The following is a 144179-nucleotide window of genomic DNA, read 5'->3' on the forward strand; positions in this document are numbered from 1 at the left end:
GGTTTTGACACACGGGGCAACATCCTAAATTTCCCAGGATGCTCTCTTGTCAACCTTTTTATGTTACATTTCAGAGTGTGAATTTTTCTGTAGTCCAGGCTGCAAAGCATTCTGGCCCATTGAGCCCATGTGTTCTGTCTCTAGTATTTTGTGTGATTGTTTAAAAATTTATTTCATTTCATTTTTTTCTGTGAAGCACTTAAGAACAGTCCCAAACTCAACAATTAGACTTGACAGGACTTTTCACTTAGCAGCTGTGTCACCTCACCGAGATTTCATCCAATGATATGATGACATATTACAGTACAGCGCCTGTTTCCTCACCTTCCTCTCACTGCCGTGGATTGTGGCCACTGACATTTAGAGATGCGGCAAGAGCTTACACAGCAGGTCTCTTCACTGCTGTCTTGTTCTGAGCTAATTGGCTGAAGAAGTCCTGGTCTCACGGCGACAGCCAATGACATGTGAAGGAGAGACCGCTGCTGACTGTGGTGATGCGTCAGACTGACAGATGGATACTGCTCTCGCACACACACATGCACACACACACACAAACATAATATCTGCTGTGTGCTATATATATATATATGAACGTGTCTTACACCCTATTATATGTACACACACACAAGCAGAGATGGTTACACTTGTAAATGCACACACATACGCATACACATACACATAAATATGCAGACAGTGTGAAGAGCAGAGCAGTGACCTGCTGCAGCCAGCGAGTGATGTAACAGAGAGACAATAAGAAACAGATGTTGTGTTTCTGATGCTCATGAGAGAAACCAGAAGCATTTATCTGGTGCAGGTCTGCCTCTGAATGACAACAACACCTCATTCTCTCTCCTTCAATTGATGTCACAACCTCCATCTGAGGCCACTTTGCTCAGGTCATTTCTTATCCTCCACTTTTATTTTCACCCATATCACACGCATGGCAGACTGTGTTCACTTTTTTTTTTATAGATAGTGAAAGATGACCATTAGGTAGGAGATTTTTTTTGTGGTTAATGTGTAAATATAAGCACAAAATATTGATGAAGAAACAGCATTTAATGTGAATCAGTTCTGGCTGATAATCTGGTCAGTGATACAGCAGTGTGTGTCCTTCCCTCATGTATTTATAGTTATATTAAACTCTAGGATTTAAAGAGTTTGGACACAATAAAAGTAACAATAACAGTAAATGTGAAAAGATCTGCAAGAATAACCACCTTTGTGAAACTTAAAAAGCTCAAATTTAAGTGAGACAGTGTCAGAAAAGTGTTTCAATTCTAGTTTTTGTGGGTAAATCCAGACATTTTGAGGATAAATTAACAGGTACATCTTAAAAATATAGTGCAATAAAGTAAACTCAGAGGACCATATTTGGGTTTTAGCTCCTTTGCTATCATCTGATTGTGTATCATTTTCATTTTGCTGAACTGTTTTAGAGTTTTGATTGTATATTTCCTACAGTTTCTGGCAGCCACTGGTGTTCATTAATATTTATACAACACAAAAGTCAATAAGCAAACACTTAAAGCTTCAATTAAAACTGTAATTAATTATAAACTGGGTAAAAATAAAGCTGTTTAACTGTTAATGGATGTTGGAGGTGGAAATTAATAGTGAAAAAAGAGCAGGTCATGGGCCGTATTGCATGATTTTCTTGAAACACTGGTGGTTGTATATACAATGAGATGCATCTATCATTAAAATACAGCTGTGGTAAGAATGATTGCTGTGGACCTTCAGTCCAGTCGTCAGTTGTTATCACCTTATATCTGTCTCAGCATCATCCTCTGTGGGTTGTTTTCCCTACATTTGTGTATCTAAGACAACAGCATGTGTGCTTTATGAGAGGACTGTTCTGTAAAGACTGTTATAACACTGACGCTGGTCTTTACCTGCAGGGCAGAGTTTCACCTGAGAGGACATTCAATACTGTGATTAGAGGTACTTCATTCAGCTCTGCCTTGTACCTTTTATTTAACACCGTCATACTCATAATCACAGTACTGAATGTCCTTCAGGTACTGACAAATCTATATGGAAGCAGTTTTAACACGTTAATATACAGTTCTGGCCTCAATCAAATGAAACTGTATTGTAATTTTGATATGCATTTTCGTATTTAATTTTGATTTGATGGCAGTAAAGAGAGGGATAGGTTTCCCTGGAGCAAAAAAAATGTCAAAATCAATCATAATTATGAGTAAAAAAAACTATGAATCAATTATAAGATGAACTGGAAGTGGAAAGGAAGGGTTTTGCTGGATTAATGTCGCTTTAAAGATGAAAAAAATCTGCACTGAGCTCAAAGTAGAAAGGAAGTGAGACAGATAAACACAGAAGAAGAGGGGAGGAATGAGTAGAGCGAAGCAATTAATATGGAAAACCATTCACACAGCAGCTGAACGGTTGCTGCTGGAAAAGACAGAGAAAGATAGAAGTGAGACATAGAGGGAGAGAGAAATGTGATATTATTCAGTAGCAGAACTTTTCAAAGACACTCTGCATTTGTGTAGTATTGTGGTTCATAATGGAGAAATGAAGCTAGCTGTCAGCTGTTAGACGCGTTAGATTAATGTCACATTTTCAAACCGACATGGCAATATCGAAACTATGTATACGGTTGGGAAATGATCATCATCATCTCGTCCCTCTCTCTACTGTGCAGCGCTGGACTCATCATACACGCAGATTGTTGGTGTAATCCAACAGCTGATTTATGCCTCCTGCGCTTGAGCGACGCTGAAAGCATTTTTACAGACAGTGACAGCAGATATGCTTCGGTTGATCACGGTCGGCAATCGCCCCCTCAAACAAATAAGGGTTTTAGACGGAAAACAGGATTTAATGTAGATTAATTAAAACAAAATTGATTTTACAGAGCAGAGGCTTTTTTTTTTTACAAAGTGAAATGCTTGTGGAGCAGCTGATAACAGCACCAACCGGTCAGTGTGGTTTCCTGTGATTTGCAGGTGAAAAGATGTGTAAATGTCTGCTATGACCTTTTATATTAATGACATTTCCAGGACTATATTTTCAACATGTAACAGTTCATACAGGATCTCAGGACCATTTCCACCTGATACTGTATTAAAAAGGAAAACTGTTGTTAATGCAGTTATAAATGTACACATTGCAAACAGTAAAGGCATGAAATCATCCAGTCCACATCTGGAGGAGGTCTGGTTCACCTTGTGGTCAGATATCATCAACGTATTTTGACATGAGTACAGTTTGGTAAATTTTTTTAGGAAAAAAAAAAAAAATCATCCAACAAGTTGAAACTATATGAGTTTAACATCACACGGTGTGACGTCATTGGTTGGTTTACATTGGAGCTAGTTTGAAGCTCAGAGTTGCAGCTTATAGTCGGCGCCATCTTTTCTGTTTGGAGCCAGGACCTTCCAAATAAGAAGTACAGGATGTTGCCTTTCTTGGAAACACAAACCGCTACCTCGGACTCACGCTAAGGCTAGCTTACTGCGAACACTGAGCACTGCACTTTTGGGCTAACGTTAGCTACTTTAGCTAAATTGTGCTAACAGGGCAGGTATCTTAATCAAGTAACATTAAACTTAGTGAAATATTGCAACAGTAGTCCGACTCAGAGCAAGTATCTGATCCGGGAAGAGCAGCAGGTGAGACAACTGTCAATCACAGCTGTTAATCAACACCCACACAGCAGACATCAAAATTACTATAACACTGAAACCACAACAAAAGGCGGCAAAATGTGGTTCATCAGAAAAAATACATTTTTCTGTTGCTGAAGGACGTCTTTTCATTTCTATCATTCTTTGTGCTGCAATAATATACTAGTGATGTGAACCAAAAAACATTCTTGACATATCTGATAGGCTATGTTCTCTGAAGTGAGATGGGATGCTTCTTCCTCCACTGTGTATAGGATACAGTCTAGCTAGTAACATGTGAAACAAAGTTTTGGACAACACATGCACTTTCTCCTGTGTGCTGTCATATATGACAATGATTCTGCCTACGTCTCCGACATAAACAGTCTATTTATCACTTGTATGCGAGGTGGATATTGAACTTGAAGCAGAAAGGCAAACTCTGGTGCACGGATATTATGAAACTGCACATCCAAATATTGACCCACATGCAACTATAGCTTCTCAGTTCGAACTCACCAGTCACACCAAGCAGATTGGCGATCTCTATCCATACAGCCTTCTTTGAAACATAGTTCGACATGTTGACAGAGGGTTCTGCGTATTGATTGGCTGCAGGTTTTCTCTGGCCGCAATTCGCCGCAGAGTGCAGAGACCATGGGGAAATGTGGTCACCGCAGGTTTTCCATAGACATTGCATCGAAGCTTGCCGCACTTCACTGCCCTTTGATGTGGTTTCAGCATAAGTCTTCAAATCGTATTAACAGAGCAATAACTTCCTAAATGACCGCCAGCAGACTTATTGGGGGCCTGAATTTAGAGATCATAACGACTTGTTGAAAACATTGACTTCATATTTCTAGAGAGAATTCGAGGCTTTTGAATGGGAGTCAGTTGGAGCATCTAGAGGCTGTTGATGGCACTTTTTTGATTTGGCTTCAGCCTCAAGCCGTGGTAGTTGCCTCTTGCTTTAAACTGCCCATTAAAAAGCTACAGAGAAGGTTCCTCTGCAAAGGAAAATGTAGTCACAGAAAATTTTACAATATATAGAACATGTTGGATAATCTGAAGAATAAAGAAACAAACTGATAAGAAAATACAAAACAAGAAGAAGCCAGCGGCGCTCTTCCTCAATACTGGACCAATTTCAAAAATGTTGTCCCCATTAGTCACTTAGACACAGAAAGATGGGAAAATGGGGTACAGGTTGAAAAATACCAAAGTTTTTCTTTAAGTATTTTTGGATTCTTCAGTGACACCGCAGATGAAGTTCAATTGAAGCACTGCATTACAATCCATTTAGTTTATTTACTTGATCTTCTGGCTGCGACTGTTTCCCTCTGTAATGGCAATAACATCTATTTTTTTTTTTTTTTTTTTTATCATAGCATTAGGCTGATAATTGGTTCTATAGTTTGGGCTTCATTGTTTGGTTTGCAGTTAAACTGAAGTAATATGTTTTAATGAGTCTGACTGTCGAGGTGAAACCACTTTTTTTGTTTTTTTTTTTAAATGTCAGATTGTTAATGAGGTGTTTGGTAGTTTGACCTTCTTGTTTGGTTTGCATTCAGCTGTGAAGAAGTAATATGTTTTAATGAGCCTGAGTGCAGCTCAGGGAGTTTCCTGTCTGTAAAAGGTTAAGGACCCTTGATCTAATGGAGCTGATAGTTGCTATTAGACTTTTAATGAGTCCCACAGTACTCTGGCTTTTCCATCAGCTTACTGTTGATTCAGTTACAAGTAGGGGTGTGTGATATGGCAATATTAGATTGAGAACAATTAAAATGTCTAGACGGTCTGCCTTTACAGAGAGATCGTTAGTTTTGTGCTACAGTGCACATTGTATCAGTTCAGCTCCAAGCGTAATCTACTAGCAAATGAGTAATAGCACCGACATGGCGAGCGCCTTGTACCAGATCTCCAGTCTGCTGGAGAAAATTAACTCCAGCGACAAGGATCTCACGGCAGAGCAAACTATCTGCACGGTTCACATCAGGAGCCCAAACTGTTTTTAACGGTAAATGCTATGAAAACAGCGAGCAGCTGCATTTGTGTTGGGCTCTGCTGTTAGCCTGTCAGCCAGCTGTCTGAGCATCGCCACATCGCCAGCTCACCAGTTAGCTCACAGATTTGATGCTTGGTAGCGTGTTTGTGAAATCTAAAGCTGTTTTAATATCCTGCTAGGAAGCTCACCTGCTGCACATCATGTTAAACTGACAGCAGGGCTGCAGGTAAACACCACTGTTTAGCTAAATCCTAATTTCTAAGGCACTAACGTCTGTCATGCTGCAAGCTAGCATGATGTCAGCTCTGGTGCACTGTGTTGGTGCCTTTTTTTAACAGTGGGTATCCTGCTAATTATCCGAAACGACAGACTAAAGCTTCTAGACAACATCAGCTGAGCTGTGAAATTAGTTTGATTGTGTGTGTAACCTAAGACAGATTTCAGAGAAAGATCACAGTCTCGGTTTAATACAGAGAAAAAGTCTGTAGTGACTTGAAGCTCAACATGTTCATTAACATTTAAACAAAACCACAATCTTTCTCTAACATGAACCAAAGTGCTTTTGTTGACAAGAGTAAAGACATAAACTCTGGTCTCTGGTGTTAAAATCCAGCACTTCAGTACAGTTTTGTTCTCCCTTCGTTCTCTTCCTGCATCATCATGCATTTTTCTCATTTAATATTAAGATATGTGTAGTAAGTATATGACACTCGACTGCATTATGGTAACTGCTTCTTCACCACGTGCCTTTGCTGTAACCTGCAAAACAAATACAGAGCATATGTAAGTGATGCGGTGTAAACTGTGGTTCCAGTTGTGCCCAGTCCTCCAGTAATCCTGGTTAGACTCCTAATGAAGTCAAAGGTTTGACATTTTTCTGTTCTGTTTCAGCCCTTTTTAAATCATTTCCTTTCAGAAATAAGATAAGAGTGCAAGAAAAGAAAAGACTGAGCATTCAGCTCCACGTCTCTTAAATGATGTGCATGAGTGTGAATATGTACACTTTTATTACTTCTCTGTCTGATACATTTTTCACCTACAAAAAAAAAAGACACCTTTGTGTACATTTGCTTTTTCTGCTGTCTTTATACGACTGTGTGAAAGAGCTCACAATCAAGCGTGACTGTGTGTGTGTAAGTGTGTATTACTCGGCTAAAAATAAGCCCTTTGTCTCTGGGAAGAGCAGCAGAGAGGTAGAGAGAGTGAGAGGACAACCTTTATCGGCGTGATCCAACTTTAATAACTCTACAGGATGTTCGCTGACAACAAACACTCGGTCACAGGGAGACACAGGAAGTTTCCTTACAGTACGTGCGTCACAGCTCAGGTAGGGGGGGGCAGGTGATTTTAGCAGGACCCCCTACTGTGACCTCATCCACAGCCTGGAAAGTTTTAAACAGGTATTAAAGATAATTGAGACCGTTTTATTCCAAAATAGAAGACCTGTTTTTTTTTCAAAAATGGTGCTTTTTACCTGTGAATGACATCATAATTGTACATCAGACAATTTTTACCTTTTTTAAGAATAAAAAGTCACTTGAACACTTGATTCACAGTTACTTTTTTTTCTCCTAATTTTCCCCCAGCGTTGCAAAAGCATCACCATCTTTTCAACGTTATTCTCTTCTAACTTGTTCACTCAGCTCTAATACTACAGTACCAGGGAACACCAGTCATTTGTAATAATTGTGGAAACTGCCAGTGATTTCAAGGAATCTGCAGCGTCTGTAATTTGTAAAAGTAAAAGTGCAAATTGCCTTCCATATTCTGCTGAAGACAGTGGCCCCCCTGATAATACTACATCCGTATGAATCAAACTCTACAATTCCAGTCAGTAATTTGTTGTTGTTGCTGTGCAATTTCGCCTACCATTTGTTGTTTTTTTTTTTTTGTGTTCCTCATGTCATTCAAAAATAGAAGAAGTGGAAAAAGAAAAAGTCTTAAATCAATTTTCAGCTCAATCTTCAGACGTAAAACTTGTTTTGTGAATGCTTGATGTAACATTGAAGTCCTATTCCTTGGTAATCATTTAACCTCAAATGCCTGTTTGAGACATTTTATGTTAAATATTGTAACCCTTCTTCTCTGTGACATTACTCAGTCAAACCAGAACACACAGACGTCACACTCACACTACTGGAATCAGTGCAACTTACTCATTTCCAGTGGTGGTTCTTCTCATATGTCTGCTGAAGATAAATGTCCTTAAATCCATTTAAAAATCATGAAGAAACACTCACTGTAAGTTCAAATATTGCCTTTTAATCATTAAGTTTGTACTTTTACTTCAGTATGTACAGTAGTCTGATGAATGTTATCTGTATTAAGATTCATGTGCAGACATGATTTAAGGCAGCTAACACAGTATGACTTTCAAAAAGCCCACCACTAACTCGCTGACTGCATGGCAACATTACTCCTCTTGAGTTTGAGGGTTCATGTTTCACCTTAGAAATAGCAGATTTACCAAAATAAAAACCTTATCACAAGGTCCAAGGTTTGTATGAAGATTTCAGCCACATCTTGTGGTCTTCCTCAGCAGATGTTATCACAACACTGAAATTCCACACTTCTCTTTGACAAGTGGGAATAATCTCAGTCTCTCTCCTCTGCTCCACTGTTAGGTCTATCAGCAGGTCTCAACGAGGGGAGTCACATCCACCTGCTACATGACGCACATTTCCTTATTTGGGCATCACTTCTGGAGTTGGGGGTGTTCCCCAGAGATAAAGCTGAGCTACTGACACATGTAAAGTTCTCCCAAGGGACTCTCCATAACCTGTTGTTCCACTTCTCCTTTCCATAAAGTTAGGTTGTAAAAAATAAGCAATAAATGAAAAGTGCAAAGCAAGAATCACCTTTGAAGTTCTTCTACATGTTACATGGTGTGCTGTCTCTGTGTTATGGGTGTATAAATAGGTAGAGGTCTGTCTGCAATGAGGTGATAAGTAAAGTTTTAGCTCAGTAATCAGCGCAATCGTTTATGATCTGGGAGACCCTTGTTCGAGACCTGGTGTGGGGACCTACTTTGTAAGGTACTTTATTCATGAACACTTATTGTAACACTCTAATTTTCTACAATTAAAAGCGTAATAAATCAAAAACAGGATTTTTAAGCCTTGTTCCACTTTTATTCGAAAACAAATACAAATACAAATACTTTTGCTGCCTCAACAAATACAGATACAAATACAAATACTGGGCACTCTGCACATCCCAATTACAGTGTGTTACAAACAATTTATTATGTTTATATACTGCTTATAAATGCTAAATAGTGTAACTTCAAGTGAGGTAAAGATGTGTTGCACTACTGACGTGACGAATCATATCTGGTGAGAACATAACTTCTTGCTGTGCATGAGCCTGTGACCTTCTTTCTAAAATACATGTCTCAGTTATGGATATGTGTGTGCACCAGCTGCACGGTCACAGTTTCCATCTCCCCGGTTTACATCAGACGCTGATGTTTTGACATCGTCCTCTCCTCGTTTTTCTTCTGGTCTGGAAGCGGAGACATCCCCCCCCCCCCCCTCCAGCTGTCATGAACATATAAAGTGAGCAATCCGCAGATCGAACCGCAGAGGTGAAATAGGTTTCGCTCTTTCGCATTCCAGGACGCTTTGAAGAGCTACCTGTCTGCCTTCCTGTCCATCACTCCGCTCAACTTCGTATCTTCGGAGGCATCTTGTTGAGGCCGGATCGATGGCTCTGTACAACAGGACAGAGATGAGTAGAAAATATTCACAGCCTCTATCGATCAGTCGGGCTGAACAAACAGTTGCGATGGCGGTGCCGGCCCACGGCATGCTGGGTTATTTTATTATCGGGGCTGAGACAAGACAGGCAGCGAGGATGGAGAGAGGAGGGAGAGGGGCTAATGTGGCATGGAAAATAGTCTGTTATGAAGCAATATTAACCCCCGAGCCTTGAGCTGCACACACACACACACACACACACACACACACACTCTCTATTTGTCACACACACATTCTAAGACACAGCACGGAAGCACACACCCAGCATGCAGAATGTGGCAAGCGTGAAGCATCAATAGTGTGATGAATTACCTTAATATCAGGATTGACTTGCATTCAGGCTGTGCCTCTTCGTCCTAATAACCCCCTGAAATTGTCCACCTTAAATATACAGGATGGATGACATCGCACAGGCCGGAGGAGGAGGAGAAGGAGAGAGAAGGAGGGAAAGTGGGGCAGACAGAATCTAACAGATGGAAGGAGCGGTGAAATGCCATTTATCTTAATGTTTTTATGACAAACAGAATCGTTTTGGTTTTTATCATCATAATCGAAACAGGGAAGAGGAAGACCCTACCTACTTCTGGACTGGACTCAGTTTATTGGCAATATATTTAGCATGACATTTGAGGGTGAAATCAAAAAAGACAACAAAAAGTATTTTCGTCCGAAGTATAAATGCAAAGTATAAAAGGTTCGGGGACAAAACACCCACAATATATCATGACTCTGCAAGTGCTGCTGATCATCGACAATCAATAACCTCACTAGCTGCTGAGTTCCTAAACTTTCTAAACAGACGAACCCTGTTTGGACACTTTGTGTGTTTGCTGGGAATGCTTCCTGCTCCTTGAACTACTCCACACTTAATCCTTCTGCACTTGAATTCAGTTTCTCCAAAACCTGAGTAAACATCAGCGAAGCTCCGAAAAATGTGAAGGATTTACACTGATACAGAATTATAACGTCATTTGTGGGACAGGAAAACAACCTGTAATGTTCAGACTAACATTAATACTGCATGAAAAAATGGTTGAACCAAGCTTAACTTTTCCATAATGCAGTGCAACATCATCTCGTAACATTTGGAAATCAGGGTTTTGTATTTTTAGACAACAGTATTTCAACTTTTACTTAAGTAAAGGATCTGAATATGTCTTCCACCACTGTCTAATAGTATAAAATGTGCAGTGTTTTTGTGTCCTAATCTATCAAACTCATGGATTTGTCTTTGTTGTCTCAAATGTAGCTTCAGCATCATGGACACAAACACAGTATTTTTATTTTAGCGAAGTATAATGCTGCTCACTGCTGGACTGGGCTCAGTTTGGATATCTACGTATGTATGAATATTCAGATAATACAATGTTTGTTTGGTTTATTTTCTTTTTCCTAAAGTGGACACAGACATGGTAAGAAGAAATGCAACTGGCATGGAGAGAAAGCTGGAAAAAAACAAAATCTAATGAAGAGCAATTCTTCTAAAGAGAGAGAGAGAAGAGGAATGAGAGACATAAACACGACACAAAACAGAGACTGAGATCAGTGAAGGAGAAACCCAGATGGAAACAGACAAGCAGAGAGCGGTGAGAGAAATGTATGAAATGTTGGAGAGAAAATGGAGACTTCGAAAGAAAAGAGGCAGATGAGATTGAAGAGCTGGAGAGCAGAAAGAGGCCAGCTCACTGTAAAGATTCCATCCTGTCTACCTCTTTATGGCTCAGAAGGGGTTTTCTTCTTCATGTCACGCTCTGCTGTGTCAGTATGGTCACCCGTTTCAGGTGTTATCAGCCCATTAAATGGCCATTATCAATTGTTAGCACTACCAGTATAATGCTTCAGATGGGGACTGACCATTAGGTGCATATCAACCCATTGGAATAGCAACATAATACACCACTATGTTTTGTTACGCTACATACTATGCCGTTACAAAATAATGATGTTTTATGGTGTGACCACTCCCTCTAGAGTATGGATTTAATGGTTTATTGGGAGGGTGGTGGAAGAACAGGGTGAAAAGGAGGAAGGATAGTTAGAGGGATGATGGGAGAGGGAAGGATGGATGGGGGAAGGGAGAGGGTCGGGGGTGTGAGGATGAGGGGGTAAGGGTCGATGAGATGAGGATCGAGGGATGGGGAGAAAGAAGAGCAGGCGGGAAAGAGGGGAAGGACGGAGTGGATAGGAGAGTGATAGATGTAAGGAGGAGAGGCGTCGACGTCAGGGAGGCAAGAGGGAACGGGGGGGGGGGGTCGAGACTCGGGGGGGTGCTGTCTCGATGGTCTGGCGTCCGTACGAAGCCCCCTGTACCTGTGTTCAAGCGGAGAAGAGAGAAAAGTTAGCGAAGGGGTCGGGGTGGAAGGAGCGGATGTGGTGTGTCCTAATACTCTGTGGTGCGGAAATGGGATGCATACAAGGCGTGGTCTTTGGTTCCCGAACTTTGTTTTTAAGTCTATAAACTTCATTTAGAGAAGATCAAGATCAAGATCATGGTTTGGGTTAAAATGATCACTTGAAACGTGGTTAACTGTTAAAGCAGTAAAATGCAGTAAAAATGTCCTGATGTTACGATAGAAATGTCCTGCAACGTCCTCCCACCCCGCCTCATCCTTCCATGGAAGTGAACTTCATAATTACTACTCTGTAACTCAAAGGTGATCTCCAGCTCACCAATAGATGATGACCATCTACTGAGCCAATTAGGAGGTAGAATAGGGCCATACTACCTCAAATCTATGGGTACTGATAACGACTAATAATGGCCATTTAATGGGCTGATTACATCTGGAGCACTTGTTATGCTGAAATGGAAAATGCTAAAATGGAGGAGTGAAGAGGAAGAGAGAGCAGAGCTGTAGACGGTGTTCTCCTGATGCAGTCAACTCTCATAAACAAGGTGGAGGCGTTCTGGATGTTCGGAGGCGTATTAAACAGCCTGGCAGGAAATCACAGAGGCACAACTTTAGTACTCAGAGTGAATAGTACTCACATAATACTACAGCACACACTGGTTTAAAAAAAATAATACAACTGGAAACCAGTTTTAGCTGGAAACCAAGAAGCAGGTTTTCCTTTTAATAAAGGCAGCAGACTTCTGATCCATTTAATCCATGCAGTTCAGGGTTTGAACATCTCACAGGCTCACCTCTCTTCCCTTCAGGTTCCTGCTGCCATAAGAAGTAAATTTATGAATTAAGCCTGAGCTGAGGTGACTTGTAGGCCAGCAGCTTATCTCTTGTTTGTGTGGCTTGAAGCAGCTTAGGTGTACCTGCACAGCCCCCTGGACATGACACCTATTCATCACAGGGGCTCAGCCTCAATTTATCTCTTTATTCCTGGAGGCAGAGCAGTGAGGAATCAGGTCCTATTCCCCGAAACATCTACATCTGATGCTTTTATTCGAAAAGACGTGATACTGGGTAAAAAAAGTCAAAATAAACTGCAGATTCTAGATCAAGTAAACACTGCTGAGTAGTGGTCAGATAATACATTGATATTGATATTTTCAGTATATGACATGAGCATCTCAGTTTTGAGTCTTACCCTTTGTAATGATGTTTAACACAGAATATAGTAAAACCTATTATTCATTTCATTCTATACACAGTCTGGTGCAGATTCATCACAATCAGCCTCTGTCAATTATGTACTGACTGTATTTTCTCAGCAGTTGAGGATAACCCACTTTTCTTTGTATCTTCTGCATTTTCACTGTTTATTCTCACTCATCACATTGTTATCATCATATTTTCAGTTTTAGTAACTACTATGCATTTCAAGGACACACATGTGCACACATAGCAGACAGTCAGGACTCCAGATAAAGTATTTACACATCACTCTATTATGGTCCTTAACAGAGTTTACCAGCTAGCATATTTGGGTTTCTCAAGAAAGGTTTTTGCAACCAGCAAGATAATACAAAAAAAACGTTGATACTAGTGTCAGTGTAGACATGTTCATTTAGCCTTTGATATGAGAAGGGCAGAATGACTACAATTATTATATGACATTGTTTTTTAATGAAATTCATGGTAATAAAGCGATCGCACAAACCCTGGTGTTGAACAGAGTAACAGAGAGAAGTCTGAGTCCTCCAAACTAAATGACTAATTAAAACTGGTCATTTTCTTCCAAATCAACCTTTATGAGTGTTTTCCAAATCAAAACAAATGTTGGTGTATGACCAATAACAAAATAATTAAAGTCACTGTTTTCTAATATGTCACTGCTACAGTTAGGGTTTAGTTACAATAGGGCGCAAAAACAATTAAGGTTAAGAAAAGATCACCTATGTAGTTAAAAGAAACAGGTTTTACGGTGTAATAACATCACACTACTTCTGACTTTGCTTCTGAGAGACAACAGTCATAGTGAGGACAGACACATGACTGTTGCTGTCAAGAGGACAGTCTATTGGCTTTACAACTTGACACTTGGGAACATGGTTACTGTGGACCGTTACCAACAGTCAACAGTGGTTTGTTTTCACCATCAAGATGATCTTTCCCAAACAATAACCAAGTACTTTTAATTCCCTCAACTTAAATTTCACTAACTGAGACCACGCCAAGAACGTTAGATTTCAATAGTTTAACTGAGATAATGAAAGAGAGCTGAGATGTTGATGGATGGGTTGGAGAACCTGATGAAGTGATGGGCGGAGGAAAAGGGTGAGTTGTGAGAGTTGAGGAACATAGAATGGAGGGTTGAGGGTCAACGATGTATGTATGGTACGTCGACTGGACGACGACTGCCTGGATAGAGCCCCCTGTTCCTGTGTTAAAATGGAGGAGAGAGAATGGTTGATGAAAAGAGAGGGGTTAGGGTGGAATGGACTTGCAACTGAGATGAAGGGAGAAGAACGAATGAGGTATGTCTAAATACTCTGTTGTGCGGAAGTTGGCATGGTCTCTGTTCCCGAACTTTATCTATAAATCTATAAACTTCATAAACGGCACTGATGTTGTCTCTGTCCTATATGTATGAGGGTACCAAATCATGTGATAAAATGTCAGAAAGCTTCCCCAACTCATACAAGTAGCGTTCTAAAGCTGAATTTTTTAAAGATTTTCCAACCCATTCACCCTGCATGTTTACATCAGTGTATTTTCTCTAGAGGAGCTTCAGCCTTTGTCGCTGAAGTCAGTCGTCATCAAGATGGAGCACTGGCGGCTGTTTAGCTAGAAATGTAACCGCCTGTGAATCTGGCACGGTAAAATGTCAGGATAACAGTGGAAGAAGCTGATAAGTGGTGACGCCGTCCTTCCTCTCTGATGAGGAACGGCTATTCCAGTTTGACATCGCTGGCCTGCTCCTCTTTCAGTCTTCTCTGCTCTCCTTCCAAAATGTGAACTTTAGTTGTAGTTCTGCCATGCCCTCAGATTGTTATAAGCTACAGCGATGTTGCACAGAGCAGAGGCCGGATGCACCACTACGCTGAGCAATGAAACAAAGACAAAATGAGGAAGATTGAGATGCCAAATAGCCAAATAGCTACAGTTATAACTCTGCAATTATAATTTGCTGCATCTGGGGAACAGCAGAGATATTAACATTGAAATTATCTTCTCTGAAAAGTTTCCATGTAGTCAATGAACTGATTTCAAATTAGACAACATACAGCAGTTTGTCCAGAAACACTAATCTATTTCACATTTCCACAAAAATTGTTTCTGGATGGTTTTTTTAGACATCCAATGGGGTTTTTTTTACTGTTGTTGAATTTAATGACTTCTCAAACTATGAGTTGACTCACAAGATTTCAGAGTCTGCAGACAGCGAGCAGGCTGTGAGAGACTAACAGCGATGAAGATGAGGCTGTCTCCTCCGGTGCATCTTATCAAGTTATCCTTCTGTCTCACTCTTTTTTTTTTCTGAGTCTCTCTCATCCTCCCTGTCTAACACGACTCTAGTCAGCGCTCTGACTTTTACTCTGATGCTCCACCAAATCCTCATTACATGCTCCACAGCAAAACCAGAACATTTTCCAGTGAGAAGAAAACAGAAAATTGAATAATATCCATGTTAAAGTTAACCTTTGCTTGTTTCAAAGTATTTTGCATAGCCTGTGAGTCTTTTTACATGTAGAAGGTGATACTGTGGCTCTCGATACCTCCTGGAATATATCTGATAATTAACAGTCTGCCATCACCTGGTTAAAAATATAATATAGCTATATAATAGCAAGACAGCTGGCTATTAAAATAACACAGCATTTAAACATTTCCATATAAGGTCTTACTTGTAGCTATACATGCATTTTGAAGATTTAACTTGACTTGGCTCAGATTTGTTTTGACAGATTTGAGATTTTGGCAAAAGAACTTGCCGCAAACCATTTACAAACAACTCTTGAGGAAAGCTTAGGAGGGCAGAATAAGTGAGGACCACAGGGGTATTTCCTCTACTACAGAACAGCTGGTGGGGGTATCCCATGTGGGGTAATGCAGTCATGCTGAGAATCAGTCACACTCAGAGCAGAAAAAAAAAAAAAACATCCTCAGTGTTGTGCATAGTCATGGCAGCAGAGTGTGGAGGTGCAGCAGCAGCCAAGAAGAAACCCCCCACTGGGCTTCCAATGGCAGGTTTCTGTGTCAGCATATAAATTCTCCACCAATTCCTCGTCAAAACATGATGACTACATTACCCGCAATACAACCAACAGTTTGGGTATGAGATAGCGGCTAATGTAGCTTGAAGCTGCTAGCCTCCAGCAGAGATGAGTGGGCTACAGAGGTCTGGTAACCTCGCTTCTACCAAATTCCAGACCCCCTTGAGACTTGTAGTCTTTCTTACAGCTCCCTTTGGAGACACAATAGGCTTTATACTACTTTTTTCACATATAACACCTGGAAACACATTATTTTGCAAGGCAGCTGGATTGGCAAGATCACAGCATTGCAAAATCATGCGAGAATCCATCTTGTCAGGCTACGAGTTATGCACTTGTGTTCAAGTTATGCGTTCACTGGTGGTTCAGACCAATCAGCGTCCTTTGAGGATTCTTGCGTGATCTTGTGATCTCATAAATCCAGCTGCCTCGCACGGTTAGACGGTGATAGACAGATAGTTCATTCAATCACCTGCCAAGTACTTTTTGAAAGTGCCTGCCCTTTTTCCAAACAGTTTCAAAGGATGACTTCTCATATGGTTCTGTGTAACAAACCATCTGGCGCGTCAGAGGTTAGGTCTTATAAGGTATTTCTAGAAGTATTTCTTTCTTTCTTAGGGGTTTCAGTGGAGTTTAGATATTTCAGTGTCATCTCGTCTAAAAGCAGGTTTTGGATGGCAGTCATATCTCCCTTTTCTGCCTTTTTGCTTCTCTGTCAGCAGGAAATCTTTAAGATTCCCTCCTGACACGTATTAAGACATTTAAACATACTCTGCTTGGAACAATAATGTATGTCTGATATGTTTTTTTCCACAAAAAAGTATAATTACCACTTTAAAATCCTCAAAAGGCATCCACTCCTTCTACCTCATCAAAAATTCCAGAATATATGAATATGCAAATATTGTTAATTTCAGAAGTTAAGTGTTGGACTCGTACTTAACTGTAAAGTCCATTCTCAGTGTATGTGTACTGGAGGCTTCAAGTGTCTATGTCACACTTGTGTAAGTTGGATATTGGGGCTAGGATTGGCTTCCAAAATAGTTGTGATGTCACCAATTGTGCTCGTACGCCCGTCCCTAAAAAATCTGATTTCCAATTAACTTTCCACTTTTAGTAGAGGAATGTGAAAACAAACTCTGCACATACAAACATCCAACTGAAAGAAAAAGAAGAAATGGGACTTTAAGGTTTTGGATGGTGATGCATCAAACTTTTGGAGATAGTTACTGAGAGAGAACTGAGAGAAAAGGAAAGTGGCATGCTCTCCAGTGAATGCTATCTTCATTATTTTTGTTCCAGTGCTCCTTTCTGCACAGGCCCCTGTGGTTAGTTTCACTTTCCACTTCTACCATGTAACCAGATTTTTTGAGAATTGGATATTACAGCCTGCATAGACGTGTCAGCTGCTGGCGAACGGCTGCTAGAAGTTGGTGAGCAGTCCTTTTGGCCTCCAGGGAGCTTGGAAGGAGAATAGAGGCCATACCTGCAGCTAAACTGCTGCCACCTCACTGTTGTTTCTACCTTTACCTTCCAGCTACCTGCTAGTCTTCCCAGTCAGACACAGACCCCCATCGTTCACACAGTCCTTTTGCAGTTATAATGACTGTAAAAAAAGCCATTCTTCCACTCCATCTGGTTTATTATGTCTTGTAATGTTCTGTGATCTCCGAGTGTGAGGTTACTGTGCTGTCATGACTTTCAGTAGGAATATTATTTTAAGTCACTCCCCGCTGGATGTGATTGAATTTAATGAGCTCGTGGCAGGTCTGTCAGGTTTGCCAACGACTGAGCTCGGATAGAACTGTTCTGTCATCTTTCAGGTGTATGAGGAGGATATTGTGGTTAATGCTCAAATATAGATCCGCTTTCTTGTTTTTGCAGGAATATATCACTTTAAATACCTTTAAATACCTCCGCTTTTCAAACTTCTTCTTGTTAAGAACCCCCCCAAAGCTGAGAAATGTTAGAGTACAGAAACTCCCAGCTGAAGGCAGTCTGCTGTAGGTGGGAAGATAACAGAGCCAGTGAATCCTCATCCAGTTCTACCATCTGGTTAAATTCCAGGGACTGAATTTAGAAATGAAAAACCTCTGTTTTGGCGTGCAGCCAGCGAGGGGTACAGAGTGACTTCAGCTGCTAACAGCTACACCGCTCAACCAGATTAAATTATTTGGCTCAGCTCACTCATACAGTCAGCCAGTGATATCTGTGAACTTGATAAGAGGATGCTGGAGAAAAAAAAAATGTATTGCATGTTAATAATGTAACACATATTAACGTAATTACACAGTATGGAACTGTGGCTTACCGATATATAGGAAAGCAAGGCTAAAATGCACACATAAGTGAAACACAGTCTAAATATTATGATTGGAGTAAATATTTTAGATATGTTTAATAGTAGTTTAATCAATAATTTGACTGTTACAGCTTGAAGCTAATAGCTGACACTAACAATAAGTTTCATCATCTTATCATCATCAATTGATTAATTTTGGGTTAATTGTTTAGTGTATATTTTCAGAAAATAGTGAAGAATTACTATCAAACATGGCTTCTTCTAATATCTATGATTCGTCAGTGACCAACAGTCCAAAAGCTAAAGATTTACAATCATAAACAACAGGAAGTTTGTCTGGTGCTTTTACTTTGAAAAATGTTTAAACTATTAATTTATAACTGATTAATTGTGCAGAAGCTGCATATATTTACCTTCTCTCACTACTTGCTTGATCAGGAAACTAACTCATTTACAAAAGGCACCTACTTTCATTAGAAAGTGGTCGTACTGAGTCATTTTACTCAGTCGGACAGATATCTAACTCGCCATGACTCTCATGACTCATGACTTGTCTTCTAAGTCCTGATGTTTTGATCTAATAATCGCCGCTGTTTAAAGATATTCGCCGTCATCTGTGATTTATTGGACAATAAATTGGAAGTGAAGAGATGGCAAAGATGACAGAGAGAGGAGCGATGGGACGTGACGCAACTTGAAAGCAAACTTGTGACACCTCAGGTGATCTGTGACTTTGACTTTTAATACACAACGACACTCCTTCTTAAAAAAAAGTTATAGATCACTGCAGTGTAATTAACCTCTCCGCGGGCTAGAGGCTCCCTCCGTCGCTCTCACAAGAACCGGCGCAGGTTGTTTTGAAACATCAGGACCGCCGGCTGTAAAATAAGTTAAGGTAAGAGGTGACGGGTAAAGAAGAAAAGAGATAGAGAGAGATCCAGCAGGATGCCTTTAATCCTCGCTGTCACACAAACACACAAACACACAAACACACACTGTCAAATCTGATTTAGCTGCTGTTCTGATGACCGGCGAAAGAGTTTGGGGACATTTAATCAATCTAAGAGTTGGCCCCAAAAACTTGTCTGCAAATGAAACATTATCGAACGCGCAGAGCCATGACCTCTGACCTTCCAGTCAGAGAGAAAAAAACAAATAAAATGCGCTTCATAGATCAGTGGGTGTCTCAATAAATCGCTCCACACCTGCAAGTTCATTTGCCACCAGAAGATGATGGTCCTGATTTAACAGAAGTCTCTCGCCTTCGTGGAAACCTGCAGAATCTGAATTATCTTCCTGTAGTGTTTCCATCCTGTTTTATTGAAAAAATGTTTGCTTCATTGAGATCTTTAGACAGAGTGGTTTATAACGATGAGACGAGTATCTTCCTCTGTGAATTAATGCAGCCTGATTGGTGCTGCTTGGGTTTTCAAAATAAGACTACATAAAGAACGCATGTAATAACTCAAGTTATAATTGATCAAAATGTAGACCCCATTGCCTAGTGTTAATGAGACTTTTTGAATAAGAGTTAAAATGAAATAAAACAGAATTGTGATTTGCTACGAGGTCATACATCTGTCAGGCCTAACGAAGGCTGTATCTGAACTAACTAAGCGTTTCTCTTTAAGGGAGGCCTTTGATAAAATAAAGTCACGCTGTTATAGTTTCATATCTTCCTGTCGATGGTGTAAATGCTGTTGCTGCTGTATGGAAACAGAGGAAACTGCTAAATATAAACCAGCGTCCAGTACAGAATCAGTCACATGATTTCTAGTCTTCAAAACCACCAAGACTGCAGCTCACTGCACCCAGCACACACACACACACACACACACACACACACACACACACACACACACACAAGAGGAGACTCACTAGAGAACTACTGCATCTCGATCCCAATCATAGTGATGATGGTGATGTATCGGCTAACAATTGTGAAGCTAATTATTATTATTTTAATCCCTACCTGTGTTTTTTTTTTATTATCATTATTATTATTTATTGATTTTATTATCCTTATTTTTAATTCTTGTTGAGCTTTTCTATTCTGTGTTATTGCTTTTGCTGCTGTAATAAAGATATTTCCCTCTGGGGATTAATGAAGTACCTCCCTACCTAATTAGCTTCTTGAACACAGAGCATGATAAGAAAGACATGCTGATGACAGGATAGCAGAGAGAGAGAGAGAGACAGAGAGAGAGAGAGAGAGAGAGAGAGAGAGAGCGGGGTGAAGAATGGCAGAAAGAAAATCAAAGTTAAGAAAAAAGGAAGAGGCAGATGATACACTTGAGGAGGTGATATTGAGACACAGCTGCAGGGTTTTTAATGCACATTTTGAACTGATGCAGGGAAAGAATCCATTAAAATAAACAAAAGCTTAAATATTATGAAAAATCCCTTTTTTCTGCTTTTTTTGGCTCTGAAGATGCACAGTTTCATACTGTTAATGGGCGAATAAATGTTGGCACAAAGACATATTTTACATCCAGCTGTTTAGCATCAGTCTGCTGCTGCAAATACAGAAAACCCCCAGAATCCAACAAAAACACCACAGAGCATTTATTTGATTCATGCAAGTAACATAAATAACATTTTAGACGTATGTCAACACATCAGAATATGTCAGTCGATTTCTCAGCGTTGATGCATGTCATCTCAACTGGTTCAAACTGGTCGCTACATACACACATATGCACTCTGGGTGTTAATCAGCTCCTCCTCTGTGCAGAAAAACACTCAGGGAATTCCCACTGGCTCACCTGTTCACTGACAGAGCAGCAACAGCAACCTTCCATTCATATTATATATATATAACATAAGCATTAACACATCAATACATGATTTATAAGATCTAATATCTTCACATTTGAACGCTGCCCCTTGAGTGGATCTTCTGTCACTATGATACATTCAGTGTGTGCGATGAGCATCAATTAATGCAAAGTTACTGTAAAGACATTACTTAGAGTAAAATTAGGGCTTTTTGTTTGTTGAAAATCAAATGTATCTATTTATACCTGATTGAAATTGTATTTGCAGTGGAAACCGTAGAGTTTAACTTTTTTTGTTATTCTTGGAAGGATTCTGCTCATTTGCATTTTCTACCCATTTTTCTCACTTTCAGAGCTGTCGACAACACAATTGATCCTTGTTTACTAAGCAACCTGGTATTTTTTTTTTCCCATTGAAAAATGAAAACAATGAGAACAATGATTCACATTTTCAGTTAAAGTTTACGCAGCATTTGAATGGAAACATGTTTTAGAGAGAGAGAAGAGAAAGTGATAGGAGGAGAGGTAAACAGCTTAGTTATGTGTTCCTCGACTGCATCGTTTATGCGTGTGTGTGTGTGTGTGTGTGTGTGTGTGTGTGTGTGTGTGTTAGAGAGAGAAACTGAGAGAAAAAACAATGAAGCTGTTTGCCAGGCAGCATTGTTTACCTCTCTGACTGTCTATAAATACTTCTCTCCTCCCCTGCATCCCTCGCTCCCTCCTCTCTCCTCTTTCCCCTCCCTTCCTCTATCACGTTCCCAAATCGTGGTCAGATCTGCAGATGAGCGTGAGAGACTTCTACATTTTATTTAATGAAAGCGCAGCACAACTAGCTAGAAGGTAAAATAACTACATACACATCTTACACTCAGGGATGCACAAACAACCACACCTACACATATATATATATATATATATATATATATATATATATATATATATATATATATATATATATATATATATATATATATATATATATTTGGAGCTTTTCAGAAAATGCAGAAACAAAATAGAAGAAGAGGAAGATGGAGGAACTATGCAGGAGTGAGGTGGAGGATGTTGTTTGAGAAAGACAGAAGGAGAAGTTGGGGGTAGTTGTTCAGTGCTCTGATTGGAGCAGATTAAACGGCGGACAATCAATCATTCGTCAAAAGCTTCAAAGCCGAGCAGACAGCAGAACAACAACATTTGTGAGCGTATATAGTGAAGACCGGAGAAGTTTATTCTGGATTTTAACTACAAGCTGTCACACTTGTGCTTTTCATTCTTAATGCAGTTTAGTTTCTCCTGACAGCAGCAGCAGGAAGCAGGTTCTCTCTCTCTCTGCAGAGGAGAAACGGTCAGAAGAAGGTGTTAATTTGTGTTTTCACTTTTTATTATTTTTCTCTGCACAGCAGCTCTGTGGTACATGAATGGAAGTCCTGGTCTTCCTTGTCAAGATCAAGACTGTTTTATACTTTGTGTCTTTGCTGATTGTTGGTCCAGAACTCTACATATGAGGATGTTCTTCAGTTTTGTATCTTTTGAAACAGTTTGCTCCAACTGTGAAAAGATGACTAACTGACCTTTTTAAACCTTTGCATTGTTAAAGGGGACATATTATGTTTCTGGTTTTCTGTTGTTTAGATATTGTTATGATGTCTGAGGTTAAACATGGTCCAAGTTCCAAAGCTTGAGGTTAACATGTGTAGAAATGCTGCCTGCAAGACAAAAAAACAGGGTGTCAATCTGCTCCAAATCCTTAGTTTGCAACATTTTTTCTACTTTGCAGATGAGCTGCTGTCATGCAGCTCATGCATGCAAAGCTTGTTCTGCAGCCTTGGTTGCTAAGGTTGTTGCTAAGATTCTCGCTCAAACATGTATGACTGTGGAAAAAGTAGTGAAATTGTACTACTATAGGTGGTTTCATGGTTTGTTGATGCAGCTTTCTGAGCAGCCAGACGTCAACCGCGATGAAGCCGAGAATTTTTAAACCATAAATCATGTAAAGATATTCAAGTTGAGCCCCAGAATATAAATATAGACATGAACAGGTGCGTGATACTTCCCTTTTAAGTGTGTCATGCATTCATCCAGTAGAAAGTGGTCTGGTATGAGATACAAGCAGCTTCTATATCTGCATGACGTTGTATTCAAAGTGCTTCACAGAGCTTAAATGAAGACAAAATGAAAAAGGCGAAATAGAAAAGAGACAATTATGAATAAGGATAAAATATACACAAGAGTATAATCATTACCTGACAAGAGAAGCTGGAAGTTATAAACATTTAATCAGAAAAAATTAAAATGCTTGTGTCTTCAGTCAGATACAAGAGAAACTTCAGTTTTAACTATTTCATTCATTGCTTTGTACAAATTAACAGTCAATTACATGCACGTCACTGCAAACTGATATATTTCTTTAAGCTTTTTTTTTTTTCTATGTTTTATTTTCATACATAAATGAGGAGCCCTTGAGCAATGTGAACGCTTTAAATTCACTGCTGTAACTACACTTTGATCTCATCTCTTCATTCGGTATTTAAATGTATTCAGACGGCAGCACAGAGGCCAAGTGAGGGATGAAGGAAGGTGGAGGATACCTGAAAATGAAATTGAACTAAATGATTATTATTGAGATGCTTTGTCAACTTTGAACGCTCATGAATATCAGATGATGACTTAAGTGCTGCTGATGAGACAGAAGCCGCCGCACTGTGTTGTTTATTGAACAGAGCAGGAAACATACTGTAGCATCCATGTTGAAAAGGTTTGCATTGTCATCACACTATGTGCTGTAAACATCGATTTGTGTTGCTGTTCGTTTTAAAACAACAACAACAAAGAAAACAGGGCATGTGCAGATATGATACTGTTCAAAAATGTTGCATAATAGCTTTTTATCCCAATAATCTGTTTTATGATTAACAGAAACTTTATATTCTGAATTGATGAGCTTGTGACTGCGACTGATTAGATACACGCTGATAATATGACACCATGAATAGATGTAGAAGCTAGGGATGTGCAGAGAGCCCAGTATTTGTATTTGTATCTGTATTTGTTGAGGCAGCAAAATTATTTGTATTTGTATTTGTATTCGTATAAAAGTGGAAAGAGGCTTAAAAATCCTGTTTTTGTTTTTATTACGCTTTTAATTTTAGAAAATTAAAGTGTTAGAATAAGTGTTCATGATGCGTGTGTCAGTAGTTCAGCTTTATCTCTGGGGAACACTCCCAACCCAGGGAGTGATGTCCAAATTAGGAAATATGCGTCATGTAGCAGGTGGATGTGACTCCCCTCACTGAGACCTGCTGATAGACGTCACAGCGGAGCAGAGGAGCGACACTGAGATAGCAATGTAACCGACCTGCACTCTGGTATTTGACATGGTTTATTTTTCTTCTTGAAAACAAATAACTTTTGAAATATTTCTATGAAACAAATATTCGTAAAAAAACAAAAAAAAAAAAACACTATTTGTGCTTTCTTTGTATTTGTATTCGGGCACACCCCTAGTAGAAGCTGTATCAGACAGAGTATCAACATGATGTCAAAACTTTGAAAACAGAAGCTAAAATAAAAATGATTCTGGAGCAGCACACAGAACAGGAAGGAGACGGAGAAGCACTCAATCAAATAAAAACACAATATGACTCCCAACCTCACACCCTGTGTTGTTATTGGCTGGGGGGCAACACACCCACTGCACAAAGCATCCTGAATGCAGCAAAATAATAAATTACAGGCCGAGTCTCTGCAGATAAACACATTATTTTTGCACGAGTCTGCATTTGGTTTTTAAGTAAAATCCTGCATAGTAAAACTTTAATAATGCATACTTATATCAACAGCTGCCGGAGTAGTAGCAAGGTGGAGGTAGTGTTGCATTAATTCATAACTAAGGGCTGTTATACATTATTCTACTATAATACACATTCTTACTATTCAGTTTTAGGAAATGGAGACGGAGCAGATATCAGATTAGAGTTCACTTGTCAACCCTGTCTCCTAGAAATTAAGTTGATATGTTGTGCAATATATGTACAATATGTTTCGCTGGAAACATAATGATGCTGAATGACATTTTCTCTCAAAATAATGTTAATTAACATACTTGGCAAATTGCAAAAATGTTAATACTGAACATATGAGTGAAGACAGCACTTTCCACCAAAATATCTGATCCTGCAGTACAGTATCCGCTGGTAATAGCTACAGCAATGTTAAACTTTTTATGGTTATGTTCAGGCACTGGCAGCGTCCTGCATCTTCCACCCCGACCTCCTCCCTCCGACTCCAGAGCTTGTAACACTTCATTCATTTAAAAAACATTGCCTCTGAACATAATCCTGGCAGCGATTATGTTTGCCAGCGTAACATAGCTGGGAAAACAATTTAGTTTCATATGAACGTAATATCTAGGAGACAGGGTTGCACTTGTCAACACATGCCAAAGGAACATAGTGAACATCAGCCAGCTTTTGACATGAGAGCTGAATATTACTGGCACCCTCCACATGTGGTAATTTATTTTAGATGCCTCACACAGCAAAACACAGATCAGTGTGAGCTTTAATACAAGTGCTTCGAGATGTAATCTCATACAGAGCGGAGAGAGGCTGATGATATGCAACAAAGATTACCAGCTGGATTCAATTTGGATTGGGAGTAATGGTTAGATGGTATGTATCATATCCTACTGTCAACCACCAGCATTAAGCTTTTCTCTCAATATGCTGTTTCCACTGGGAGGTCAGCTATAGAAAAGCTACTTGCAGATAATCAGTGTTTTGCTTCCTGTCAGTGGGACATTAAACCTGGTTGTTTTAAAGTCTTACCATCTCTTGTCATCTCTGTTCTGTAGTGAACCCGTCTGGTAAAATATAGAGTTAACCAGTAGATCAAGGGACAAAACAAAAAAAAGAGAGACTTGTCATGAGGGATGTGCAGAGAGCCCAGTATTTGTATTTGTATCTGTATTTGTTGAGGCAGCAGAATTATTTGTATTTGTATTTGTATTCGAATAAAAGTGGAAAGAGGCTGTTTTTGTTTTTATTACACTTTTAATTTTAGAAAATTAAAGTGTTACAATAAGTGTTCATGAAGTGTTCCCTTGGTAGCACTTCATTTGTGTCAGTAGCTCAGCTTTATCTCTGGGGAACACCCGCAACTCTCCAGGAGTGATGATGTCCAAATTAGGAAATGTGCGTCATGTAGCAGGTGGATGTGACTCCCCTCATTGAGACCTGCTGATAGACGTAACAGCGGAGCAGAGGAGAGACACTGAGATAGTGATGTAATCGACCTGTGTGCTGGTATTTAATGTTTGTTTGTTTTTTTCTTCCCGAAAACAAATAATTTTTAAAATATTTGTATGAAACAAATATTTGTAAAAAAAAAAACCCACTATTTGTGCTTTGCCGAATAACGTAACCCCTACTTTTCACTCAGTTTTATCTCGCCTTTATCAGGTGACACAAAGTGAACAGACTTTTACTGACTTGGTTTTCATATTTAGCTCGTGTCTAACAACATGGTGAAAAGCTCGGAGCGGGTGAGGATTGTCCAAAAAAATGGTCAACGCAGCGAGGTGTGTAGTCGGCGGCGAGGCTGCCGTTGTGTGCTTTGCCCTTTTACTAGACTAATAGACACAGTGTGCTGGGGTTTCCGAAAGCCTCCAGCAACAACCTGAATGCAGAAGACCTCCTTTGCTCTACACCTCCACCTCCATCTGTCCTTCACCGCTTCTCACTGTCCTTTTTTTTTTCTCTTCCCCTCCCCTGTCATATTGTTTGTTTCTCTTCTTCTTCTTCTATCTCTTGTTTGTGTCTGTTCTCCCTCTTTTTTCTCTTTTCTCTCTGCGTTTCTTCCTCCCCGACTGTGTTCTTTATGCCTGAGCCCTGTGCTGGCTGTGCTAACATTATTTACTGTACAGCTGGAAACTGCACACACACACACACACACACACATAATGACATGATGAATGGATGAACACAGAGACATTGATAAGAAATAGGGGAAATAGAAGAATGCTAATGCAGAACACCAGTTTGCCCGCACACACACACACACACATACTAACACACACACACACACACACACACACACACACACTAACACACACACACACATACTAACACACACACACATTGTGATAATTGTCTTTGAACCCTTTACATGTAAAATATATGTGTGAATATGAATGTTTGTGTGTATAACTACACACGCTTGTGCCATTTAAACATGTGTGTTTTATCACATCTGTGTGTGTTTATTTTAGTATCTTTTTGGGCTTCAAATGTATCTGTGTGTGTGTGTGTGTGTGTGTGTGTGTGTGTGTGTGTACATGTGTGTCAGGGAGCAGAGGGATTTAACCAGGAGGAGGAGGAGGAGGAGATAGATGGAAGCCCTGTGATAGAGGCAGTTGCCGGGTGACAGTTGGGGGTGACTTAGCGACCCGCTGCCAAATTACTTTCTTGGAAGAAGAGCAGAGTAGAGCTTAAGATAGCTCCATACTTATCTGTTATAACTCATGGTGGGAGATAGAGAAAAAAGATGGAGGGAAGGGAGAGGTGTGAGAGCAAGAGACGACCGGGGAGGGGAAGGGTGAGAGACGTGGAAGAGGAAGTAGAGGTGAGAGGAAAGAGGAGATGAGAAGAAGGAAGGAAAGAAGGAGGAGAAAACGATAAGAGAGGTATCTAGGACATGAGATAAGAGAAGGGCATAGGGAAAGAAGAACAGAAGCATGTGGGGGAAGAACGTGAGAAGGGAAGAAAAGGAGGAGATGGAGGTGACAAAAAGGGGGAGGAGAGAAGGAGATAGCAAGATGAAATATAGTGACAGATAGGAAGATGACAGGAGATGGAAGAAGATCAAGGCGAGTTGTAGGATGAGACGGGAGAATGATGGAAGGAGGGAAGAGAAGCTGGTTAAAAACAAGGGAAGTCTAGGGGGGGAAAGAAAGAGAAGAGGGGCGGAGGGAGAGAAAAAGAAGGAAAGAGGAGATTCAGGTATTAGTTATGCTCAGGAAACATCATGAACCCGAGGATGGACCTGCTCCGTCTGTAGCGGCGACTCTGTGCTGAATAATACAGAGGAGGCAGGAAAATGGAGATTTGAGGTTTCAGGTTGTTTTTTCTGCAGCTGACACTGTTGGAAGAGTGTAGGCAGTATCATCATCTGTGTTTAGTAGCTGGTATATTCTAGTATTTATTAGCAGTTGTGGCCTGTGTATATGAATATCTGTATAATTTATTTACATGGCGCTGGTTTTCCTCCAGATTCTCCTCCACATCTTGGCTGCAGACAGTCAAAACAGGAATCCACGACTAGTTTTCCACCAGTTCAAACTTCACCATCAAGATATACTTGAAACTAGTTCTGTTTATAATATCTCTGCATGGCAACTATGGTGCAGTTAAAGGGAAACTTCTCTATTTTTCAACCGGGACACTATTTTCCATTTTTTTGTGTCTAAGTGACTAATGAGGACAACTTTTTTTTGAAATGTATTAAGCGAGAGCCCTGCAGCCGGCAGCCGCAAAACGAGCTTCCGCGCCGTCAATGTACGTCCATTAAAAGTGCTTGTTTTTGCCACCGGCAGGGTCAGGTTGTTATTATAAGTGTCTGACAACATTATGGAAAGGACCATACAGAGAAATGATCCAATCTGTTTGTTATTGTGTCAAATCAAGGAGAAGAAAGAGAAGAAGGAGAAGAAGAAAAAAAGAAGGTTGCGTATTTCTATAAGCTATAAGCATGAGACGGAAAGATCCAGTATTTAACAAGAAAATAAAATATATATACACGTCATCTTATGGGACCAAATTCTACTTTCTAAAAATTGTCAAACATCTCGTGACCCCTCGGATTAATCTGTTGACACCGACACTGGATGGGGAGCTCTAATGAGATTAAAGAGGTCAGATATCACATCCTGCTGGTTCACACACAAAACCATCCATGCACATACGATCTCATTGTCAACACAAACACACGATAAGTTGCCTTCACACATACACATTCCAACAAGTAAACACACCTTGACACTGATAAATGCCATAAACACACACTCTCTGTCTTACACACACTCTCATGTTTGCACACACACACACACGCACACACGGACACTGACTGACGCTGACAGATGGCGGGTCGTCGGATTGAACGTGGCGACGGCGGTGCCGCTTTTGCGCGTAGATTCCACACCGAGGGGCGTTGCCCAGGGAAACCGTTTTGCAGCCGAAACTGAGATTGAGTTTCCCCTTCGCCAGGGTGACAGATAACAAGACCCCGGCAATCAAACCCCGACAGTATCAAACGCTCGACCATCAGTCAGAGCTGACAGTCGACTGTAGGCGGACAGAAGAAGGATAGATGATCCCCGCGAGGAGACGAGGAGACACAGGAGATAGCGGAGGAGATAGGAAGTGAGGAGACAAAAACAACCACAAGATATGTGACTGAGATGTTCTTGCTTATATTGGTGCATTTAGATACTTCTGTTGCTTCTCTTGCAGATGTTTCACATTAAAAGCCAAACAGCAGTTCAGAGTACACCATCCCTTCCTCCCTTTGCCTTTATTTGTTTGTACAGATGGTCATTATTTGCACTGACAGTTTACAGTACTCACTGTACACACTCCGACCTACACAGACACATACAGGCCAAAGAGGCCAGAGAGACATAAAACATGCACCTCCCTTTACAAATAACTGAAACAATGCTCAGAAACTCTGCTCAATGAATCAGATCCAGCTGATAAAACTAAATGGTGCAGTTTGGCAAACAGTTTTCTTCCTCTCATTAAAGATTCCCTCCAGACATGTATTAAGACATATAAAATACTCTGCTTGGAACAATGGATGTCTGATATGTTTTTTTTTTTTGGGAGGGGGGATTATAATTACCACTTTAAAATCCCTCATCAAAAATTCCATAATTTATGAATATGCAAATATAGTCATGGTGGCTTCTCTGGCTCCCGGTTATGGTGTTAAGAGTGTTAGTGACTCTGTGTGTAGATAACACAACCAGTGCAACTAGGCCAAGAAGGTTTACAGCCCGACCCAACTCCTGAACATTAGCAGCAACTCTGCCGCCTCACTTCCACCAAAGCTTAGTGCGGCGCTCAGCAGACTGCAGCTCCTGAGGCCCTGCAGCTGGTGTAGCAGACTACGGTTCAGAGAGGAGGGGAGGCGGAGGTTTGTTAGTCAAGCTAAAAGCTAACATGACCAGGCTAGCCATTCCATCACTCTTTCTGGTCAATGTTCACTCAGTGGAAAACAAAAATGGATCTGATCCGACTGAGACTGATTCATTGGGAGATGAGGAACTGTTGTGATTTTCACCTAAACAGCGATATGCCAGACTCAGCTTTCAACTCGACGGGTTGCTACTCTTCCGTACAGATCAGAATCACTCGGTGAAAACCAGAGAAGATAGACTCTGCATATAATTATCTTTAATTATAAATGATTGGTTCCTTAGATTTCCTACCTGACTGAATCTGTGTTTTTGAGACTGTCCTTGGTTCAGTGCAGCTTCAAAGCAGAAATGCTCAACCATGACTGCTTATTTTGCTCCTGATATGTCTTGTAGCACATAAAAAACACCACATAGACATGTCAACAAGGTTCAAAACTCCATTTTGTTTTTTAAAGAGGGAGTCTTTAAAAAAAACGGCCTTAGTCAGCCATCACTTTTTTCAACTAAAACTTATAGATTAATCTAAAATTGTACTAAATTTTTGTTGTTTTTTGTTTTGTTTTGTTTTTTCTATAACTCAGTTACTATAGTTTAATTCCAGTTACACAGATCAGAACACAGCAGGATTGATTTCATATGGTTCACCAACCCACAATGCACTGAGAATGAACCAATAGCCTGTTTATTAAATGTTCAGTACATTGCATGACAGATTGGAACAGATTAAAACAGGATTACAGGATGTAAATGTCATATCCATAATGGATCAATGTAAGCTCACACAATCTCCATTTAAAACGAAGATATGAAGATATCTAACGCTACTGTAAGTAGAAAATGTGGCCCAACAACGAACCTGCTAAGATCATATTACACATCCATGGCTTTGATACTTTAGAATCAGGTGGTCAGATGGCTTTTATTTAATACACAATTTGTCAGACTGTGTTATTGTGTTATCAACGTCTTTTATATGTTGCTTATTTTGTTCTTATTGTATTGTTTTGACTTATTGTTGATCTATTGTCATATCCTGTTTACTGATTAGGAGGGCGTTCCATTGACTATTTGTCGCAGTCCGTTGATGCACCGTGCTGAATTCATATTGTGGCAAATTGTGAAGGGAAGTGTGCACTAGGAATGGAAGGGGGGGGGGGGGGGCTCCACAACGTCTGTAGCTCCAGGGCCCATAGTCATGTTAAGCTGCCTCTGCTTGCAAGTCCAGTGAGGTCTATGACAGAGAAATGGGCGACTTCTTGGAGACGCTTCATCATCATCATGTGATGTCAGTGTCCTCTGCTGCACTGCTCACGTTCACAGCCGTTAGCTGTTAGCGCTAACACAGTAATAGAGAATGTAAGCAGTCTGCTATCTGAGCTAGCATGTTGCAGGAGACAGCGACAATAATGGAGGTGCAGGGAAAAATGGCAGCGCTCTGATAGTCTGTTTATGTTTGTGTATTATTTTAATCTTTTAGCTTTTTAGAATGTTTAAGATTTAGATTCAAGGTCACGTCAAAGCACTGATTTCATGCTCTGTGTGTGTCCATGCGCTCCTCTATGTGCACACTGAGTGCTCCTGTGTGTGTATAAATCAAGCATTTCTGAGAGGATCATGTTTCCCAGCATGAGCTGGTTGATTAAAGCTGCTGACTGAAAACATATTCTCATTGACATCCAGTCAATAAAGCTTCCTGGAAATCTGATCTGTTCAGGAGCTTCCTGCAGGTTTAAAGACATCGGAGCCTCTTCAGAGGTCTGATAGATGACGTCTCATATAAAAGACGAAAGCTCTGTTGTTGCTTCTCATGTGAAATATTTACTCTCGATTCTTCTAATGTCACGTATCCAATGCTGAGTGTGAACTGATCGGAGCTTGATTATATGTCTCAGTGTTCTGTTCTGATAGGTCTTTACTGACATGTCATTTAATTCTAGACAGTGTCAACTGTATGAATCCTTTCCTTCACCTAATTTCATTGGTTCTCGTTTAAATGTCACCTGGTTTACCAACTGTGAAAGTCAGACTCACATTTTATGAGTTGTGTTTTCCTAAAAAGAGCTAAATGTCTTGAAACAAACAGATTTTAAATGTTCAGCATTTTTTTCCCCCCAAATCGTGTCACATCACAAACAAAATCTGGGCTTCATCGCACTTGACTCGCCACTCAAACTGGATAAATGAAAGTGTTTTGAAAAACACTTGTGATAGTTTCAGTTGTCTTTTGAATCAAGTGATGATATTATACTGAGACTTTTGTTGCAGGATGTTGTCACTTGTTTTTGAAGTAATCAGTTCACTCGTAGATGTAAGAGTCAGTTAAAAAATAAAGGACTTGAAGTTTATTTGAGAATAATATCAATACTCTCTCTCTTGTCATATTCTAATTGCCAGCATATAATCCCATTTAACATGTTCAAATAGCTCTGACGCTGCAGGTACATATTAGAGCACAACAAAAAATATATAAATATAAGAAGGACCTGAATTTGGAGAAATTGATGGATGTAATTAAAGTGCATACTTTAGACACGTCAATGAATAAAGTAAATCAACACAATCCTACATGCACCTACAGTACATAAACAGCATATATACAGTACTACACACACACACATTCACACAAATACTGTATACTAAGCCATATTTTCTTATTTACATAGTCCAAAATTACAAATAACAAGTTAATGTTAATTTCCAGCAGACGGAAATTGGATTAAATAAATAAGGCGCAGACACACAAACTGCAGGCTGTAAAAATCTTTACATAAACATTCACAAACAACAAGGCTGCAAGCAAACACAAATAAACCAACAGCCTGAGTATGTATAGTCATGCAACTGTTACTAACATAGTGATGCACACATGCATAGAAGAGCTCAGATACCACACAGACACACACTAGTGCACATGTTGTACCATAGGAGACTTGTTGTTGTTGTTGTTGCACACACACACACACACAAAATCTCAATGCTAAACCCACTGCGTATAATGTGAGTGAACGCACAGCTCATTACAATAATCCCTCTGTAACACGGACTCAGACAAGTCAGCATCTCCGCAGTGTGTGAACCTCTGTCATTCTGTATGTAGACATCTTTTCTTTGTGTACGTGTGTTTTTGTGTGCTTGTCAGCCGAATGCAGGGATGACTGAGCTTTAGACGGTCGGTGAGACAGACGGAGAGGAAGTCAAGAAGCACGACAGAGCGCAGACATCTCTGCAGCACCGTAGACTGTCTGACATATGTAACTGAGGGGCACAACAGCTGTATTGTAGATAAGAACAGTGTGATGTAGAAGCGGGCGATACTGGATGTATTAAAGGAATAGTTCCACATTTTGGGAAATGCACTTTTTTTTAATCTGCACTTTTTTTCTAAGTTAAGCTAAGCAGATACAGACTGCAGCTGCACGTTTACTGTACATGACAGTGGTATCAATCATCTCATCTAACTCAAACTAACATGTCAAAATACTCCTCAAATTTTTCATCATGGTATATATCGATGGCTTAAGATCCAAACCTCCTATCTGAAAAATGCACTTTTTTGAGAAAACTAAAAAAAACTTGTTTTCTTGCAGAATGCTATTTGTTAAGGATACCCAATATATAATACACTGTTTTTGGACTATATTATCATATTACATGTTAACAATACCAACTAGGTATTAATGCCTCGCAAAGTGCAGATAGGAGCTTTTGCACTTGGTGCAAGTTGGAAGAGGTTCTACAAAACGACGCTCTAAATTGTCTGAGTTGTGTGACTTTTCTGTCACAACGAAGGGCGGGATTATCTTGCAGACAGACTGAATATGTCCAAAGTGAAATCCGCCAATCAGAAAACTCTGCAGATAGGAGGTTTTGTGCTTTGGCCATCGATATGTAATTTGATACAGCAGTATTGATGCATAATGTCATTCAGGGGACCATCTATACAGATAAAATAATCAAATGAGAATGTCAAGTTTTCTCTTCTAGTAAAATAAACACCTGAGAAAAATCAAACTACATCATCACATTGACGCAAAAATCCTTAAACATATGAATGCTATGGCAAAATCTCTCATTGTGGACAATTTTCTGTTGTCTCGTGGTATAAATCTTAATACAGCCTAACATGTAACATGCAATATCTCTTAAGCCACGCCTGCACATTACATTGAAAAAGCTAAATGTCTGTCTTTGATAAGCAAAATAAACCTCAGTGGTTGTTTTTTATCAGTGCTATATCAATACTTTTGCATTTGAATGGCTTGATTATTTACCCATAGCCTTTTCATGACTGCCAAGCAACTTTATGATGTCATTTCATTTCTATTTTTTTTTTTTGTCTTTTCACATCTCAAACTGCTAACAAGCCTTGTGGGTCTCATTAACATTCTGTGAGTCCACCCTAATAAAATTCTAATGATGCTGTCGATCATAAAGGGACTAAAACAGATGGAACGAGTGCTCACACATGCTTCTAAATTTTGGTTAATCAGCAGTTTATTGAAGACCTTGTTGGGTAAATGAGACGATTGGGGGGGGGAAGAGGAAATGAAATAACTGAATGAGCTACATACCTGAGTTTTCACAACTGAAAAGAAAACACTCCAAGTATAATGTTTGAACCTTTGCTTTGCTCTGTTCCTTTCTTTCTCCACATAAAGTACACTTCCATTTCAAGTAAGGTAATTACACACAGCAGCAGCTCAACCTTCTTTCAGAGGGTTTGATTTTCCTTGAATTTTAGCAGACGCCGAACGGACTGAAACACCTCAAAATTCCTCTTTTCTGTCACAGCATGATTTTATTATTATTTTATTATTCCTCCTCTCTGCCCCCTGATGTAAAACCCGAACCCAGCAGCACCAGACTCATTTTCTTTGTCCCCGGTCCTCCGTGCTCGCAGCATCACAGCATGACTTACTGTAACTGCTCATTCCTCAAACTATGTTTACTGCAGGAACGGCAACTCCTCTGTAATTACAAGTGACACTTGACAGCTGCTTGTGTAACAAAGTCAGAAAGGATTTTTTTTTTCTTTTCTGAACTCACTCCTGAGATTGAAACAATGTCTTTTTATCTGAACACAACAGCAGCCCTGACACTTAATTTTGGCAGGTATGCTTATTTTGTTCTTTTTGAAGCTTTAGTTCAAGTGCTAAAATGTTTCCCTGCAGAGATTCAATATATAACTACAAAAACACACAAAAACCCCAAAAAGTCTTTATTTAATGGAGGTTTACAGGCACAGCTAGCTGGCTAAGTCACATGATTCAAGTTTGATGGGTAACACTTTGAACCATCACAACATTTTATGTTTGTGTCACAGCACATGTAGCACTGGAGTGATGATTTTTCTATGTTTAGTGAACATGTAGCCAGGAGGCTACTCACACCATCCTCTTACAGAGAGCAGCGAGTGATAAGTAGTTAAGGTCAGGTCACGGTCGTCTCCTTTCACTTGAAGTAGGTGGCGGAGTCCTCATGATCGTGCTTCTTTCAGTTCATTCAGTTCTCATTTACAAAAAACAAAAACAGAGTGCTACTCGAAAGATTGATCGTCCTCGGCGGTCGACTCTGTGGCACACCGACATCCCTGCATTTGATTTTTTTTGTCTTGCCTCTGACAGAAATGTTTAGCAGTCAATCAATAAGAGAACCTTCCGGGCATCAGAGGAATATCTGTTGTTAATCACTGTTTAAGTAGCACATGTTAAATGTTAAGTTGCTATAATGTCCATTTTTCACATTTCAGCTTCTATAAGTGAATTTTATATTTAGTTGACATCTGTCATACAGTATTTACTTTAAAACTTTAAATTTCTCTCTAATTTAAGCGAAGTAATTTACTTTTTAGAGCATATTTAAATGCAACAAACGTTGACCAAATGCTGCAACTGTAAAAACTAACTCAACACATCCAACTTAGGAATTTTATATTTATATAAAAGAAAAGGTTATATATGAATTGACCCAAATAAACGATGGATTTACAGCCATCTAATTAATACAGTGTACAGAGAAGTTACAAATACAACCTGGTAAATACAAAAAAAAAGGATCTATTTGAATATAAATATGCAAAATAGCCGTATTACACAGAGAATAGAATAGTTAGAAAAGTCATAATGATGATCAAAATGTGTGTAAAATGTGTGTGTAAACAAAGCCACCAAGATAACTTTCTAACAACATAATCCAGCTTTGAGGCACAGACCTGCTGATTCTTCATACTAGTAGAAATGATGGAAGATGAATGTAGTTTATTGGAAGAGCATCGGGACACTTTGACTACAGTTGTCGTCTCCACTTCATTCATTGATTTGATAACATTAAAGAAATCCATTTAACAGAAATTGCTATTGCATGCAAACAACGACGTGGTTATTATTAAAGATGGATCTAAATTAGTCAGACATTTAGCTTTTTAATATCTTCAAATATATGATCTGGGCCCAATAACTTCCTCTGGATGAAATTGCAAAATGTACCATATATATTGATAAAAGTATCAAACCACCTGTTAAAATGTTGTGTGGGAAGACCTCTAGACCCCCGTTAGATTGTCACACCCACATTTCCAATGCTTCCTGTACACTCATGCCCACCTGTATGGTCCTGTATGCCCATGATCATCTAAAGTTGTTCAGTTTGGAGTCAGACTACAGTTAAAATTTTCTCGTATAGCTCGGAGCCATGTTATAGCTAGCGCTAATCTTTTAGCCCTCAGCATTAGCTCGTGCTAAGGCTAATCCCTTTTTTTTGTAGCGCTGGGCCGTGCTAACGCTAATCCTCTGTTATGTAGGCGTGCTAATGCTAATCCAGCTGTCAGTCAGACAAGCGCTGACCGGACGGGGAGATGAGAAGAAGAGTTCCTGTGAGACACCTATCTGCTGCTCACCTCCATCACTTTCTCTGACTTTATCTTGTGTATCTCTAACAGATCTCTGCCCACATTGTCTCACATCATCCTGTTACATTATTCTGTCTCTCTCTACATTCTTGCTAATGTCTTTCCTAATCCAACCCTCTTTGTCAAAGAATTTAGGTTGGTTGATGCTTAACCTCACATTGACCCTGCTTTCTTTGTCATAAATCTTTGCTGACATCAATTCTATAAAGAAGGGTTTGCACATTTTGTAAATGTGTGTTTTATGCGATTGTGATTTTGCAATTGTTGCTTTTCTACTTTAGATCAGCCTCCAAAAAGAACGAGAAAAGCCAAATCAGTGCACATTTTAACAGCATATTGTACAATTCACTTGTTTTTTGGGGTGGTTTTTAAATCTTTTGTATAACTGTACAAGTTGTGGCCTTGTTTGTATCACTTGTACTGTTTGTACTGTTGTGCTATATATGCGAATTTCACTTGCATGTGTTTCTATGGAAAAAACAAAAACAAGCAATGTTAGTTTTAGTCTGTCTGTCAATATTTAGCCCTGAGCCCATTTCAATCAGGGAAGACACAAGTTGACATGAATGTTAAAGCTTTATCTGACAGTCTTCGACTCTGTCAAGTGAATGGATATATAGGGATGGAGCCCTATAAATAGCAACCAATCGGAGATCCTGCAAAAGATAATAATAGAAATCACTTACCATACACAGAAGAAACAAATATTTTTTCCCCAGAGACAAGAATATGTTTAAAAGAGTAAACATTGTTCAGAAATACAACATGGATTGGGAGTTTATAGCCATTGGTTCAGTGATAAAAGGGAAAAACAAAAGAGGAAGTTGGTGGTGGAAGGTGATGCTGGAACAAGTGAACTAGGAGATGAAAGCAGCGTTCTGTGGAATGAAGTGACGATGAGGCGTAGACTGTAATAAATGCATGGAGAGACGAAACAGGTGAGGTGGTTTAAATATTCTTTCGGCTGATATGATCACTGGAAGATAGAAAAGTCTGTGTGCAGCGTCCAGTGATATCATTGGATAATAGCTGAGTATGTGATGTGATAGCTCAGTGTGATGACGTCTTCCTTCTTGAACGTGCGCTAAAAGCTTCATTGGTTCCAACTGAGATAGTAAATCTTACAAAAAAAGCACACAAATGTATAGTTTTGTTTTTATAAAAACAGCTTAGTAATTTCCTAAAAACAGCTGGTCACTGTAGATTTTAGCCAATGTTACTCAATCATAAGGAAATAGTGCTTTCGTTGGGGACTATTTTCAGTGGCGGATGAATCCACATTTTACTTTAATAAGTATTTCTGGCAGCAGGATTGTTTGTGTCTAAATTTACTACAGTGTGTGTTCATGGTAATAAAGGAACATGCAGTGTTGTGGCTCATTGATGTGTTTTTAATAGTTTTTGGACAACAACAGAACTCTGTGGCAGGATTTGGATACTCAGTGTTGGTTTGGATTTTTTCTGTTGACAGTAAAAACTAGAGAATATCACGTGACTTATCCTTTAAAGAGTTTATAAGAAAAAAAAGCTGTTAATGGTTTACAGACCATTTGTTTTTTTTTCTTTTAGGGAATTAGACACACAGTTACTTCAGTGCATCTTCAAATTACAGCAGTTCTAATGGAAGTTTCCTGCTCTCTTGTTCTCTGCAGTTATCTCCTGTTTATTTGATTCTCTGGCATCTAGACATCTTCCTGTCGTTGCTAAAACACTCTGCTTCTGAACAAAACAGCTTGAAGTTCTCCCCAGTGATCCAACACACACACACACACACACACACACACTCTCTCTCCTCCTTCCTCCTTCCTCCTCCTCCTCTTCATTCCCACTTACTCTTTCCCTTGTGACACTTTTCCTTCATCACTCTCATTCATGTATTTTTATGCTTATTTTTCGCGAACGCTTGTTTCTCAGCCGTCATCCATCACTTTGTGTTTTAAAAGACATTTAGATGTTGTTATCTAATTCAACTACACCTTATCACCGGGGCTCTCTTGTATTTTTTTTTTCTCTTTTTGTTTTGAAGCCACGGTTATTACACGCCGCCTTGTTCTGTCATTTATCTCCGCGGCACAAATTGTGTTTCTGCTGTGTTCGTCTGTTGTGTCTGCATTTTATCACCGTGTTTAATTACCTTCTATCTTTTATGACCATGCAAACTAAACTAAACTAAAGTAAACAGAAATACATCCTTGCAGGCCCGGAGCGATTCACTTTCAAGTGAATATATTTAGAAAATGGGATTTCTTTAAATAAAATTATAAAAAACCATGCATTAGAGATATTTATATGTATATATATACTATATGCCGATGCAAAGAATGTGATGTAACTATTTCTTTTGCTGCTAAAAGGCGAACGCTCACCTACGCTACACCCACATCACCCCGACATCAAACTTACAGGGAAATTTCACCTTCAGGCGCCTCGCTGGCACACTGTCATCTATCATCAGTCTGAGATGTTCAGTGTGTTCCAGGAGTTATTTTGTGAAGAAATGTTCTAATTTATTTCTTTTTGGTGTACCTACTCTCCTCGCTCCTTTCCTTTCCTCCCTGTAACCTCCTCATCAACATCGCTTAGTAGTTTTTTTTTCTTGTGTTTCCCAGAAAAGCCTCTGGAGAAACCTGAGAGAGCAAACATGAACAGGCAGCTGCAGGTTTTTTAATGTGTAGGTGGACAGAGTGATATGCAAAGAAAGAAATATTTTTTTTCTATCTGAGAAAAAAACTGAGTCGTGCCACTTACTCAGAAAATGTTTTTTTCTTTTTCTTTTTCATCTGTTGAGGCTTCAGAAAAAGAAAAAAAAAGAAAAATACAGTACATCTCCTCTTCATGTCTGATGGATTTCTCCCTGTATGACTGTTGAATGTTGGTGTAAATGTCAGCAGCTTCCAAAAACTCCTGACTCCTCCACTCTGACAGAGTGATGCTGAAGGCTTTTCTGCTATCTCTCAGTATGTGTCAAATACTATATATATAATTCCAGATTCCTCTTTTCCTTAATGTGTTGAAATGTTTTAATGCATTTTGGGTGATATTGGTTTGTAGAAGCTACCAGACGTTTTAATCTTGCTATGTGAAGCACTTTGGGCTGCATGTTTGTATGAAAGGTGCTATATAAATAAAGTTGAGGTGTGTTTGGGCAGCCCGTTCTCACTCTCAACTTGTCACATATTGATGCTTGGTCAGGACCCCGTGGCGTCACTTTTTAACGCACTGAGTACGCCTTTAGCGTGGTTTTTTAACGTGCAGGGTAGTCTGATAGACTTCTGTTGAGCTGCCACAATGTCTGAAATAGATGCTATGAGACTGATGACGTCTATATAGGGTGACAAATTTCAGCCTGGTCGCCAGAATAAAATGTTGACATTGTGCGTTTCTGCAAACACATACGTTGAATATGTACATTTCAACAGCTGTAATACGGAGCATATTAACATTTCAATAATATGTATCATATCGACATTTCTGAAGTGATGTTCTTCACATGACATGTACATAAGCTGACTTGCCTTCTTATTAGGAGGTGGAGGGGTTGTAATGTTGTTGGCAGAAAGTTGTAAATCAGCACAGAGCACCTTGCCGTTTTTATTTTATTGTTTTATTTTAACCCAAACCATGATCTTTCTCTAACCTTAACCAAGTGGGTTTTGTTCCTCAACCTAACCAGACCTTAACCACCGCGTTGTAACACCATAAAATATAATTATTTTTTAACAGTGACTGCTATGATGCTGCGTGTTGAAAAATGACGCTAAAGGGATATCTAGTGCGTTAAAAAGTAACGCCAGGGGGTCCTGAACGAGCTTCGATATGTGACGAGTTGGGAGTGAGAACGTGTTGGTTTGGGCGTCATTGTGGTCTGAATGGCTGGAGCTGATTAATTTCTCCCTCATCTGACCCCTGAACCAAAACCTAAAGCAAAAACTACAACTGAATAGATGGTTTTATTCAGCTCCAAACAGCATATTGCGTATCATATTTGATCAAATACTTAACATAAACCCCACCAAACCCCATTCAACTCAAGATACAGTAGAAAACCAACTCTAGACTGCCTTTGAATGCTCAGAAAACCGATGTGATGAACTCCTACAAGAACACTTTACTTTCTCCCAAAGACGGATTCATTTTCCTCTTTTTGTCTTCTCTCACTGGTTTGATGTGGACGAGGCTCATTTGGATAAAGATGATGATGATCAAAATTCAAAGGCAGCTGTGGACTCGACTGGACATTAATTATTGATCCTCCGTTTGTTTTCTTGACTACTCGGTCCATGAAATATCAGAAAATAGTGACAAATTCTCATCACAATTCCCTAAAAGCCAGAGGTGATGTTAACAAATTGGCTTTTTGCTTGAAAACATTACATAGACAGTTATTTAATTAGTATAGTTGACAATTAATTATCAGTAGATCAACTGATAAATTCATTGTTTCAGCTCTAAAACACAGAAGTTACATTACCAATAACTCTTCAATATTTAAGGTGGAATTTAAGACTTAATGTGATGTGAGATGATTTTTTCATTCTTCCCAAATGCTTCATGTACTTTACAAGTTCACAATACACAGCAGGCATTGAATTAATGATTTACTGTTCATTCAGTACATTTCATAGTGGACTTAACACTGAAATATAATCACTTAAAATCCATTGGAATGATGATTATGTGGATTAAAAAAAACAACAAGCAAATTTAGCCCAGTTTTAAATATGACAGACATCTTTTAACATGGAAAAAGCCAAATAATTGCTTGCTAGAAAGGATTGAAAGATAATTTATCAGCACGTTAAAATCATAATTCATCATTTTGGAATTGAATTACATTTTGTTTTTACCGCAGAAATTTGCATCTGTGTAATGCAGAACTACCAGTAGCTCTGGGTTTTTTCCCCTCACACTTAAACTTTGAAGAAAGGAACATGTGGGAAAGAAAAGAGGCAGAGCAGCCGTGAGAGGAGGGCAGGGATGTGGGGGGGGGGTGGAGGTGGTTGGTATGGATAAAGAGAAAGAGAGGGAGGTAAAGTGACAGGAGGGTGTTGTGGCAATTTTGCATTTCCCACTCTGACAAAGAGGAACGAGACAAAGATCTCTTACAATATTGTCACACTTTCCTAAAGCTCAGAGCGTCACGTTTGCACGCGGGCTCGGCGTCTGCGTTAGACAAAGAGCGAAGACGCAGAGAGCGAAACGCACGATATATAGCCACCTGGCATGAAAGCTACAAAGCGTTTCATCACTCTCAGAAGTAATTAAAAACTACAGCTAGTCCATTGTCTGTAACTCATCATGCTTCTCTTTCCTGGGGAGACTCCCGCAGCTGCTGAGAGGCCTTTGATACGTTCTGCATCCGCTGGGAGCGGCGGACTAGACACCTTCTCACTCGTTCTTATCTGCACCTTTAGCTTTGCTTTTTCCTTTGTTCACGCTCTCAGTGAATAAGACATCTCTCACAGCAGAAGCATCCCTCCCAGTCTGGTAACGAGTACATGCTCAAGATTCAGAATAATCAAATATAGTGAGAATTAAACATGATTACATAGTGGAAATTAACTGTTTAAGCACACATGTGTAATAAAAAGATATTCAGACTTGATTATACATGTTGTATGTGTAAGTTCCCTCACAAGGGACAGAAGACAGAAGGAAAGAGCCTTTAGGAATACTAATGAATTAATGATGCAACATGTTGACATTTCTCTCTTTCTTCTCTCCATCCCTGCACTCCTCCTCCTCCTCCTCCTCCTCCTCCTCCTCTTCTTTCTCTGCCTTTCTCCAGGTAGGAGGGTGTCCTTGTTAGCTTGTCATCCCGTTGTAACCCCGAGGCCAGTGATGTGACTGGAATGTGAATTCACCACTAGAGGACCGACTCCACCCGAGGACTTCCTGCTTCACTGAGAAGCTCAGGTAGGGAGTCTATAACCGAATATCGAATGTGATAAATATCGATGCGGTTTGATTATATATATGTGTGTATGGAATAATTATACAAGCAGAGTCAGCAAACAAGCAGACGGTTGTTAAATGTTTGAGTGACGTTTGGTGAAGTTTGACTTGTGGAAGTCAATGAAACAGCGATGTCACTCAACTGATCAGCACCAATTGGAATATTGGTGATTGATTAGTTAATTATGCACATTTAGAAAAATGGGCCTGGATTTTTTAACCAGTTACATTATTTACAATGTGCAGTGGATGTTTTCTTGTGTTCTTCATGTTATATACACCCATATATATATATATATACATACATATTTTACACCCATTTGTTCTCTTTTTTTTGGCATTTAGAAGCGAGAACATGTATGTACAAACTGTAACCAAGTTTCCATCCAAATGTGATGCAAATTTAAACAACAACAACAAAAAAAACAATAAAATGAAAATGCAAATGAACGCATGTTTCCATCTAATACTGTTATGTGAATATTAGCAGTTGATTCACCAAGATAAACAGTCGGTGGTGTTAATTCCTCAGTTGGTGCCATTAAAGGGAAACTTGGGTATTTTCCCATGTTTTTGTGACTAATGGGGACAACGGTGTTTAACATTGGTCCAGTATTGAGCGAGAACGCTGCAGCCTACAGCCGCCAAACGGTCTGCAATGTAATCCTTTGGGGCGAAGGCGCCTCGTAGATGTACATCTACTTCACTAGCAAGGACCACACCGTCAACAAGATGGATGATTTATTAAGGAAAACGATTGATATGCGTAGTTTTTCCGGTTGCTGACTGCGTTGCACCCGGCGGGTAACAGCGGACCCCCTCAGGACGCTACGAAGGAGAGGAAGAATCATGATGGGGTGAGGGGGGTGGAGGGTCGTAGAATACGAGAGCAGAAGAAGAAGAGAGGCTTAGGTGGTATTTATAGGAATGCCGGAAGTGGCGTAGTTGAGGCGTGGTCCTGTACTTGTTTTTTCCACTGACAGGCTCAGATTATTATCATAAGTGTCTGACAACATTATAGAGAGGATTATACAGAGAAATATTTATTTTCTGTCCCTTTTACTTGATCCGATCTGTTTGTTATTGTGTCAAACCAAGTCACGCTCAAGGAGAAGTCTTGTTCTGAAATCTCACTTGATTTGAGTAATTGTTGGAGAGAGGAGTTTGATGTGTTGGAGCACAGAAAGTGTAGCTTAGTGTTGTCTAAAGGATTTTCAAAGCGACTTCTTTAAGTTTTCTTTAAGTCAAATGCTTCATTCTTTCTCTAAATCTGTTTACATTTGCTTTTTATCCACACAACAACTTTTACACCTCACTCAAGTGTTAAAAGTTTGGTTTTCAGAATTTTTTGAGCACAATTTGGAAATGTGCACAAAACCAGCTGGATAGAAAGTGCACAGCAGGTTTGATTGACATCTCTGTCACTCTTCTGTAAGCTTTGTTGCACCTGTTAGCGCTCAACAATTTGGGACGGTTTGGTGTCGTCCGCTGACCTTCAACCTGAGCAGAGGTGTAATTGAATAATTGAAGACATCCTGTGTTTTGTGTGCACAGCCTGTAGAAAGGGTCTTATGGACTCACAGAGTTTGATTGGTGGCTCAAGGCTATCCTGCTTTAAAATTGAAGTATTAGAAGGCTTTCTGCTTGACATTTTGATGTCCTTTGTGGACACTTTCTGTAAATCCACAAATCTGCTGATTTTAGTCAAGGATATAACCCACAATGCATCATTCTGTCACATTAAAAAGTGGAACGCTGCATTGTAAAACAAGAAACATTTAGAAAACCTGGAAGAAGTGGCATAAACAAGCACAGTCTGCACTTGCTGGTCATTTATTGGCATGATATTGACTTCCTAATATATTAATCAGGTTCCAAAAGGACTGTTATAAACAAGGAGACAACAACAAAACCTAAAATTAATCAAATATGTATGAAATATGAGCCTCATATCTTTCTGTACACAGATATGTCTCTGTCCGGTTCATTTTAAACAACATTTGGAGCCCTCGTGCACTTAGACACTAATGATGACTGAAGTCTGTGAGGGTTCAGTGCTTAAGGTTTAACCCTTTCATGCATGAATTATGAAAACCTCAGTCAGGATTTTTTTCCTAAGTGTTTTTATTCAACTTAAGGCATGAAAAAAAAAACTTCATTTTTTTTCATTTTTTTTAACATGGGATGACACACTAGAGTCCACTGTGGTGGCTGATGTGCAACTATACCATCAAAACCCCATGCGTATCTAAGAAAACAGCTTTTGAATAGCTGTCTACTGTAGTGACCACTATGCATGAAAGGTTTAATAAGAGAGTTAATAACTCTTAAAACCAGGAGTGTCTGGTTATAACAGGACATGATGACTTCCACCATGATGTCTGGTCACCATCTGACAGAATCTGTTTCGTTTTCTTATGTTTCTGATCACTGATCAGTTCCCACAGTGCTGTTTGCTTCTTAAATTCCTCACTGAAGGAAACTGTACCAGCAGCTAAGACGAGAGGAAGGAATGAATCAATAAACTTTTCCTGTGCAGGTGTTTCAGCCTGATCTGCTGAAATGAACTGATAAAACTAATAGACACACGTTATCCTGATCTTTGATTCTCTGTGTGTGTGTGTACTCTAAAAGCAAGACTACACACTGGGTTGTGTGTGTGTGTGTGTGTGTGTGCATAGACACAGTATGAGTGTGTTTTCCTGAATAGATGTGAAGGACGGGACAGACCTTCTGCTGACTCATGCACAGCTGATGGCACTATGCTTTATTCCTGCTGTGTGTGTGTGTGTGTGTGTGTGTGCGTGTGTTATAGCAGACTGAAAGCTTCTGAACTTTAGCAGAGCTTGTAAAAATCTCACATACTGTACCTACTATGAATAAAAGTCCTGCTTTCCAACACTATAAATACCTCATCATGTGTTATTCTACAATCCTAAAAACTAATCACGTGACATCACAGATGGCAGACGTCCATGCAAACTGATGCGTGAAGAACATAGCAATTAGTTCCTCGCCGTATGCGTTAAATACACTCGATGTATCTGAAGCTCGACCGTTCTCGCTCTTGTTCTTGTCTTCTTCTTTACTCCGATACTCTACTCAGCCGTTTTCAGAAATACAACGTCCCGCTAAAGCCTCACAGTTGAGGCTTTCAGCTAACTTATCCAGAGTGACTCACAATGGCCGCAACAGTATAAGCCGCAATAAGCCGCACTTCCTGCATCGCCACCAGTATAAGTGTCCAAGAAGAAGAGCTCTAAGAGGATTGCAAGGGTCAGAGCTGCAGTGCACGGACAATAGATGGGATAAATATTCCTGTGTCCATAAAAAAGAGATCTTGTACTGTATTACAGCAGCGTGCTGGAGCATGAAATAAGAGCTGAAATAAGAGATTCAGAGGGGGGGAAACTGAGAAATTCCTCTCCTGTTTGGTTTTTAAAGCTGCTCAGGTGGTAAAATCAGCGGTGAGAGCGCTCGACTGTGTTTTATTTCAGCATGATTGATTTTTTTTTTCTTATGAGAATAAAAAAAACAATAATTTCAAGCACAATTTGCATTAGATCACCGTTTCAAGGTTATTGGTCTTGACTTTTAGTTGAAGTTATTCAATCTGTTTTTTTTTAAGCTTGAGCTGAAAAGAAACAAGTGTGAAAAGTGGATCGTATGAGTGTCACACTAAAGGCTCTGCTCGTTCCAAGAATCAGATCAATCTCACTAAACAACATGGCGAATAGAAACTCCTATAAACTTATATTTAGAGTTTAAATGTTGGACTTATTTTAGGATGACAGAGCATGTAGAGTATGTCAGTTATAGTTCAGCTGATCTGTGGTGAAAGAGCTTCTTCACGGGGGGGTAAAACAAGATCAATATGACATTTGGTGCACAAAATAACTAATTTTATTGCACTTTTACAACACTGTATACCACAGAAAACATATCTAATCAATCAAACAAACAACATTAGTGTAAGGAATCAGTGAGGAACACATTTAAAGTAACATTGTTTAGATAGTAAAACTATATGCTCATATCAAAAAATAAAATAATCCAACAAGTTTGCACATTAATGTAAGTTTAGTCATCAGAAATAATAATCAGCCTATAACACTCAGTGATATAAATGGGTTACAGCCTCTAAAATGACCATAAAGTGGATTTAACACCTTTAGAAAACTATGTCAACAAAAGCTGAACATTATATCCTCGATAAGGGAACATTAAAACTATTATAAACTGGCAACTGAGTGAATATGTTTTATTAATTACAAGTTAATTCTTTTTTTTTTTTTTTAGATTTTCCTTCCAGATCTCTTCAGAATAAAAAGTATTAAGAGAGTTCATCTGACTTTAAGTCTTTTGATTTGAAACGATGAATTGAATGAAAGTAAGTTCACTAAGAGTTCATTCAACTTACTAAATTAATTTGGTTGACTCACATTTTTAAGACGGCGGAGAAATTTACATCTTCAACTAAGCTTAAAAAGTTGAACCAGATTTTTTACAGTGTATAATATATTTTATGACTCTGACGGAGCTTTTAAACATCAGAAACAACGACTCAGAACCTCAGAACCCAAAAGCACGACCTCAGAGACAGGAGCAGAGTCCAATATTCTTTAATCAGTCCAAATACACAAGCAGGGGTCACAAACCATCCAGACAACTCCAAGGGACTACGCAAATCTCAAGACTGGGAAACAGGCAGGATATCAGGTAACAGGTGAGCAGACAGATAGATAAAGAAATGCTAGAAAGCTAGGCAAACACACTAGACCATCTGGGAGGGAGCATGTGAATATGGACCAGTATATATAAGGAGTGACTGATGAGCCTAATGGGATCCAGGTGAGGAGACGGGTGGGGAAACTCAGGTGAGGGGAATGAGGTGATTGCAGGGCAGATGGGTGTGGCAGGATCTGCAATGACAGGAGAGTTAGAGATCAGGCAGGTGAACAACATGAAAAATAGTCGCTAAGAGACTAGAAGACGAGCTTTGGATGAGTCGATCAGCTTCATGACAAGGTTTGAAAGCTCTTTTAATAACGCACAGTGACTGACTCCATGCTCAGTGTGTTTGGTCCCAGAGAGGTTGATCCTCTGGACTCGTGTCCCTCAGTGTCTTCAGTCAGTCCCACCAGGACGTCCCCTCCTGCTTCATACTGTGTTTAATATGCAGGAACAGAGAGATAAACAGTCTGTGTGGGCTGATGATGATCATGATTAAACATCATGATGATGGGAGAGCTTCTACTCCCCTCAGACCTCTTTTCCACTTCTCTCTCTCTCTCTCTCTCTGTGTCTTTTGTGGTCTCTCTACCTTGTGCAAACACACGTACACACACTGCCCTTCCATATAGAAATATGCAGTCACACACACACACACACACACACACTTGCCTTGGAAATCTAATTGTGTGCCATTTCTTCTGAGAATAGACCAGGTGAGAGCAGCACCTGTAGAGAGCCATTTCACTGTGTGTGTGTGTGTGTGTGTGTGTGTGTGTGTGTGTGTGTGTGTGTGTGTGTGTTCCTTCTCTGTAATCTCCATCTGATTAGTGCAGAACAGAGGAGATGAAGGAGAAAGGGAGTCCATTCTCAGCCAATCATGGAGTGAGTGTGTGTGAAGAAAGGCGATAACGTTCCTCCCAGAGAACAAATCCTGTTCAATTTTCTACATCATCAAACAATAAACTTTGAGGTACTAATAGAGTATCTTACTTCATACTTAACTACATTTGGTATATATTCTACTCCACTATACTGACTTACTACCACTGATTAACATCATACAATATACAACAAGCTTATAACATATGATGGATTGTCATAGATTCAACCACCCAACAGTATGTGAGGTTGTTAAAATGAGCTTTACTTCCATAAGTTATTACTTTAAAATGCGACTCACATGCTAATGCATCTGTAATATTAATCTAGTAGTGCAATGATAACATAACACTGTAAAAGGAGGCCATTCTGCATAATAATTTATACTTTAAGTACATTTTTCTGGTAATACATACTTTAGCATTTTTATGAATGCAGTTCTTCTATTTGTACTGGAGTAATGTACGTTGTAAATACTTTAACTTAAAGTTAAATTCTTCTTTCATCTTTGTTAACCAGCTGTTTTGTTCTCTTTCTATATAAAACTAAAGTGTTGTTGTACCTTCCTGCTACACATTAAGCTTTGAGTAGTGACTTGGAAAGCAGATTAAAGCAGTCATTATGGTGTTTATATTTTATCTTTTTATGTTAAGCAGAGAAATTTGGTTTCTTTATCTCACTCACACATTGAGTATTTGTTGTCGTTTGTTTTCTCTCTTCTCTTTAGGATGTTTTATCCCAACATAAAGGTGCAAATAAACAAAATCAGAAGAATGAGGGTTGTATATCTGAGAGTTTTGTCCCCATTACCTCCCTCCTCAGAAACCACATCAGTGGAGCAGAAAACTCTTCTAGTCATTGAGCAAACATGATGTGGAAACCTTGGAAAGTTGAAGAAGGATAGAAACGTCCCACAGGATGTTACAAGGAGAGGAGCCTGGCATCTTTACCTGCCAAGTTTGGTTTCAGTCCTTGTTTAGTTTACTGTAAACATCAACAGAAGGTGTCAAGACCTTCAGTGTGTGAGACGTTGGTTGCAAAGCTAATGGCAGCTCCTGTAACAGTAGGAATTATTAAAAAGTACCAGGAACTTTCTCTGAAATATTTCACAATATAGTTTATAATGTTTATTGTCCCAGAGAAAGAAAGAAAGAAAGAAATTAAAGGTTTTGTTGATTTCTTTTTAATTTGAAACAGTTTGGTGTCCATTGTTGTTGTTTATGCTATCAGCTGACCATATTAAAGCCACTATGTGTGACATTTTTCTTTTTAATTTATTCTGATGGCATGTGTTTTTGTTTATAGAAAAAAAAAATTTGGAACTACCCCTGGATGAAGCCAAAGTCAAACATGTTCAAATAGTGGCATTAAGGGCATTTTCAAACCTACTGTTTATTTGTTCTGGTCTGAATCAGTTGATAACTTGGTAAACTTGGTGTATTTTACCTTTAGTTTGGTTTCTTTTCACACTTGGAAAAATACAAGTGAACTAAAATGCATTAATACAAGTTAGATGAGAATGTTCACTCTGCTCATTGGTCCGATGTGTCTGGGGGCGGGAGCAAAAACATAAACACAGGAAGAAGGTCCTGAAGAAGGTCTTATCTGGCCAAATATCAAAAATGCAATGTGCGTCATTGCGCTAGTCCAGGTTGGACCTTCATTCGTTGTCCTGCCAGCTGCTAGCAATGGTTGATTATGTTCATCTGCATCCCAGACCTGTTTAGCTCAGACTGGTGGAGTAGTTGGGTTGGATTGATGTTGAATCACTTTCCCACCGCAAACCAACTGCTCCAGAATTTGTCTGGGGCCGAACCAAGACCACTTCCTCTTAAGTGTCTTGGTATAAGTTGTTTTGGTCTGCACCTGAGTACTACTTTTGTTTTAAGAAATGATTCAACTAAAAAGTGCAGGTCTTAAAATACCCTTAGCATGAGCTGTTACTGTAGCATCAGTGACATGTAGTCTGTTAATCACAAATATGACGAAGTGTACATGTAATGTCTGACTTTAAGAAACCAACAACAATGTTTCAATGAACCAAATGTCACCAAAGCTTTTAGTCACATGTGTCCTTGTGAGAAACATTACCATTCTCACTGATTCCCCTGCAGATAACAGAAGAATTCTTGCCTGAACCTTTGATTTTTTTAAGAGCACATACAGGCAGTTTTCTTGTATGGTGGCAGCTTTATCCCAGGGGAACCTGCCGCAGCCCGTAGAAAAGTTCAAATCTGCTTCAAAACAAGGTGAGAGCTGAAATTATAGACCTCCGCATATACCCGACAAAACAGCAACAGTGGCCCTCCAGGCTTTTATTGTCTGACTCTGGAGAATGCAGCGTTATGAAACAGTCCGATACTGTGCTTATCGTCAGATTTACCATCCAAATTGATAATTCAAGCAGAGAGCTCTTGACATAAAGTCCCTGGTGGATGGCTGGAGATACGAACACACACCTGATATATTGTTCTTGCACCAGGAGACGTGGTGGTATTCCTCCGGGCTGCGCTCACTCTCCAAGGAGCAAATCACAGTCCACAAAATACTAAAACTGTCTCTTTACTGTGATTCAGATCTCTGCACCGGCGTACCATCACAGTCATTTATCATGTGGGCGATGGATATCTCATCTTAATCTGCAGATGTACCTAAATAGAACAAGAAATGAGCGACCTTTGACCTCCTCTCTGGCTCTATTTCTCTCTGTCTGACTTTTAACTCCTGAGGCTTTACATCTAGTTCTTCTGCTTCCTGCTGCTCTCTGGGAGATTTTATTGAACGTTGATGAACAAAAGTTCCAAAATTAACACTTATTGAATGTTGATAAAAGTTCTAACTGCTGGAAAAAACAACTTAACACTCAGCTCACTCACCTGCTAATATCTTTTTTTTTTTTTTTTCAATTTTACAAATACTTATTTCTATTGCATATCTTTAATTGATTAATCATAAACACAGAAATGTGGAGAATGCTTTCTTCCCATCTCCTTAAAAATGTTACCTGTTTACCCATCTCTTAATTGAAGTTTTCATTCTATAAACAAAATCATGTTAGCTGTATTAACTCAAGACAGTAAGTAGATAAAGATTTATTGTTATAGCACTTTTCAAAAAGTACAAAGCATCAACGAGGATTAAAACAAACAGAAAATAGGATAAAACAAACCAAACAAAATGGAAAAACATCAGTTAAGAAAAGCGAGGAGGGACTATAATCGGGTCTTGAGAAGTCTTAGTTTAGAAGTAGTAAAATATTCCAAAGTAAAGTTTTGGGGCAAAGATTGGAAAAGCACAGTCTGCCTTCATTTTAATCCGGGACCTGGAAAACATCCAAAAGGTACAGATGTCGTAGGTTTCAACGACAAAATATGTCGTCAGTCCGTGCACTGATCTGGCGCTCTTATCATCAGGTTGACTAAATCACTTGGTTAGGTTTCAGGAAACATCATGGTTTGGGTTAAAATGATCACTTTGTTCAGGTTAGGTGAATTTTGTGGTCATGGTTACCATAATAACCACGTGGTTAAGGTCAGGGGACGATCATGGTCATGATATAAAACAGTGTTGACAAGCTGTTGGAAACAGGAAATGAACAGCAATCTCCTGTGTCAAAGTCCAATGTTTTTCTTGACCCATCCATCCACCCCAACCTGTAGGTGGACTTTGTCGCTCTATATCTACGTTATCTACGTCTGCTAGAGGGCTTCTGTCACTTCTAAATATATAGCCTATATGTTGTTTTGGGCACGTGCATTAAAGACTGATCCTGTTGTTTTTCTCGGTGAGGGACAGTCTTGTAGGTAAGACAGGTCGACAGATTTATTTGACAACAATACAAGACTGCAGTCATGCAGTCCTGACATGCAATGAAATTATAGAAGATAAAAGCACAATAAAGCTAAAAGCTTATTTCCACTGTGGTCCTGTAAGGGGAAAATGGGCAAGATGGAAGATGTTCAAGTTTCTATGTGGACACAGCAATTCAGAGATGCACTCAGGGGCCTCGCTGTAAAAACTAAAAGGTTTAGTTCTACATTCCACCGGCAGCCGAAGGAGAGACGCCAACACTGGAGTAATGTGAAGTTTACAGAGACACAGCAACACTGAAAATTAGAGGAAAATCACTCAGAAGTTACACGCTGTACTTTTGTACACTTTTGCAAATCATTTCATATTTATTTTTGTTTGTTTTGTTGGGGATGAAGAGCTGTTTGTTTGGAACATGATGAGTTTTTTCTATTATTCTCTGCAGGTTTCATAACTCATTCCTTATAAAACCTTCTGCCCTCTCTCTCTGTCTCTCTCTCTCTCTGCCTGACTTCCCTCTCTGTCTTTTTTTTTTCTCTCTCTCATCTTATCGCCACCTTTTTTTTTCTCACACTCGCTCTCGCTGTCATCTTCTGTCACCTTCCCCCTTTTTTTTCTCCTCATCTTGTCTTTTCTTTCAGTCAGAGTGTTGCTGTTGCTTCCTGCTTTTCCGTGATTTCTGTCACGCACACAGGATACCTCTATCCCCACTTTACTGTCCCCATGCTCCCATAACTGACATGACTAGGTAGGTACAGACAGGGAAAAATACAGTTTTAACATAGAAACAATAAAACATTATGTTTATATGTTTATAGTTGGAAAACAACAACAATATTTTGTGATACAAATATAAATTAGTTGAGCTTGAAGGAGAAAAAAGGGTAGCAAGAACAGGAAGCTGAACATAACTGAGTATCAGCAACAATATGAACATAATAATAATACATTTTTTTAAAAAGGAGAAAATGTTTGTCTGTGTGGTAATATCATGTGCTTTGTAACGGTTTGTCGGGGAGGTGTATGTGTGAAGGACTCACTCTGCTGCTAGACTTTTTTGGAGAGCCATGATTTTTTCGTGTCGGTCTGTCTGGATGGTCGTGGCTCTGGTCGCCGAGTCTGTACTTTGTCGAGGTAGTTCTTTGTTTAGTGTCAGTCACTGTTGTCTGCCAAACTCTACTGACTTTTCAGGACCAGACAGAACTGCATTTGGCTTTGTGCTTTTGTTTTTGTGTTCCGGTCAGTGACGTACAGACGGGTGACGAACTGAAGGCAAAACCAACATAAAATGTCTTAGTAAGGTGTTGCCAGAACAGCTTCAATGCATCTTGGCCTTGATTCTACAGTCTCTGAACTCTGCTGGAGGGATGAACATCATTCTTCAAAAAGATATTCCCTCATTCGGTGTGTTGATGATGGTGGTGGAGAGCGCTGTCTAACACATTGGTCTAAAAGCTCCCATAGGTGTTCAATTAGGTTGAGATGTGGTGACTGTGAAGGTCATAACATATGATTCACATCATTTTCATGCTCATCAAACCATCCAGTGACCCCTCGTGCCCTGTGGATGAGAGCATAGTCATCCTGAAGGAGACCACTCCCATCAGGATAGAGATGTTTCATCATAGGATAAAGCTGATCACTCAGAACAACTTTGTATTGATTTGCAGTGACCCTTCCCTCTAGAGGGGACAAGTAGACCCAAACCATGCCAGCGAAATCCCCCCCAAAGCATAACAGAGCCACCGGATCCCCTCACTGTAGGGGTCAAGCATTCAGACCTGGACCTGTTTTTACTTTAATTTGTCACCCGTCTGTAGTTTTGTTTCTGGTGTGTTATAATTTTGCTGACTCTAATTGTTTTGACTTGTTTTGAAATTGACTCTAATTAACTCTCTCTGTCACACTCCCGTTACTTTATCAAGCTTCTCTTTTATTCTCACTCTCTCTTTTTCTGAATCTCTCTGGGCTTCTCTGTCTTTCAAATTATTCATTGATTGCTGTCTGTTTTTCTATTTTCTTCTTCTTTGCATCACTCTCTCTCTCTCTCTCTCTCTCTCTCTCTCTCTCTCCTCTCTTTCTCTCTCTAGTCAATGATAATATTAATATCAGTAGAGAGCGCCCAGATCAAAGAGTCTATGGTCTATGATGAATAATAATTATGAGACAATTACTGCTTGGAGAGATAGGACAGCTCTACACACACAAATACACACACACACACACACACACACACACACACACACACACAGCCAGCCTCCTATTTCCAGTATTGTTAAGTTTTAGCAGAGCTAGCTGTTGTGTTAAAACATGGTACAAACTCATTATTGTGCAGAATACCTATCGACACTCGACACAGAATGAACACACAGACAACAAGAAAAAAATTCCCTGTGCAGGTTTGAGAGAAAGTAGTTCCCTTACCGGCCAAAAAGCCTGGAGAAGCTGCTGCATGCTGCCCTTTAACAGACATGGGGCAGTTAACTAGACATACAACTGCCAAACCAGCTAGTTTGTCTTTTCTGGCACGCCAAGCCATAATGTGCAGAAAACACCCAGCGGTACTTGATGTCGTTGTGTTTTCTCCCCAAACGTCCACGAGGCGAAAAAATGAAAGAATTTCATACTCAAAAACAAACTCAGACAAGCGACACAAAGGTGAGATTTATGCTTTATCAGATGTAGTCAATATGACAATATATATCATGTGACGATAGAAAAATGTCTATCATTTCATTTTATGGTCTATCATTCATTTCGAAAGTAACAGTTTTCATGGCAATATTTTTTCATCATTTGGAGTCTGTCCATCTTTTGCGTGGAAGAGTAATTTATTAATGTAAACCAAGCAAAAGATGGACAAAGACAAAGCGAGGAGCTCGTACATAAAAGAGGGACGACTTCTGTCACATGGACCAGAAACTTTTTATTCATTGAATTTACAGAAAATGTGCTATATTATGATATGTATCGTTATTAGGATATGAGATTTTGGTCATAACACACAGCCCCAATCATGTATTTTCAAATAATATTTTCAGTTTTACAAGAGTAAAGATTTTAAGGATGAAGACTAACTGGTTGGTTTAACACATGTAGGGGAGACCAGGGACAGTTGTAACACTGTTTGCAATTTTCCCGATAAATCCTCTTTGATGATATTTAGCATGCTGTAAGCTAACACATCTGTTTCCACTGACTATAAGCATGCAACTGGTTATTATTAACTTAGCATGTAATTTTATGACATTTTACATGTAATTTGCCATCCATCCATCCATCCATCCATCCATCGATCCAATTTATGTAGGCCTTATATAAATGATCTGATAGAAAAGTTAAATTTTTACCTCAAAAAAACCCCCACTTTTGCTGGTAACTGTCACTGGGAGTTTTGAATATGGCTCCTTTTTTGTAAGCAAGAGGACAATCTAACTGAGCACGTGTATAGTGAGTTTAATCACTGTAGCTTGTTTCTGATTGGAGGAATTCAAGGTGTTACAACCGTCCCTGGTCTCCCCTACATCTGGTTAACTGTCCCATCTCTGTTACAGCAGCTTCCCTGGAGCTTTTTGGTAGGTTAGCTGAGGTCCATACAATATATGAGACAGTCAAGAAAGGAGCTAGAGAGAAGGATGCCCTTTTGTCCTTTTTTCCCACAAACTGGTCCCTGATCTATTTTGAAAAGTTCTATTATCATGCAGAAGTGGGACAAAGTAAAAAAAAAGTCTTGGCTATGAAACTTGTCTGAAACTTTGTGCTTCAAGTCTTAAACAAGTCATGATTTACCCTTCAACAAATACCATTTCAACTTTTTGGAAGTGTAACTGTGAATGTTTTGCATGTTCAGCATTTTTTGTTGTCTTTATCTGAGTGTGATAATCTGAGGTGTCATCTGTTGTCTGTCTGATGGTCTGAGCATAACATCATTTTATATATATTTGGAGGATCAAAAGTCTCCAGTCTGACTCAAGTCCTATGAGTCCACACCTCTGTTATTATGATTACATATCATATTCAATGATGTCAGTCAATAAAGTCATTGTACTGCTGGAAGGATGATTGTGCTGATTTCACGTCTCTTCTCGCCACGTTTATGTAATGTGATTTAAAAAAAAAAGCATTACAGCAAAAGTAGAGAAAGTGGACCATGGGATACCGTGTGTGTGTGTGTGTGTGTGTGTGTGTGTGTGTGTGTGTGTGAGAGAGAGAGAGAGCTTTATGGTTTACAGGGTTTATTTTTGCCTTTTTCATCCATATTGATGTTTATCTCAATCTTCTCTATACAAACACCCTCGACACACACGGACACACATTTCGTTGATCTGATGTGAAAGTCGCCCTGAGATTGACTCACTGAATACTCTCCTCTCTGATCATAACAATTTTATGTCTCCATCTTCAGTTACTTGAGTGTGTGTGTGTGTGTGTGTGTGTGTGTGTGTGTGTGTGTGTATCAGCTGGTGAGTCAGTGTGTTCTCCTTGCTGGAGGATCATCCAGGAATAAACACACTCTGGTCTTTCCATGATACTTTCTCTCGGTTTTCTCTTTCTCTATCAGTGGTCTCCACCTCTTCACTCTTCACTTCACAGAAAATGTTTTTTTTTTTAACCAGATTCCTTATAATCTCGGCCGTATACGCTTTGCTTTTCACGCAGAAACAGATGAATATGCATCAGGATACTACCAGAGGAAGCACTCCAAATGCATTATGGTTCTCCTCTGGTGGTCTGAGCGTAGCGGCAGCTCCTACTGGTGAATATTTGCAACTGTATAAATATGAAGCAGGATGATGTTTAAAAAGGGAAAAAAAACATAAAAAAACAGCATTTTTACCCCTTGAACCTTCCTCTCAGATGTTCAAATTAAACACAGCCGTACTATATGCAAGTGAACAGTGTAAAGTGCAGAGGTCGGAGTCGTAGCTGCTGCACATGATTCATGCGTCTCTTGCTGCCATGCAGATGAGTCACCATTTAAACCACAAAAGGTCAGATTTAATCACTGTTGCTTTTGTAGCTCCGTTGCCCCGAAGATAGACAGAAAATAAAGATGACTCCAGTTGTTGATCTCAGTCTGATGCAGTTAGTTAAGACAATATCAATGATCTTTTTCCTTTTCTTATCCTTTTATCTCTTTCCCGCTCTAATCATCCTCTCTCGCGACCAATCGGTTGTGTTGCTAGTTGGAAATCATCACATCCTGATGAGATGTTCTGTTCTCTCTCTCTCTCTCTGTCACTTAATGTGGAATGAACACATTGAGTTCTTTGCTTAGGTTACTTACTTGCTCCTCATGTGTGTAAGTGGATTTGCTCAGTCCTGCAGGACGCAGGATTGAATGGACTGAGGTGGAGAGAGAGAGACAGTCGGGGAGTTCAGAGAGAGAGAGGGGTTGGTGCAGAGAGGGAATTGATGAAGTTCTCTTTTTCTCTCCTCTGTTATACAGAGATATAATCTGAGGTGATGTAGATGTTTGATGCTCCTTCCAGCAGGTTTTGCACATTCTATGACTGCAACACATGTATTATATATAAAGGTGTGAGGTATATATCTTCTTTAACATTATACCTGATGCTACTACTGAAACATTTTCATTTCACTGCAGAACCACCCTGCATCTATCATCTTCACCTGTGGAGTTTATACAGTACAGCATCAGCTGCAATCACCATCATCAAGTGTCTGCATTCACTCTAGTGGAGAACAAACTAGTCAAATGTAGAAAATGTTTTTTTTTTTTAATTGCATCAGGTGGATCCTTGAAAGCATCTCTTTAAGATGAAAACAGGTGACCATGTAGAAAACAAATGTGTCTGTTTATATCTAGAGAGAATGAATCATTTCCAGGTTTAAAAAGAAATAGTCTGTTGTAGCTAAAATAAAATCAACGACATATTTGTGCATGTTGAGCTTACAAAGCATGGACACCTGAAACTATAGGATTCATGTTCTAAGAGCTGTCAGGTGTAACCTACTAAAACAATAGAAACGTTAACACATCCCAAACCTTAATGCTTCTTTGTCTGCCAAGTCACAATTTTCACACTGAATCAGAAACTGGTGTAAATATCTTTTTTCTGATTATGTATACACAACTCAAAGCACTTGGTTAAGGTTAGAAAAAAGGTCCTGGTCTTGGTTAAATACTGAAAAAAGTATTTAACCAAGACCACAATCTTTCCCAAACCTTAACCAGACCCAGACACCAGACACCAAGACCACCTCCTTAACACTCAACAACCCCACACATGTCCTCCATAACTACTTTAAGCTGATGCCATCAGGGATGCGTTTTTGATTGATTATCTGTATATAAAACAAACAGAAGGAAGTCTGGTTTTATGCCAGAAGCCATTAGACTTGTGAATAGCCACAGTGATAATTTTTACATAATATGTGCCTTTGTGGTGTTGGATATTGTTCGTCAGCTACACACCAGCCTCTACTATTAATCCTTGTGTATTTTAATTCTATCTTAACATTGTTGAATTTGTATTTTTAGATTGTCTTTGTACGTGTTAATGAACTGTATGTGTGTACTTTGTTTGCAAAACCTCAAACTGCCCCTTTAGGGACGTAGAATGAGGGACGAAGTATTTTAAATTGAATTGCCAGTGAACATGATCCAGAGAGCTAATACATTTCCCTTACAGCATACTGCATTTTTTTTAAACCAATTAGTAGTATATATATATCTTTAACAGAGTTACATGTCTTGTCTCATGCCTCAAGTCCATTTTTTGAATATTTAATCAATTGCCAATGCTTATTTTCAGCAGTAACAGCCTAAATCAAGTGTTCTGCATAGGTACGGTAGGGTATACAGTAGTATTTATATAGCATAGGACAGGTTAAAGAGGTGCAGTGCATTATTACAGTATATACACTATATACTGTAATAATGCACTGCAGCAGAATAGTGTAGCGGTGCAGACAGCATGGATGAGTGTATAGTTTAGAAGTGTGTGTCTATGTAATTTGATCTCATCAGCATTTAATTCACAGTTTGTTTGTTTCCTCTGTATGCATGTTTGTGTTTGATTACATAAGTATCCTGTATGCATGTGATTCCCTTTCCTGCTGTGTGTTTATGTGTGATCTGTGTGTGTGTATGATCTGTGTGTGTGTGTGTGTGTATAATTATAGCAGCTGTAAATAGGTCACACTGCGTAGCGTTCTCTCTGCTAATATGGATGTCTCTGCCAGGAAGAACAATCGATAGCAACTGTGCTGGAAGAACAATCAGCTCTATTTGCATCCTTCCATCTATTCACTCACTCATTCTGTCTTCTTCTTCTGCTCTCCCTCCTCAGCCTGTTGTTGTTCTATCTGTGTGTATCCTCCTGTTATTCTCACCCTTCATTCAGTTTGAACTGTATCAACGTGGTGAGATTAGACTCGTATGATCACAGCATGTAAACACATACAAAGTAGGGGTGTGCCTGAATACAAATACGTTATTCATAACCTACTGGTTACAAACAAATAGTGGGTTTCTTATGAAAATTTATTTCATACAAATATTTTAAAAATTATTTGTTTTTGGGAAGAAAAAACAAAAAACATGTTAAATACATTTAACATGTCTCTCCTCTGCTCTGCTGTTACGTCTATCAGCAGGTCTCAACGAGGGGAGTCACATCCACCTGCTACATGACGCACATTTCCTAATTTGGACATCATCACTCCTGGAGTTGGGGGTGTTCCCCAGAGATAAAGATGAGCTACTGACACATGCAAAGTGCCCACAAGGGACTCTCCATAACCTGCTGTTCCCCTTCTCCTTTCCACAAAGTTAGGTTGTAAAAAATAGGCAATAAATGAAAAGTGCAAAGCAAGAATCAGCTTTGAAGTTCTTCCCTACATGTTACATCCATCTTTGTGTTATGAGTGTATAAATAAGTAGAGGTCTGTCTGCATGTTTGTGCTGTGATTTTAGCTCAGTAGCTCAGTAGTCAGTCTATGATCTGGGAGACTCTGGGGACGTCCTTCGTAAGATAGTTTATTCATAAACAACTGTAAAAAAACTGTATTTGTACACCTATTTCCAATCTTATTCGAATACAAATACAAATATAAATAATTTTGCTGCCTCAACAAATGTAAATACAAATACAAATACTGGGCTTTCTGCATATCCTTAGTACAAAGCTTTGAAAGGGAATTTTAAATAAAATTTTGACCATTTGAAACAGTCATGCTACCTTCTGTTCAGTCCATCTGTTGTGAATTTTTTTTTAAAAAGCAGTTTGTAGGAATCAGATTAATTATAATAGAAGGGAAATATTTCTTCAAGAATATCTTTACTTCAACGTCGGTTACATCTGCCTGTACTGTGTTTGGCTCCATACAACACCTGTGCAGTAATTACTCAAATAAACACACAGCAATTACTTAGTGTGACTGCGCTTTGCAGATGACATCTCACTTAACTGCAATTATTTGGTGTAATTACTTGATTCTTTAAAGATAAATCAGGTGACATTTTCATCCAAACCAACAATTAACTGTATCCAATACCTGATAAACTTTATCCCTTTGTACAATTAAAACTACTATTACTATCCCCAGCAAATGCACTATTTCCTTCTGTTTGAGTGAAGTTTGCTAAAAACTGCAATGCCCAGCAGTTCCAGAAACTTACTGAGCATTAAAAACAAAACTATATATTTCTGAACTGTTTTTAAAGATTAACGTGCTCAGTTGGAAGCAAGCGAAGTCAGAAAGTGATGAGAGACACATTGTTGGTTTTGGTCTCTGCTGACAATAAGAAAAATACAGATTATGGTCGATCAGATCAATCTCAGTTTTTTAACTTTTTTTAACTGAATATGGTGTGATCAGGAGTTTGTGTTTAAAACACAATCATAGTTCATAACAGGAAACAGTAGAGCTGCAACTAATGATGGTTTTCCTTATTCATTAATCTATACATTTTTTTTTCTCAATATGTAAAAGCTTCAGTTTCAACTATGTTTTGTTTGACCAAAGTCCAAAAGAGGCATCACACGATGATGATATAAAACAGAAATAAGCAGCAAATCATCAGATTATAGAAGCTGAGACCAAAGGACGTTTAGCTTTTTACTTGATAAATGATTGATTACCAAAATTGTGGTCTATTCATTTCAATCAATTGACTGTTTTTAGCACTACTAGAACTTTACTATGTTTTACTGTCAATGAATTTGTACTTTCTGTCTCCCTTTCTTTTTATTTTTGCGTGTTTGCCATTTGGATAATATATTCATATTTTATGTGTCAACTAAATTTTTGATTATTGCTTTTCTAGGAGAGCAGATCAGCCCTCGGTGTGGCTGATCTGCGGCTCAGAGCGGCCTGAAAGTCATAAATCTGTCTGGGTGAGTTAAATGATGCGGTGTGGGAGAACGCTTACATATTAAACACAGAGGAAGCCAAGGATAAACTCCTTCGGCTCATCGGAGGGGTTGTGAAAGGACTGAGATTTGTTTCTGAGGCATTGTTTAAGTCTTGACCTCTGACCCTGAGTTTTGTGTCTGACTGCAGATCTAGTTTTTAAACATTACATATTTGTCCAGACCTGGAGGGAAGATGCATCTTTAACATAATAATTATATCATTTGGTCTGAATAAGGAACTATAATTAAAGGTCAAATGTTTACTGACACCAGAGTTGTGTAAATTAGGCCTCTGTGTTTGCCGTCACAGAGACAAAATTCACTTGAGTCTGGCTGAAACACTTTATTCCACCATACTTGTATGCAATTAAACTTAATGATGGTGTGCAGCACTTGGCTTTCATTGAATCATCCTGTTATCTTCTTTTTTTTAACTGAACACTATCTCCTTGTAAGATTTGCGATTATGAAACTATATTTTAAGCATAAAAATCGTCACCGCCGAGCTGTGATTTTTCACAAAACTCCCACAATCCTCCTCTTCCCCTAATGAAATTAACATCACACACAACAGGAGACGATACTCCCTCTGTTAATTTGCACGGATGACTGCAACACAGTGATGTGAATGATGATAAATAAAGCTATTATAGGATACAGTTAAATTAGGTCTATAAGTTGCCGCCGCAAGTGCATCATGGGACAATATAGAGTCCAGTGTTTCCCCTGAATTAATAATCTGCAGCCAACGCCCCTCAACCAGTCAACCTAGGAGAGCATCTTCTCCTTTCTTTTTCTTCACATGTCTCTATTCAGAGGCGTGCATTGTAGTTCACTGAGTTCAATGGCTGAGAGATGAAGTTTTGCGCTTGCATCACCAGCCAGCCTGATATAATCTAACCCACCAAACTGCTTTAATGAAGCTGTCAAACATACTGTGCATTGTTTAATTATTCACAACCTTGACACAGACTGTGTGTATATGCAAATCTATAGAGGCTGTGCATCAGTAACAAGAGCCGTAAGCCTTAAAGTATTAATGAAGCCGTGATGCAGATAATGGTTGAAATTTCACACCAGTCAAATCACGGTCAACTTTAACTCTGGGAAATTAATCACGTCTATCAGGGAATTTGGCTGATGCCCAACCAGGGTTTGGAGGAACCGTTCCAAACAAAAGGTTCTCAACCATTAGCTCAAGACCCGATATAGGTTACTTGGAATGTAGATGAGATCAGACGAACAGAATACAGATGGAATCTGTGGGCGTCCTGAGCCGATCCTTGGAATCTGGATAAAGCCTCATCCAGGTGTTTGTTTTACAGCCTAGTATCCTGGTTATTATGTTATTATTGGACGTTTCCTCACCTCATGATTTGCATCCAATTACCAACGTTCAGTGCCAAAGCAGGAGGCTGTTTTCCCTTTATACAGCAAATATAAAGCAAATTGACTTCCATGCAGCAAACTACAGACCTACCAATGGGAAAACTCCAACACTCTGCTGGTTGCACCAATGGTGTAAATTCATCAATCAGTCAGTCAGTGATGGACAGGCATTCAGAGTTATAGGGCTGGTCTGTGGCCCATCCAGCCAAAAATTGTTGTATTGAACATATGCAGGGCTTTGCAGAGTTGTCCAATAGTTGAATCTTTGAAGCTTAATAACTTGTCTGCTTTAGATACTATTAAGAAAATATACAGTAAGATTGGGCTCATTATGAGCAGAGACACAATATTAAAGGTTTTGGTCCGGGATCAGCTGCAAAAAATGAGAGAGATGAGAGAACAGAGAAATGGTGAAAGAGGAAAAAAAGGCAGAGGGCCATAGTTATAGGATGTAACAGCATTGATGTGTGTTGATGTGTGAAATTTTAAAACAACAGTTTGGCTGGTAGAATATTTGAAAGTTTGGGATGAACCACTGACTGTGGGTGGGAAGGAAAACAAAATATGATTCCTGTCCCGAAGGCAGTGTGGTAAGAACATAGCAACACATCCTCATAATGAAGCAACCACATAGGTCGATTGTACTTGCAGTTTTTTCTAATATGTCGCCTCTATCTGCAGTAAAAAAAAGTGTTATAAGTTTTATAGTGTGACAATGCTGGTCTGGTTAGGTTTAGGCACAAAAACCACTTGGTTAGGTTCAGGGAAAGATCATGGTTTGGGTTAAAATGATCACTTGAATCATGGTGTGGGTTAAAGTTACTTCCTTAAAGTTATGCAACCTTTGTTGTCATGGCAACAGTAAACACTACGATAATCAAAGTTACGTTTTTTTAAAAAACGTCCCAACTCACGTTTGGAAATGTGACACTCGTAGTTGGAAGCAGGAAGAGAACACCTAAGTCCTCTTTTTGCAATCTATCTTAGACATCCATCCGACCTGCAACCTTTGAATATGAGCATTTATCACCTTATATTGTATCTTGTATTATCTGTATCTTATATTGTATATATATAATTATATTGTCATCTGAACTTCGTCACCTCTCCAGGTCATAATTACTACGGCCGCTAGATGGCGTAAATGTAAATAGGTTGCTTTTGCCGGCTGAATTTTCAACCTATACTGTCATTTTTCTTGTGAGGACGTGCTGGAACATAGTGTCCTTTACATAATTACAACTCTCTGTGCTGCCGGAACAAAGATAGTAAACACAATGCATAAATAAAAACAGCATCACCACTCAAGTAAATCCTTGACAACCAGACTTTACACTGAGAGATGTTTCTTTTAATGTTTGATAATGTAGATGCATTCCACACATATCTTTAAATATTACATGGATCGGAGGATGAGCAAATGCATTATGTTTAAGTAACTCAACAACTGTAATGCAATGTACTCATCACCATTACAGTTTGTCTGTTTGTTTTTTATGATTGCTTAAGCACAATTTTTGCAAACCAGGCTCATTTTGTCAAAATACACAATTCACACAACCACACACACACAAGTAGCAGGACATGTCAGGTCTTTTGCAATTCAAAACTATACAATAATTTATAAAAACCAAATCTTGTCACTGTATGGTACATACATGGATCATACGATCTGGTTCTGTTTGAACCACTTACACAATGCTGTGCTCAATCTAAAACACTTTTAACATTTCTACTTTTCTAATGATATAGTCTGGGTGTGATTGTTTCAGAGATATTGTTAGAGGAAAGCACATGAATATATTGACCAAACACAACACACAAGACCAGTACTGCACACTGATGAAAATATTTATTTCTCTCCACATTGTTAAATCAGTCAATACATCCATGCATTTCCAAAGGTTGCACAGTCTAAATAGAATATAGTAGATAAACACAGCAAAATATTTATGGAGACAAAAAAGAAAGCATGAATTAAAAAAAACAAACAAACCCTAAGCATCATCTCTTCACCTAGCTGGATCTGGATATCATACTTTGTCAACATCACAGGTGACGTCCTCTCTCGCAAGACAGTGAGGGAAGAATCTTCTTGAATGGTGAACCTGTCCTTGCATCAATATGGTCGCAGGCCTCCGTCATAGCTTGAATGAGGGGAATCCTGATAGTAAACCTTTCATCAATGGGGTTAAGGAGGGGAGAGTATGGTGGGAGATATTGGAGTGAAAATTGTGATGAAACAAGTTTTGGACCAGAGCAGATTGGTTGAAGGATACGTTGTCCCAGATGTACGATGTATCTCATCTGCTCTCCATCCATTTGATCTTCTGCTGTGACCATGTTGTGTGTAGTTTAAAGTATGTGGGCCGTGTTGTAATGTTGGCGTGGCAGTGGAGGACTCCATTTTGCCTGATTGTAGCAGATGTTGTGATGTCACCACCATATTGGCCACATTGGGACTTTCAAAATAGCTCTGTGAAGATGTTTCTCCCTCTTCATCTTACTTCTGTCAGGTTAAAGCCGGTCTCATCTATAAAGATACATTCACACAGGATTACATCAGCATTCATTTGCAGATCTTTGAAAAAAGACAACATTGTATAGTTCAATATAGGAATACTATAAATGTACATGCTAAAAGGTTCTGTACTGAAGTGTACATTATTTACCTCCCCATATATTCATGCCACAGGTCTTCTGCTCTCTCAGAATTTCTTTCAAATGGCACTCGGTAGAGTTGTTTCATCTGTAAATGATGGGTTCTTAGCTCTCTCTTTTTCCTCTGAGAATATGGGACCCCTTCCTTTTTGATGCTCTCAACCCTCAGTCCTATGCAGGCCAATCAAAATACATATAAAATGTCACAGGACAGCGTACAAGGCATTGTTTCAAACTTGGAATGAAGTGATTGGATACCAAAAAGTACTGATGTAATGCATATAGTGGGCTACTGTCAGTAAGTGTCTGAAGCCCTGCTGGCTGTGTTTGATCAGTTGGTTCATAGGTGAGGTGTTTCAAAAGGCAGTGCCTTGAAATGGCAAAGTGACATCATGTTAGATTTCTGTGCCTAATGTAGAGAAGTTTGTTTTGCAAAAAGTGTGAGGCTGAGAATGTGTTTATAGTTCAGGTCTGGGCTCAGGTTTTGCTCCTTGAGTCTCAGATTTCACCAAATGTGTTATTTTTTTAATTTTAGTGTGCAAGCAATCGTAATAATCATGGCTGACAGGCTGCTGACTTTTAGGAGTTGTTTGTTAATGTTTATCATTTAATGCTTCTTTAAAAAAAAATATGTTGTCCTAAAATATGAATAACAAAACTTTAGTTGTTGGCAAGTGGGCATGCATTAGTGAGATAACCCTGTACGGTTACAAAATATACACCATACACTTTTAACACGGCTTGTCAATGACTATGTTTTATTTAAAGATCCCCTCCAGACATGTTTTGAGACATATAAAAATAATTACTTCATAAAAAATTTGCATCTACACCTTGAAAGCTTCTGAATCTATGAATATGTAATTTTATTTTATTTTTTTCAATTCCAAATACTGTATGTCTCCTACTTCACTGAAAAATCACTTTTTCAGTATATGTATATGTGCACCGGAGGCTTCAAGGGTCCACATTACACTTCTGTAAGTTGCTTATTGGACTGTGATTGGCTTTCAAACTAGCTGTAATGTCACAAAATTGTTTGTGTTAAACTGAAGGTGAACAGAGAGAAACTTTTCACAAGACCATATCAGACACATATTGTTGTTCCAAGCAGAGTATTTGTCTTGCATGTCTGGAGGGGATCTTTAAACTTTTAGCCTTTGAGGCCAGAAAAGTGAGTTTACTGAATATTTTCTTATCAGAATAATTTATCCACAAGTATAAATACATCTATGATGATTCGTCTTGATGCAGAAACCTACTCAATATACTTTTTCGGTGCTAAAATGTGGGCGTTTGAAGACTCTGTAGACTGCGATATTACCTCCCACATACTGTAGCAGCACTGTGTGTGTGATGTGTGGGATTAATGTCTTTCTAAGCATCCATCTAAAAAGGAACATTTTCACCTTTTTTTTTGGCAACATTCATGTTTTCCTTGATGCAAAAAATCTCTCAGATACAGTTTCAATCCTGCGTTCTCTGTTTTTCCTCAATTAATCAGCAGCATCACTAAACAGACTCTCTACCATCAGTGGCCCTAAATTGCTTCCAATACGAACCGTTAAAAGCAACACTTTGAAATTACTTTTAAAATTAACTACCACAGTCAGTATCTCCAAATTGGCTGCAGAATGATCAATTTAAAAGCAACAGACCTAAATAGCTTTGGAAATGAAGAACACAAAACAACAGCCATGAATTATAATGAACCAATGAAAAGTTTATTTCCAGAGTGCTGCAATACTGACTTCACATCACATTCACACATGCAGTCCTGTGGAATTGAAGTGGTCACAGTTTGCTGGAACAGATAGAAGTTTTTTCAAATTTCTTCCTATCAATCATCCCCCCAAACAACAGCTGTTCGGCTTCACATGTGAGTCTTTGCAGATTTAAGTGTTAGTGTTAGTTAAAGGACCAGTGTGTAGGATTTAGTGGCTATCTAGCGGTGAGGTTGCAGATTGCAACCAACTGTATATAACCCTCCCCTTCCAAGCATGTAGGAGAACCCACGCTGGTTGCGAAACTCACGAAAAGCATGAAAGGCCCTCTCTAGAGCCAGTGTTTGATTTGTCCGTTCTGGGCTACTGTAGAAACTAGGGGTGTGCCGGAATACAAATACATTATTCGGCAAAGCACAAATAATGTTTTTTTTTTACAAATATTTGTTTCATACAAATAGTTTAAAACATATTTGTTAGTTAGAGGTCTGTCTGCAATGGGGCGATGAGTAAAGTTTTAGCTCAGTAGTCAGCGCAGTCGTCTATGATCTGGGAGACTCCAGTTCAAGACCCAGACCTCCTTCATAAGGTAGTTTATTTATGAACACTTATTGTAACACTTTAATTTTCTAAAATTAAAAGCGTAATAAAAACAAAAACAGGATTTTTAAGCCTCTTTCCACTTTTATTCAAATACAAATACAAATACGAATAATTCTGCTGCCTCGACAAATACAAATACAAATACTGGGATCTCTGCACATCCCTAGTAGAAACATGGTGGGCTCAGTGGAAGAGGACCTGCTCCCTATGTAGATATAAAGGGCTCATTCTAAGGTAACGAAAAACACAACAATTCTTATTTTCAGATAATTATTCTCTAATGACAACTACATACTTATGAATATTTTATTGCATTTCTGCCATGTCCGTTCCACTACATGCCACTAAACTCTACACACTGCATCTTTAATAGGCTTGTGCAAGGAGGATTTTAAGCAAAGAGGTATGAAACCAAAGGCAGAATATGCTAAATGGATGCTGCACTTTGTATGATGGTTTCCACTTAATCCCATTTCTGGGACCCTAAATTAGTCACAGAATAAAGTCCCTTGGAGGGAGGACATGAGCTGCGTGTGTTCAAAATCAGCAGTTGTTGATAAAGACGTTAGATATTCTCTTTAAATCCTACTTTTTGATGCCCATATAAACTCTATCCTGAACAGATCTGTATGGGGACAGATTCTCTGATTCATTTTTTCTTTTTGGTTTTTAGAATTTTCTTTTGGCTCTTTTTCGTTATTTTGACAGAATGAAAGTAGAAATAAACAAGGATCACAGGTCCCCATCTGGGATTGAACTGGGGATTATGTACACATGGTATCTTTGACCATTAGGCACAGAGACACCTGACATTCATCATCTTTGTCTACAAGGGTTTGAACAGGAAATTTCAGAATATAGTTTCTGCTCTGCTAACACATTTCTTTCTTTTACAACAGTGTGATTGTAAGTAGCTCACTTACTGAACAGACGTCTAATTAGCCAGAAACTGAAAACACCTGAGTGTAAATCATAAGTTATGGTCACATTACACTGGATGGTGTTTGGAAATGAAGAAATTATAATTGTAGTTTTCATCTTTAGTACACAATTACATCAGACTAGCACATAATTTCACAGTTTGTGAGCGCTCTGACCAATATTTATCCATCACCAACATCAGCGATATGACACAACATCCCTTTTTGTTGTAGAGTGTGGAGAAATTTCATAGAACTGAGACATGATGTGACTGTACCTTTAACATTTAAGCTGCTGTTACAGAACCTCAGCTCAAGTCTCAAACACATTTTCTGCTTTGCACCCAATTTGCAATTCAGCATGGCACTTCTTTGCATCACACTGCACTCGGTTCTCTACATAAGACACAGGAATCTGACATAAAGTCACTTGTTTGTCATTTCAAATAACACTGCCATTCAAAACGCCTCACCCATGGACCAATTGGCCAATATATGTGCCAACTAGCCAAACACCTAATTGCTTACAGTTTTTTCTCAATTGCTTACATATATAACTGGGCCAATTAACTAAATATCCCAAACCATGACGCCATCTATCAAAAGACAGACCCATCTCCCAAAACTATCAACACTGCTTTCCTGTTTTCACTCATGTGCTCATTTAGAAAGCATTGGCATTCAATATCATTAACTCAAGTCATCTCTGCTGGAACCCAATTAACACACAACGCCCCAGGAGGAAACACTAAGGGTCGAAATTGTTCACACATCAATCAGAACCTCAGGATGGATAGGTAACAGCGCTGTGGGTCAGTTCACTTGTTTTGGAACAATGGATCCACAAAGAACTTTTAATTGGTTTATATTGGTAAATACATGGAAATTATTTTAATGTATTCTACGTTCTTTATCAGTTGCATATTTTTACAGTACATTTACTTTTTCACTCAATTTCAGTTTATTTTACTACAGTACATCGAGGAATTATTTTTTTCTTTAAAATTTATACGTGTTATGTCTTTATATTGTCATGTAAAGAGGTTGTTCTGGGGGGAAAAACCATAAGCGCCATTATTCATTGCAGTAACAGGTTTTTAAAGCAGTGTTGTGAATTGATCTCACCAGTGTTTAGTGGCTGTTTTGTAGTTTTTGTGTATTTGATGGCTTTTGACTGATGTCTGAAGGCAAAGTTTGGTTTATATGCAAGTTTACATGGTTTTGAGTGAAGAGTTTTGACTTGGAAGTTTGAAGTTTGTGAAGATGAGTGTGCAGTTATGTGTTAAGAGTTTTGGGGAAATGGAGCATAATTTCAAGAAATGTGTCTTTGCAATTGAGAAAAACTGTAAAATATACTTATGAATATTATATTCCATTTATGCCAAGTCCGTTCTGCTAGATGCCACTAAATTCTACACACATTGGACCTTTAAATCTGATCAAATGAACTGACCTACTTGGGAATAAGGTATTGATCTCCACATCTCATTCATGTTCAACTGTCAGTCTAAAAACATGACGGCTGCTTACCATCTCTTTTCCTGACAGATCTCCAGCTTTCAGCTCTCAAAACATTTTGTTATCTGTCCTGTCAGGGTGAGGAGAGACAGGTAGATTATTTCATCCACTGGTTCATGTGGCTGGTATGTCAAAAAAAAATCAATTTTGGATGCACACACACACACACACACACACACACACACACACCTGGCTGTAATGTTGGAGCCAGCAGCTATGGCCAGTCCTGTGATGCTAACCAAACACTTTTAATTAGGGAGCAACCAGACAACTGGACTGTTTTAAATGTGTGTGTGTGTGTGTGTGTGTGTGTGTGTGTGTGTGTGTGCACGTTCGTGTCTGTGTGTATGTGTGTTTAATCTGATCTGGCATCTCATCAGTAGCTGAGTTATTATCTTCAACGTGTTTAATGGCTGTTTTGAAACGGAAGCGGCGATAGCATGCTAAGTATCCAGGAGAGCAACCATCTGCTCTTTGTGTGTATTCATGTGTGTGTGTTTGTATCGTCGCCCATTGGGTGAGCCAAACGCACAGCATCGAAAGAGGGATTAATTAAACTGTGAGTGTGACACTGCACACTCCTGTAGAGAAATGTGATTAGTTTTTGTGTGTGTGCGTGTGTGTGTGTGTTGTAATGAAAACAGATAAAACAATTGAAATATAAATACAAATATGTTTTCAAGGATGCGATTGACAGCTGAGAAAGAGAGAAGAGGGACAGACGGACACAGCTAAGAGTGTGGGAGACAAAACGTATTCTATTTAGCTTTACAGATCATTCTAACCCTAACCCTAACCATAATCCCTAACCCTAACCCTAACCATAATCCCTAACCCTAACCCTAACCATAATCCCTAACCCTAACCCTAACCATAACCCCTAACCCTAACCATAATCCCTAACCCTAACTCCAATCCTAACCCTAACCTCAACCCTAACCATAACCCTAACCCCTAACCCTAACCCTAACCATAACCCCAACCCTAACCATAACCCTAACCCCTAACCCTAACCCTAACCCTAGCTTTCAACCATATCACACAGTCTACCTCAGCAGATGAAGCTCAATCATGAGTGGAGATGAAAAGAGATTGTGTACAGGTGAAACTATATTAATAGTGTCATTAATTTATGGTTATATTAATTTGTTGATTGCAGTTGGACAAAACAAGCAATTAAGAGATGTCATCTTGCACTTATAATCAGAAATTTAGTCAATAATGGAACTAATTTCATTATCTTTTAAATCAGTTGCAGCCCTAAAATAGCTTTTATCAATGGAAGCCCCACTTTCATGTATCATGAAGTTTTTGCAAAATTATGCAGAATTGTGATTGTGTCGGATTAGTCGACATGTCTGCAGCCAGTCCAGCAATTGAGAGGGTTCATTACATACTGGACAATAACATTTTACAGATGACCACAATGTTTTATCTTCTTTAAGGCAATCATTTTAGGACATCTCAGAGTCAGATCTTCACTGTCAAATACGGATCCGCTTGTTGTCAGCAGAGAGGACAGAAACACTGCCTCACTGTTTGACATTGTACTTTTACCGCCGTATGCTGTAGGTGTTGTTTGTCATCGTGCTAACATGAACTAATTTCCTGTAAGATCAGACTGAGCGGCCCAGTCTGGCCTCGGTCTTGTTCTCTTTTCTTTTCCACAGCAGCAGATGAGATTTTTTTTTGCCTCTGGCGTCTTTCCCATCGCAAACAGGAGAGTCTCTGCTGCGACATGCTGATGTTGGAGAAATATGATCAGGCTGTTTATGCGCTGCACCACTTCCTCCGGTCAACACAGTCCTCCAGAAGATAGTAGAGTCACAACACAGTGAACACATTAGTGTAAAGATTTTGGTTCTAAAATGAGAGATACAACATGTGAGAAATATGACATGTATATACAAGTCAGTTGTACGGAAGCCCTGAAAGGCAAGCGAGAAAAAAAAAATTCTGGAGATCCAGTTTCTGAGTCTGATCTTAATTATTTTCTCTCTTGTGATCAAGAGTTAAGCACAAGTGAAAAAAAAAGGTTTTGCCTGGAATCTTTCTAAGTTCTATAAAAAATTTTTTTTTTAAAAAATCATCTGTGAAACAGGTGAAAAAAAAAAGTTTTGCCAGGATCACCTGCTACTTTCACAGATGATGAAGAAAAAAAAATTTGCCCTCTTGTGGCTGCAATGAGTATTACAACAGAGAACAACAGAAAACCTTAGAAAAATGATCTTGGCAAAACTTTTTTTTTCACCTGTTTCACAGATGATTTTTTTTTTTAAATGGAACTCAGAAAGATTATCCTTGCAAAACCTTTTTCTTCACTTGTTCTTAACTCATTAACACAAGAGCGAAAAGAATGAAGATCAAACTTAGAAATTGGATCTCCAGAAAAAAAAAAAAAAAATCATCGCTTGCCTTTCAGGGCTTCTGTACTGTTTACGGTTTAATTACTAAATTTCTGTCATTGGTTGATAAAATTTTGTGAGACTTTTCTAACAGAATTTTCTGTATTCTGGAGCTCTGGAGTTTTTTTTTTTATATAAGTTGTAACATCTCACCCATACGTTCCCAAGCTGCCTGCCATTCATTCACCAACCATTCGGGAAATTATGCTCACATCTTGTTTTGAATTTAAAAAAAAACAACCCTCAGGTAAACAATAACATTATATTGTGTTCTCAGGGCTGATTCAGTGTCTTATTGCACAAGCGACAGTTGCAGCAGGAACAATGTGTGTGCTTCCAGCTGTGACAAGTGTCTCCAGATCGCTGTGTGAGGATAGTGAGATGACAAGAGCACTCAGAGCAGCCCGGCGCTCAGAGTATATAACACTGTCAGGATCCATTCAGTCGCCCCGATACAATTGAAAACAGACGCCTCTCAGTTAAAGCAGCAGCATTCCCCAGATAAAAGAAAAGTTACAGAAATGTGACTTCTGCTGGTGGTTTCGCTCCACCATTAAGTGGTCAGAAAAATGAGGAGACGGAGCTGAACGGAACAGAGAGAAGAGACCTAGAAAATCCTCGCCAACAGTCTGCAAACACCCCGCCTACACATTTAGAGAGAAGAACAAAATCTGAGCATGTGGAGGGTGTCCAACACGACATATAAATGATCATGTTATTTTATTTTTAATTCTGTTTTGTTTTATGACACAGGACAGAAATGAATCAAAAGAAGCTGCACACACGTTTTAGGTAAAAAATAATAATAATTAACTCTTAATGAGCTGAAAAGAAAAGGTGAGTAAACAGGATTTACATCCAGTCTGAGGGCAGGAATAATGCTGCATTCTTATCATCAAGTCAGCATTCATGTTATTATTATTATTATTATTATTATTATTTCAATTTTACAACTTGTAAATAATGTTCACATCAACATCCAAGTTGTAATTAAAACTGGGAAACTCCTATCTATCCGCTTGGTACTTAATGTTACACAAAAAAAAAACAAATATGGACGCCAAAGACTTGTACACTGGTAATAAAAATATCTCTGCTTGTTGCAACTACTCAGAAATACCTTTATGTGTTCCTGTTATTTTGTCCACTTCCTGTACTTCTCAATTGAGGCCAATGAGTTCTTTGTTCATGTTATTTTATTTTAAATGTTCATGATCACACAGAGAGACTAACATACAGAAAACATGTAGAGACACTAGTGATACACACACACAGTGAGAATGTTAACATGCAGGCAGTGATCTACTGTAATCTACTGAGCTCCACGCTGGTCTGCTTCATGTGCTTAAACCTCTTATTAATACGCACGCACGCAAACATGTGAACAGTGTGAAATTAAGAAACGCTCACAATCTCTTTGTTTCCCTCTTTCCGCTCACACATAAATTACTGTACTGTGAAATGAGCTTAACACACACACACACACACACATAAGCAAGCAATATTTTGTGTTTGGCATTTACACGACAACCAGGCGTGTATGCTAAACACCAGCCGGTCGTCACAAGAAAAACAACTGCATAGGTGGAAAATTAAGCCTTCAAATCTACCTATAGTTACGTTTACGCCATCTAGTGGTTGTAGTAATTATGACTCGAGGAAGTGACGCCGTTCAGACGACCTCAATACAATCGGCCTTAGTAGGAGGCGGGAGGCGGGTTGGGTGGATGGCTACATAGATGTCAAACAGTGGAGGAGACTGCTGTTAGCTTCCTGTTTCCAACTGTAACAACGATTGTCATGGTGTTTACTGTTGTCGTGACGCAACTTTACAGAAGTAGAAACCATGTTTCAGATAATCATTTTAGCCCAAACCATGGTCTTTTCCTAACCTTAACCAAGTGGTTTTTGTGCTTAAACCTAACCAGACCTTAACACCAGCGTCATCACGCCATAACATCATTATATATCAGTCGACCTATGTGGTTGTTTGTCATGAAGTGCGGAGCAGATGAACCTTGAATGCAGGACACAGCAGGCAAAAGTAACTGAAGAATATATTTATTAAACAGCTCAGGAACCAGCACACAGAAGTACAGGCAGGCAGGCAGGCGAGACTAAACTGAACAGAACAAAACCAAACAAACGATCCCACAAGACCGAACTGAACTACAGGACTGAAATACAAACTAAACTGACGAGGGGGATGAAGTGCAGGTGGAACAGGAGAACAGGAGAGGAGATGACAGGCTGGAGAAGACTACAGGGAGGAGGGCAGGAGGGCTAACGAGACAGATGCGGGGCAGGTGTGGAGTACAGAAACACAGAAGGGAAACACAGAGCAAACAGAAAACCAAAAAAAAAAACCTAGAAAACACAATCTAACCGTGCACAAACCGTCCCAGAACTCTGGTGCACAAGTCCCAACAAGCACACACAGCAAAATAAACTTCAGCATACGTCGCTGTTGACAAAAACATGAATAAATCAGTCTGTCTGGCTGCATATTAAAGCTGCACGTAACAACATAAATTAGACTAAAAGACAACTGTAGCTCTGAAAAACATAACTAGTGCTTCAATTCATTTTAGCACTTAGTTGTTTTGCTTTTATGTTACTAGCAGTGATAGTAAAATGAGTTAACTGTTTTCACATGCATTAGTTACAGTGGAATAAAGTTATGTGTAAACCCTTCACACCAATTTGAGGTTTGTGGCTGTAGTAGGGTCGGATCCTCTTCAAATGTGCTTTCAATGTAAGTGATGGAGGCCAAAATCCACAGTTTTGTCATTTAAAAGTTGATGTGAAGCTCATATGAGGCTTCAGCAGTCTGAGTTAGTCAAATCAAGAGGATATCTGACATATTTTCAGTCTTTTTTAGCATCAAATTCCCTCTGCGTTTCCCTGTTGAGCTGCGGTGGAAGTATAGTAACAAAAAGAGGGACTTTGGCACTAAAAAGACTGTAACGTTGAAAGATATCTACTTGACTTGACTCATATTAGCTTCAGAGAAACTTGAAGTACATTTTGTCCTCCATCACTTCCATTGTAAGTACATCATGAAGGGATCCTCTAATGGTCAGTATGAACAGGAGGAATGATTACAGCAAGAAAAACAGGATTCAATCGTTATTTGGGCTCCTGACTGTTGTTTTAAGACACACTTGAAAATTGTGAACCCGTCCTTTAATATTGCACTGACTGCAGTCTTTCTCAGAAAGTCCTCATACTTAAACGACAACCTATACGTAAATGTACTTACAGATGTTTATCCTCACTGGAAAGAGAGAGTTGAGCTGATCCCAGTAGTATGTGCACAAAATGCACGATTCAGGCACTTAAGGGTCAAGATTTGGAAATAACTGTATTCACTGCAAAATGTTGTCAGGAAAATGTAAACCTGAAGTATCTTAAACTGCTGTAGCACTATCAGAGCACCAAAAACATGGACGGATATAGAACCAAAACTATAATTATCCCTAAAAGAGGCACTACTACATATGAGTGTGTGTGTGTGCATGCCTGAACGTTTCCATTGGTAAGTGTGCATCTTAACAGCTTTTAGTGTATGTAAAGTGATAGCCATCATGAATATTTAACAAGCATTAATACCATCAGATATTAGTCCGAGCCGCCTGCTCAAGGAAATCAATACAATCATGGAGAAGTGCTGAGTGTCGCCCTCCTTGATACATTTTTAAAGGACTCTAAACATGTAGGAACTGTCTGCCTAACAAACACACACACACTATCAAGCACAGACACAGTACAGTTTTTAGGTGTATCCCCTCTTACATCACAGTTGTGCTGATTTTTGCAGAAATGTCAATGTACACAAACTGAGGCTTGCTGTGAGTTTCCAAACTCTTATGATATATCGTTCCTATAAGCTACACCACAACTTAAACAGCTGTAAAGACAGTCAGAAGTGAACGAACTGAGGAGAAATAATGAACAAGAGCAGATTGTCTGTATAGACTCAGTGTTTAATGAAGTGTAGACAGAAGTAGAGGCTGATTATATTCATCAGTTTATACAGAACAGAAGTCTGTAAGATATTTATGTGAACGAGCAGGTGTATTATGGGAGAGTTAAGCTGGGTAGACCCAAAATTGATCGGCCCTCCGACAGGAATCAGGCCAAATATCTGCCAGATCTGTTGTTATTTGATGTGCAGTTTGAGGTCATGCTGCCAGATTAAACGCTTTAACAATCAACATTCTGGTGCTCAGAGAATCAGGTTGGATTTCTGGAGGGTCAAAAGTTTTGGTCGGCTGTCTGCGGTTTCAGCAGTTCTTCAATCCAATTGTCTGCATCTTCCAGACTTCTATGGCTCCATATATTTGTTTTTCTCTTCTTACTTTCTGTTTATAGCAGAATTGCACCAATGTGAAATGTGGCCTTTCTCTTTTTTTGTCAACATGATTGAAGACGCGGCTGCTTTGTTTAAATAAACTTTATTGCAATCCTCACTGGACAGAGCTTTAAGTCATGGAGTTTGGGTTGAGACAATTGATCTGTGTAGTGAAAGTTTCAGCTTCTGGACTTTGGGAGATTGGGACAAAGGGAGATTAAAAAGGTGCAGTGTGAAATAAAACAAAGTCCGAGACTAAAATAAAGTGTGTGTCCACCAAGATTTACAATCTAACTCAGAGTGCAGGAACAATAACCCTGATTCTTCACTGCACAAAGACCACGATACACTAACTGCAGTCTAGTCTATAGCTGTGTCTCAAATCACATACTTCTGTTAGTACACTTTCATGTAGTACACTGTGTACACTATGTACTTACTGGCATAGTGCGCGAATTTCTACAGGGTAGTGTTGTCTCAAATCACACACGGCCGTTGTGCACTCACTGGAAATGACGATTGCAAATTAGCATTAGCTAGCGTTAGCATTCACGTTCGCGCTACCAAATCATTACAGACTGCTAAATTAACCCAATAAACACACTGATGGCTTATATCCGTCAACAGTATAGTGGTGCTTAGTGCTAAAAAAACACATCTATAACGATGTTCACTGTAGTTACAACGTACTCTGCCGCCATTTCCTGTTTGAAAAGTGGTCTCCCCCCTTCCGCTACGTAGCCAAGATGGCGACCGTTGAGGGCGAGAAGTGTCCATAGTTCCACACTCAACTTTTTGACCGTTTTGAGTGCACCATCCGGGTTCTCACAGTGCATTTTTCCATACTTCTCAGTGTGAACACACTTATGCACTCAAAATGTTAATTGTAAGTACAGAAGTACGCGATTTGAGACACAGCATATATTTTCTAGGAATTACACTGATTGGAAGATGCACACACACACACACACACACACACACACACACACACAATAGGATACCACTTCATCGTCAGCTTACACTAAAATTCATTTTGCGTTCTTAGGCAGTTCCGTTTAAGATGTTAACACACATTAAACTTACAGCAACATATGACACTTTTCATCGCTGTACGTAACACATCAAACATTCATATCATACATATCACATCTTTATCATATATAACAAATGAAATGAGTCATGTAATAAACCTTTCTCACAGAAGACATGTTGGCTCGTCAAACAGGTTTTGATTATGAAACGATTAGTCTAAGGCTGCAACTAACGATTATTTTCATTATCAATTAATCTGTTGATTATTTTCTTGATTAATTGATTAGTTATTTGGTCATAAAATGTCAGTTTATTGTCATAAAGGACTAAAGAAACCAGAAAATATTCAGAGTTGAGAAGCTGGAATCAGAGAATTTGGAGTTTTTTCTTTTCTAAAAAAAAAATACTCCAAACAATGAATCGATTAACAAAATAACTGGCAATTAATTTGATAGTTGGCAACTTATCAGTTGATCAACTAATCACTGCAGCTCTAAATTAGTCAATGAATCGATTAGTCAGGTTAGTCAAATTCAGTATCTTTGGGTTTCAAGACTGTTTGTTTGAAAAAAAACTCATCCTCTGGAGAATATTGATTGGAATTTCTAACATTTTTGTAAACTAAATGTTTAACGAGAAAATAGTAAGAACTTAACTGGCATTGAAAATAACAGTGAGTTGCAGCCTTATTGAATTTTAATGCATTATCCAGTTATTCACAGATAAACAAATAGTGCAGTGTAAACAGATGTGATTGCCATCTGTAAATTTTACTGTATGGACCTTTTAGGAAAGATGTCAAATGATTTCAGACAGAAAAATACTTGATGTTAAAGTAACCAAACATCCATCTGACAGGAGCCGAATAAGCAAATTGCACATCCTGAATGTGAACTTGACACGCACTCACTCGTCTTTTCCTCCTGTCACTCAGAGCTTCGCTGTAGAGAACACATGGCCCAAACAAAGAGAAGTGAGAAACAGGTAATTTTCTGCTCTTATCACTGTCATGCAAGCAAAACACTGGCTGATTAATTTCCACAAGAGTCAGACCTCATTTAGCTCTGCACGAACCGAGCTGTGGGACTCACACTCTGCAGCCTGCGAATATTGTTTAATTAACATGATTTGTTATGTTTTGTACCATTTATTGCCGGCATACTAAATTTATTTCATTTATTTTCTCTTAATTTAGATTTATTTTTCTCTGATTTCTCACTCGGCAGTTCATTGTCCTCAAGTTTCCTTCAGTTTAGGTACATTGATAATAATTCTAATGCTGTTACTGATACTGTCATAATGCGGATATCACATTATTAATATTATTATTATTATTATTATTATTATTATTATTATTATGATCAAATCGAAATGTCATGTGTCATAGAATTAAATCTATTTAAATATGGAAAACAATATAGAAATGCAGGTATTTTTGCTCTACTTCTTGTTTGCATGTGAACACAAATAATGTTTTGAAATTAACAGATAAGATCTAAAATGTATTTGATTTTCAGACCAGAAGCTTAATTTTTAAGACTTTGAACTTACTTGAGCAAGTTGAGAAAAGTCACATAGATGAGTTGTTGTCTTTGTGTGTAACAGTTATAATGATATAATAATTTCGTATGGACTCACTCCTGAGTGGCTATGGGGAAGCCTATAGACACAGTGGTTATTATAGCTGAAGGCAAGACAATAGAAGTTTGCCGCCGCTCCATATAAAGGGCAGATGAAGTTGTTTGGCACTGGAAACTTTTAATGGGATGTTAATGAAGCAGGTTGACAGCCAGGAGTATGTGCAAAAAAAAAAAAAGTGATGTTTATTATCAAAAATAATAATGAAACACAAGAAAACCCTGGAAATTCAACAAAAACAACCAAAGCAAAGCAAAAATCTAACATAAAACCTGCAGCCTCACAGCAAGCTGCCGCCGCCTACTCTCTGCCCTCCTCCCTCACAACTGACTAGTGACCGGCCTTTTACCTGCTAACTGGGACGTACCATCTACTCAGGTTACCGCAGGGTGAGCAAAAACTGATACAAAGCTTTCAAAACACGTAGATCAACATTTATGTAGAATTCCTCCGTTACTACTGACAAACACAGTGTTCTATACTCACACACGTACAGCCATGAATGCACCTAATTATACAGATGTCATTAACTACAGAACAGTTTTAATCCTTTGTACCTCGACTTGACAGAGCCTAATGACTCACTGCTTAGTGCAGCTAATGAATGATTCACACCTGTTGTCACTGTCACTGATGTGTCACAAAATTCTCAAAAATGAAACATCACAGCAGGACTGAAGCTCCTCAACATAATATAACATTATTACTCAACTGAAGCCTGTATTCTGTTATTTGTAATGTTGGGAACCAGGAGCCAGTGAAAAGGGAGAGGAGCAACCTTTTCACTGTAAATCTGTAGGTAGTTTGCTTGATGAACATCTTTCTTCTAAACAACATATTGAAAACCTTGTAAAGGTACTGAAATTAGGTTTTGAATTTCTTTTGAAGCAAGGAGATGGCTGGTCACTGCCACCATTTTACCAGCTCTTGATTATGATGTTAAATGCATCAGCACACTGTCTCCACATGCAGATCTGTGAGATTTGCAACCAAGTTAAAACTGCTTACCTACTGTGCTCTGTATTTCAGAACTGGCTGGCCATCTATGCCTGTACCACAATTGAGTCACGAGTATATTTTATGTATAAAATCATTCTGGGAAAATTACCATTATATCTCTGCAAGTTATATCACAGTGTGTGTGTGTGTGTGTGTGTGTGTGTGTGTGTGTGTCATCTACTCAGATTCAATACAGCTACTGTAATTGCTTCAGAGATTGTGAACATCCAGATTAGTGTTGTTGGGTTTCTACTGAGGTTTTTCTCATGAAAATATTTCATGAACATGGTTGTAAAGATTAAATATGGAGGACGACAAGTGATGTATTTTTTAAAACATTATGAAAAGTAGAATAGAGACCAGAGGGAGCTTAAAGTACAGAACACTGGTTTATAAGAGCAGCGTTGGACTGCAGTCCGCTTAGTTCATTCAGCCAACAGTTACTGAGTAGTTTTCACTGGTGTCTTTTATACAAGCATATAAAGTAAGTAGTAGCGATGTGCAGAGAGCCTAGTATTTTTATTTGTATCTGTATTTGTTGAGGCAGCAAAATTATTTGTATTTGTATTCGAATAAAAGTGGAAAGAGGTTTAAAAATTCTGTTTTTGTCTTCATTACGCTTTTAATTTTAGAAAATTAAAGTGTGCATGAAGTGTTCCCTTGAGAGCACTTCATTTGTGTCAGTAGTTCAGCTTTATCTCTGAGGAACACCCCCAACTCTGGGAGCGATGTCCAAATTAGGAAATGTGCGTCATGCAGCAGGTGGATGTGACTCCCCTCGTTGAGACCTGCTGATAGACGTAACGGCGGAGCAGAGGAGAGAGACTGAGATAGAAATGTAACTAACCTGGACGCTGGTATTTGACATGATTTATTTTTCTTCCCGAAAACAAATCATTTTAAAAATATTTGTATGAAACAAATATTTGTAAAAATCCCACTATTTGTGCTTTGCCGAATAACGTATTTGTATTCGGGGACACCCCTAGTAAGTAGCATTATAAAGTCGACATTTCAACCAGATATTCACCACTGGTGAAAGTGTAAACATGAAAAGCATTAGATCTCATCAATATAACATATGATGTATCTTATATAATGACCAAAGCATTAAAGATTGGAAGCTTTATTGCCAGCTGAGGATGTATTGAATGGGAATCCCCAAGATGAGGTCTAATAGCAGTACAGGGCAGTAGAGGCAAAATTCATCTGGATGTGACCTCCAAACACATTTAGAGCCCTGAGGAAATCTCATCACTTTTTTTTTCAAAAAGAAACTAATCTGCATTTTAATTAAAGAGCTCCACTCTGGAGGACCTGCAGTGATCGATGCAGCTGCAGTCAAAGAGCCTGAGACGACAGTGTTGTCCGGCTGAAGCTCTGTTACACCTCTGGGGTCTGGATCTCTAATCCATTTAGTGATACCTGACTGGAGGGGAACCTGACATAAATCCACCATAATCAGGCACAAGACAGAGGAAGGAAGAGGTAATTGCCACTGTTCAAACTTCTCAAAAACCAAGCAAACTATAGAGTTTTATCCCAAGGACTCAATAAAAGGGGGCCATCGTTTGTGCGTCTAATCATATCACAGGATACTGAACATCCATTTTATTCATCTATTTAACATTTATGTAACCTTTATTCAACAAAGTCCCATTGTAGCTGGAAACCACTATTGCATGAGAGACCTACAGTATTTAAACAGAAGCAGAAAAAGTTTCAAATGAAACAAAATCAGTAAACAGAAAAAAATGACTATAATTTACTATAATCTTGAATTTTGCCAGAAATATCAAATTTCTCTGTTAAAAAAAAAAAAAAATAGAAATCAGACAACTTGAGGGCTTGTCTCTGACAAATGGTTGCATGTTTTAAAACAGTTTGTACCTTTAAAATAAAACAATAAAAAAAATACTTGCAGATATGTTACAACATGAGAACATATTCATAATGAACATTGTGGATTTCCCATCTGTCTCTAAACCCAGAGGTCTTGCTGTTGCGTATAACTTACTTGACGTTTACATACTTGGCAACAAGCTGCCATGTTGGATCTGGCAGTTAAAACACTGATAAGAGGAAACATCAGATGTGAGCACTCCAGGAATTACCCCGAACCACAGAGCTTCCATAAGAGGCTATGGTGATCTAAGCGTCAGACCCCACCGGGACACGACATGCTGCTTCAAATATCCGTCAAATGTACTTTATATTATGGAGGCTTGTTAATGTAATGTGTTCCTTGTAATTCTGTTGCCAGTGTAGTAGGGGTGTGCCCGAATACAAATAAATTATTCGGCAAAGCACAAATAGTGGGTTTTATATGAATATTTGTTTCATACAAATATTTCAAAAATTATTTGTTGGGGTTGTGCTGTCTCTGTGTTATGGGTGTACAAATAGATAGGTCTGGCAGCAATGAGGCGATGAGTAAAGTTTTAGCTCAGTAATTATAATAATTTTCTAAAATTAAAAGTGTAATAAAAACAAAAACAGGATTTTTAAGCCTCTTTTATTCGAATATAAATACAGATACAAATAATTTTGCTGCCTCAACAAATACAGATACAAATACAAATACTGAGATCTCTGCACATCCCTACAGTGTAGTTAGTTACACTAATAATTCAGGTTGAGTGAAACTGTACGTTTTAGAGTACAAAAACTTGTACCTTTGCCCCATGTGACCAAAATGTACCTTTGCTCAATGACCATCATACAATTTTGATGAAAAAAAATTATTTTCTCTCGTCTTTTCTAAAGAGACAAACCAATAAGACTGTTTAGTACTGCTTCTTATCCATCAAGTCCTTGAAACTAAACTACAAAATAAATTGGTCGCCATCTTCCAGAGCGACCCTGATCTTACGCTTCTATTAGCGGGACAACATTGTTTGCCGGTGCCTTGCTACAGAAGTCCTCCTCCACCACTCAAAAGCATTATGTTTTTCTTCTTGTTCCTTCAGTTGGATGTTTGAGCTTCACCGTGCAGAATACTGTCTGTGCAGTCCAGTTTGTCACTGGAAGTTTTCACATTCATCTGCTTAGAGTGGAAAGTTTCTCTGTGCTCATTTAAAATCTGAATGTAAGAGGTGAAAGCAAGCAGAATTTGTGACTAGTTTGGAAGTCAGTCCTGGTCCAATATTCAACTTACGCAAGTGTGATGTATAAACATGAAGCCTCCAGTGCACAAACACTGAGAATGGACTTTACAGTGAAGTAGGAGACATCTGGTGTCCAACAGTTAAACTTCTGAAATGAATGAGTGAATGATTTTGGAATTTTTAATGATGGAGAAGGAGTAACTGTAATTTTAAGAATTTTATTGTGGTAATTATACTTTTTTTTGCGGAAAAACCATATCAGACACGCATTATTGTTCCAAACAGAGTATTTGTATATGTCTTAATACATGTCAGGAGGGAATCTTTAAGGTTTGGTTGAGCTATTGACCCACCCTGTGCTGTAGAAACTTGCTACACCCTGTGAGGTCACCAGTCAGCAAAACATAAACAACATAATGATAAATGCTGTTATTGAGTTCACCGCCAAAAATGTTCTCCTCCTACTTATACTCTTTTAGTGTGGTGAAATCTGTTTGAACACCATCAATAACGTAATGGAAGTATCAGTTTCCTTGTTTAAAAGGAACTATTGTTGGTTGATGCGTCACATTTTAAGAGCTTTATTTTCAGTGAAGCTTGGTCGATGTTTCCGCTGCAGGAGCATGATGATGAAGGAGTGACCCTGAATCCCCCCGTTCCACTGAAATATACCTTATCTGCTGGTGTTTTAATAGTCTGAAACTCTGAAACTAATCAAGGCTTAAATTAAAGACTTAAACGATGAAATTACTCTTTTAAAAATGTGATATTTCTTCCAACATGTAATGACTGGTGGTTGTTCAGTTGTGAATCATGAAAGAAGACAATTAGCAGAACAATATCAGTATGATCTGCTTTAATTGATGCAGTTGGACTTAATTTTTTTAATATTTCCATACCAAATCATTTAATATTTCTCTATGTGCTGTGTGAGAGCTTGGTCAGGGTTAGGAAAAGATCATGGTTTGGTGGTTAAACATGGCGACCGTCAGTTATGAATGCAGTAAAATGAGGTTAAACTGTCTAGAAGGAGGCGAACAGTGGTCTCAAACTGTCATCTCTTGCATGCAACTTGCAGGTTGCCAGCTAATGCCAGCCTTCCAAATTTGTCACAACAATGTACGTTGCCAGCTCCATAAAGTAATGGCTTTCCCAGTTTGCTGTGGAAGAACTTGACTGATCTCCGCTCAGCCCCGACCTCAACCCCATCCAACACCTTCAGGGTGAACTAAAACGCTGACTGCGAGCCAGACCTTATCACCCAACATCACTAATGCTCTTGTGGCTGAATTGAAGCAAATCCCTGTAGCAAGATTTCAACATCAGGTGGAAAGTCTTAACCCAGAATAGTGGAGGCTGTTATGACAGCATTATTATACTGGTATGTTCAATTATTAACTCTCATATACATACATCAAGTCATTAATGAGCCCTCATTTCCCTGCTATTCCTTAAACTATTTGTTTTGAACAATGTTCAGGTCAAATGTTACATTTTTATTAGCGGTTAGCAAGTTGCTATTTATAACATATAATATCGTGCTTTCCTATTTGGCATCATTGTGACACTGTTGCTACTATGAATAAACTCAGGAATAAGAATGAAGAAGTTTACTGTCACAGTATCATGATGACACAGCATCAGGGTTTCAGGCACAATGCAGAGAAAGGTTATGATGACAGTAACTCTGAAAATGAAATGAAACTGAAGGAACTGATGGTGAGGATCATATTTTTGTGCAAAGTGATGAAACAAATAATTCAGAAGCAGAACTAGAGCAGGAGAGTGATGATTATATCTCTGACGACATTAGCTCACGATGAGGGCCGATTGCCATTGCTGTTCAAGTAGCTGTGCCAAGAGAAGCAGTCTGAGTTGTGACAGATGAGGGAACCTCATATACTAACAAAAAAGGACTTGTGTGGGTGTCAACCCAACGTCCTCCAAGCTAGAGGTGTGCCCGAATACAAATACATTATTCGGCAAAGCAGAAATAGTACGTTTTATACGAATATTTGTTTCATACAAATATGTTAAAAAATTATTTGTTAGGGGTAAAGCTGAGATACACTTATTGTAACACTTTAATTTTCTAAAATTAAAATTGTCATAAAAACAAAAACAGGAATTTTAAGCCTCTTTCCACTTTTATTCGAATACAAATACAGATACAAATAATTTTGCTGCCTCAACAAATACAGATACAGATACAAATACTGGGATCTCTGTACATCCCTCCTCCAAGCAGAACCAGAGCTTTTAATGTATGTCACACCAGAAAAGGCCCTACATGAAGAAAAACATTATTTTGTCAAGTCATTAATGACCTGAGACCATATTAAATCCAGTCTGTATACAGTTGAACCCTCATTTCCTTGCTATTCCTTAAACTATTTGTTTTGAACAATGTTCGGGTTATTAACAGTTAGCAAGTTGCTATTTATAACATATAATATCGTGCTTTCCTATTTGGCATCATTGTGACACTGTTGCTACTATGAATAAACTCAGGAATAAGAATGAAGAAGTTTACTGTCACAGTATCATGATGACACAGCATCAGGGTTTCAGGCACAATGCAGAGAAAGGTTATGATGACAGTAACTCTGAAAATGAAATGAAACTGAAGGAACTGATGGTGAGGATCATATTTTTGTGCAAAGTGATGAAACAAATAATTCAGAAGCAGAACTAGAGCAGGAGAGTGATGATGCTATCTCTGACGACATTAGCTCATGATGAGGGCCGATCGCTATTGCTATTCAAGTAGCTGTGCCAAGAGAAGCAGTCTGAGTTGTGACAGATGAGGGAACCTCATATACTAACAGAAAAAGGACCTGTGTGGGTGTCAACCCAACCTCCTCCAAGCAGAACCAGAGCTTTTAATGTATGTCACACCAGAAAAGGCCCTACATGAAGAAAAAGATTGTAGGATATGTTTTTTGTGGATTTATTATTTTTAATTCTAGGCTCATATAAGTTTACGAGCAATATTATTTTAATATGGATCTCTATCTGCATTATATACATAACGGGTTGCTAATTATCCAACGTACGTATGTTTGAAGAAACATGCATGCATGTAAGTATTACATATGGGAGCAATTAGGGGTGTGCCCGAATACAAATACGTTAGTTGGCAAAGTACAAATAGTGGGATTTTTACAAATATTTGTTTCATACAAATATTTTTAAAATTATTTGTTTTCGGGAAGAAAAATAAATCATGTCAAATACCAGCGCCCAGGTTAGTTACAATGCTATCTCAGTCTCTCTCCTCTGCTCCACTGTTACATCTATTAGCAGGTATTAACGAGGGGAGTCACATCCACCTGCTACATGACGCATATTTCCTAATTTGGACATCGCTCCTGGAGTTTGGGGTGTTCCCCATAGATAAAGCTGCGCTACTGACACAAGCTTCATGAACACTTATTGTAACACTTTAATTTTCTAGAATTAAAAGTGTAATAAAAACAAAAACAGGATTTTTAAGCCTCTTTCCAATTTCGAATACAAATACAAATAATTTTTGCTGCCTCAACAAATACAGATACAGATACAAATACTGGGCCCTCTGCATATCCCTAGGAGCAATGTTTTGGTTTCTACATATTTCTGGATTTGTAGCACATGAAATTAAATACCAAATGGTTTCAGTTATGTAAAAAAAATGTTTTAAGATTATAGAAACACGTGTTTTCACAATTTGCGATTCATTCGAAATTAGAGAGGAAAAAGGGAGAGTGAGAGAGAGAGGCAGAGAGCGCTCTACTTGACTATAAATGGGAGTCCTTCACAGTTATAAGCAGAAGTGTTTTCCACCCCGACTAACTGGCACTCAGCCAGCAGTTAAGAACACTACAAAGAGCACTTGTCATGTCATTATCCAACCAGCAGCCACTTTGCCTCCATCACACCATCCATCACCCCGCTCACTCGTTTCTCTTCTTTCTTCTTTCTGTCAGTCTTTTCTTTCGTGGGTTTTGTGTATCTGTCTCTGTGTTCATCTCTCTTATCTCTTGTCTTGTGTCTGTTGTGTGTGTGTCTGTTTCTGTGTGTGTGTGGATGTGGGTGTGTGCGTGACACTTGCTCTTGTTCTGCCTCTGTAATCTTCATCTGATTAACACAGAACTGAGAAAATGAAGGCGAAGAGGTCTACTGCAGGTCAATCAGGGGGATAAGTGTGTGTGTGTGTGTGTGTGTGTGTGTGTGTGTTCTGAAGAAGGGCTGATGACAGAGTTAATTACTGGTTATTATAACTGTGTTTGCATGTGTGTGAGACAGGGATTACTAAAAATATCCTCACTTGTTTGACTTTAAGCTTCTCAGTGACAAAAAACCCTGCAGTCCTTTTCTCACTGACAAACTTAAATACCGACCAACTGACTGATTGATCTACTGACTGACTGACTTCTGTTGACTTACCTACTAGATAACTGAGTGACTGACATATTTGCTCAAACAAAAACACAGCAACACTTGTTACAAAATTCTTATTACTACTTTTTTTTCCCGCATTTTGCATTTGTATTGTATTTCCACAATACTTGTTTTCCAATGGTATTTCTGATTTGGGGAGGAATTTATTAAAAATAAGTAAGGATTTAATTGAATTTCAGTATCTAGTAGGGATATGCAAAGGGTCCAGTATTTGTATTTGTATCTGTATTTGTTGAGGCAGCAAATTTATTTGTATTTGTATTCCAATAAAAGTGGAAAGAAGCTTAAAAATCCTGTTTTTGTTTTCATTACCCTTTTAATTTTAGAATATTATATTGTTAGATGACTGCGCTGACTACTGAGCTAAAACCAACTGCATCACAAACATGCAGACAGACCTCTACTTATTTATACACCCATAACACAGAGACAGCACAGCATGTAACATGTAGAGAAGAACTTCAAAGGCGATTATTGCTTTGCAATTTTCATTTATTGCCTATTTTTTACAACCTAACTTTGTGGAAAGGAGAAGGGGAACAACAGGTTATGGAGAGTCCCTTTGGACCACTTCACATGTGTCAGTAGCTGAGCTTTATCTATGGGGAACACACCCAACTCTGGGAGTGATGTCCAAATTAGGAAATGTGCGTCATGTAGCAGGTGGATGTGACTCCCCTCGTTGAGACCTGCTGATAGATGTAACAGCGGAACAGAGGAGAGACACTGAGATAGCGATGTAACCGACCTGCACGCTGGTATTTGACGTGTTTTTTTTTTCTTCCTGAAAACAAATAATTTTTATGCGGAATTTTTTGCTGAATAACATCTTTATATCCGGGCACACTCCTAATATCTAGAAATAATTATGTGAAGAGACACAAGAAAAGAGTGACATCTGCTGCTGCTGCATCTCCAACATTTTCAGGAGTTTTTGTTAGAGAGCTTGTGCATCCTGACTGGTCTGAGATGGTGTTTATGAATGAATCTGAAATGAGCTTCTTTGACTTTGTTGCTACTCAATGGGAAATGGCATCTTGTTATAAATATTTAACCACGTATCATTACTGAATTCCACAACAAGGTCTTTTTTTTTTCATTTTTAATATACAGCCTGTTAGCAAGCGACTGAGACTTTTGAAGGCAAGGCAAGTTTATTAGTATAGCACATTTCAACAACAATGCAATTCAAAGTGCTTTACGTAGAGCATAAAAGGCATCAAGACAGAATATAAAAGCAACACAAGTAAAAAACATTTAAGTACAATTTAAAAAGTGTTAAATTTGGAAATAAAAAGAAGCTAAAAAAAGAATAAGATAGATAAAACAGAAGAGTAAAAGTTATTATGATAAAAGGTGTTTTCAATATATTACACATATATCACAACTTTGTCATCACATATTTTACATATTGCTGTTTTGTTTTGTCATGTACCAACTTGTACTGTTATTAAAAGTAAAACCCTACAAACATGGAAACCAGAAATTAAGAGATTGCTTCCAGTGAGTTTCCCCCAGAGTAAACAAAAAGTTTAAGTCAATCAGTATAAAATATATCATGATTCTGCGGCTGTTTGATCCGTTCCTAAAGTTATAATGATCTGGAGAGAATTGATGTTTCCTTAACAGCTGGCATGTTATTCCAGTTTGAAAATCAGAAGCATTGATTTAGTAAAAAACCAACTAAAACCCAGCGATTGGTGAATTAATCCAGAAAACATATGGACGTCTGATTGGAGGAGACTGTTTGTTTACTGACTGACTGACCGGCTGATTGCTGAGAGTTTTATAACTCATTAGATCGCTGAGAGATCATTTTATGGTAAAAATCTGACTTGCTTGACTCAAAGTATAAAATTGTCTGATGTTTGGTAATGCAGCTGTAATTTCACTATAAATCTTGCAATAAATAAATCACCAAAATAAGGTTTACACCCAAAATTTTAAAGATTTAGAGCGTCTGATAATGACTTTACTGTTCAGTGATCATGTCTGTATTTATAGATATGAAGAGAAATATTAAGGCTGTGTGTGTGTTCACTGTGTTTCAGTCTCTTCTTCTGTTAGGAAAGAAAATCATAAACTGGAACATTACTGCAGCCAGACAGTCTGGTGACAGTAAAATTAGTGGTATCCTCCCTCCCTTCCTCTCCAGCTATACTTACATTGTTATGTAATATTACAGGATCTAATTTCACTAAATGGCAGACAGACAGACTCCTGGGACTGTAAATTACTGTTTTTTTTTTTTTATTCTGAAGTCACACAAGGTGAAGACTTTTTGATAAATGGGCTCAGAGGTTTGCCTTTTTATTAAAAATGTTCTCCCATCTCCCTGTGCACTTTACACACACTGGTGATGTTTGTAATTTAAATTCTGATGTGAAGTGTGATTGCTGACAGTTTTTTTTTTGGTCTTTCTGGTAGAATAAAGAGGAGTGGCAGCAGGAGATGAATGTTTATCACATTACCTGTTTTTTTTTTTTTTTGACACGCTGCCTTTTCCAGCTGAGCAAAGCAAGAAAAAAAAGTATTTTCCAAATGTTTGGGGTGCTTCTGCTCGGAGTAATTAGGAACAAATTGAAAATGTGCATACAGACAGGTGGACGGGAGTCTACTGAGTCCTGTTTTACGATGAAGTTGATATAAATCCAATTATGTTTTGCTCAAACGTAAGCAGCTACTCACAGTCTCTAATGCAGATATGTCTAATGCAGACGTATCACACTGACAGTAATCACCTGAAATGATAACTGTAACTCGATGAAGGGCTGAATTATGGTTCTGTCTGGCAACACAGGCCTATCTGCTCTCTAAATACTTGGCTCTGTGTCTGCCGAAATACTGGTGCAACGTTTGGAAGGATTGTGTACTGAAACCTTTGGAAAAATGGAAGTGAATCTTCTCTTTCAAAATTGCACTCAGTCAGTTGAAATCTGACTTTTAAATACTCAAAATCATGCTCAGATGACACCATGATGGAGAAGAAACAGTGGTGGATGCTAGATGAAGAGGGTGAGAGGAAAACATGGTGGTAAAAAGAGAAGATGGATGAACGAGGGGAAGAAAGACAAATGTGACAGTAAGGGGAATGATGGAGAGACACTGTAAAAAAAAGAAAAAAAGAAAGAAACTGATTGCATGAAGAGATAAAAGACTTGGAAAAGAGTGATAGGACTGTCCTGTGTGATGAAAGAGAGAAAACAAAAATGAAAGAGAGAAGAAACGAGAGAGTTTTCCCTACTGATGAAAGAAACTGAGAGAGAGAGAGAGAGAGAGAGAGGGAAGGAGGAGGAGGAGGAGATAAGAGGAGGAGGAGGAGGACATGAGAGGGCTGTGGAGGCTTTGAGGAGCTGCGGTGTGATCATTATCCTCTGTCGTCTTCTTCTTCACCGAATCAGACGGTTGATCCTCACATTAATTATGTTTAACTGAAGAGTTCTTAAGATGCTTCTCTGCTCTGCTTCGCCTCTTTCCACATTCAAACTCTCAAAGTCTCTGGCCTCGCTTTACCTTTATGTAAATTCTTTCTTTATTTCATTCAGTAATTCACTCTTTAATTTATTCACTATACATTTCCATTTTAGCATTTGGATTATCCGTGTCCTTCTCTTTAATTCTTCTCTTCTTCTTTATTCCTGAGAGAGAAGAGTTTGATAAGTAAAATCACACCAAACGGACTCAACCTACGTACTTGGCTGCAGTCATGACCTGTTTGCTGAATGTAATTCACACATTGACCCCAGAACAAATAGGCCGAGAGGAAAAGGAGTTAAATTCAGTCTGTATTCAAGTCTGCACTTGTGGACTAAATAAAATCTCTCCCTCTCACCCCCCTCCCATGGGGCGGTGGTGGTGGTGGTGTGTCTTCCTCAAGCTCGGGTCCTCTACCAGTATCTTATCAGTATCTTAGCTGTTCCTAGAACTGCACTCTTCTGGACAGAGACCTCAGATGTTGTACCTGGAATCTGCTGGAGCCACTCTCCCAGTTTGTGGGTCACAGCCCCCAGTGCTCCAATTACCACTGGCACCACTGTTGCCTTTACTCTCCACATCTTTTCTAGCTCCTCTTTCAGCCTTTGGTTCAAGGTTTCCTTTGGTTTCAATCTTCTCGTGTTCCTTCTTCTTGATGTTGCTGTCGCTATATATATATATATATATATATATATATATATATATATATATATATAGGCCTTTGATCAGGTTGTGCAGTGATGTGATCTGACCATTTGAAAGTTGACATTATATACTGTGTTAGCTGGTTTCCCTGAATCCCATTTGATTTCTGATCTAAATGCTGCTTTATTTGACTTATATTTGGTATACCAAGGTATACAGTAGCAGTAGACAGACATAAGTAGACAGCTCAGTATAAGTTGCAGATTGCTTGAAAGTACACATGCTTGTACAAAATCCATGTATGCTTTGGTTCAGGCCTGATCTGTCTCTACATCGTTCTCCATTCACCTGATGCATAAATCAAGCGTTAGCCCGTTTGCTTCCTGGTGGAAACCAGAGAAGGAGATTTTATTTAATAAATAGCTTTAATATACAGTACATGACAATGAGGTAGAGATTAAAACTAAACCCATTGGCCTTTTTTTTCATTGCGGTTACTTAGCAAATTAAAAATACCAACAGAAAGACTCCCAAGTAGCTTTATGAGACAGACGTTGCTTGGATGTCATTGGCCAAAGTGACATCTATGATTGACAAGATGTCTTACAAAAATTAACATGTTTCATTGAACAAAAAACAACTCACTTTTACAATGTAATTAAAAAATGAACTTTTGTCCCCAACTGTTAAACAACAGAACATGTGGATTCTATCATAAAAGCCATTTGGAGAAGTTTGGAGGTACTTTTAGCATTTATTTTTATTTTGTGCAACTGAACCCAGCCTTCTAAGATGCAAACAGACTTTGTTGCAATCTGCTACCATGTACAATCTGTCTAATGAAGGTCACATGTAAAGCTCAGTTAAGTAATGCTCTAAAACACACGTCCTTACTTACATCTGTGTTGTTAAAATGTCCTTGAGGAGGATACAGTAACATCTTGCCTGCATTGAGTCTTTCATTATACACAACACTTTTATAATGAAAGGAGCCTCGTGTCCATTGTGATGTGGAGTGAGACCCTGTCTGGTTCCTGCTCTGAACTGGTCTCCTCATCAGACTGTTGAGGAGCATAGAAAGCAGACAGGAGAAGGATTTCATTTCATTTTCTCCTGCATTTCTCTTTTTTTTTTTACCTCCCCTCTCCTTTTTGATAATGGGATTTTTAGCTCTGTGACAAAATCGAGTCGGACTTCAAAAGGGCTGCTACAGCTTAGCGACTCTCGGTGTGTGTGTGTGTATGTGTGTGTATGTGTGTGTGACACTGGGTGGTTGGGTAGTAAATGGTGTTGTGGTAAATGGAGTGTGTGTTCTAAGTTCAAATGCTTCATTTGCATGAATGGTTAATAGCTGCTGTCGCAAAACAAAATTTATGACACAACAAATACTGACTGTATGTGGCAACCTGCTCAATATCCGGAGACGCTGCATTGGATAAATGGATAAATTGTTGATTGCCAAGAAATAGTTTCTCCACATAACTCACACTAAAACTGTTATATCTCTGTGTCTGTGCTGATCAGCAAGTTTTAGCGGTGTAGGTAGATGTATTTTGAACTTTGGATGGAGTCAAGCTAGCTGTTTCCCCCCATTATAGTCTTAATGCTAAGCTAGGCTAACCACTTCCTGACTTGAGATCCATATTTACACACAAACATGAGATTGATATCCATCCTCTACTATCCCTGTGTTACTCTCTTCTCATCCTTTCCTCCGCTCTCCCACTTCTCTCTCATCTGTCTCCGGTTCATTCTTTCACTCCGTGAAGCAGAAGCAGTGTTTAAAATGCTCAGATTTCAGCTTCCTGATACATTTTCAAGGTCATTGTAATAGCTCAGACACAAATGAACACACGTCTACACAGACTCACACGCATGTATGTATGTGTGCGGTGCGCACATGTGGCACTTCTGTGACGAGGCGGCTCTAATTGGATTCCATGGTCACCGCGGCGATGAGAATTGATTGGCGACAGAAACAGAAAGTGAGGCCGAGGCTGAAGGATGAAAGTGTCGGTGTGTGATGATGGGGTCAGAAACCTCTTTACACACACACACATAAAAAGACACACACACACACACACACACATAAAGACCCGCCCGTCCTCACATGAAAAACGACAGTATAGGTCTAAAACTAAGACCAGGAAAAACAACCTATAGTTATGTTTACGCCATCTAGCAGATGTTATAATTACGACGCTGTTCAGGTGACATCAATATAAGGTGACTTTCTTATCAGGAAGAGGTGGGTGGGAGGGGGGTATGGCTAGATAGTTAGCAAGATGGCTGCAAGAGAACACTGTTCGCCCTGTGAAAGACACGGCTCGGGTGTGTTTTTCCCTGTAAGAAGCAGTGTATTTCAATGGCGTTTACACCTCGAGTTGCTACGGCTCTGGTGTCCAAACAAAGATCTTTCCCTAACCAAGTTGGTTTTGTGCCTAAACCGAACCAAACCACAGCCTTGTCACACCATAAAACATTATTATATTATAAAACAGTCCTGTGGGTCGTTCTTCTGGTTCCCATCCATCCTACTGAGGGCGCTGAAAACACTCATATATGTCAGATTGATTGGAAATAGACCCGTTCTGTCGCTCTGGTGTGAGGATACGCTGATAAAGACACACCTTGATGCCCAGACTCACACACACACACACACCTTCACAGTTTATCAGCGCCACTAATGTTATTCCATTACCACAAACCATGGCCATCTGGTCATAATCAACTGGAGGTTGCCATGACGATGAGTGCATGAGGTCAACCGTGTGCTGGGATACTCACACACACACACACAGGCTTCCAATCATTCAACCTTTTTTCATCCTCCCTGTTTTTTAAACATGTTGATCTTCATATCGGCTCTTCTGGCATGACAGCAGAGAAATCTGTGTTATCAAAGCGGGGCAGCACATCACTCGCAGATGCTTATTTTCACTTTAAAATCTTAATTAAAATCTTAAGTAAAAGCTTCAGTGTTTTTTACAGTATTTTAAATTTTCAAGTAGTTGCATAACTTTTGTATATCGTTATAACTGCAGGAGATGTGAAGCTCTTTAAAGCCTTATGAATGAACTCAACTTGAGACTGAACTGAAAGCCCAAACACACACACAACCTGCAATGTTATATGTGTCATCACTGTAAAACTACACCACTTTTCATGTAACTCTTCTCTAGAGGAATGGTCTCATCCCATTGATTTCAGAAGAATCTTCAAGTTAAACTTTTGTGAATGTAATTTCGATAATGTAACGTCACAGTCTGAGTAACTCTGGATCAGGATCTCCAGTATTTACATGTAGTAGCTGTTGGGAAAAAAGGTGTAAAGGTACGGAGCCACTAAAGTCCCAAAAGGTGGTATTTTTTTTAATCTTATGCGCACAAGATAATAACTTGTTCCCACAACTACACTATAAGTTACTATATTAACTTTAGGGTCTCCATAAAAAACATAGCAAATTGACTATTCAAATGAAGCAATGAACGCCGCCATGTTTCTAACATAACAACATAGAAATCAACAAACTATTAAAAGATATAAATGCAACTTACCCCCGTGGTCTTCAAAGCATATAGACCTATCATGCCTTTACTGCACGGATATTAACCTGTTCCCACAAAATAATTATCTTGTGCACACAAGATAAAAAAAAATATCACCTGTTGGGACTTTAGGGGCTCCGTATAAAGGTCAGAGACATTTTCAAACAGAATTTCATATCATATACTGCTCATCTCATTCTCATGTCGGAGCTTCTGGTTGTGCTAACATTCATTACAGCCATTTAAAACTGTCTCTACCTTCTCAGCTAACAAAAGCTCATCACAGATCTAAATTGAATCTTTGAGTTGAAGTGATTTACAAATGAAAAGCTTAACCTAATGAGATTCAGTGAGGGATTTGAAAGGATTCAGATTTGATAAGTGGATTTGATATTGAATTCGAGTATAATAAAATGCTTAATCATCTGTGATGGTAAATGTTATTTTATACTGTGATACAGGTATGTTGATATTCAAAAGATGAGCATTTTTTTTATAGATTAAATCATATATGTCATATTAGTATTGGGTTGCATAGCAATAATCCATCCAATCACTTTCAGCAGCTCGTCTGGGATGTTTCCACTGTAGCCTCAGTCCTTGGTAGCAGAACTGAACTGGGTCAACTGGTGTCCGCCTCAAACCAAAGCCATGAATGTGTTGGTAAATAGACAGCATGCTCTGTTTTCAGCAATCAGTATTTCTATAGTTTGTAACTACAACTTATTACTGTGGTTTGAAGTTTAGCTTCACACCACACGTTCCTGTTCATTTATTCAGATTTCCACCTTGTTTTGCTGTTTACTTGAAAGCTTTAAGCTGAACTGAAGCTATGTTAGGTTACTGCTATTTTCTTCTGCTTCACATTAAAAGTTTTCCACTCGCAAAGTACACTTTTATTGTGAAGCAGCCATAGGAAATGCAATGAGATTGTCACCGAGTTGGTTCATCTTTGTTGTCAGTGCTATTCTTTAAAAAAAGAAATCAGCCTACATAACAAGTTATAGACATATTCGGCGCTGTCGGGTCGGTGCAGGTGTTTTTAATATTGCAGGGAGGAATGGAACATGCAGAAACAGTGGCAGTAACTGTTAGATGAAGAGCTAAAGATGACAGGCTTTGCTGTCGTTTATGAGAACCAGGCTCACCTGGAACATGTCATGAATCCTTTTTAACTGGCTTTGCTCACAGCTCAGCTCGGCACACACATATCCCCAGTCCTATCACACAACCGACAAGTCCTCCATATTAAACAACCAAATACATCGTTTGATCATGTGACTCCAGAATGACACATAGGAGCTTTTTCTAATCTGGCGTCCTCTATCGGCAGTAATTGGCAAGACAATATCATTTGTCTGTGCTTTCCAAAAAATGTAATGTTTAAAAATAATGATGTGACAATGCAATTACAACCTATTGTGTAATTTTTCCTTGGAAGGACAGTCTCTACAAAACATAACTAATTTCAAGTCCCTCATAAGTACAATAAAGCCAACATATTTGACTGATGGTAACATGTTAGAACAAAAACAATAATGACTTTTGTCTCGGTGTATTCTGTTACTCCGTGGAATGATTTCTCCTCATCCATGGTTGGGAATGTCAGACTCTACTTTCTCCGACACGTCTTCCCCGACTCTCCCGATGAGCTGATTGTTCCCCCGACAGCGGTGAGCGGAATCTACCTGTGCGGCGGAGAGAGTCCCTGTCATCTGTGCACGCTACCCCAGGGGTGCGCCCCGGGATTCCCGTGTTGATAGCTGGGTCTCTACATCTCTCAGAGTGGCGCTGCTAAATGCTCGCTCCATTGCAAACAAATCGTTTTGTCTAAGAAATTAGACTTTCTGTTCCTGACTGAGACCTGGCAGAGAAACTGGTCCTCTTATCGAGCTCTGCCCGAAGGATTACACTTTTATCAGCTTGCCCAGGATTTCCGGCCGCAGTGGAGGACTTGCTGCGGCGTTCAGGAGCCACTGCGTATGTCACTTGGTGAGCGCTGGGTTGTTCTCTTCTTTCGAACTTCAAATGATTAAAGTTGAACGTATTAATCCTTTTTTACTGTATTTTAATCTACGGACCACCTGGCCCAAACGGATCGTTTTTAACTGAATTGACTTTTTGTCCTCTGTCCTTAAGCTATCCAGATTTATTGCTGGAGATTTTAACACTTGTGTTGATGATGTTTCTGACAGTTTTGCCTCTAGTCTTATAAATATCACAGAGTCTTTTAGTCTCACTCAGCATGTATCAGGCCCTAGAGGGCATACTCTGGACCTTGTTTTTGATTTTGGTTTGAATATTTATTCTTTATTTTCAGATCAGATCTTTTTTATTACTGATCACAACTGTATTTTATTTGATTTCTCGTTTAATTTTGATTCCTTACCTTGCCACTGTATCATTAGCTCTCACATCCTTTTCTGATGCAAAGTTTTCTGCCATTTTCCATTTAAACCCTGTTATGCACAGTGATGTTAACTACTTGGTGTAATCTTTTAATGAACACCGCCTTTCAGCAGTGGATAAAGTGGCTCCTATTAAAACTCGATCGTTTCCTTTGATCAAGTCCTTCCTTTGGATAAATGACAATATTCACTCTCTAAAGAGAGACTGTAGGAGAGTCACACGCCTTACCAACATCTCTGTTTAAAAAATGTCATTGGCTCTATTTGTCCTGCTGTGCTCTCCATAATCAACAACTCTCTGTTATCTGGTTGTGTCCCTGCTCAATTCAACTCTTATTCAACCACTTCTCAAAAACTCAAACTTTGATCCTTCTCTACCCCAAAATTACAGGCCTATCTCCAAGTTGTAGCCAAAATTTTAGAAAAAGAGGTTGCTAAGCAGCTCACAACTGCAATAGATGACCACACTATCTTTCATAAGTTTCAGTCTGGCTTCTGCCCAAACAGCTCTTCTGAGAGTCTCAAATGATATCTTTGCAGGTGAATATTCAGTGTTGGTGCACTTGGATCTCAGTGCAGCTTTTGATACTGTGGACCAGCGTATCTTGGTTGAGAGACTTGGGCAGTGGGTGGATATCTCTGCGTCAGCTCTGCAGTGGTTCTCCTCCTACCTGTCTGATAGGATTTTGCAGTTTCTGTCAGCAACTGTGCCTCCTCATCTGAAACTCTGTATCGCCATGTGCCCCGAGGTTCAGTCCTTGGTCCTGTTCTGTTTGTCTTGTATATGCCTCCCCTTTGACAGATAATAAGAGACTTTAAAGGTATCTCCTATCACTGCTATGCAGATGATATTCAATTATATGTCTCATTTAAACCTCAAAATATAGCTAAATTCTCAGTTTTAAATAACTGGCTTAACAATATAAAAACTGGATGGTAGATAATTTCTTAAAGCTAAATGCAGACAAAACAGAAATCTTTATTTCTGCCCCTCCTAGTCTCATCTCTAAGATAAGGGATGGTCTTGGGTCTCTTATTTCATCAGTTAAATCCTCAATAAGAAATCTAGATGTCACTATGGACCAGGCTCTGATTCTGGACCAACATGTCAAGTGTCTGATTCGCTCTTGTTTTTTTCCAGCTGAGAAACATTGCAAAGCTCAGGCCCACTGTGTCTCCACTAGAGATGGAAATGTTAATTCATGCTTTTATATCGTCTTGTTTTGACTACTGTAACTCCCTTTTCACCTGCCTCAGCAAAACATCCGTGGATCATTTACAAGTGGTCCAAAATTCTGCTGCTAAACTCTTGACCAGGTCCTCCAAAAGGTCTCATGTGACACTGATTCTGATTGCTCTTCACTGGCTTCACCTCAAATTCAGAATCTGATTCAAAGATCTTGTGATCACCTATAGAGCTCTGCATGGTCAGCCACCACCCTACATTAGAGATCTACTGCAGCTGTATGTCACCAGCAGGTGTCTGAGGTCCTCTGATCAGGGTTTGATGGTTGTTCCTCGATCTAGGCTCAAAACTAAAGGATACTTTTGAGGTTGTGGCTCCTAAACTTTGGAACTCTCTCCCTTTGGACTTGTGGACACCTTTTGAAAAGTATTTATTTCTGTTTTTTTATTGTGTTTTAAGTCTGTATGTATGTTTATGCTTTATTTCCTCTGTGAAGCACTTTGTGACGTCTCTGCTCTTGAAAGGTGCAATATAAATGAAGTTACTTACTCACTTGCTTTGATTTTTACCTCATGAAGCCGCTAGGCATACACATTCTGCACATCTTGTACAATTTTGTACACACATCAGTTTAATTGTGTGTATGTCTGTGTAGTTAAAGAGGCTGATATTCAGGCTTACCAAAGCTGCAGTGACACAGAGAGGAGAGGAAGAGGAAGGGGAGGAGGGGGAGGATGAGGAGAGTTTGTCCTTCTCAGCTTATCTCACCACTGAGCGCCGCACCTGCTGCGGTTGCCAGGTTGCAGGGAGGTTTACAAGCAGGGCAGAGTTGCGGTGTTGGAGTGATTTTAAGCAGAGGAGGTGAGTGGATTTGGACAGAGCACAGTGGAAAGAATGACGTTGCCATGTCAAGCTCTTCAGATATAAAGTGGTTCAGTTTGATGCAGGGTACAAGTTGCCAGGTTGGAGTGAGTTTTAAGCCGCTGGAGGGGAGGCATGTGGAGGCAGATGTTGTCAGGATGTTTAACAGGTGCAAAGGTTAATGGAGATCGGGGATGGTTGCTACATTGGTCTCACGTTTTTAAAGGTGTGAAGTGGACAGGGTAATTTTGGAGACACGGAGGCTCAGTTGTTGTGCTGCTTGTTTGAAGCACACTGTGCTCTAACAGGGTTGTTGTTAATCCAGTGGAAAGGTTATGGTTTGAGGATTTCATACCAGCATAAACAGGTGAGGGCGTTTTGTGGAGGTAGATATGAATTGCCAGGTTTTTAAAGCAGTGGTGCCAGTGTTTTTTAGTCTATGGTGTCTTATTTGTTTGAAGGTAGTCAGATTTTTTGAGGGCTGATTTTTAGGAGACATTTTGTCACAGCCGATGGTATGTATTGGCGAGTTGAAGGCTGTGTGTTGCTTTTATGACTTGAAGAGCAGGACTGGACAAGACTCAGCTGCCAGTTTCGGAGTGATTTCAATCCAGAAACTGAGCAAGTGTCACATATATTTTCCTCAAACCAGAGAGGAAACCAGGTCACCTTGGTCTACCTACCTACCTTGGTCTATACAACACTTTGGGGGTTCACCACCTGGTAGTTGGGACATGGTACTACAACGTAAATGGTTCAAAATGGCTCCCAAGTATCTGTCCACTGTAGTGAACACCATGCATGAAAGGGCTAGTATTTGTACTGTAACATTATGGATGGTTTTCTCTACCATGGAAAGATACAAATTGGCCCAGAAGAATGATGGTGGGGAGAGGTTTTGCTCTTTTGTTTTATATTCAGAAAGGACAGGGCATGATGTACAGAAACTTTGGTAAAATATAGCAGAAGAAGAAAGAAGAAAAGGAGCAAAATGGACTTGTATGTTATCACCAATTTTATGATCCAGTATGTCATCTGTCTTTCTGTCAGAAGTAGATTGGATGATGTTAACCATTTATCCATATCTCTACCCATTTCTTTGGTCTGTCTGTCATATTTATCTGCTCTCTTGCTTTTTTTCCCCTGAAAATACAGTAGCTTGTATGTCCATTTCAGGCTCTGTATTCAAGTACAGTTATTTATTCAAGGACCAGGGTAGAGACGGGCTCTTGCTGACAGACTGAATTGATGGGTTTTACAGAGAAAAATGAACAGTCTTTGAGCCTTTGGGATGATGTTTGATTACATAGACGGTAATGTTTTGTGGTGTTAGTCTCAGGTCAGGGATGGACACAAGCTGAAAACAGCTAAATGTCCCTTTGTTGGCATAGGAGAGCAGCAGTTACAAGTCTTGCCAACAAAATATGGAGACAGAAGCAATATCAAAGATAGTTAGATGGAATGAAAGGGGGGGGGGCTTTGGTTGCCAGATGGTCGAAGACATCTGCGCTTTTAATAGTCTCAAGACAGACAAGAGATGTAGGTTTCACCAGTGCAAAGTTTCCAGTTTGGATTGATGGAAGCTTTTTCAGCTCAGAGTGCGATGCAGAGAATTGGTGGTTGTATCAGACATACAGGAGGGATATTTGTCTTGGGAAGGTGTTTGGACATGTTTTCTCTCTTCCACATAAAGCAGTTCATCAGAGTTTCAGTGCGGTGGCATCAGACGGGGAGGACAGAAGTTGGTGCCACTGATTTGAAGTTAAACAAAAATCTGATTTCTCCAATTGTGTCTTATTTCAAACTAAGTTAGAGTTTTGAAAATTAGAATCATGTTGGACATTGTGTGATTTAGGATTGTTTCATTGCTTTCAGTGGGATTTGCATGTCAGAAACAGTAAGTCTGTGTTTCACTCAAATTTACTGGCCAAATCTCCTGAATCTGCACCCCAGACTATATTAAAACTCTTAATTAATAATTTCCGCTACAGCCTCGACAAGTCTCGGACCACAAGAGATAGACAAAAACTGCAGAATAGCCAACCAAAGAAACATTACAACCCCAGATTATTAGATGATCTGCGTGTTAGGTGAAATATGAAGGGACATTAGTGGTGAGATACACAGACAACCTTTGCAGTTATTACACATTTGGAAAGATATCCAATTTTGTTGTTCAGGGGTTGCATTGTACAAGCATCAGTGATGGAGGGAGCATTTATACAGAAATAGAGGGTAGCAATTACAGCAGCTGGGCACTGAGAGACTGAGGTATATGTTGTTAAACCACTCAACAGCCAGATAATTTCTTCACATTGTTTAGTTTGCAACACAATGTGTCGTTAATTGGTTTGGGAATACAGTTAATTATGTATGACAGCTGTTCCAGTATTGACTGTTGGAGGTTAATTCAATTTAAGCAGAAAGAAAGACAAATAGAGTAACTGATGTGTGTGACTGCTCGAATAAAAGGTTTTACTGATTTAGTTCCATGAACACTGGATCCTACTGTATACTTCAATAATCTAACTCGATAGCATCTTTCATCACACCCGCCCTGCATATCAGTGCCCAACATCTTTCAAACTCCACAACTATTTGTAACGGAGACTTTCTGTTCATTACTTGTCCACAAATATAAAACGGGATTACCCTCATGACGTATACAACTGTTTTACAGGGCTGGGTAGTACTCCTCTTGAGTTGCCCTTCAAGATACACTGAATGTAAAGCAAAACTTTCCCTACACTTTTTTGTCCGAACTTTGCTACTTCAGCGTTTTTGCATTTCGTGTTTGTTCACCACAAACAGCAACTATAGTGGTTGCATAGAGGTTGTGAGCTTGCAAAAAAACATACACAGAGACAATACATCCTCCAAATTAAATGACAAAATACATTACAGGCCCACGCACTCCAGAAAGAGACATACAAGCACTTTCTGATCTGACACCTCTATCAGCAGGGTCATGCCTGTGTCTTCCAAAACTGTTACAAATCGCTGTAGAAAAATAAATATGTTTCATGATGTGACAGTGCTGTGGTTAACCTCTTAACATCTACCGGGTCACCGACGACCTGCTTAAGCCAATTGTAAGCAGCTTAGCGTCACGCATTGATGAATAAAAGCAACTGGCACATTTTGGCCACTTGGAGACGTTTTGGAGAGGTTCAGGGACATCAATGACACCACAAAGTAAAAACTTGCTCCACTAAGGTTAGACCTAGAGGTCTGGAATTTTATACAGATGTGGTTGACAAGATGTGAAAGGTATGTGGTGATTTGCATAGTTCTGGCATAAAGCATGTCCTAGTTCTTGTTATTCAAGTTTGACTCATTGTAGACGAAGACCAAAAACACTTTTTTGAGCCATATTTGATTTGATGTAACTTTGGTTGTATTTTAGCCACATGCTAAACAAGCACATTTCAGAAACTGGAAGATCTTTCTTTTCAAATAAAGCCTGATACACGCGTTTTGGCCTTACAGTTCTTCTGTTATCAGCTTTTCCATTTGAGTATGCCAAATGGGCGAAAATTCCAAAAAAAAGGGTGGATGTTAAGAGGCTACAGATTAGTTAGTCTCAGAAAAAGATCATTGTTTTGGTTAAAATAAGTTCTCAACTTTGTTAAGGTTTGGGAAACATTGTGGTTTGGGTTAAAATGACTACTTCCTCAAGGTTAGGAGACCTTTGTTGTCATGGTTAGGGTTACGGTTAGGGTTAGGGTTGGGGTGGTTAGGGTTAGGGTTAGGGGTTAGGGTGAGGGTTACAATAACAACCATGTTTTATTATTAGGTAAGGGAATGATCGTGGTCATAGTTTTCAAAAAACTGTGTTGACTCACAGCTGGAATCCGGACACAAACATTAACCTCCAGTGTTAAAGTTCGATGCTCTGTTGACCCACTCCGACCTCTACCCTATGTGGACTTTGTCGCTCTACAACAATGTCACCTGATTTGCTCATTTGCCTCCCACCATAATTACTCCAACTGCTAGAAGGCCTCTGCCACTTAAACGTAAATGTAGTTTCAGGTATTTGCATAAATTACTGAAGTGTATTTCAGACTCAAACCACCAGAAACCCTAGTTCTTCCACTTATTTCAGCCCTATTGTCAGACAAGTATGAAAAAACCCTGGATTACATTTGATAACAAAGATTTTTTTTAATGTTTAATGTCAACATTTTAAAATCTATCTATCTTCAGCTCACACAGACAGTGTAAACATTTTATTGCTGGCACAGATAGAAGCATTACGGTACAAGCTGTTGATGTGATGCTTCAGAGTTGACAGATAGAGGTTGTTGTCTGTGTTTCCTCTTCAAATACAAACCACAGGAGGACTAATTTTGGTTTTCAATACAGTGTCGAGTTGCCAGGTTTGATAACTGTAACTCTTGACCCTGAAAATGTTTTTGATCCACTCGAGAAAGCAGCGACATTAGACAAATTTGAGGGTTATTTGGCTTGAGACAGGGGAAACAAGAAAGACTTTTGTTGCCAGATTGAGGGAGGGCTGCCAGATTGGAGCAATACATAGTACATACAATACAATTTGGGTATTGATGATAGCTCTACAAGGAGGTTGTTAGATGCACGATGGCAGGGTTTGGAGAAACAGATGGAGTCATCGGGTAGAGAGGGAGGGAGGAACAGGGTTATGATCACCATGTTGGAGTAAGGTTTGCAAGTTAAAGTTAAAACTGCTTTCTGTGTTGCCCACTTCAAATACTATCAGCTGCAGAAGGAGGTTATTTCCTTCAGGAGCCTGATGAAAGGAATTATTTACACAGTGTTGAGTTGCCAGGTTGGATTGTTGTAAGTTTAACCTCTGAGATATTTGGAGCCATTTGAGAAAAAAAGGGGAGGTTGTTAACTGGACAGAGAAAAGAGGGGTTATTTGGAGCAGGAGAAATAGGTAGATATGAAAGTAACAACACAATCTAGATTTGCTTCTTTATAGGTTGCCAGGTTGGACTGAAGATTTTTGTTTTTTAAGAAAGTTGAGCTCCTTCAGCAGGAGTTGATACTAGAGAGAGAGAAATTTTCACTTGCCATTATTTTCAGAAATGCACAATTCAAAAGACAAAATGTGCACATCATTTATTTGATTGGTTACATGGTCACTGCTGTAGAGAGTAGGGGTGTGCCCGAATACAAATACGTTATTTGGCAAAGCACAAATAGTGGGGTTTTTTTTACGAATATTTGTTTCATACAAATATTTTTTAAATTATTTGTTTTTGGAAAGAAAAAAACAAAACATGTCAAATACCAGCGAGCAGGTCAGTTATATCGCTATCTCAATGAGGGGAGTCACATCCACCTGCTACATGACGCATATTTCTTAATCTGGACATCCCTTTAATTTTCATCTTTAATTTTCTAAAATTAAAAGCGTAATAAAAACAAAAACAGGATTTTTAAGCCTCTTTCCACTTTTATTCCAATACAAATACAAATACAAATAATTTTGCTGTCCCAACAAATACAGATACAAATACAAATACTGGGCCCTCTGCACATCCCTAGTAGAGCGTAATCAATCCCAATGTGTGTCTGAGGTCAGTATTGATATTTAAGTTTTTAAGGATTGCTTGAATTTGGTTATTAAAGAATTTTGACCCTGATATGTACTTCACAGGAAGTTTTATAGTGGAAAAATAAACCTGTAATGGAAACACTGTTTCTACATTACCTGAAACATTTTTTAACTGCAATTTCATGTTACTCGACTGAATTACAATCGCTGGCCAGGTACAATATATCTGTGACCACCTGTTTATCTGTATCACATTGGTTTTCTCATCACATTTCTGGTTTAATATAAAATTTGTGAAAATGTATGAGCAGGATGGGTAGAATGAAACACGTCCACTATGTATTTTTAGGTATCTAAGCTTACATTTTAAACCACATCGGTATTTTCAGTATGAGTTATTACAAAGTCTCTTGTGTATATTTTTCCATTTTCATTCGATTTAACAGTTCAGGCATAAAGTAATTCTTGTATCCAAAAGTGTGTTGAACAGTAAGTTAACATTCATTTTTTTGCTACTGCCAACATTTGAAGCAGCCACTAGAAGTGAGTGTGGTGATCAGAGCTCCTCCGGCCTGACACTTCATTGTGAGAAGAGTTTTCAAAATGGAAATGAAACTCAGCACCGGCAGAAAGCAATTTCTTCTTCATTGTAGCTCTGAAGATGGCTGCCTGAGCCGAACGCTGTGTGCAAAACACCTCACACATTTAACACTTTGAAGCAGAAAAGAGGTGCTTCACACAAAACACTTACCATCCTCAAGATTTGGTAGTGCGTGGCATCCTACCGGGATGAGAAACACTGGCTGACAACCAAAAATTATCTCTGATCAGGAGGTGTTTTCTCAGAAAATCCACATTCAGGCTGACAAATAAGAGACATGTATTTTGTAAGTATGTGTGTTATTTTGTCATTCATTTATGGAAAAGCCTTAGAACAATGTTGAGATAAAACTTACAATAAAATAATAAAGAAGTGCAGTTTGAGTCACAGTGTGAAAATGAAATAATAAATACATTTGGCATGATGGATATGTGATTAGTACTGAATTACTGTTGTAATCTACTTTCTTATAATACTGCTACTACTACTAAAGTGATTCACAAAAGGGCAGGCATAAGGAAATAAAATAAAAGTGAAAACAGTGAAAAAGAATACAGGACAAAATAAAATACCAAATACACTTAAACAATATATATATATTAGAGGTGTGCCCGAATACAAATACATTATTCGGCAAAGTACCAATAGTGGATTTTATACAAATATTTGTTTCATACAAATATTTTAAAAATTATTTGTTTAGGGTGTTCCCCAGAGATAAAGCTGAACTACTGACACATGTGAAGTGCTCCCAAGGGACTCTCCATAACCTGTTGTTCCCCTTCTCCTTTCCACAAAGTTAGGTTGTAAAAAATAGGCAATAAATGAAAAGTGCAAAGCAATAATTGTCTTTGAAGTTCCTCCCTACACGTTACACTGTGTGCTGTCTCTGCGCTATGGGTGTATAAATAGATAGGTCTGGCTGCACTGAGGCAATGAGTAAAGTTTTAGCTCAGTAATCATAATAATTTCCTAAAATTAAAAGTGTAATAAAAACAAAAATAGGATTTTTAAGCCTCTTCCCACTTTTATTCAAATACAAATACAGATACAAATAATTTTGCTGCCTCAACAAATACAAATACAAATACTGGGATTTCTGCACATCCCTAATATATACACATATTCCCATATATGTATATAACATATACAGTAGATACATATGTAGACACATAAAACACAACCTCACATGCATAAATATGTTTGCCAAATTAAAAAACAATTTTGTTCTTCCCACCTTTCCTCAACCTCAATTCAATTCAGTTTATTTCCAACGATTAAACAATCAATGGAAAGAAAAAGAGGGCAAGAGTTTTTTATCTCATTTAATTGTGTTGTTTCCTGTTGAGAAACTCTCTGGACTTCCCTTTTCTGTCTGAGTGTTGAAGATCAGCCAGGAACTGACACCAAAATCTAACACTTAGTGCTGAAATTTTTGATAGAAACTATTTTTTCTTGCTTTCACACTGAGTTGTCGCTTCAGGAAATATCTTTTGGATGTGACAGGATGTTTTCTTCCTCTGGCACATAGCCACAAGAAACAGAAAAAAACGAGTAAATAAAAAAAACCTCCTAACAGTATAAGCATACTTGTAAAAATGCAAATTAAAATACCAATGTCTGTGTCTTTTCATCAGAGTTTTAGAGCAGATTTTTCCTTTAATGACCACAGAATCCTGAGGGATTAGCAGAAAGGAGGACAGTAGACAAAGCAAAGTGTGGAGACCAGTGTAGAGTTGCCCAGTTGGGCTCATTATAGTTGGAGCAGGAGGAGGACTGCCAGCATTATTTCACAGAAGTTCTAACAGTTTCCAACCAGAAAATGTGCTTAGAAAACCCAGACAATTTCCTGCAGTCACCTATTTAGTCTTTCCCTCTTCAGTCTCAATGGATCTTTTTATAACTGTGGCAACACAGTTTAGGAAGTGGGCCAAACTCATCTCCCAATATGTCTCTGTGGGAGACTGTATGTGGAGTTTCTCTGTGTGTGGATGAAGAAAGACTGGAAACTTACTGACAGAGAGAGAGAGAAAGGGATGGGTATTTAGTGAAGAAATGAAACACAGGAGAGCTGTAAATAAAAAAGAGAGGAGAGAGAGAGATGAGATAAGATGAACAAGAAAGGGCCTCACACCTTCCTCATGTGATGTCATTCCTCCCAAAGGTTTCCAGCTTGGCCCTGTTTGTTGTTTTTTTTTATCATCACATCTATCGGTCGTGTAAAACCTCGTCAAGCATCAGACAAGGTCAACTTTTTACCTGCAGATTGTGTGCTGTCAGCAGGGGATTATTGAAGGTGCGAGCAGATTGCGGACTAGCGAGGCTGCCTGCATCAATCTGCTGCTTGAGGGTGTGTCAGATGTCCTGCAGATTCAAGCACAGTTTTTACCTCTTGCTTTCACGGTTAATGCGGTTTGACACAGATTACCTCAAAAGTAACGCTTGATAAGATATGCATTTTAACATTTAATGGAGATTGCACTTTCACAGATGTGCAAGAGACTGATTCATAAATCAAACTAACAGACTTTTAGCTCCAAAAACACTTGATCCTTTTTCCATAATGCAACTGCAAACTAGTTATTTGTAACACAGACTTTCTGATAAATTTGCAAGCCCAAGGTGAAATCTACAGAAATTATGCTTACATACAACTAATTTGCAACAGCACATACATTTGATAGGAAACATAGTGCAACCTGGTTTAATAGTTAACTGTAAATTATGATTATAGAAGCAACATTAGATGTTTGAACTCCTGTCTGGTCTTACTGCTGTGTTCTGTCAGGCCCCCTCAGTCACATTTCCTCTGAGGCTTTTGTTTTTCAGTAGAACATCAGTTGTCTGTAGCTGAAGTTGTAATGGCTGCGGCTTGACACGGATTGATTAATATGTTGCGATTCTGCTGCTGTATCTCAACTATAGTCTCATTAAACTCTGAGCTCTGTCACTCCGTCACTGATGATGAGCCACAGGGAGTAATGCTGCCTCTTTTTACCTGAATCCCACTACTCCATCTCTTCTTTCTTTCTCTGTTCTCTTCCCTCTCCTCACTGATGGATGTTTTTCACTGATTAAAGAAACTTGAATCATTTTACCAGTTGATATTTTTGCCATTCAGCTGCTTTATTGTCCTTTCACTGCATCTGTTCTTACATCCTCCTCCTCCTTGTGTCTCTCTCTCTACAGGCAATCTTTGGCAAACCGGCTGAGCCGATGATAAACTTTTGAGGACTTTTAACGCACATCTGCAGGGTCCTCCGGTCAAACCTACATGGGCGTGGGGGCCACGAGGACGTGCATGTGAACCCGGATGAGCACCAGCGTCGCTTCGTGCCCTGCGAGAAGAGGACGGCCCCCTTCCCTGATAAAAAGGTAGGCTGCTGTGCAATCTAACGCTGCCAACGACTCTGGTCGTAAAGTTGCTTTTAATTTGGCTCAGATAATGAGATCTGAATCTGTTCTCTCAGAGGAATAATCTAATCATCTAAACCTTGGTTCAGAGACATTAGGCTGTATACCATGGTCTTCATCTCCAGCCCTTTGGAGATGAAGACTGCCATAATTCGGCTTGCTTGTTTTTGGTAAATCTGTAAATAAATGCAGTTCTGTTCATCATGTCCACTGGAAATATCCTGGAAGAATTACGTAAAGTGTGTGTTTTAACACTGATGCGTATAAACCAGTTACACAGTGGTTTCAACGTCCAACAGCCACAGGCGATTGTATCTGCCATGCCACATCTTTGTCTTTACACGTCTGACCAGCATGTATAATTGAAGCATGCACTACATTTTTGCAATCAACAGAAGAAAATCCAAAGCTCTTCCTCCACATTCAGTGTGACTGCTTCCCCCACAGGACAAGATGATGTAAGTGGCATACTTAAGAAATTACAAATTCAAAATAAAAAAAGAGTTATAAAACAGTTCCAGAGAGTAGAGAGACTGCAGAGTTACAGTACATCCAACGTTTTATCCAAATTTGACTTTTTAACTCTGTTTCTTTGCCTTTCCCATGCAAATTGCATCATAAATTAGCAAGAGAAAGAGTTTTTGATTGATATACATTTCATTTCTGTTTGGTACAGTCAAGAATTTGTGTACTTTCAGGATTTAGGATTTAAGAGGTTGCCAAGTGACATCAGTGTTACTGCGGTTTACTTGTCATCCAGTGTTCTGTCCTTCGTATTTACTCATCAGTCATTTGGTGTCTGCTCCTTTCTGACTGTAAACACCGTGACAGTCTGTTTATGTTGTTGATTGACATCTTAGTAAGTTGAGTCAGTTGCGGAGGACAAATCCGCCCGCAGAGAATAATGAAGAGTGACTTCACTCGTTGGTTTATATGTACATAGTTCATCATGTTGTGTTTTAAAAGTTATGGCTGTGAGTTCAGTGTTTTCCCAAACTTCCAGAGCTTCGGCCATTAATGTTTACAACCATTTTTCTCTTTTATTTCTCTCCTGTAGGGATTCATTATAACTATGAAATGAATGGACTTAAACTTACATCATATAGAAAGTTGTGAAGCATTTATAGGTGCTCTGTCAGTATTTTGGCATCATTTGTTAACATTAAGGGACACTGAGGCAGGATTGCACTTCTTACTGTTTATTTATATGTAAAGATCTGTGAGCTGCTGCTGAATAATACAAAATTCTACCGGCAAGATTTTATGAAAATTGATGAAACGCTGCAGAAATGCTTTTTTTTTTCTCGCTCTGGCATTCAGCTTTTGGTTTTATGAGTTTTTAAAAAAAGCCCCTGAAACACATATTATTCTCAGTTTGACTCTCATTCTGTTAGGTAAGATAAGTCATATCGTTTGAATGGTTTAAATAGTTGCATCTGGGGTTTATTCTGTGTTTACATCAAAAGCAAAAAAAAAAAAGGAGATTTAAAAAGAACGTATTGGAAGGTTAACATCCATAAATGTTTAATCTGCAGCAGGTTGTGAGCTGTAGCAGCTCGACCTCACTAACAGCTTTTACACAAACTCATACAAGAGTAGAAACAACTAGCAAATTAGTGTGTGTGTGTGTGTGTGTGTGTGTGTGTGTGTGTGTGTGTGTGTGTGTGTGAGAGGCAGTGACTTAAGCTAATGCAACCTCAATAGCCACATTAATTTCTTTGCTCCAACTGAATCATTTGAAGCAACTCCAACAAGAAAAAAGGTCCATTAGGTAGCTATAGATCTCATAAGACACACACACACACACACCAAAATGCGTTCTTGGGCGCACAACCAACCTGCATACGCCTGCACACTCCATTTTCTCTCAAAGCAACACGCACAAACACAAATGTGTACTCTCAATTTTGTCTTTCTGCTGTTCTCCTTTTACACACACACACACACACACACACACACTGAGTCATATCTTCTTCCTGTTGCCACTCCGCGTCTCATTGAAGATTTTTCTATCTGAACTAATTTGTTCATGCCGCATTCGCCGCGGCGATGACAGGAGTTTCCTAATGAGACGAAGTGCTCGCAGTAACGGCAGGTGTGGGTCCTCGAATCAGAATTACAATAATGAGATGAACAAGCCTAATGGTCACAAGCAGAATAATAAAAAGTACAGATGCCGAATAGCACCGATAATGAGAGTGAAGTCAGATGTGCAACAGAACAGGAAGTGGTTGATGCTGCACCTGTGTGGGGTTTATTCTAATGAATGAACAGAGGATGAATATTCAGCTCTGTTTGGCTGCTTTAGTCACATTTCAAGCTTTTGTAGTTAAAGTTTTTTGAGCAATAATTGCTGCCTGAATACTGACGAGGTTTCCTTCACCACCTCCCTGTTGTTTGTGTTGTTGACTAGAAAAATAGTCTCATAAACAGTCGTCATTATCAGTGAAACTTCCTTGTTTGAATGTCTTCCTGCAGTGCTGTGGCACAGAAAGTTCTCCCTCAGTCATCATGTGTATGTGACGCTTTGTCAGTGCTATGATAAAAAAAATTTTTATAATGACAACCTTTTTTAAAAAACATTATTATGTAGACGTTTTCCACCAGGATGCGAGTTCACCTCAGTGCTGCAGAATCCCTCGTTATCTTCATGTGATGTGACCGCGGAGCCTGTGACGGTGGTTACGGAGCCCGCAGGTTTTTAGGGAAAAAACAGTTTTGCGGTCTTGTTCAAAATCTACAAAGTAACAGGGGATAGTATTAAAAATAGCAAGTTTGACATACAGTACTGTGCAAGTAGTGTGAGGATGCTTTCGGAAATCATGGCATGAACAGTCAGTTAACTTCATACAAAGTTGAGTAAACAGCAGAAACTTAAAGTAAATCAGTATCTGCTGTGAGCAACTTTGCCTTTCAAACAGCAGCAGTTCTCCTCAGTGTTTCAGGTACTCGGCAGGTCGGTTGTTCCTGCATCTCGGAGAAGTTGCTGCAGTTCTTCTGTGGATTTCGGCGTCTCAGCTGCTTCTGTCTCTTCATGTATCAGGGTTTTGTGGGGGCCAAACCGTCTGTTGCAGGTTGCAGACTTTTTTGCAGGACTCCTTGTTCTTCTCATCACTGAAGATAGTTCTTTATGACTCTGGCTGGGTGTTTGGGCCTCGTCATGCTGCAGAATACATTTGGGATGGATCAGACGCCTCCCTGATGGTGTTGCATTATGGATAGGAATCTAAATTTCTAAAGTGCCCTAAAACTTTTGCACAGTACTGTATATTTATGGGAAGCCAAAGATGACAGAAAGTTGTCTTTAATAGTAAGAAGTAGGCTACACAGTGATATATGTCCATCCATATCTGTCGTCTAATGATCTGGTGGGGTAGTCAAATAGTTAAATAGTCACTTTCCATTGCAGGAAATTAACATACAGTAGTACTAAATGTAGTCCCTGTCCCTGCTCAGGAGACGGTTCTTTCTAATGGTTTGCAGTGATGAACATTGCTAACTGCTAACTAACTCAAGCATCAAGGCTACTTCAACCTGTGTTTAGCTTCAAACTGTACAAATGCTGGTTGAAGGGATGGACATCAAGTTTGTTTTTTTTTTTGATTTCATGAATCATTTATTGGCACCGTTAGTCTTTATTAACAATGACAGTGTGGAGCTTGACATTGAAAACAAAGAAATGTAAGGCTACTTCACAATTAGTCTAAAAAGCAGTTTAAAAATTGAACAAACGAGTGAACAAGAAAGCTACTTTTTTACTACACTTTTAATATAATTACGTACCAATGCACAAAAACAACCAGAAAACACTTTTCTAGCATTTTCAGTTGTCCCTTTCACCTCCATCAACATCCATTCACACATCACAGTAAATTACAAAGAAAAAAGTACTTTAATCATTGTGTGCAAAAAAATCACATTTTTAGACCAATGACCAATCATTGGTCTAATTTACCTCTTCAGATGAACTGGAACCACAAACGGGAAAACTTGGATCAGGGAAAAGGGATTTTTAGCTCCTGGAACTACTTGGTGGTCAAAATTCATTAATACTGAGCATCAGTGTGAGTTTCTCTGGATAACAGTGTCTTCAGAATGCCATAAAGCATAATGTTGTTGCTGTTAGATTTTGGAAACACTTTTGGAAATAGACTAGCTTGGTGTGTGTGTGTGTGTGTGTGTGTGTGTGTGTGTGTGTGTGTGTGTGTGTGTGTTGGACTCTGTTCCTCTCAGTGTAAACTCAAGGTCAGGAGACATATTACCAGCTGACAGCAGCAGTGGACTCAGCCAAAGGACCGAGTACACGGCCGGCTGCTGGCAGGCTGCTCGGCCGCTCTCTCCCTCTCTCTCTCTCTCTCCCTGTGTCGCTTTATAGCTTTATTGATCTGGACAGAGCAGTGAAGCAGACAGGCCTATTACGGTACACGGTGTCGGCCACTGTGTTTCTTCTGTGGTCGTTCACCAGCAGAACCACCTCGGCTGTAAAATATATAATGTGAGACAGAAGGAGCTGGAGAGCTTTTCATTCTATTTGCATTTACCTCCAAAGTCGACTTACTATAGTTAACATATACATAGTGAGGCTAAAGGTCTCTACTAGTTGTGATGCTAATAAATTTGTCCTTTTTTTCTACAAAGTCTGAAACTAGAGGAAAATGAAACCTCAAATAATAAAAGCCTGAACTACAAACTGTCCATGCAGGTCTCAAAACTCCAAAAATTGCCGCTCCATATCATCATCTTTGACCTGGAAGCAGATTTTGGAGCGTTTCCATCTTGAGGACAAAATCCTTGATTGATTTCTTGTTTTAGCAGAAAATTTACTGGTGTTTCAACTCCAGGAAGTCTGATTTTATTTTGATTATACCTGTAATATAGCATCATTAATGCTGGAAGAAAGAATTTAACTTATACATACTGTACATTTGAGAGCAGTAAAAATTATGACCTTTCCTAATGTGACCCAGAATATACAAAAACTGAAATATTACAACTTTTTTTTATTTAATTTTTTGCAGCTGATACATATTTTTGTACATAGAGTATTCCAGGTTAGGTTTCAGCTGTGTAATTATTCAAAAATTAGAAATCACAATTCAAAAATGTTGGTAAAGAGTTATTTTGGTAACATAGGACCATAATATAATGTGATTTAGAATGTTTTTTTTTCCATAAACAAATAGCATAAAACCTAAAAACATACTCTCTCTGCTCTCTGAAAGAAGGGCTATGAAGTAGCCTAAAACGGTACAAATACCTACAAATTGTTTCCATCTCTGGATCTATGAAACAATAATCACATATCTATAAACCTATAAACCACAGTTAATATTATGCTTCCTGCTCCTTTCCAACTTGTCATGTTATTATTTAATATCAGCAACTTCAGTGTACTTGCTGTTTATTTTCTGCTGGCTGTGCATAAAAAAAAAAACTTTGGCTATGAGTTGTATTATAGAATAAAGATACAGCGTGTCAACTATAATACTGCTTCTTCAGCAATAACATACATCCAGTTTTGATGATGGAGTAGCAAATAAAGTGTCCCAAATGGCCTCTCCCTCTCACTCTCACTCTACTCCTCCCTTTATCTCCTCCTGAGGAGGCTTCCTGAGGAGAGGGAGGGGAGGAAAGTTTTCGTTCTGACCTCATTGAAGATGGAGGCAGCGTTTTTTTTTAGGTGCCTTGTGCAGCTGTAACTCTACTAGGTGTTGGATGGGGTTTAGATCAGGCCAGTCATGTTCTTCCACAGCAAACTGGGGAAACCATTTCTTTATAGAGCTGGCTCTGTGCATGGGGTGTAGCGTTAAGATTTCCCTTAATTTAAACTAAGCAGCCAAGCCCATGAAAAACAGCCCCAGACTGCTGTAGTATAATTGTAATTCATTCTCCACTTTCCTTTTTGGCATCATAAGTCTGGACAATTTATGTAGCGACTACTGTAGGTGTGATTTTTGCGTGTGTGTGTTTGTGTTGAAGGAGAATAATTATACCCACGTCACGTTCTGTAGACGCGAGGCTATTAGCATAACCGAAAAAAGTAGGAACACCTGCACATTTACTCTAAACCATAAAATGTATTCAGTGAGGGCGATGTTATGACCCTGCTTGGATCTTTATCAGGTTAAACTGTTTGTAAAAATGGATAATACACCCATATTTATACACTTTAAACTTTGGTTTCAGTTTATCTGTATCTTCCTTTTGGTTTTTTTTATCCATTCTACTGTATCATATTCATTAAGCCAGTGGGCAGTTATACATTTTCTAACAATAATCAGAAGAATATTAAAGGTACCTTGTGGAGTGTCAGCCTGGACGCCAGAATAAAACATCGGCATTGTATGTTTCTGCAAACCACAGATACGTTGAATATCTACATTTCAACACCTGTTATACGTAACATATTAACATTTCAACAATACGTATCCTATCAACATTTCCAAAGTGATGTAGTTCACATTAGATCTATGTGAGCTGACTTTCTTATTACGAGGAGGAGGGGTCGGTGGATGGTTAGCAAGTTTGTTGGAAGAAAGTTGGAAGAAAGTTAGAAATCAGCATTTATTTTAACCCAAACCATGACCGTTTCTTAACCTTAACCAAGTGGTTTTTGTGCCCAAACCTAACCAGACCTTAACCATGATGTTATCACATCATAAAACATCATTATTCAACTGATAATGGCCAACACTGAAACATAAACATTTAACTTATCCTTGGTTTACAGAAACGTATAATGCCAACTTCTGGCGACTGGGTTGAGAGTGTCTGACCTTTACTAGTGCTATGGAGCATTTTTTTGGAGCATGAGACAAATGAATATGCCAGCATTTTGTTTGTCTCATGCATGTAGCAGGCGACACAGTCCCGCCAATGGTTTCACACTATTCCTATGATCCACAGGTAGCAGTAATGCACCAAGAAACATGGCAATGCGCCAGCAAATACATGGAAGAAGAGGACTGCAAGCTAAACATGAATGCAATCAATGCAGGATTTACCTAAAGAGTAATTTAACAACCCCTTTAAAATCTGGTCTTTGTTGATCTCAGTCATTTAATTTGTCACCTCACTGCAGCGATGTACAGGTGTACTCCAGGACCCTCTGATATCACTGTTGGGTGTGGTTATAGGTGCAGTAAACCCAGAAATTATTTGTGGTCAGAGGTGAAACGGGCTTCAAACTTTCAACCAGCAAGGACAGTGAAACTCCGCTGTTCAGTCTGCTGTTTAAAGTTACTCTTTAAACAAATATGAGTATCTACAGACCTTGGATCTCACTCCTAGTATACCTTTGGATTCATTCATGTCTTTTAAAAAGTGAGCTCGGCAGGCAGTTTACTGCATCATGCATTGATTGATTCTATCGATTCTTATTTTTAGTAATCTGTCTGAGATGGTCGCCCACCTACAGCCTGGTTCTGCTTGAGGTTTCTACCCATTAAAGCTCGCTCATGGGGGGAATGTTGGGTCTCTGTAAATTAAATCGTACAGTCTAGACCTGCTCTATGTGAAAAGGGCCCTGAAATAACTTCTGTTGTGATTTGGCACTAAATGAATAAAACTGACTTGACTTGAGTTGTCTGGGGTTAGGACCTTTTTATTAGTATTCTTTCAGTGTTCACATGCATTATAGTATGAACATTTTCTCAATATTTTCTCTGAGCTCAAATCCCCATCTTCAACTGTCTGTCTAATTGGTTCAGAACTTCTGGTTCAGACAGCTGGTTGCCTGCCAAAGTGCCAAAGCTGCTAAAAAAACAGTAGATGAGCTTTGTTTGGCTGCTGTTTGGTGTCCCTTTGCATCACTGTTGTTCAGTTTGTTGAAGGTAAAGATGAGTGTTTTGGGGGTTTTGCACAGAGCTGTGGCAGCCACATTTTTATTCAGAGTGAAGTTTCTAAATGTGCTTATGTTTTTTTCTTTATCTCTCATTAAAGAAAGTAATTTTCAAATATGCTTTAGTGCCAGTAGTGATTATACTTCTGAAGGCAGATTTATGTTTGTGTATTTGTGCTATTACATGTCTGCGTTTTAGCGATAGAAGAAACACATTCTGTTGCCAAAACTAATTTTCTTGGAATTTCTTTATCATTTAATTGGTAGAAGTGCACAGACTCCTGCGAACACATACAACAACTTATACTATATTTACCCGTTTAAAGCACTCTGAATGACAGTGTGTATGTATCATATAGTGTATTTTCACACCTATAGTTTGTTTGTGTTGGTCTGAATCACTTGATGAGTTGGTGAACTTGTTGTGTTTTCCTTGGCTTGGTTTCTTTTCATACAGAGATAAAATCCAAGTGAGCCAAAATGCAGCACTACAAGTCACTTGAGAACATTCACTTTACTCATTGGTCAGATGTTTCTGGGGCGGGATTAAGAATGTAAACACAGGAAGAAGGTCCTGGAGGAAGGGATAAGGGTCTATCTGCAGTCTTGCAAACATACATGACACACCCACCTTACTACTCAACACACCCCCCTGACCCCTGAACCCTAACCCTAACCCTGACCACTAACCCTAATCCTAATCCTAACCCTAACCCTAACCCTAATCCTAACCCTGACCCTAACCATCTCATGGCTCCTGCCTAAAGCCTGACAGAATCTTTGTAATAACTGACAAACTAAACATTGTATACATTCACTGAATGAAGATTATGAAAATAAAATGCACATTTCTCACTAGAAATGTTATCAAAACGCATCTTAATGCCAAAACTATCTTAAAATATTACATTTTCCACTGAGAATAAAATGAATGTCAGCCATTTTTTTTCCCGTTTGTGTGTTTTCGCCGGCAGAAACTTGACAGTCCTGTGATTTGGATGCAGGCCAATAGAAAAGAATAGGCCAAAAAAAAAAACCCCAAAAAGACAGGCATCTCACAATTTTTGTTATTGTGTATCTATTACACATTTTGATGTGAGACTGGGTCGCAGACAGACAACCAATCAAATCAAGAGCTCTTCAGATTATATTATTCATCAACTAAGTGACCACTTGAACCTCCCTGAATGAGCAACATGATAGAGTGAAATGTCAAACACCATGTAAAATGAAGAGACACAGATACAGGCACACATAATTCACACAATGAATATTTCTGAAGCTTAATTATCCATGATTGGAGCAGATACAGGGCTTGACCTGCATGTTTTGCTAGAGATTTATTAATGTAAAATAAATGAAGAGACATTTTAAGAAAATACTACAAGTTCAGTGTCAACAGGTTCAGCTGTTGTCAGCTACACAGTTGAATCAAATGTGTTTGGGTGTCCCCATTAAATAAATGATACAATTACACATGAGAAAACCTGCTACTTCCTTACCTGGTGGGTAAATGTTTCCTTTTAATTAGATTTCCTTTTGTGAATAATTAAAGCAATTTTAAGCACTTTTATTTTTTTTAAAGATACTCTGTAATGACGTAATTAAGCCTCTAAAGGTTCCAGTTTAAGTAAATGTGTGTCTATTTTGGATAAATATACAATACTGTGCAAGTTTTAGGCACTAAAAGTAAAGTGAGGATGCTTTCAAAAATAATAATGATTAGTTTTTATTATCACTTAACTTCATACAAAGTTGAGTAAACAGAAGAAACCTAAATGAAAACAATATTTGCTGTGCTTCGCCTGTCAAACAGCAGCAGTTCTCCTCGGTGCACTTAAACACAGTTTTTCAAGGTATCATTGCTCCTGCATCTTAGAGAAGACTGACTCCATGATGTTGAGATGTAGGGCTCCTTGTTCTTCTTGTTGCTGAAGATAGTTCTTTGAGAGTCTGACTGTATGTTTGGGGTCGTGCTGCAGAATAAATTTGGGATCGATCGATCGACGCCTCCCTGATGTTATTGCATAATGGATCAGAATCTAAACATCTAAAGTGCCTAAAACTTTTGCACAGTACTGTTTATACTGTACACTAGGTTGGCAACTACCAATTATGAATGTGAAATCAAAGTCAGATTGATGTGACGTCAACAGTGATGCGTATGGTGAAGAGGAAGCTGAAGCTGAAGTTCTCAATTTACCAGTTTATCTACTTCTGAACCCTCACCCAAGCAGCCAAAATGAGAGTCTGGACTCACCTTTGGAGAGAAGGTAAAGAGCTCAGACAGCGGGAGGGAGCTTGGAGTAGAGCCACTGTCCCTTTTTCATGGGTACATCCAAGTGAGAGGATATGCCAGGCAGATCCCGAAAAATGCCTGAGAGATTATGTATCTCAAGGTCTTCAAATCCCCAAAACCCAAAGATATTACATCTACTATCACATGAGACAAATATGCTTATTGTGGATCTAATAAATGGCTCAAACGATTAATCAATTATCAGAATGGTCGCCAATTATTTCTTATCTAATAGTTTAATCCTGGTGGGGCCCAAGATTCAGTGGCTGAGGTGATCTACCCATCTATCTGTTTACCACTACAACACCGACTGGGATCCGGTCTGGATAAACATGAGAGGGTTTATAGCCGCCTCCTCTGCTAATTCTCTCATCAAGAACAAAGTTGCAGTCTGACTCAGTATCACTGGATCTGTATGCTGCGAGCCAACCTCTGAGAAATGAGCCCTAATGTGGGATTTCAGCCTTAATCTTCTAAATTAGCGGGGATAACTTAATAATGGCAAAAATCTCAGCACAGTCTTGTAGCCCATCTCTCCCGCTGTTTGTCGACTCTGCCGTGGCAGGACACGTGCTGTAAATGTCAGGGCAATTTTTCATTCTTCATCTATGCTGAAATGAATTCCAGAGGCCCAACTGTGTGGCAATAACAGCAGCCCTTTGTGTGCTAATGCTCCCCTGAGGAGGCCCAGTAGGTCTGTGTGAGGCAGCTCAGTGGATGTGAATGTCATGGTGATGTTACACTCACACTCCTGAAATGATGGGGTGACATGCTTTACTTGTATCTAAATCTGATGAGATCTCAGCCGATATTGCCTGGTGATCTTCAAGTGTCTCTTGCACATTTCTCAGACATGTCCTGGACGTGAGGAGGCGGCGGCGGCCTGTTTTTCTAAGTCTCATGTAACTGAAGAAATGTTCTTTTTGTGTTCTCAAATTGACTTTTCCAGTGACCGTTTCTTACTACCTGGATCTTACAACAAACCTTTCATTTATTGACATAAAATTAATCTCAATGAAAATAAAATAGCATAACCTACAAACCAGACGTCCTGTTTTCTGATCTTTTAACCATGAACATGATCTTTCCATAACCTTATCCATTAAGTTGTGCCTAAACTTTAACCATCAGAAAATGGTCACATGAATAGTTTTTTGTAACAGTCACATATTTTACACTGACAGGCAATACAGATGGAGCCCCAGATGAGAAAATGCTCATATGGGTTGTTTTTAAATGACAAACATGGCATTGGCAGTGGTTTGTTGTTTATATTGGAGGACTTGCTGCCCTGATTCTGGTTAGTATTTTTATGTTGCTTAATGCTGTAAAATTACAATTTTTCTGATCAGAACTCATCTGTTCCTTAAGTCAACCAAGACCTTCAGTGTCGCACAACATAATATTTGTTAACCTCCTCCATGACTCTCTGTCATGGTTTTATCTTACAGTATTTTAGAGCACTCCACACTTTCAGAGGGTACATGGAACATATAATGATAGTTATCAGGGTAGCTAATACCAAAAGATGTTTGTTAGGGAGAATAAAAAATGTCCATAAGTGACTTATTACCCTAGCATCTGCCAAGTTACAGTAAGGAGAACCAACACTAGCTTTGCACCTGTCCTCACTTGGATCTCAATGGCCTCAACACCTAGTTACAGCCTCAAGTCCAGGAAATGCAGACATGGCCAGTGGTTCAAACTGGGGAGAGAGACCTCCATGATCTTCCAACTCATTATCATTATAGAGTGGTTGTGGAGGACTCTGATGGAGACCTTGTATGACCCTTTTGTGGCTAAAGTGACCTGAGGGTTGTCGCTATCCATGTTAGCTAAAGGTGGCTGTGGGTGATGGTCAGTGCCTGTCTCTTGTCTCCCCATTTCTGTATCAAAAGTCACACAAACACACACATTGTTAGATATTTTGAAATCTAAATAAAGGTATTTTGCTTTCACGGGCTGTTGACTCTTTCCACTTGTATTTTCACAGGCGAGTTATGAGGTTTCAGCATGTTGAATCCAGACCCTTGCTAAGATATACAGTCTGCTATTATGCACTGAACAAAACCTCTATTTCACTTCCCTTTCTTCATTCTTCTGATGTTTCTTAATGAATGAGTTGAGTTTTCTAACTACTGCAGACAGCCAGACTGTGCTCATGTATTGCTGAACACTTGTAACTCAGCGGATATGAGCCCATGATGGTATTACGCTTCAGTGGCTACACAATGAATGACAGGAATAATTTGACATGCTGGGATTTGATTTCTGCAGTGATCATAGAAAATATTGTTGGACAGCTTAATTAGTTTCATTCAGCTTCGTGCTGTGGACTGTGGCTCCGACACTTTACTGATAACACTGCAGAAGGCTGCACATTCAGATGAGTTCACTGTCTGATTTTCACAGTTTTCATTTGTGTTGTTTCTTTTATCAGACCAGCAAGAAGATGTAGTGGGGGGGGAAATGAATCATATCTCAGATTAGAATCATCTCATATTTGATCCAAATAAAGAAAACAAAGCACAGTGAAGGAACAAGATACCTAACACAACACGGAAATTAAACACTGTAAATCACCTTGATAGAGAAAAGATGTTAATATTATGTCACCTCGGACAGGTTACTGTCCGAGGTGACATAATACTACTCCACTGAGCAGTAAACCTACAGGATGTATGACATTGTTATACTTGCAGGTACTCTTCATGCCGGCAGAGCAAAATTATCTTTGCCTAGTATTTTACTCTCTGTAGAGAATAGAGACGGGAAATAGCTTTATTACATTCTACAAGTTTTATAATCAATATTTCAGGAGTGTTTTTAGATCAAATAAGTTGTCATATTATGTTTATTTCTGTTGACTCTTGTTTCTTGATTCTTCTTTTCTAGTCTAGGGGAGCTCACTTTTTCTTTCTATTCACTAACAAAGACCACGCCATTTGAATGGTATAAAAGTAGTTTTATTTGGATTGTCGAGAGGATTGGATAAGGATAGAGGGGGGTCGATGGGGGGTCGAGGAGAGGGACGAAGGGGGTCGATTGCCGGAGGACGAATGGGAGCTGAAGGTTGGTCCCCCCATCGGTGGGCTCGATGGGGGTCGAGGAGAGGGACGAAGGGGTCGATGGCATGGGGATGATGTTAAACACTGAGCCACCGTGATGCCCATTGAGAGGGGAGAGAGGTGAAAAAGGGGTTTGGAGGGGAGGACCGTGAGAACTGAGACGAACGGGAGAGAAAGGGTTAGTCATGCCTATATAGGTATGCAGTGAGGCGCAGGTGATTGAATTTAGTGAGAGAGCGGGCCTGGTCTTGTTCCTGAACCTTTGTTATAATAATAACTCCATTTATTGTTGTATGTACAGCAAGCAAATCTTTGCTGTTGTAATAGTGTCTTCCTTCATATATGTGTGTGAAGTAATGTTTCTTGTGGAGCTCTGTGGAGATCTCTGAAAAATCTGACCAATAGTAATCAAATCTGATTTGGTTTTGTCTGCTTTTTTTGGTTTGATCACAAGTGTCAGACATGTTTCCTGTATTTGTGTCAAGCTGTTAAGTAAGACTGCTGTCTATTGGACTTTGACACCAACTCAAATAAAAACCTTTAGTGTGATTTGAACTCTTATAAACTAGTGTGGACAGTTTAATTAGAGCTGGACCTCCTCCTGATGCTGACTTTGAAACACTGAGCTCATGGTGAACGTTACTTAAGTGTTTTCAGGCACAGCTGAGGATGCACATTCAGCTCTGTGTTATCTCAGTGGATATACTGGGGGGTATAGGAATATTATTATGCTTTAGTAGACACAAAATCAGGGGTAATTTGTTAAAGTTGGAGTTCCAGCCTCATCTACCCATGGGCAACATGCTTAATCGTAACTGCTGAATAATGTTTTTACTACCAGATAATTTCTGTGTGACTAGAGCAATCTGGCCTCATGAAACGTAATGCCCGATGAAGGTATATGACCAAAACACTGTTTATTCATTGACAAAGTTCACTGACAAATTTGAATAAAATAGGTATCCTGTGTTCAAATTGTTGTAAAATTTCAATCATACTTTCACTTTAAATAAAGGAGTAAATAACTAACTAACACAGCAGCACAGTTTGCAGAGGGTTTGACTGCAGGGATGCATCAATCCAACGTCTGCTCTCCTTGTATGGATTGTGATGACAAAACAAATGCAGGGTAAAATGCCAGGACCAGGCTTCAGGCAAAACAGCTGGAGTACCGAGGTGTATCTCAGGACTGTAGTTCCCTCTACAGGAAGAGGACCCTCAACGTGTCCCCTTCTCCCCCCCCCCGTCTCATTGTGAGCTCATCCATGGTCCGGCACGTCCACTGTCCTGACACAGAAACCTTTTGCTATCCAGGAGCTCAGTACTCCGCATTAATTCAGTGCTCTGTGAACTGCTGCGGGATAATCCTTCTGCGTCCTCAGTGGTCACACATGTTGGATCTAATGATATTAATCTTCAACAATCCGAAAAGTTGAAGGATGACTTTAAAACTGATTGACACTGTCCTGCATTCTGGCACATACACAGTGTGTTATTTCCGGACCTCTGCCTTCTCTACGGTTCCAAGATGAGAAATTTAGCTGCATATTTGGCTTAAAGGAGTGTGCTGCGAAATGGGAATTCTTTTTGTGGATGACTTCCCTGTTTTCTGGAAGCAACCCAGCCTCTGTAGGGTTGGAGGAATCAGTGAGGCTCAATCTCGAGCTGTTAAATTTATTTTTTTAGTGAAAAATTCGTTATTTTTTGAATATTAGATCCCCTCTCTAGCAAGATGTTTTATACTAATGGTTTTATTTCTGAACATGTTTTCAAGCTTTTTTTATTTATAACTGAAGCCTCGCTTACTTCAACAGCTTCTTCTCCTCCTAATTTCACCTTCAGTAGACAAAACAGAAGGAGGTGGGGTCACCACTATTTTCTGTAGCCATTTTACCTGCATTCCATGTTCTTTTGGCAGTTTTCTAACATTGGAATACTTAGCAATGATTATCAAAGCACACCAGCCTTTACTCACTGTCATGGTCTACTGACACCAGTCTTCTAAACCCGTTACCAGCTCTCAGTCTTCATAATAACTCAACTCAACTATTAGAACCAGCATTGTAAATACAGACACTCAAACTACCGAGGATCTCCCTGCCCATGTGGCCTCCATCTATGATGTCATTCTTTGATAAGATGTCATCTTGCCATTGACTGTCTCACTGACATTAATGCATGAACAGGTAAAAAGCTTTTTAAAATCAAATGAGGAAAAAAATTAAATTCTTTTGATATGAGCCAAAGCTGCAAAAAAAAAAAAAAAAACTGCAACCAATGCTTGGTAGTCTTAGTTACACACTTGAGAGTGATTTTAGACTCAGATTTAATATATACCATTTAACAGAAATATTGCTAGTCAGACCTTTTTTTTACTCAGAGAGATGCTGAAATGCTCACTCACACTTTTATTACTAGCCATTTAGACTATTGTAATCCCCTTTTTACTGGGTTACCTAAAAAGTCTATAAGAAAACAGCTAGTCTGGACTAAAATAAAGAAAATGGATCCCATCAACCCCTATCCCACTGCTTAAGACACTGCACTGGCTGCTTGTATCTTTTACAACTGATTTTAAAGTTCGTTTTACTTATTTATAAAGCTTTAAATAACCTCGCTCCTTCCTACACCAGAGATTTTCTTTCATTTTATGTTCCAGCCAGATCACTAAGGTCTTCCACCGCTTCTCTTTTAAATGTTCCTTATGTGTCACGGTGAAGCTTCCTTCTGTTTTTATGCCCCTAAACTGTGGATCTGCCTCTGGATATCAGAATGGCTCTGTCTGTGTTTTTAAAAGGGAAATTAAAAACCAATCTTTTTAATCTGGCTTTCAATTTTAATTTGGAGTAATGTTATAGCTTTAGCCTTCATTTGTAAGTTTTAATCATGGCTTATTATATCATTTATTTCCTGGTGTTTATTTTATTGACTTTTATTCTGTTTTATTCTATTTTCTAAACCTTCTTGTTTTAAGTCTTGCAAAATTTTATTTATTGTTGTCTCTTTGGCTTTTATTTATTTATTTTTTGTGTCTGTGTTGTTTTAATCCTGCTATGTGAAGCACTTTGGGTTGTGTGTTTGTATGAAAGCTGCTATATAGATAAAGTAGAGTTGAGTTGAGTACCGATCCAGTACCACTGTTCTCTCTTCCCCCAGGTTAATGCTTCATCTCTGCACAGAGCTTTTCAAGATCATTGCTCTGCAAGTTAACATGAGGCTGTAAAACATAATTAACTGTAAGTGGAGATACAGTCTTTTTAGGCTTGTGCATATAATCAGGACAGTCTATGAAGTTTGCAAAGACAAACCAAAACGTTCAACCTGTCATGTAAAACAAACAGCTTTAGGATTATTGGTGTTGTGTGCAGATACAGTCTCCGAGAGCACTGCAAGGAAGAGTGATCAGTTGATGCTGCACTGTGTGTACTTCTTTGTGTCCACAGTATTTATCCAGCTTCATGACAGCTCTTCCTTTTTTGTTCTCACAAACAAAGAGCGACCTGCTAAAGTAACATAAAATATCCCTGTTGGGGTATTTTTATTCTAGTTGTGAAAAGTTTGTCGTTAGTAAGTTGTAACGATGAGTCTTCATTTTCTGAGATGCTCTCCTCTATCAAGCTTTGTTAAATATATAATACAAAGATTTCTTAGTCCATGCAATGTTTTTGTAGTGACTACCCAACTAGAAGTGCAGAAAAGGGTGCTTTTAGGAAAACTTAACTCATCATAATTAACTCACCACAGCAAATTAATAGAGCAGGACAGAAAATATGTCAGTATTTAATGTGGATCAGTCGCATCTAGCCGATAACTGATTTACTTCATAAGGTCAATAGTGGTGCAGATAGCAGTCCAGTGAATAGATTGGTTCAGTGCATCCCTAGTTGGCTGTAATGAAAAGTAGTCATGATTTATAACAAAAGCAAAACATCTGTCCTTTAAAACCAGCAGCACACTGGCTCAGACACACACCAACACTCAGAGCTATGGATGAATTTCCAGAGTTCTGGCGCCAAGGCAGACGTTGAGATATAGTGGATGGTGAGCTCACTGGGAGGCTGTCTGGATTTCACACTGCATTGACTGGATAGCCTGTTACACGTCTGACTGACTGATGGACTGTCTGCTGCACAAATTACCAGTCTACTGAAAGCCTGGATCAGTCAATATGAAAGTAAAATTTGCATGGAGGATCCAAACCCAGAGGTTGCTCATTTTCAAACATGTTTTCTCCCACATCCTGACAACAACCTGAAGAGACCTCATTAAAGAGAGGATGTCAACAGCCCACCTTTCCACAGGGGATGTTTTTTTTTCTACACCTTACAAACTGGACTTAATGAAGAACGGATATACTGTGCATCATTTTTCTCAGGGCTGCAGACTTCTTATGCAAATATGTAAATAATAAAACAATAATATGTAGTGACATGGAAAACTCCCTGTTTTGCTGTAATTGCACATCTGAATGTTAAAGAAAGCTGTTTAATAGTAATATAGCGTGGATATCATTTTTTTATCCCAACTAAACAACTAAATAGTGAGTGTCAGAGTGCTTTAAATCTGTTCCAAGACTGTTCCAGAAATGATACACATTTAGGGTTTCTGATCTGCCATGTTTATGGTTAAGATTTAGTTAAGATTAGCAACTAAAGCTACTTGTTTAAGGTTAGAGAAAGCTTCTTGTTGTGGTTAAAAGAAACTAGTGTTGACTGGAGAAAGGATACAAATGACTATGTCTATGTCTATGGCATCAAAGTCACACATCGATGATCCACTCTGGCCTTTTCTATACCAAAGTCTGTAATATTTTTTGTCAAAGTTACATTATCATTAAGTGGCCATGCAGTTAAAGTGCAAGTTTGATTTTAAAGGTCATTGTCATTGACTTCTATATCCTATTGATATGCATGGAGGCCAACATAGCAGCATGGTTTGCAAAACCGTATATAACCATATCGCCAGACAAGAACATTGATGGACGATTCAGCAAAGCCCTCGATTATAATACTCCTGGCAGCTACAGTAGGAAAGATCGTGGTTATGGTGAGTAAAAATGCAATGTTGATGTAGGTTTGTGAGTGGATATAATCTTTGGTCTCCTGCATTGACATCAGAATCACTACACTCCCATCTGCCACCTTGACCTCCACACTCTTACTTACCACCTCACATGAAGGGACACTATGTCTTCCATTGGCATTGAACATAAATTTTGAGGTGATTAATCATCCAATATGGGCATAATTCCCTGTTTTTTTCTTGAATTGAGGAAGAGAAGAATAATGCTATGATGTGTAAAGGTTGGTTTGATTCAGCACTGTGGAAATCACTTTAATTAATGGAGATATTAAGACTTAAAGATGGCCGCCACACAGCACAGGAGCACAGCCAATCATGGTCTCCTGTTTTTAAGGTTTTTTTTTTCTTTTCTGTGTACGTCTCTTTTCCTTCTTTCATTGTCTTCCCTTCCTCCTCCTCCTCCTCCTCTTCCTCGTAGAGCTTAAATAGAAGCAGCAGGGAGGGAGCAGATAAGGCTGAGGCCTTGTATGTTCATATATCTCCGCAGACAGGCAGGATTTCCTCCATCTGGTTAGGGAGTCGCTCGTGTTGAGGGAGAAACCAGTAAAGCTCCACCAGTAGCTCCCAGTATACTTTCCAAAGCTTCCTCACACAGCCAGGTTTATTATGGGCTCTTGTTGCTGGGGAAGAAATATAATACTTCAGTAAGTAAATGCACACATACACACACACACAGTCTCCGATGGAACAGCAGTTCAATTTTCTCAGCTCTTCATTATACGTGTTTTTACTCCATCTGAGCTAATGGCCTGCTCCTATTGGTTAAAACCTTTGCAGTCTGTAATCCACAGGGACCTATCAGAGCTCAGCACTGTCTGGGGAGTGCTGGGCTGATGCACTCTGGGTAGTCCGCTGGGAACTTCCTTTTTTCTGTGGTGGGAAGTCAAGAGGAGCTTGTGTGTGTGTGTGCAGGTGTGTTACATGCACAGTAAGCAGACATTCTTTGTGTTCGTCTCTGTCTGATCCAGCTGCAGCTACAATTCATTACCGTGTAGGGAAGCAGAAAGATATAGTGCCCTTAAACACTCTCCTCTCCAGAAAAACATCAGCAGAACTGGTCATTAGCTGAAAATTGAGCTTGTTTTATTCTATGTCAGTATATTGGAGGCATATAATTATTTTCTTGTTGTCAAGTCCATTGACCACAAAAAAGTGCTTTAATGATGGAGCTAAAAACACTTCCTTTGTAGATGCTGGCAGAGATTTAAGCAGCACAGGTTAAATCCAAGGCCTCCTGCTACTTTGGACTGTTCAGTTTCAATCAACCAAGTTTATTTGTCACATATAATCATATAAGGTACAATCACAGTGAAATGTAATCCCAGCAGTTCCTTCAATTTGTGCATTAAAAAGAGTTTAAATAGTAATAAATATATGTGTATTATTGGAGAAGGGTGGAGGGTCAGGGGGTTGAGCCTCTCAGGCTGGCCTGGTGTATCCGGTACCTTCTTCCTGACCGCAGCAGGGAGAAAATGCCATTATCCGGTTGGTTGGGATCCTTAATGATTCTTATTCTTGCAGCGCCTGGTGTAAATATCCTTCAGGCAGGGTAAAGCACTGCCTATTGTATGTTCAGCTGAACGAACCAGTCTTTGCAGAGCCTTGCTTGATGCTGTTTCCGTACCAGGTCCTTGGTGATGTGGACACCAAAGTACTTGAAGCTGTCCGACCTTTTCACCAAGGATTATTGATATTAAAGGGGGCTTAGTTCGTTCACTGCTTCTTCCTAAAGTCCACTATCAGTTCCTAAGTTTTGCCGATGTTCAGGAGCAGGTTGTTGTCCTGACACTAGCGGGTCAGGTCCTCTGCTTCCTTCAGGTAGGCCTTTTCATTGTTATCTGTGATCAGGCCCACCACAGCTGTGTTGTCAGCAAACTTGATGATGATGGTGTTGGGGGTCAAAAGTTGCTACACAGTCTTATGTGTACAGAGAATACAGCAGGGGACTCAAAACACAGCCTTGAGGTGCTCTGGTGTTAAGGATGAGGGTAGAAGAGGTGTGTCCGCCTACTCTTGCCACTTGGGGTCTGCCTATCAGGAAGTCAAGGATCCACATTCACAGCGAGGTGTTTAATCCCAGGTCCTTGAGGATGAGACTGGAGGAAACTATGGTGTTAAACACTGAACTGTAGTCAATGAACAGTCTTTCTTGTCCAGGTGAGATAGGGTGGTGTGGAGGATGTATGTTATGGCGTCTTCCATTGATCAATTGGGACAGTAGGCAAACTGTAGTGGCTCCAGTGTGTGCAAAACCGTATATAACCAGACAAGAACAGTGATGGATGATTCAGCAAATCCCTCGATTATAATACTCCTGGCAGCTACAGTAGGAAAGATCGTGGTTATGGTAAATAAAAATGCAATGTTGACGTAGGTTTGTGAGTGGATATAATCTTTGGTCTCCTGCATTGACAACAGATTCACCACACTCCCATCTGCTACCTTGACCTCCACACTCTTACTTTCCACCTCTCTACATGAAGGGACACTACGGCTTCCATTGGCATTGAACATTGGCATTGGACATAAATATTGAGGTGCATAATCATCCAGTATAGGCATAATTCCTTGATTTTTTTTCTCCATGACGAGACTGGAGGGAACTATGGTGTTAAACACTGAACTGTAGTCAATGAACAGTCTTTCTTGTCCAGGTGAGATAGGGTGGTGTGGTGTATGTGTGTTATGGCATCTTCCGTTGATCGATTGGGACTGTAGGCAAACTGTATTGGGTCCAGTGTGCTGGGTAGTGAGGAGCAGATGTAATCCTTGACCGGCTGTTCAAAGCACTTCATCACTACAGAGGTGAGTGCCACTAGGCAGTAGTTATTCAGGCAGGCTTGTCTTGTTTTCTTGGTCTAATGAATGATGGTGGACTTCTTGGAGCACATGACAGACTGATCCAGGGACTGGCTGAATATCATTGTAAACACCAGCACTAGTTGGTCAGCACATAATCTGACGACCCGTCCACTGATTGTGTGGTCCTGCTGCTTTCTTGGTGTGCACACGCTTGAAAGCCCTCCTGACGTCATGCTCAGAAAGGGTGTTAGGTGTGAAGGGTGCACCAACCCATCCATTAACCTCTGCTTCAATGGTTTTTGCTTAAAAAAAGACAAAGTGAAGCTTGATGGGTAAAGGTGTTTGTGAACTCTCAAGTACTAAGGTTAATGCACATCTCACTTAACATCATTCAGAGTTAAACACTGAGGAAATGAGACAACCTGTTGCGTTAAGCTGCCAACAGACTCTGGAAATATGTCTGCAAGGTCCGTTCTGATTATTCAAAAACATATCTAACACAAAAATGTGAATATGGCTTTTACTGAACATCTTATTCATAAACTGTAAACACAAACACAAGCCAGTATTAAAAAGTAGCCAGAAATTACCTAAAAATTCACACCTAAGTAATCTGTATGTTAAGGATTTACCTATTAATTCATGTTTTTAATGACTTTGTTAAAAGCAAAACAAAGAGAAGGCACCAAGGTTGATTATGTGAACACAAATTATTCAAAAAAAGCTCGACAATCTGCTGTAAAGAGTCATCTGAAACAGCTGGGATTAACAAACAGCTGTGGATCACCCTCATCTCACACAACACTGAGCACAGTGAGTTTTTCATTTTACTCAAAAGCCCTCTTCACTGACTATGTATTTATCTCAGACTGATGTGAATATTGCCAATACTCTGAGGTCACTGTGCTGGGCAGAGCTAAAGCAAGAAAGCAACATTTTGTCTACAAAATACAGTTATAAATTACAAATTTGTTATCCTGGTTTTAGCGTCTAACTTGAGATGTGCAGCTTTCATAGCCAAAAGTTCCTGCTTTTTCAATCTCATGTATCTCGTGAGGACTTTGATGTCTTGGGGCAAAGAGAAGCCTTTGTTGCTCCTGCTTTCATCAGAATGTTTCATTTCGTAGAACGTAGGATCACAGATCATCGAGGTTTGTATGAGAATGTCATCCTTAGAGAAATACATCCAGAAAAGTTTGTGAAAGAAGTTTGGAAAGTGCTCCTTCGAGTACATGTCTTTATACTAGCCATTACACGAGACATCATCATACTGTATATACTGTATGTTTGATACATCTTTTAACTGTCTTATGTAATTTCAGCCGCTATGGGACGGATGACCTTGTGAAGTAGTGTTGGATCATTGGAGTTCTTGTCTTCATTGTTAAACAACCAGCTTTTTCGGGTTAGGATTTCTCCAGTGTTCCTCATTCAGGGTGTTTTTACCAGGAGCTGAATTATCCACAGAGGTCTCGTCCTCTCCAAAACAGTTTCACATAAAAAAATGAGCGTTTCTCTGATGCTGTTCAGTGGGCACCGGACGTCCGGTAGGGGCTGCTAGTCGAGCTGCTGCTAACATTTGCTCAGCTTGTTTCTCTGATAACTTAAGATCCAGAAGTCCGATGACTAAAATCCTTCATCTGGTTAAAAGATATGGTTAAAAACAACCAAGATTTAAATGGTTTATCATGAAAATGTGTCTTAAAACTGAATAAAAGTCAATTTATAACAGTTTCTGTCGACATTACGCCAATATATTATCTTGTAGATGTATACTCTTTGGTAGACGCCATTGTGGCAAACAGCCACAACAACGATGTCAGTGATATATATTATTATGTATTACATTATGTGATTATTATCACTGATGCATTGCTGTGGAAACATTTGTGCATTTTGCAGCTAGTTAACTGGGAAGCGAAGTTTGAAGGGGAACTCCAGTGATTTGTTATTGAGTTTCCATTATGCCCCTGTGTGTCTTTACTTCCAATACACAATAATGCATCTTTTATTAGACACTTAGTATAAGTCACACTAAATATAACAGTGTGTGTATAAAGTATGTGTGCTCAGATTTGATTTGAGTTATGACTCTGAGAAGAGGAAGTATGATTTTTGATGCTAATTGCGCCAATCAGTTGCTCAGGATTAACAGTTATACACAATTATAAAATATTACAAACAAATCAGGGTGAGACTAATGTGTGATGTCGAATTTAAATAAAATAAACTAAAAAAAAAAGAAAAGAAAAGAAAAAAAAAATCAGCCAAAAAAATGTCAAAGTCATTATATTTAGTATTTGAAAATCCTTTACTTTGGTGCCTCCTGCTGGTCATATGAGGAACGACACCGTGGCAGACACACTGAATGAAAGATGCTATGAATTACATTCAAATTGTTGCTTTAATTTAAAAGAAAAAGGGGCTAATTTGTCCCTTCACACCAACAAATAACAGAAACTGGCAGCCAAAATGGTATGACATCCTGTCTAACATACAACATCATGACATCTCAACATCTCTGATATATGTTGTTTGCATATCACTGCTGTTTCAGCAGAAGTGAAATTCACAGGCTGAATATGTAAACGACAGGAGAGGAGGAGGACTAACAGCGATCTTGTGTGGGATTTGATGTGTTGTGATGTTGTTTACAGTGTCCCACCACTTCCATCTCTCCAAATTTATTACTGCTTGATGATACAACATCCACCGCACCTCCCCCCCCCCCCCCCCCCCCATCCCACTTCATCTATCTCTCTATCTCCCATCTGCCCCCTCTCCATCTTATTTACTTCAGGTGAAGATGCAACATGAAGCGGTGTTGTCGATGCGATCTCTGATTGCAGCATCCCACCACTTCTGTCAGTCTCAATTCATCATTTTATCCATTTCTCTCTCTCTCTCTCTCTCTCTCCATCCACCGCTATTTCTCTCTCCGTATGTATTTGTTCTTTTAGCCAAGAGGAAGATGATATATGAGGAAGAGATGGAGCTGACGCCGGTTTGATGTCGATTGCAACATCCCACCGTTTCTGTCAGTCATAATTTATCATTTTATACGTTTCGCCCCCTTCACTCGTTCGTACTCGTGTGTGTGTTTCTCTCTCGTGTGTTGATTTAGTGAGAGGATGATATGATATCAGAGTTAACTTTTCCTGATGTGATCTTGTGATGTTGATTGCAACATCCCACCGCTGCTGTACAGCAGAATTTAGTATTAGCTTATGATACGTCAGCCTACTCCTCGCTCCTTCTCTTTCTGTTTCCCTCTTGCTCTCAAGCATTTTTTTATTTATAAAATTAAAATTTCCTCTAAAGCATTACTATAACTAAACACGGTTTTACCACAGCAAGTTATTTGAAGCTTAAAAATTCTTACAAGGCTGAAATAAATACAACACAGAGGTATGAATAACATTACTACATAGTATATGATAAGAGAAAAATAAATCACGAAGCAAAACATAAAAAATATATATATACTGTCTGTATGATAATTAAATATTATTTGAAACACATATAAGAGAAGAAGGCAGGCAGGATTTGAAGAGGTCAATATAAGTTTAATGGTTTATTCTGCTGGTTTCCCTTCAGGTTTTGAGTTATTTTCTTCCCAAAAGACAGATATGATTTGTTCGCTCTTATCAGGACACCACTGTTTCCAAAACTTTCACAACTAGCTGTTACAAAAAGGATTCATAGACTGTTTTCTGATGTGCTAACAGTATGGTTAAACCTTTTTGGCCACTTTGAACAAGCTGTAAACACAACATTAATGTACTGGGAAGAAGGAAGTGTACAGTAGGTTCATCAGAGCTGCTGCTGAAGATGATGCTGATGAGAGCGGAGAGAGCGACACCATCTGCGGCTTAGTTTAGTCGTTTGACCTGTTGTGAATATAAAACATTGATTAGGGCAGCTTTAAAGTTTAGGTTAGGGAACTAAAGTGCTTAAAGTTTTGGATGTATGATGTGAATTGCGTTCTACAGAGTCAGAGTCACTTTGTACACCCTGACCTCCTCCCAATGTGTGAGTTTGTGGTGCTATGACATCAGTCTGCTTCAACCTTTACTTCTGAAAGAGGACAATCATTATTCACACCGCAAGCGTGAGGACAGTCTCATATTTCCATGCAGTAATATCCCCTTTAACCGATTTCACCTCTACTTTTTGTCCATTTATTGCTTTTACTCTTTCTGTCCATCTCCCCTCTTCCTTCCTCTCTCATTATTTCTGTCTTTCTCTCTGACCTTACTGCAATAAGGCCTTTGTGAAGTCTGTTTTGCAAACTTTTTTTTTTTTTTTGTTTTAAAACTTGTTGATATGATGTGTTGCTGCAAAACTCTCAGCACTCTCAGCCGAATGAAAGGAAATTACCACCTACTGTGAGTGCTCTTAACAGGGAGTTCATCCTCTCACTGATGGTCTGTTTCACATTGATCCCGTCATTAAAGCTGCACAAACATAAAAATGCATCATCTCAACAAGCCGAAAGTGTGTTTTCACAGCGAGACAATCGAAAGAAACCATTTAAAAGTGACCAGTATTTGAGTTCACACTGTGTGTGTTTGTACCACCTAATGAAAACTACTTTCACACTATCTTTCATTAAGTCGAATCAACAGTTTGTGAAACATAAATGAAGCCTTGACTGTGGCTTAAAACTATTGAACTTTGATCAGGAGTTAATGTAACAGCAACATTATTAAAAAGTCTATAATCTTTTGTGAGTTGTTCTCACAGATAATAGTGTGTGTGTGTGTGTGTGTGTGTGTGTGAACATTATGTATGCATCCAGTGTATATGGGTCAGTCTGACTGTATGTGTGTGTGTGTTTATTTTTATTGGTTTTCTACTTGTGCTTTCGTCTTTGGCCAACCAACCGGCAATCCTCGGCAGAAAAAAAAAGATCCATGATTCCCTTGTGGTTCATTAGAGCGCTCTCTCTCTCTGTATGTGTGTGTGTGTCTCTATCAACTGAAATTGGAGGTTTCCTACTCTTGTTAACATATTATCTGATAAGAGACAAATGGACTTTACTGGCTCGGTGTGAATGAGAGACAAAGACAAAGAAGGCGCTCCCTCCCTTTAATTTATGCTTTTGTAGAAAACAAACCTGCCTGAACCTCCTTCCACCGAGTTAGATTCAAGTATGGTGAGTAAGCTTGACAACTGGGTTGTTTACTGTAATGTATAGGTTTGTTTTTTATTTATTTATCATCTTTCATCTTTATATAACCCTCATATACCTTATATATCCACACTGGCTGTTAGATGATCTCATACTGCGTCTACAATGTAAGAGATGAGTCTGAGTTAGCTAAATCAAGTGGGTACTTTCAAGATATTTTGGTCTTTTCAGTACAAAATCATGACTTCCACTGCAGCTCAGCAAGGAAACACAGTCAAGCTACAAACCCTGTGTCCTAAAAATGAAGTTCATATACCATTAGATTGCCAATTATGTTCTGTAGGGGAATGTAATAGCTGCCAGGAGTTTGTTTTGTGGCAAAAAATAGTGAAAGAAAAGCTTTTTTTATGAAATAGAAATGGGAGGAGGAGCTCAGGGGTGAATAGTGGATGTACAAAGATCAGGACTGTGTGTGGTTATATTTAGGCAGCAAAAGCACTTTAGTGAAAGGCTTTGATTTCCATTAAATGTAATTAAATAAGCAAGTTACGCCCCAATGCTTCAATCAGTGTTGAATTTTTTAATAATTAACAAACATCAAAATGTTTCCCAAACTTGCTAAAAGTGTTGTGAGTGACTGAGCATAACCATTAAAAAGTTTGCTCATTCTTTGGTTGCTAAGAGTGAATATTGTAGGAAAATAAATGAAATACGTTGTCAGGGAACGATCCAGTTTTAAGTTGTTGAGGATATTCCTCTCATGTCACACCAGTTCATAGAAAGGGTTATGGTTAGGGTTAGGGTTAGGGTTACTCCCTCCTTATATTTATATCCTGCAAAACACCTTACATACAGAATGTAGACAAATAAAATAACTGAGAGCCCCACCTTAAAGTATCATCATTCACTGATGGATATTTTAAAATAAAAGGAAACTGGGATGAGTGTCCCCTGTGTGCTCACGATGGTCAGAAAGCTTTTAGTTTTAAAATCCATCAGTGATGCAGCCTCTTCTACTTCATTCTGCTGCAGGTTTATCCATAAAAGTCCTCTCATGTGTGAATAATGCCATTATGGAACATTTGGGGAACAGAAACATGTCTGAATAACAAAAAAAACTTACTTTAATAGCCAATGACGCCATATGAATCCCATGTCTAATACGTATCTCATGCATCGAGAACAAAACCAGCTGTGAAGCATCACTTCACCTCCAGGCAGGAGGAAGACAGCAGGATTAACAACACTTGGCTTTCTCATGGTGGGAATTATTGTATCTTTAAATGATGTTAAATGAAGACAATAAAACATCCACACAGACAGATTTTACCTGCTGAGACTCACTCATCAGCTGATGGTGAATTATCGGGACAATTAGCAGAGATAATTATTACGCTGATGTAGAATAAAGTAGAGTCGTCGCACGTAATGGTTATTAATGGCGTTCTGTGCTGAACGTGTGTAGTTTCCTTTTGTTCTCCTTCATATTTCTGTCATCTCGCTGGAGATCATTAGATTCTGATGAAGGAAAAATTAATTTTTTTTTTTAATAACTCTAAATAATAGAAATTAATGGCACCATTTTTTATCCCTATTCTATTTTTTTTTTTTAATAATCAGTAGTCATACTGATGGAGCTTCTGATGGAGCAAATAAGTGGTGTCAAATATATAACTGTTATTAATGGCACTGTTGCTGGAGTGTGCAGCAGACAAACCATTATATCAGAACATCGGAGGAGGTTGATTTTAGCTTTTGGCAAAACATTTCTGTGAGGAAACTGTTGATAGAATCTAATATTATAAACAGAAAGATACATATTTCTGTTGACGCTGTCTCTCTCTCTCTTCTAATATTTCCTCACTGAGTCAATACACATACATATCCACTGAGGCGCGCACAGAAATACTCACACTCACGCACATGCACACAAAAATAACAAGTATGCATGTGCACTTACAGGGGTACAGGCAACATGGTGTCTCTCACACATACTGCTGGAGCCATCTGTTGATCTACAGTAGATAAGCCTGTTGGTGGGAGCAGCCTCACACACACACACACACACACACACACACACACGCAGACTGGAGCTGTGTTGTGCCAGTGTCTCAGGGCCGAGCATGACGAGGTGTCAATGTGTTTCCCTCTGCCTGCCAAGTATCTCTTTCTCTCTCTCTGTTTGTGCTTCCCCTCCCCAACTCTCTCCTGTCCCCCCCCACCCCCCCACCCCCACCCCTTCATCTCCTACATCCCCCCTTTTTAACATCTCACTCAGCTTGTTCTCCTCCCTTGCAAATAATTGACAAAATCATCAGTTCTGAACAAACACATTATTGTAATAGTTAAAGAATTAATTAACTAAAAAGGTGCAACTATATTAACTGTGTTTAATGATGGTTAAGGTGACCTGATATTCTACTTTGCTCTTGTAATTTTTGACTGAACATAAACTGTCACATCAGCATGTAATACTGGGTCAATCAAATCAAAACCAAATACAATAATCAGCGCAAAAAAATTAAGATACATTAACATATGTGCAGCTATAGACATTCCCTTTAATGTGCTGCTTTACACTGTACGAAACCACTGAATATTTACCAAAACAGTTATATTCAGGAATGTGTAGCTCAAAGTTAAAACTCACAAATTTGACACAATGTCCCCTATGTTTATCTTCATTAGATGACATAACTATTACGCCAATATGGTCACCTGACGTTATGATTTGCCAGTGGTTGGCTGAGCTCCAGAGCGCAGTGTAACCTCAGTCAGTGCCTCATTCAAGAAAATAATCCTCTTCAAAGAAGAGAAAAAAATATATTTCTGAGGCATTTTCCTCTGAATAGAAGACCAGAGGTGGTTTCTCCGATCAGTCCCTCTGCAGGTCTGTGCAGCAGTGCAGCAATAGTTCAGGGAGCATTTAACAGTGTGACTGTGGGTTCACAGAGAGTCAAGGTCAGCTGACATGAAGTCAGAACAGACTGTCGTGTCCACTGGGAGCTGCATGTTGTGTGGATGTTTACTGTATATTGTCATATCTAATCAGCCGTGTTCAATGTATGTCGGCCAGCTGACATCCCACATGACCACACATGCAAACATGTAAATAGACTTTGCAGCCAGTCTGTCATTCTTGGTGGTGTTTGGCTTCTCTGGTCATGACTGAATTATGAACTATGGATGTATTAATTTAACTGGATAACACACGGTCACTACTGTCTCTTTCCCTGCAGGCCCGTCATATAGGTTTTAAACCCTCATGGGTTAAACATTCATGATAGGAAGAGTAATAATTAACCTTGTTTACCATTGGAGGTGTCCTGTAAACAGTTTCACACACTGGGTCTATGGACCACTTATTCAAAACTGCAATAGCAAAAATGTAAGACTTGTTTTACACATTTCTGATATCTCAAATTGTCTAAATGCAGCAAATGTATCAATAATAATAACAATAATAATATATTTGCTGTTCTTTTCTTCACTTTGTAATTCACAGTAAAAAGGAGAAAAAGCAAAAGTAATAAAACACCTGATACTCCTATACACACATACATACACATGTTTGCACCCACCCATACACGTGCACATGCAAACAGACTCAAAAACACCCAGAGACACACACACACACACACACACACACACACAAATAAACCCAGACACACATTCTCCTACTGTCCATCTTGTCCTGAACTGCAGCCCAGTTTTCCAGCTAGTCTGTGTGTGTTTTCTTATTTTGGTGACCACAGCATGAGTGTATGCACATGCATGTGTGAGACACAGAAAGAAAGTGTGTGTGAGAGATTGTGTGTGTGTATGTGTGTGTTTGGTCTAGGTTTTCCTTATGTTGTGGGGACTCACCTGCCTTATGGGGACAAAAAGCAAGTCCCCTTAACGTAAAATCAATAATTTTAGGGTGAAGACTTGGTTTAAAGTTAAGGTTAGTTTAGGGTTATGTTAAGGTTAGGGTAAATCTCCAGGAAATGAATGTAAGTCAATGTAATGTCCTCTGAAGTGATGGAAACGCGACTGTGTGTGTGTGTGTGTGTGTGTGTGTGTGTGTGTGTGTGTGTGTGTGTGTGTGTGTGTGTGTGTGAGGGTGCCATCTGTTAAAATGTTGAGTGGAACAGACCAATATTATTCCCACAATCCCTCCCCTGCTGTCCCCTCTCTTTGCCATCCTTTACTCTCTTTCATCATCATCCCCTGTCTTCAATCCATCCATCCATCCATCCATCCATCCCCCACCCTCTACTCTTTTACCCTCTTTTCACACATCTCTTAACTGTTTTCGACCAAGGCAGTATGAGAGTGGATACAGAGCTAATGCCTTATCTCGAACCAGTTCTTCGAGTTTTAACAGCCAAAGAACCAACTCTTGGCCTGGAAACCTGGTTCCAGAGTGATACCAACACTTTGCCTGTCTTGAACAAAGTGCTGCTTACATCAGAAGCTGGGGACGGGATTATTGTGACCAAACAAAACCAAAATGCATTGCATCTCTTCAGACTGTGCAGTGGTGGAGATTATGAGCCAGGCTAAAAGCTGTTAATATGTCACATTATCAAGTTTTACTATTTTTTCAGGCGAGAAAGTAACCATTTAGATTCTCAATATGTGGTCTGTTTATCCACATAATCCCAGTTTGGTAATTTGCTGCAACATTTTCAGAGATGTAAGAAGTTGCCATAGACAGCAGTCTATGCATCACTGTCTTGCTTGAATATACTTCTCTGTGATCAGTCTGCTGGTAATGGTATACTAAATCATTCTTTTAGTAGGTAGTATGCAGTACATACTGAGTATATATTAGTCAGTACGTTAGTATGCAATTTTGAACTGTGAAGCATGGATGTATAAAGAGAAAGTAAAGATGTGATGTAGTCCTCCATTGTTATTGTGCTTGAAGTTCTTCTTTTTTCCGTTTTATGGCGGGTGGCAACCAGCGTTAAGGCACATTACTGCCACCTACTATGTTGGAGTGTGAAGTGCTTTAAGTTGGTGTTAGAGGAATGTACAGTTACATAATGGCTTGGCTCTCTAGCCTGTGGAAAAGCAAGCTGGTTCCTAGAAGGTTTGGTATTTGAATCAACTGCAAATGTTTTACCAGTACCAGCCCAGAACCAGCACAATCAAGGTTCCAGTTGGTGGAAAGGGGGCATTTTGGGCCTCGGGTGGTTCTTCCTTTAGCTCCACCAAATGAACCAAAGTTGTATATAAACAACAGTGTCATCAGCGTATCATCGTACAAGACACTTCATTTACATAAATCTGCACAACACGTTACACATCACCCAAATGCTACAGAAAGGAAGTCTTCATTTTCCTTCAAAATACACAGAGGTAAGGTACCAGAGGGCACTGGGGGCACTGGGGGTACTGGGGGCAAGGGACCTTGTTGCTGCTGGTGATGGCGGTGGTGAAGGCACTTGTCCTGAGGATGACTGTCATATGGTAGGCAGGGAAGGAGGGAGTGGCCCTGGCAGCTGTGAATCCTCTCTGTAAAGAAAAAAAAAGGACATTCATCACTGCTAAGTTCATTCAAAAGGAAATAGGAAATAATTTGAGTGTACTGTGTATGAGTTGTACTGATTTGAGCCAGTTGTGGTGAAGCAGGGTCTCTTATTTGGTGTGGGATTTGAGAGATTGATTTGAAAGAGATTAGAACATGTTGGCAACCCTGTATAATGTTAACCAGAAATGTAAAACTGTTATATTACTAGATTTCAGCATTGAGGTACTTACATTCGTGACTTTGCATAGGCATACTGACCCAACCTATCACTGGGAATCACAAGCGACACAGAACATCCCCATAATCATAGTAACTCACTCTCACTCCTGTCTGTGTGCACACAGCACAAGAGGAGAGGGAGAGACTGTGCTGCTGTCAGAAGAGCCGCTGACTGAGCTGAGTCTGTGCAGCATGCATGGGAATACATTACAATATAGATTTGTGTGTATTTCTTACTTTCTCCCTGCTGGTCTGAATAACTCGCTGCTGCACGGTGCTGCCATTGCACTGTGCTGCTCTGTCTTGTCTGTCTGTGTGCTGTCAGTGTCCTTTTTTCACGTCGCAACATTATCAGTTATGAATTTGTTTTTCACTGCGTGAGAAAATGGACATGTGTGGTGTAAGGGTGTGTGAAAAGTGTCAATTGCATGAGTCTCACAGTCAATGCGTGAGAGTTGGCATGCATGATGAACAATTAAGAGATAAAAGTCGCATCTAATTTCTTCCTAAAACATTTTTTCTTTAAGAGTTACTCATTTCATAGTTTATTTATTCACCTATTTACATTTTTTTATTGTCTTTCTTGTTGGCCATTTTCATTTAATAATAAAGAAAAGAGTGCTCCTGGCATTTAAAAATTAGGTTAGTTAGGAGAAAACATTGCAACTGACAGCAAAAATGTCCCTATACAGTCCAGTTTCTGTTCTGTAAACATATTTTCTCAAAAAATAAAATTAATTGTTATTTCTGACAATTTAATCTTTTCTGTTTGGAGCATAACAGCTTTTGTCTTGCATGCATGTAACTCTCAGAGCATTTTGGCTTCTTTATATCATCCCTCATAGGAATATTGGCAGCATCTTACTCTTGTATTCATTACTGTTAGTCACTTATAATACTGGTGCTTTAGGAATTTATGTAACTCATATACAATTCTATATCTACAGCCATAAAAGGTACACATTTTGGATCTATTAACAGCAAGCCCTCTGAAAGACTTATGGTGACACTGTTGATGCCTTTGTAGTTTCAGTCGTAGCTGTTACAAATCTCCAACATGGATTGTTGTGTTGACAGCTCGTGACAGCAGGGGTGATGCAGTGGAGAGCCTCCTTCTGCAGGATGATTTGGAGCAATCCACCCTGCTGAATCATCCTTGACTCTGAGGTTTTATTCTCTAGGTGATCCTGACCTCTGACCTCACCGTGGAATGAGGAAAGTAAAGACAGAATTATCCGCAGAGTATCCATAAAGTGTCACATTATCATTTCAGTTTTGAAAAGTGAAGGATTCTAACAGTGTAAGGATCGGATAAAATATACATTCTTCGTTTGAATCTTAAAAACATTTATTTGCATCGTCTATTTGGTACATTTGTGTTTAACAGAACTTTGTCCTGGTCTCTCATCACATCTCTAATTTGTTGCATTACACACACTCGCTGCATTTAACTGTAAAAGTGGAAGTGCATAAAAGATTTTCTACTGAGAATATTCCCCAGTCCCCAGTCTGAAAGTCTTCACATAAGTAATATGCTGTGCATGGAGGAGAAAGAAATAATGGAGTAAAACTTTAATAAGACTGTATCTATTTGAACTGATATGCTGCCCACAGAAGCACAACTGAGTACTGTTAGGATTGATTTTGACCAATAAATTATTTAATATTTTGTTGAAATCACTGGTTGTATGAGGATGTTTTTTTTCTGAATCCAAAAAAAAAAGTTTATATCATGGATACTGAGCATGTCTCCTATATGTGATGACATAGCAGCTTCAGACAGGGGTTTTT

The sequence above is a fragment of the Thunnus thynnus genome, chromosome 7 (genome assembly GCF_963924715.1).
Source record: "Thunnus thynnus chromosome 7, fThuThy2.1, whole genome shotgun sequence".
In the NCBI taxonomy this organism is placed as follows: Eukaryota; Metazoa; Chordata; class Actinopteri; order Scombriformes; family Scombridae; genus Thunnus; species Thunnus thynnus.